The sequence below is a fragment of the Gadus chalcogrammus genome, chromosome 7 (genome assembly GCF_026213295.1).
Source record: "Gadus chalcogrammus isolate NIFS_2021 chromosome 7, NIFS_Gcha_1.0, whole genome shotgun sequence".
NCBI classification, from domain to species: domain Eukaryota; kingdom Metazoa; phylum Chordata; class Actinopteri; order Gadiformes; family Gadidae; genus Gadus; species Gadus chalcogrammus.
The window spans coordinates 9560752-9695206 of NC_079418.1; the positions used below are offsets into that span (position 1 = coordinate 9560752).

The following is a 134455-nucleotide window of genomic DNA, read 5'->3' on the forward strand; positions in this document are numbered from 1 at the left end:
CTCTCTCTCTCTCTCTCTCTCTCTCTCTCTCTATCTCTCCCCCTCTCTCTCTCTCTCCCTCCCCCAGGGCCCATGAGCAGGACCTGGGTAAGAGACATGAGCGTGAGCTGGGCGAGCTGAGCGGGGCCCACCACCGGGAGACACACATCATGCTGGCTGACTTCAACAAGGCCCAGGAGGCCCTGAAGGACAAGATCACCGCCCTCCAGATACTGTGAGTTATCATAGAGATCTATAGATAAAGATACTGTAGGCTGAGTTATCATATAGATCTAGAGATATAGATACTGTAGGCTGAGTTATCATAGAGATCTATAGATAAAGATACTGTAGGCTGAGTTATCATATAGATCTGTAGATATAGATATATAGTAGGCTGAGTTATCATATATGTGCATATATGTATATATATATATATATATAGATACTGTAGGCTGAGTTATTACATAGATATAGATACTGTAGGCTGAAATAATACTATATATATGTAGATATATACTGTAGGCTGAGTAACCTTCAATGTGGAGAAATATTATATATAAATTAGGCATATATCTATAAATATCTATATAGATATATATACCGTATGCTTGCTTACCTTCAATATGAAGATATATGTATGTATTTATATCAATATTTATTTATTATATATATTTACCCATTTATTTATATAGTCCACCTGCCCTGTTTCTCACCCGTACCCCCGCCCCTCCACCTCAGCTAGCTCCAACATAGCTTCCCCTAACAGTACGTACATGTGTGTGAATGTGTTTGTGCCTGTGTGTGTGTGTGTGTGTGTGTGTGTGTGTGTGTGTGTGTGTGTGTGTGTGTGTGTGTGTGCGTGTGTGTGTGTGTGTGTTTTGTGTGTGTGTGTGTGTGTGTGTGTGTGTGTGTGTGTGTGTGTGTGTGTGTGTGCGTGTGTGTCGTGTGTGTGTGTGTGTGTGTGTGTGTGTGTGTGTGTGTGTGTGTGTGTGTGTTTATGTGTGTGCCTGCGTGCGTCTTTCTCTCTCTCTCTCTCTCCCTACCAGGCTCGAAGGCACGGAGGACAAGTTCCGGAACCGCGAGAGCCGCCCAGAGGACCTGGCCGCCATCGCCGAGCTTCGCGCCATGGTCACGGAGCGAGAGACGCTGGTCAAGAAGTTAGTGGTGCGTAGAGACACTACCGGGCGCAGGCACAGGTGGGACGGGTACAATGCCGAATAAGAGGGAGCACAGGCCCCCCCCCACCTACCACCCACCTCCACGTAGCCTCAGCTAACCAGGGATGCCAGACAGCTAGCCGCAGCTAACGGAGCTAGCCGGAACTAACGTTAGCTAGCCGGAGCTAACTGAGTTAGCGGAAGCTAACGTAAGCTAGCTAGCGTCACACGCACCCCCTGTTCAGGAAGTAGTCTAACCAACACCCCCTTCTCTCTTTTTTCTCTCTCCCCCCTCTCTCCTCGCTCTTACTCTCTCACCCTTTCTTGCAATTTATTTTCGTTTTTTTTGTCTTTTTGTCTCTCTCTCTCTCTCTCTCTCTCTCTCTCTCTTTCTCTGTCTCTCTCTCTCTTTCTTTCTTTCTTTTTTTTCTCTTGGTCTTTCTCTCTCTCTCTCTCTCTCTCTCTCTCTCTCTCTCTCTCTCTCTCTCTCTCTCTCACTCTCTCGGTTTTGGTGTCATTTGACATAGTAATATGGTAAAAACTTTTTGTTTTTTAAACATAATCCATTTTAATAATCCAAAACTGGAATAATAATGTGTTTGATTTCGATTTTTATTTCATTTTTTGTCTTGTTTCATTTTAAAGATGTTTTGTCACCCACCCAAGACACGTCAGGTTGTAATACAAACCTTTTCTATGAAGCTTTTCCTAATTTTTTTTTTTTTATTATTTATACCCAAAGTAAAGGACACCATTTTAATTCCTCAACACTCTTTGCTACACCCGTTTACCTGATGAAACGTTTACAGTCCTCACTTGCATCAATCACAACGGGAACATCTGCAATCCCCATCCCCCATTGGCTTAATGACTTAAGGCATATTTTACGTCACAGCAAAAACGCAAATTAATTAAATAAAGTTGTTCTTCTAATTTGCTACATTGCTCCACCTACGGCCAACCCCATTGTTTTATTAATTAAAATCCACCTGTAATCGGATCCTTAAAGGTGACATATTATACCACCAGGTGTGAGTGTGATAAGCCCTTACAAGACGTTTTGAAAATCTTCCTCTAGTGACATCACAAGTGGGAGTGTCCACCTATAAAAGGGCCTTTATTAAATATTATACCACCGGGTGTGAGTGTGAGTAGCCATTTCAAGCCCTTTGAAATACTGCCTAATTGGAACCGCCCACTTGTGATGTCACTAAAGCACTTAAAAAGGCAGGTTTTCAAAACGGCTTGTAACAGCAAATCACACTCACACCTGGTGGTATAATTGGGGACCTTAAGATGATTGTTGTTATTTTTGCTGGATCTGGAGACAACTAAAAGAAAACGAAGGCTGAAAGTGACAAATAAGTCTAAAAATAATACCGTCTGTCTGGGCCAGTTTTTAAAAAACTATTTTTAGATGCAAGGTTTTACAAAGCCGTCCTGAAGTCACGACGTTTGGTCCGGAGCTTGGGAGGAAACGATGCGTTTAACGTCTTCCTGTCCCTTGTGTCACTTTACACTTAAGGCTGAGTTACGGTTCCACGTTGACGCAATGCGTCCTTAAGGACCCTTCTTGCGTACACCGCAAGGGCCTGACGTGCGCCTTCCAAAAAAGATAGCCTTGAGTCGAGGCAACGCAGAAGCAAGGGCTGTGATTGGTCCGCTCACTAAAACCTGACGCTGAACCAGGTCCACACAAGCGTCTGCGTGGTCATTGTGTTGCGTCGACGTGGAACAATGACTGAGCCTTTAGAAGAGGCGTTTAAATGCACTGCCATTGTTTTCTAACCTTATTAAACAAAAAGACGGAGTGTGTTGGATCAATTTATGTTACATGGAAATTCAGTTGAGCCATCACTCATTTGAAATCACTTTCATGATGATTCATTGCTGTGCATCACATATCATCAACTTTATCATTGCACTTTTGGTAGTTGTAGTTTTTCTTTTAAATGTATGTATGTGTGAACAAGTGCCACAAAAGATAGGGTTAGGGTGATAAAGACACAAGTTTTGTCTTTTTCGAAAAAACACAATAAAAAATGCACGGACGTTACTATTTTGACCAGTTGTTTATATATGCAATACACTGTTATTTTTATACTTAAAAAAGCAAATCCTATGTGTTCATGTTTTACAAATACTGTCAGACTTTTTATGAATTGGGACAACTTGTCTAAAAAGAAAAAAGGTTCTCATTAAAACACACATGCTGAAACTATCTGCCTTTACGACATCATTTTTTCAGGGTTATGTATTTGACGCTATTGAATGTTTTCCAAATGCAATATGTTAGAACTACCAAGAAAGCAGCAATATCGCTCTCCATTTTTGGCTATACCCTAAACAAAACTAAACTCCCACCAGAACAAATTATGTTACTTGAATTAGTTTGAAGTATTTACTATTAGGCCAAAGTGTACTGTTGGGTGTGTGCTAATTAAATAGCTAAGTCTAAGAATATTTCATAATAACAGTTTCATGATGAAAGTGGTCTTGCAATGAGTCCGCAAAACGGCACTATTCCTGATCTGAAGGCTCGCTAACCACCATGCTACTCATACCCAGAGCTTTTCAGTGAAATACGTCCTAATATTATATCTCTCTTGCTACCGTGTTTCCATTGTCTATAAACAAATTGGGGTTTTAAAGACGGCACATACAAATATTAGCTCTGCCAATTCAGCAGCGACGTCAGACTTCCATTTTGAGCTTACTGTAAGCATAGCATTGAATAAGAACCGTCTCATGCTTGAATGCTACGCTAGCTATCCTAAGATCACCAGCTGTCTGAGTATGTTTGTTTTTTGGTCCATTCAAACATTTTACTCAACAGGCATCATGAATATTAAGTGATAAAGGTCCCATATTATACCACCAGGTGTGAGTGTGATTAGCCGCTAAAGGGCGTTTTGAAAATCTGTCTCTTCTTTTTTTTTTCTTCTTTTTGACATCACAAGTGGGCATGTCCACCTAGACGTGCGCTGGATAGATCAGTCTTCCAGCCTACCCAGTGGACTGTAGCAAACGTTGCTTTTCTGTCCTTCATACATCTTGGGGGACATGTCCACTTGTGATGTCACTTGTGGCAATTTTTTTAAACGGCTTGTATCGGCTAATCACACTCACACCTGGTGGCATAAAATGTCACCCTTTAAAGTATTACAACTAAAGTTTGTGCGTTGTGCCTGCAAAGTGCTCAATGTGTTAGATGTGTGTACGCTTTAAAGAAACGTTTGACGTTGTAACTTGGTGAGAAAACTAGCAAATAAAAAAACTCAAAAGTTTCCTAAAAACAAACTGTTTTCTGCTAGGATGACAAGAAGTTCTACCAGCTGGAGTTGGTCAACAGAGAGACAGGCTTCAGCAAAGTGTTTAACTCCAGTGCCAACGTTGGCGTGATCAACCCACTGGTCAAGGTGAGCCTCCATTTAGACGCCTGCTAGCTAGCTCTGGTCGGGAGCGTATCTATGTACCCCGGGTCCTATGTTCCCGCTTTGTATGTGACCGGGGAACAAGGGCCCTGTGAGCAAATCTTTTTTTCGTAGGATGGTAGGGGCAAGTACCGCCTTTTTTCGCCTCAGATTTTCCTGTGATTGGTTAGAATGCCTCTCCTCCGGTTGGTTATGGTAAGGGTTAGGTTAAGGGTTAAACCTCACCCTAACCCTAAACCTAAACCTGACCCTAACCCTTTGCACCCGGGGAACATAGGACCTGGGGAACATAGGGATGACCCCCTCTGGTCTTCCTACCTGCTGATCTAGTTAGTCACATCTAGCTAACATCCAACCTGGTGATGAAACAGGGTATTTTTAGTGCTCAGACAATACCTACTAGTGTTCAGCTCATGGTAGGGACGGTCACCAACCTCTGGAGGGACCAGAGCTAGCTAGCTAGCGTCCATAGATAAATATACTGACTAGATATCACATTTAATAAGCCATCTTGCCGCGGGTTGATTTTTCTGACATGTTTGTGGTAATGATAGTAAAAAGATATCTATAAATCGATTTGAATTTTCTGTGTATCATTACCACAAACACACGTCTGACGTAGGTTCAGGCGATATCTAGTGAGTATATATATCTATGTGTCTTCTGAAGGAAGAGACAGTCACCTACCTCTAGAGGAAACAGAGCTAGCTAGCTAGCTAGGGACCAGAGGGGGTCATCCCTATGTTCCCCATTTTAACATTATTTTAGAGCTATTTAAGGGCCTAAAATAATGTTAAAATATAAAATACTGTGTACCCTTTAAAGGTGTTACCACCTTTAAAGGGGTCATATTATACCACCAGGTGTGTGTGTAATTAGCCTTACAAACCGTTTCGAAAATCTACCCCATATGACATCAGGCGTGTCCACCTAGATGTGTGCTGGATAGATCAGTCTACCAGCCTATCCAGTGGACTGAAGTAAACGTTGCTCATCTATCCAGCACAGATCTAAGTGGACACCCCCACTAGTGATGTCATCTGTGGCAGATTTTCGAAACGGCTTGTAAAGCTAATCACACTCACACCTGGTGGTATGATATTTCTCCTTTAAGGAAACAAATTGATCTTTTCGGAAACACCTTTTTTGTTGTGGTTGTGCTTCATTAAACATCACAACACAAAATGATTAGAATAGAGACTGATTGATGTTAATATTTCGGTCAGCTAGGTATGCTAACATAGAATAGCGTTGAATAGCTGTTGATAGACATTAAGCTGTTGGTCACAAGCAGGTGCCATAACGCAGCAGAATACGCCAAGGTAAAGGTTTGGTTGGTTGTTTGTTGGTATTACGTCATGTCATCATTTAGGTGGCAGAAAGAGAGAGGATTCTACTAGCAACGCTATCGGAACGACTAGCTACCTATTGGACTTTGACTTTATCTGCGAAGATCAACTTCACTTCTAAGAGACTGTAAATGTGGACGTACAGTCCAGATGTATTATGTCGGAATGTTATAATAATTCAAATAACATTTCTACACCCCCAGGCTATAATTCAGAAGGAAGATCCCCAATGCTGACACCGCTATTTTCCCTAATAGAGATTTTTCTAAGGTCGTTTTTTTCTTGCCCTCCTGTGGGCTAAGGTCAGGGAGTTGTCATTTGGCCTGTTGAGCCCTTTGAGACATTACCAGTGGTTAAGGGCTATACAAATACAACTGAATAGAATTTATATTAAATGAAATGAAATTATATGATATGATAAGATATTCAATTAAATCGAATTTAATCTACCTTTGTTTCCCCTTTTCTTAGCCTTCCTGAAGCTATGGACATGTCCTCAACAACCCCGACCACTCATAGGAAGCCGCAGGAGAAAGAAATTCAGAAATACCGTAAAACAGAACAAGCGATGTTCAACATTGCAACTCGCCGCAAAAAACAAACCGTTGAGTCAAAAGACGTGTGTTCAGACAGAGGGCTAGTTTAAAGGTCCCACATTATACCACCAGGTTTGAGTGTGATCAGCCGTTACAAGCCGTGTTGAAAATCGCCCTCTTTTGACATCACAAGTGGCGTGTCCACCTAGATGTATGACGGATAGATGAGCAATGTTTGCTACAGTCTACTGAGTAGGCTGGTAGACATATAGATAGATATATCCAGTCACACTCTGGTGGACACGCCACCGATTGCAAAACGGATTTCTAACTGCTAATAACCATCTTGGTTTATATGGACTTGAAAAAGGTGGACTTCCAAAGTAAGCTCTGTCTTCCAGTCAGATTGAATCGCATGTTTAAGTGTGTGCACTGTGTTGTTGCTTTTTACAAGCAGACAAAACGTTCTAAAACATGTCAACATCCAAACTGTGTCGGTTAAGATCCACAGCTAAAGGTAGAGTTATGGTTACACGTCGATGCAACGCAAGGGGGTTTACGGACCCATTACGTCCTAGCGGACCCTCCTTGCGTACCCCGCAAGGGCTTGAGTTTCGCCTCCCAAAAATGTTAACCTTGTGTCAAGGCGATGCAGCAGCAAGGGCTGTCATTGGTCCGCTAACTACATCATTTCCGCCATTCGCTTTTCCGGTTTCACTTGCCTAAACACCGCCATTTAAATAGTGCGTTTTGGTCGGACATGGGAAAAGCCGGCAGGTAAACAAATAGGCTACAATGAGGCTATCAACGATAGACATCACATGAGTCTTGGTCGGTCGCCGTCATTCTCGTACAAAAAACATAGCGCCCCCTACCGGTGGGGCGATGAATTGCACAGCGACACCAAGACCCGAAACAGAACCAAAACAGGTTCGCGACTGCGTCGAAGTGACTGCATAGTCATTCCGTCGCGTCAACGTGGAACCAAAAACCAACCTTTTGACTCTGTTAAGACGGGACCCCTTCGTCGAAGCATGTGAGGACAGACGATGGTTAAATAACAAAAAAATCTGTCAAAGCTGCTGTCTATCCGTTTTAGTGTTTCTCTTTTACATTTTAAATGTCCCATGTTACACCACCAGGTGTGAGCGTGATTAGCCGTTACATGCCTTTAAAAATCTGCCTCCTACCTTGTTTTAGTAATGACATCACCGGTTTGGCGTGTCCACCTTGCGTTGTGACTGAAGATGAGCAACTTTGCTGCGTCCCACTACAGGCTGGTAGACCTGATCTCTTCAGCACACCATCTATATGGACCGCCCACATTGTGAAGTCAGAAGAGCCAGATTTTCAAAACGGCTCGCATTGGCAAATCACACTCACACCTAGTGGAATAATATAATACTTAACATTGCTGATGCACAATAATAAAAAAAAAATGGCTCTAATCAGACACCCACACTAGAAACAAATCTTTTTTTTTTCTTTTTTTTTCTTTGCAACCCAATTTTTTTCTTTATGCACATTCACTTTTTTAAAACCGATTTGAATTCCAAAACTCCAAAATTCCCTAAGTCATTCGCCTCACACTGCTTTCTATCTGAATATACTGTATACCGTAAAGTTTCTCTTGCTATCGATTCACAGTTACCTTCCTATAAATAGAAGGTAACTGATTTGGTTGGTTATCAACTTAAAAGAGTCATTATTTAATCCTAATAACCTAGGGAGACCTATCACCTCCCACCATTTATTTTTCTGGTCATAGGACCCAAATTAAAGTGGTTATTATCTTATCTGACGAGGTCATCAAGACATTTTTTAAGACGAAACGTTTGAAGGTTTAGGGGAAATGTCACCAATTTAATTTAAAGGTGACATATTATTCCACCAGGTGTGAGTGTGATTAGCCGTTATAAGACTTTTTGAAGTTCTGCCAGCTTCTCGGATAAGTGGGGAATGGGCGTTGGCGACCGTCGATTTGTGACGGATGGAAAGAGCCCAATTCCTACAGTCCACTGGGTAGGCTGTTTGATTGATCTATCCACGAATCTAGGTGGGACAACCCACTTTTGATGTCAGAAGATGTCGTTTCAAAACGGCTTGGACCGGCCAAATAGGGCTTGACCTCAGAACTCTCGTTATACGAATATAATCAAATACAAAAAATATTTCAAAATTCGAACGAATAGTAGGCAGCCCTTATATTCGAACATGTTTGGGCAGCCAAGAGGAAAGACGTCGGAGAACCCCGACGCAGTCTATTTATATATGGTAATGACCACGGAAGAGGCAGTGAATAAGTTATTATTAGACGCGACTTTATTAGAACCTAATAAACCCTTGGAACACGCAAGACCATTAAAAAACTAGTGTGCAACGGTTCACGGTTTTTCCGGATCCTACGGATCACCCCTCCGGTCGGACGCAAGTGTGATCCGCGGATCGCTGATAAAAAAAAAAGTTGCGTTCACGTGATCAGCGCATGTTTAAAGGACAATTCCAGTATTAACAACATCATCAAGTATCGTAGCGAAATACAGTTTCTGTTGTGTTTTATTTGGCGTTTCGTAAATCCCATGGAAACGGAAACCGGAACCGGACAGGTTTATGTTTGGTTGTAGTCTTTTCGCTCGGTTCTCCGTATCAACAGTAGGGCTAGAACCGAATGAAAAGACTACAACCAACCTCCCTTGCAATGAGCAATGTGTCTTCCAACCGAAATCAATGGATTTACAAAATGCCAAATAAAACGACAGAAACTGTATTTCGCTACCATACTTAAAAGATAAAAAAAGATGAGGAAGTTCTGTATTGCCATGGGAGAGTATAGACTAACTCTCCCCAGGCAATGCAGACATCTTGAATTGTAAATCCAGGGTTAGGGATTACTTACTATCCATGTTAAAAAAGAAGAAGGAATAATGCCTCAGATTGCAATTTTTTGTAAATATTGACTATGCTTAAAGGAAGCAGGATTATTACCTAATCTTTCACTTTATTTTGTTTTTACATATTTGAAGATTTTATTTAAAGTCACATTTGTCTTGTTATATTTATTGTTGTTGTTGATCTGAAAATGATCCGACCCGTGACTCAAAAAACGTGAAAAAAAAACCGTTTTGTGATCCGTTGCACCCCTACCGGTAACCATAGCAACGCCGGTAAACAACCCCGGAAAGCCCAATCCAGGTCTTACTGAAGGCATTTTAATGGTCAAAATATTATTAATAAATATTCGAAAATATTCGAATATTAATATTAATAAACAAACGAACTTCAAATATGATTTTTGGGCATAAGTCAACGCCCTACTGGCCGATCACACCCACACCTGGTGGTGTAATATTTCACCATTAACTTAGATACCAGACCGCCATACTGAGTTTAACGCCATAAGAAAATGTGTCTAAAATATTTTTTTTCTATGGGCTTTACCTGAAAAGCACAAAAATATTAAGACTATCTTACTGAGTGGTTGTCTTATAGGAAACCTTGTACAATTAAGTTCATGATTTATAAATGTACCTCCATCAATCCTTTTGACTTTAATACCGAAGCAGCAAAACTAGGCGGATATGATATCGAAACCTTAAATATTGTCAAACTTGTACAACATCAAATAAGTATTGTTAAAAGCTGCTGACAATTGTAGCATAACAGCTTTTTTTATTTATTACAAAAGTGGATAAATCTTCTTGAAGGGAATTATTTAATATTTTAATTATTTTATTATTTTATTTTATTCTTTCCATTTGTAAACTTACAAGCGGTTAAACTAGACACATAATTTGACGTTCCTTAATTAAACTAAACATTTTATTATCTTGCAACCAAGAGAGCAAATTCATGTTTTTTTTAAATAGTTTCTTGATTTTGGAAGGATCTTTCTACACATATATATTTGAGAAAACAAATGCAAAAAAACGAATTCATCCATTTATGTGCAACAATTAAACTAAAATGCAAATAAATATGGGGCATGCCTCTGGACCAATTAGCCCTACCTTGAACACTGTGAAGTATTACAATGATTTACATTGTGTTTTCCTGCATACAAGTAAATTCAAAACAAAGCAATCAACATTAAAGCCTATATGCATTATACCTTTGTGGGACAACCCGGCAGATCCGTAGTGCTCCAAACATTATTCTCCAATCCAGTCAACTGCTGGCCAAACGCCGTACGTCACTCCACAACCTTCTATACAGTGTGTCCTACATTCAATGACTTAGCCCCCGTTGCTTTATTGTCAAAGAGTTTAGATTAAACTTCATATTAGAGAAACTTTGGTTTAAATTTTGAGAATATTCAAAACGTTATGAAATATATACCTCCACTCAAGGAAAGGCATGTATCCTGCCATTTGATTAAGCGATTAGGATTATTGGCATGTTCACACCGTCAGCCACTTTATTTTTTACTTAAACGCACAAACTTAAAGTTCTTCCATATCTAATCCTTTTAAATTAACCAAATGAAAACCCAATTATAGTAGTCTCCTGTTTGCTATGCTAATATGTGAATTTTCAATATATATTTTTTACTATTTTAAACATTGCTTAGAAATGGCATTGTTTTTTAATGATCTGAATGGGCATTCATAAACTAACGTTGTCATGTTGCAGGAGTTTGCTCCAATAAATGTAAAAGTGCTGGAAAGGTTTTTCTTCAGGAGGTGACAGTCCAAGTAATTTCAGTATATATAAACCAAGTCTTACTTTTGATCGTTTGTAATAAATAATATGCTTTGTTCATGAATGTGATATTTTTTTTGCAACCCTGCACAAGATTATGTACAGTCGATTTTGTGAGAAGTATACAATACAATAATCAAGAAAATTCTATCATGGTTTCTGTTCTATGTTATGAAACAGTAAAATCCTTAAACATTGAACCTGTGTGTGGTGGGTGTGTGTGTGTGTGTGTGGTGTGGCTGTGTGTGTGTGTGTGGGGTGTGTGGGTGTGTGGTGGTGTGTGTGTGCGTGTGTGCGTGCATTATAATATGAATCTTGATTGAAAAAACGTAAGTTCTTAAGTGTTTCACAAAGTAACTCAACTAACTCTCGTGCACACAGCCAAGGACAGTATGAACAGTAAAAGTGCAACACTATTATCATTTTCAATCAGTTTTGTCCACAAAACATCTAGAGACCCAGAGCCAAGCAGAGCTAAAGTTGGGTCAATTGCGGTTTTCATTTAATTGCCATGTGTGCTCTATAGCTTAGCTTCAAAATGCTATGAAATGTTGCACAGGAAAGCGTACCGATGATAGCGACTCTAGTTCCCTGCGTCACATCACTGCAATTCAGAGCAGAATATCTGTTGAATATCTTTTTAACTTCAAAAAACAAACCAAAAACACTTTCAACATCAGCTACCTCTGCGAAGCAAAACCGAATTCTGTGGGAAACATTGTAATGCGTACCGTAACGTTATGAAGTATAAACAACGTCCAACATGCTCATTATGTTTATTATGATTATTTTGACCTCAGATATCAACACTCAAATTGTAAGTTGGCAAGTTAACGCTATGTTACTTGTGGCTGTTATAACGTGGGATGTCACTGTAGGCAACATGTGGGATTCAACCATCAACCATATCAACCCAGTGCTGCGTTCCAATATCCACACTATCCGCACTCACTATACTTAGCGTGAGTACGCAGGGCGTTCCAATTAAGATCGTGGCGAAAATAAGTGTACTAAAAAAAGGTCAAACCGCTCAGTGTGGATAGATGCACATTTTTGTACTCATCGGCAGCCATCTTAGCCACGTGGCGGAAGAGGGCGGAGCCAGGCTGAGCCAATGTCGGCGCATTTTCCAGATAGCCTGAATTAATGGAGTCGTTTTGTAGTTTTCATAGCTGTTATAGCTTTTTATAGCTGCTAGGCGTACTTTACAGTCCAAAGCGGGATGTTTATTGCGGGGGAGGAGCCGCGGAGGCAGTCATGATCGTAATTTGCGGTAAGTGCACCACGGAGTGTTTGATTTTTGCATGAATGACATCTGAAAATCAGAGCACTTAGTGAGTGTGGTGTACTGCGTTTAAGTGTACTCATGGAAGAATGGATATTGGAACACAGTACAGGTCTCAACGGCACTATATCTATTAAGCATACATGCGTCAAAGAACATAGCCCGAGATTCCTACCTACACCAACTCATTACAAAATAAAACATATAAAAAGGGAGAATTCACTCGTAGACTGCATAGTTACTCTTAGCGGAGCACGCACACTGCTTCAGGTTCAACCTTAAATTGCACAACAAACAAAGGGAGCGCCACCTAATGGCACTGCATGTTATAAAACTGACTGTTACACTATTTCCATAGTAGTAACTGACATAACGGGACTAAACGTACCGTGAATTAACCTATAATACATTAACTCCTCCGTGATAAGGAATTCCACATCAGTAACGTCAAATGGGCTTTCTTCGGCAATGGCGGCGAAGACTACAACTCCCATGATGCCACGGTACTCGCTACTCCGCCTTTGCTGTTGTTTTTTGATTTAGCGACCCCTAGTGGCAGGAATGAACACATCAAACCTTTAGCAGACATTAACATGACAATCTTCAAGAGTATTACTTTAAAGGTTACATATTAGGTCACTAGGTGTGAGTGTGATTAGCAGTTACAAGCTGTTTTGAAAATCGGCCCCTTCTGACATTACAAATGGCCGTATCCACTTAGATGTATGACGGATAGATGAGCAACGTTTTCTACAGTCCACTGGGTAGGCTGGTAGACTGATATATCCAGCACAGATCTAGGTGGACACGCCCACTAGTGATGTCATATGGGGAAGATTTTTTCGAAACGGCTTGTAAGGCTAATCACACTCACACCTGGTGGTATAATATGTCTCCTTTAAAATTATTTAAGTGTGCTTCTGTCCTTTAGGTGAGTGTGTCAAAGTGTGTGCGTGTGGTGGTGTGGGTTTATCCAAAGCACTTTACAATATTGCCCGACATTCACCCATTCATGCACACATTCACACAGCGACGGCGGAGTCGACCATGCCGGGTGTCAGCCAGTAGGGTGAGGAGCCTTACTCAGGGATTACCAGCCAACGCGATCTACCTCCTTGAGCTACTGCTGCCCCCAAAAAAGAAAGTAGGCCAAACCAAACTCACCCCCCCCCCCCCCCTCCACCACCTCCACCACCTCCACCACCTCCAGTCAGTTCATTGGGTGTTCAGCTACTCAGCAGCACGATGATGTAGATGAGCAGGAGGCAGATGAGGATGAGGGTGAAGTTGACGAAGAGCTCCTGCCAGGTTCCCCCTCTTGGTCTGAGGTTTCCCTCGATGTGCGACGCCCGGGCTAATGGCCCGTCTTGGGTTCTGTGCTGACGCGCTCATCCTGGGAAGGGGCTCTGGGGTCTCGGGCCTTGGAGCTAGCCTTCTGGCTGGGCGGTCCTTCTATCTGTCTCTCAGGCTTGTATCTGTCTGTCTGTGCCTGTCGTGGGTCGATCTGTCCTGGGGATTGTGTGGTGTTGTGGTGTGTGTGTGTGTGTGGTGTGGTGTGTGTGTTGTGTGTGTGTGTGTTGTGTGTGTGTGGTGTGGTGTGTGTGTGTGTGTGTGTGTGTGTGTGTGTTTTTGTGTGTGTGTGTGTGTGTGTGTGTCTTAGGCGCGTCAGTCACGTGAGTTGAGTCTTGAGTTCTAAGCTCACCACGCTTCTTGGGTTTGAGTTGGGGATGAGGTCTTTGGTCAAACTCTGGACTAGAGCTTAAGACTGGACTGGAGCTGAAGACTTCCGTCAAACTCTGGATAGGAGTTGAAGACTTTTGTCAAACTCTGGACTGGAGCTTAAGACTGGACTGAAGTTGAAGACTTAAGTCAAACTGTGCCTTGCAGCGGCTGGTTGTGTCATGAAGATCTGGACCAGATCAGTGTCGATGCTTGGTAATGCAAACTCATTTAAAAAGATTACGGTGCAGTCACACTCTTCCCTTTACAGCTGATGGTCACCTGTGGATAAATGAAGAAAAGACAAGTAACGGGTGAAATTTAGAATGCATTAAGAGTACTAATCAAGTGAATGATGAATGACATTTTTGTGAATACATTCAGCAGGGTTGCAAACTCTCACGCATCTGGATTGTCACTCACGCTTTCAGCATCAATCTCTAGCTCTCAAGCACACGCAAGAAAATCCATTTTTCTCCCCTCTCAATCTGTTAATTTTCTGTGAAAGACTAGACCAGAGCGTATTGCTTCTTAATGACCGGAGAGGAGTGTAAGGCCCCCTCCACAAAGGCGAAAGAAAATCTTTTTTTTATCTGTTTTCCCTTGATGCGTCTCAGAATTTTTGCGAAAATGTATCTAGCTGTAGAAACGCTGTAGTACATATTCAAGGCCATTCTGTAACGCTGGTTCTCGAACAATAAAAGAAGGCAGGCAGAGAAAGCTGTTTTTAAACCTTTTAGATTGAGCCGAAAATACTTTTCAATGTACAGTTAGTAATGACATATACCAACGGGATGTATTTAAAGCTACAAAAGTAATACAAATCAAATAAAACAAATTTGACGGAACTCTAGGTTCTATGGCCAACAGCTGTAACATCTGTCTACAACATTTTCACCGCAGTATTCTCTGATCGTTGATTCGCTGAAAACCTTGCACCTGATACGTCAGTTGCGCTTGAAAAGTTCAGAGAGATTTCGGAGTTCGGAGCCCACTAATGCGCGTTTGAAAGCTTGGATGGCAAGCAAGGTAAGCAGATAAATAGCCAAAAATAATTAGATCTATGGTCTAATAAAATTGTAGGCCTTGTCACTACAGACGTAGCCTTGCCTAATCTAATTGTGTGCCAAGACACTTGCTACAAACTATAGTTGCAACTGTTGTTTGAAGTGCGTTATGTAGGTGCTAGCAAATTGCTCAATAACAATAGGCATGGAACAAATTACTTTTTTTTTAGATGAGCAATAAATTAAATGTACAATTGGGAAAATGATTTCAATCTATTTTTCCTTTCTTAACCCTCAGGGTGACGCCAGCTGGTCAGGAGCAGTCAGGGTGAGATGTCTTGTTCAGGGACACCCGAACACTCAGCTAGGAGGAGACGGGGATCGAACTAGCAACCTTGAGGTTACCAGCGAACAGGTTCTACCTGCTGAACCACATGCCGCCCATTAGGGGTTCATTGGTTAGCTATGTTGCCTTACAGCGAGACCTTCCCTGGGGTTAGCTAGTATGTTTTCTCAGAAGAAACACATTAGGCTCTGTGGAGTGTGTGTGTGTGGTTGATGGCTGGTTTCAGCAGCCTCACCAAACTGGCCTGGACTGACTCAAACCGGTTGGACTCCGGGCCGGGGTGTTCAACCTGTTAAACCAGCCATTACCACCACCACCTAACCAGCCATCACCACCTATATGGTCACATACATATAGAGTAAATGCAGTCAAACAAAAAGTTGCAGTGCCTTCAGAGATTGTGCGACATTCAAAATATGAGATATTAAAATAAGGTACAATTGAAACAATGAGCCCTGTATAGAATAACACATCTGTAACAGTCGTCATACAATTATAAACAATGGTAAATCTTAATTTACCATTGATGATTTACCATTCATTTACTGCACGTGTGTCTGTGTCTGTGTGTGTGTGTCTGTCTGTGTCTGTTTGTGTTCCATTCCATAGCAGTGAGGCTGATCACTTTTGTGTATTCTCCAACAACTGCTGACGTTACCAACTGATAAGGCCACACACGCACGCACATGCAAACACACACACACACACACACAAAGATATACACAGACACACATACACAGACGGACACACACAGACACAGATACACTCACGCATACACTTAGGTAGACAGACAGACAGACAGACAGACAGACAGACAGACAGACAGACAGACAGACAGACAGACAGACAGACAGACAGACAGACAGACAGACAGACAGAGAAGCACACAGACATTAACCCAGGCACACACACACACACACACACACACACACACACACACACACACCACACACACACACACACACACACACACACACAACACACACACACACACACACACACACACACACACACACACAGATGGACAGACAGACAGACAGACAGACAGACAGACAGAGAGAGGCGCACACACACAAAAACACACACACATAAACACACACACAGCCTAATACAATTTAGACTCGTGTTTCACTACTAGTATAACTGGATGAACTAGAAGTTAGTTGCGTAACACATTCAGAGCAGACTAGACTTGACTTGCTAGTATTGGGCGTTTTAGTGGTACTAGTACGGATGTACTAGATGAAGTTCGTCATGTGACACATTCTGAGAGACAAGGAGAGAACAGTGAAAGAGAGAGAGACCAAGACAAAGAGAGAGAGAGCTTAACCAAGAGAAGTGAGAGAGTGGCAACAGATTCCGACCCATTTTGCTCTATTTCTAATCGTTTAAAATTATATCGTCTGTCAAATGAATATACAATACGATGCGTTTTAATCACATAAACCCGTTCCGTTGACAAATAAGGAAATCTGATTTAACAGTATTTTGGAAAATAAAGTTACAATTGAAGAATGCAATTCAAATGAAATACTTACTTATCGCACTTACTTCTCATTTTTCAGATGTAGACTATTCTAATGTTGTTTGTTCGATTAGGTTGGATAATGTTTTCCTTTTGTTCGATTGTGAATGATTCGCGCATTGCTCAGTGGTTGACCGGTACAGCTTGAAGTTTATACTAGTTAGAGTTAGTTAGACTAGTAGAGTTTCCTACCTTAAGAGAGGAAGAGCAGCTGATGTGAGAGAAGAGAGAGAGAGAGAGAGGGTCTGTGGCTGACGTTTGCAGAGCAGCTTGGACTGCACTGGCAGAGCTGGGAGGAACATGAGAGAGAGAGAGAGAGAGAGAGAGAGAGAGAGAGAGAGAGAGAGAGAGAGAGAGAGAGAGAGAGAGAGAGAGAGAGAGAGAGAGAGAGAGAGAGAGAGAGAGGGGAATAGGGAGCAAGAGAGAGAGGAATAGGGAGCAAGAGAGAGAGGAATAGGGAGCAAGAGAGAGAGGGGAACATTACCATAAAGTTGATGAAAAACAGGGTGTGTGTGTGTGTGTGTGTGTGTGTGTGTGTGTGTGTGTGTGTGTGTGTGTGTGTGTGTGTGTGTGTGTGTGTGTGTGTGTGTGTGTGTGCACCTTAACTGAGACAAATCTCTCTGAAGCTCTGGTGCAATGAATCAGATTTGATTTCGAAACAACCACATTGAATATAGTGACAGATTAATTGCCTATGGCTGACCAGGTTTCTTTAAATTCTTAGAATATAAATAAAACTGTAACTTAACTTTTGAGAGAGAGAGACAGAGAGGGAGAGAGAGGGGTAGAGAGGAGAGAGGGAGAGAGGGAGGAGGAGAGAGGAGTTAAGAGCTGGCCGCCATATCTCCAGCGAGGGCTGGGGAGAGTGAGGGCAGGGAGGGGGGGTGTGAGGGGGCGAGAGAGGCTGTAAATGCCAGGAGAGGCAAAAAGTATTCAGATGCGCTCCCTGATGCTTCACTCAGTCCTAATATCACTCTCTTCGACAACCTTTCTCTCCCCCACAACTCCTCTCTCCTTCTCCCTCTCTCCTTCGGCCTTTCTCTCTCTCTCTCTCTCTCTCTCTCTCTCTCTCTCTCTCTCTCTCTCTCTCTCTCTCAACTGCAGTATTTCACCATGTAAGGCTACATATCTGAGGTGCCTAGCTGCATACCATTTTTTTCTTCGTTCAGTTTGCTGGAACATTCTCCATGTTTATTTGTTTCATTTTCCAAGCGGAGAGGATAGAATAGCTGAGTGATATTTCTTGTTGGACAGAATAACAAGCAGAACTGATCATCTTGAACTTTGACCCCTGACATATTATCTTTGCTGACATTTTTAGAAGCTGAAGGTTGTTGGAAGAATAATGAAACAAAAACCTCAGTTGAAACTTTGTCAGTTTGTGTCTCAACACAAACTGGTCCACTGTTGCCATAGAAACGACACACAAACACAAGGCCATCATGTAAAAGAGACAATATTATAAAAGTATCTTAACCCTTTTCCATATTACAGTTAAAGGTCAACTTGAATATTATACTAAACATAATAACGTACGACAGCACTGTATGTTGCTGCCTCTCTCCTCCATGCTAGTTGTTGTCAATGTGTTAGCACAGAAGCTACGTCCATAACAGCACAAACAGCCAATTTGTTAATCTCCCTGCTGGCTCCAATAGCGTAGCTTTCCATTAGCGTTGACGTGCCCAGTGACCATATAAGGTTGACTCATTCCAACTGTTATTTTTACTTGTTTTTCCGGAACGTTTGCCTCAATTCTCTTGAGTAGAGACCCAACGAGGGCAACTGGTTGAGAGAGAACCAGGACATGACCCCCTCACTGGGTGAACTGGTCTAGTCTGGGACCATGCCCCGGAGTAGAGCAGGACATCTGGTGAAGACCTCTTTCTCCCTCTCTCTCTCTCTCTCTCTCTCTCTCTCTCTCTCTCTCTCTCTCTCCCTCAAAAAAGCTTTATTGGCATGAGAAGTAAATATTTGCATTGCCAAAAAAGTAGAATAAACAGCCTTTTAAAATAAAAAGTAAAATGTTAAGGTATATATTATAATAATAATAAGTATGAACCTTTAATTACAAAATACCTATACATATCAAATGTTCAACTACAACAGTACTTTAAAAAGTAAAATTTGCGATATTATAAAGAGTTACAAAAATTACAGTATCTCGTATAAACGGATAAGTTAAAGATACACTCTAAATACACAGTATTTACATTACGGAGGATTAGTGGAATTATTGTGTGCAGAGTGAGTCCAGGGGGATGAGTCGATGGGGAATTTGAGGTCCTTCTCTCATCACAACAGGTGACGAATCTTGCTGCTGCGTTCACACATTGTTGTATTTCTCCCAACAGGCATGGCAGTTAGTGAGCATCTGGAGTGTCTTTGAAGTCCTTGCATGCCTTCATAATCTGTGGGAAGTGTGTATTCCTGATGTCTTCGTATGACTGGCAGGAAGTCAGGAAGTGCAGTTCTGTCTCTTGTTAGTTGTGTGTGCAGTGGGACCACAGTCTGTCTTCTCTTGGGAGCCTGGTCAAGGATTTCCTCCGTTTTGGGTCGGTCACGGTGGTCAGGTATTCTGCCACGGTGTAGTCTCTGTTAAGGGACAATCAGCATGCAAATTTTCTCTGGTTTTTGGTGGACTCTTTCCAATGTGCCAAATACTTTTCCTTTTGTTTTCTTATAATTTGGTTTTGCCTGATGTGGGGAGGAGACCTCGGGGAAGACCCAGGACTAGGTGGAGAGATTATATCTCAACACTGGCCTGGGAACGCCTCGGGATCCCCCCGTCAGAGCTGGTCAATGTGGCCCGGGAAAGGGAAGTCTGGGGCCCCCTGCTTGAGCTGCTCCCCCCGCGACCCGACCCCGGATAAGCGGATGACGATGAGGATGAGGATGAGGAGGATGTGTTGCTTGTTGTGTGTTGGACAGATTCCCAGGACAAGCTCCTTGCAGCTTTTTTGGGTTTTCTCCTGTTTTATATCTTAATTTCAAATGAAATGTCAAATTGTACAAGTAGATTGTAAGATATGAATAAAAACACATTGTATCGTATCGTATCGTAAGGGGACACTTATGCCGCTTTTCCACCGCACATGTAGCTCGACTCGACACGACTCGACACGACACGACTCGACACGGTAGCAGCACGGGTCCTTTTCCACCGCAAATAGTACCTCCTGGACGTGGGCGGGGTCGGCTGCGCGAAAGGGCTGTGAAGTATTTTTGTACGCGACGCAAACAACACCTACGCAACCCACACATGGACACAACCCACATAACAACAATGGAGGACATCGATGCGATGGTATTCGTGTTCGTATTATTAGCTGGCATGTTGAAGAAGTTGAAGAAGTGGAATATGTTGGCTGCGGCGCTGCTATTGCTGTTACCAGCATGGTTGCCATGTCGCTCTCGTGACTTCGTCACATTCTCTGGCCAATCAGTGGCCGGCCGTCTGCCGACGTCACCTTTTAGCATCGGCTCAGCTCACTTGGAACCTAGAGCGAGCGAGCCTAGAACTAGAAAAAGCAGCCACTTCAGGTACCAGATACCATGTTTTCGCGGTGGAAACGCAAAAAATGCGAGCTGAGTCGAGTCGAGTCGTGCCGAGCTGGTACCATGCAGTGGAAAACCGGCATTAGAGACACTCTCTCTTTCTCTACCTCACTCTCTCTGTCTCTCTCTCTGTCTCTCTCTCTCTCTCTCTCTCTCTCTCTCTCTCTCTCTCTCTCTCTCTCTCTCTCTCTCTCTCTCTCTCTCTCTCTCTCTCTCTCTCTCTCTCTCTCTCTCTCTCTCTCTCTCTCTCTCTCTCTCTCTCTCTCTCTCTCTCTCTCTCTCTCTCTGTCTCTCCCCCCGCCTCTCTCCAGCTCTTCACAGTTCTCTAGAGAGAAACGTGTGGACTTGATTCAATTTACTTCTAACCTACCTGATGGCTGAGTAGGACAGTACCCTGTTGATTGCTATGCTGCTGTATAATGTTGCAAGAGACACAACTTGTGAAGTTGACACTTGAAAAATGAAAAATGGGTTGCCTAGCTAAGGAGGTAGAGTTGGTTGACTTGTAACCTGAAGGTTGCATTCAGACATTTGTCTCTGATTGGTCGAGCAGGGAAGGGATGAGAATCAACACGAGATGATATTAGGCGAGTTTCAGATCAAGCATGCGTTGCGTTGCCTCGCATAACATAATGCAATCTGGGATAAAAAAAGTCTGAAAGGCTGGTGATAACTTCCGTATGCGAGAAATGACATAATTCCTTTCAAAGAGGCGTGCCCTCTCCCAAACTATGCTTGTTCAAACTACGAGAAGGGCGCCTGTGTCCGACTTTACGTGGCGGGATCTTGAAGTGTTTCTGACTAGTTCCGGCGGATGTTCTCAAATCTCGTGCATGCATGCGCTCAAATGCAGACGATTTGAAACACGACTAATATGACATACGCACCCGCCTAACACCGGGATTCCACCGGACGCGTACGCGCCGCGGAACGGCTGCGTCCTCATCCTAAACCTAATGTGCTCACCTTCCACTCCCAAAACTATTGCAATTAAATGCCACGCTTTGTCCTTTCTGACATTTTCCTTATAAAAAGGATGATTTGGTACATAAATTACTTCATGTTGCTGAACTTCGACAATGAGTCTCTCGTCGTCCATGTTGCCGACCCTCTGAGACCCTTTGATTGATTGACTGCTGACCTGGTGCCACCGGTCAAGACGTAATAATGTTGATGTGAAGTTGCATGAGCTGAGTATTGTGTTTTATTTTGAAAGTTGACCGGATGCTCTATGGCTTTTACTTTTCACTTCCTGCCCGGCTCGACCTACACTGTCGAAATTGACGTGGTTTAGCAGCGGCTCGCGGCAAAACTAGAATTGGACGGAAAGATAGCGCCGCGGCGCGGCCCGACGCTCCTGGGACGCTGCTGAAACGTTCCGCGGTGCGCCCGGTGGAAATGGTCTCATTGATTAGGGTGGAAGCGATCAGCAGCGGTGACCGCGGCGCAGCCGTCCCGCGGCGCGTACGCCCAGGGGCGGCCTTCCCTACAGGCGGGTTAGGCGGCCGCCTAGAGCGCCATCTAGAGGGGGAGCGCAAAATAATGCGCCCGAAAAAAATAAATAAACACAATTATATATTTTTTCCCTCCTGGCGCATATTTTTGCGCCCCTTCTATATCTCCAACCAATATTTTGACATTAAAAAAAATAAATCAAACATTAGGGTAAAATGAGCCAAAAATCGAAAACGGAAGGGGAACCTACTTCCTTGGTTTCGTCAGAACATGCTAGTACTATAAGGCGTTTGGTTAGAGTGTTTTCAAGAATCGAGAATCAAGAACGAAATCAAGAAAATGAAGAGGCAAAAGCGCAATTTTTTCCTCCGTGGATTTTATTCTTGAATTAATGTTTGTTCATCGTTGCGATCGTTGTTGTGTTTATGTGAAAGAAATGCAGTTACAGGGCAAAACAGTTTTTCAAGGTTGCAATTCAGTTTTCGTGGGGAATTAACAAACTATTTTATTTATTTTTTGCGGAGGGGGGGGGAGCGCCAGGAGTGAAGCTCACCTAGAGCGCCAAATGTGCTGGGGCCGCCCCTGCGTACGCCTCCAGTGGAATCAGGCCTTTAGTCAAAACAACGTATTTTCAGTGGGTCGTGAGAAGACCCCCTTCGTCATACCTTTCACTACTATCCTTTTTTAAATGATTCATATGTTTACACAAGTCCTTTTTAATGGACTCCATATTTAATAATTGCTTCTGTACATACTTATTTGCGCTACTATCATGTGACACATTCCCCAAAGCACATATTTTATATTCCATGTCTTTTATCGTCCTTATTAACAATGCAGATATTTTATTGCATTTTTATAATCTTGTTTATGTTTCTGTTTAATGTGTATGCTGTGTGTGACGTGTTCAAGCGACTATGTCTTTGGATTTCCCCATTAATTATTTATCTATCTATCCATCCATCCATCCATCCATCCATCCATCCATCCATCCATCCATCCATCCATCCATCCATCCATCCATCCATCCATCCATCCATCCATCTATCTATCTATTTGCCAATACAAGGGCTGGGCAAGGCCTCAGTATCCTAATGACCTTATTGACCACCCCTGAGCATTAGGGTGGGGTTATAGATCCTCCACTTATCTGAGAGTCCACCTCGACTCTGCATAGACACCCTTCTGGCCACCATTGTACATTGTATTGTATAGTACTTAACTGTGTAGCAACTGCAGTAGCTGCTATCATTGCTGTAACACGGGGGAATTGGTTAGCCTAGCGATTGTTGTACTTGCACTTGGTTCTAGGAACATCCTTACTGTACCGACAGCGATATATTGTTGCACTTCTTATGACAAATGTACTTATTGTAAGTCGCTTCGATAAAAGCGTCTGTGTGCCATTGAACACAAAGGTCACTTGAGAGCATTCAAACATTTCCGAACTCTCCTTTCTAGCTCTCTGTTTCTCTCTTGCTATCCTCTCTCTCTCTCTCTCTCTCTCTCTCTCTCTCTCTCTCTCTCTCTCTCTCTCTCTCTCTCTCTCTCTCTCTCTCTCTCTCTCTCTCTCTCTATCCTCTCTCTCTATCCTCTCTCTCTCTCTCTCCCACCTCTTTCTCTCTATCTCCCCTCTACTCCTCTCTTTTTCTCTCCCCCTGTCTCTCCCCCTCCCTCTCTTCACCTCTCCCCCTCTGTCTAAAACATATAAGGGCAATAACTTTATTGTTTAATCAGGAGTGCCGACAATTTCTCATGAATTCACATTGTTCACTTGAACTCAGGATCCTGGTCAAACCAATCCAAATGACCGCTTTGATTCAATAGCTTGCATAAAACTAAATAAAAGAAAGATCGTGACTTGTTTTGTATTATTAGTTACGTTGTTTTTTTTATCCACCACCATTACAGTTGCATTAAGGGCATGCATACGAAACAAACACCATAAACAGTGATGCCCTCGGATTAGCCTCTGCTCTGTCTAAAGGGCTAAAATACTTCTAGTCCAGTAGCTCAGAGCTCGCTCGCTCTCTCTCTCTCTGTCTTTCTCTCTCTCTCTCTCTCTCTCTCTCTCTCTCTCTCTCTCTCTCTCTCTCCGCCCCTCTCTCTCTCTCCTCTCTCTCTCTCTCTCTCTCTCTCTCTCTCTCTCTCTCTCTCTCTCTCTGCCCGCTCTCTCTCTCTCTCTCTGTCTCTGTCTCTCTCTCTCTCTCTCTCTCTCTCTCTCTCTCGCTCTCGCTCTCTCTAACTCTCTCGTTCTTTCTCTCCCCCCTCCCTCTCTTTTTCCCCCCCTTTCCTCTTTCTCCCTCCTCTCCCTCTCCCCCACTCTCTATCTCGCTCTCTCTAACTCTCTCTCTCTCCCCCCTCTCTCTTTTCTCCCTCCTCTCTCTCTCTCCCTCTCTGCCCCTCTCTCCCTGCCCCTCTCTCCCTGACTCTCTCTCTCTCTCTCTCTCTCTCTCTCTCTCTCTCTCTCTCTCTCTCTCTCTCTCTCTCTCTCTCTCTCTCTCTCTCTCTCTCTCTCTCTCTCTCTCTCTCTCTCTCTCTCTCTCTCCTTTTCTCCCCCCTCCCTGAGTGGAAACTCTATTTATACTGAAGAAGGTCATTCCTCTCTCCCATTTAGAACCAGCAGCAGACGGGACATCCCAGGACACCCATCGCAGTCCGACTCCCAAAGCAGTCTGATCTGGTTTCAACACTCTTCATGTGATGATGGACTGTTTCATTATTTATCGGATGATTTGATTAGGGTCAAAAAAGTGAAAAAGGCCTGTTTATAACTTTATTATTGGATTTGTATAATCTAGAGATATTTGAACTATTAAACAATTTGCGATTGAAGGATAAATTGGGTAGCGAGGACTTAGCATGGTAGAGTTTATGCCACTAAACATGATGCAGTATGTATTAAATCCTAATCGTTGTGAAAATAAATGTCTCTCTTCAGACATTTAAAGAGAAACAATGTGAAGGATAGTAAATGATAATCATGGCAAAATTTTCTGTCCAACCAAGTTTATTTAAAGGGGACATATTATGAAAACAGCACTTTTCCTGGGATTTGGGATGTTTTTGTGGATAGATGTGGGTGCTCCCACACGCATACAAACTTTGAAAAAAGTCTGTACATAATTTTTTGAGGGAGATACGCATTTCTGGAAGCAGCCCGCCTCCAGCTACCAGACGAGCGAGTCAGTTTCGGTGCCCCCTCCTACGTAGGAAGGGGGCACATTTGAATATTACCTCCCACTTCCCCACTCCCCTCCAATCAGAACATCGCTAAGATTTTGTGGACCAGCGGACGAGCAGCTCCGGCGGGGGGAACTCGGCGCAAGCCCTGCAGCTAAGCTCCGGGAGTACAATCTCTTTCTCTGGCGCTGAGCTCACCCCGCCGGAGCTGCCGCCGAAAGTTCGGCGGAAGTCGGGAGGAGGAGACATGGAGTAGAAAGGGATTGTACTCTCGGAGCTGAGCTGCCGGACTGCCGCCGAGCTACTCCAGCCAGAGCAACTCGCCCACCCGAGCTGCTAGTCCACTGGAGCTGCCACCTAGCTTCGGCGCCAGTTCAGCTCCCGGCAGGGGCGGAGTAGGGCACTAGTAGCCACCGTGAGAATATTCTCCATCCATTAAAAGAGAAAGATCAGTTAAGTCATTAATTTTTCTGAAATATAGTCCTACCAGCCAGCACATACACATTTGACTAGCAGCTTGCGCTAGCTCCCGCCTAGCAATAACGTCAATGGTGGAGCTCTGGCTAACTGTTTTTCTGTCAATTCACCTGCACAACTCATTAATCCCCCTCCAGCATCCGCTTCTTCTTTATTCTGGCCTTTTCAGCCCCTCCTTTCTCTTTTCTCTTCTTGCCTTCCATGAGTGCCACAACAAGCAAAAGCAAGCAACCACAAACTCGCTCGCCTTCCCTGTCTGACGTGTCTTTAGGGTCATGCCATTAGACGTGGGACCGCTCATATATCCCCCTACATTTCCGAAAATGGACCTGACCTGCAAGCTGTTTATTGGATAAACACATTTCCCAATCCCAGGAGTCTTTGCTCCATTCTACGTAAATTGAAGAACAAACAAATTAAAGTAAACTGTAGTTCGTATTATTTATTTATGGCTATGAAAGTTCTGTAACGCCTGAATAATGAAGAATTAAATGAGGTAAAAAAAATATATATAAAAAAAAAAACATGAATGAGACATAGAGAGTAAGCAAGTGGTATAAATTTTGGTTGGGTGTTCTTGAGACATAAATTGTTTATTTCGGGGATTTTCACAGCGTTTTGACGGGGAATAAATTATGCTCAGGGCTGGCTTGCAGACGCCTCGCGGCCGCTCACAACAGTGGGCCGGTCCAACTGACTTCGCAGGCCACTACACAATTGCGGGCCGGTCCACCTGACCTCGATGGCCGGCCGGCCGACCGGGAAATCTCCCGATCGTCCCGACGGCCACTCCGCCTCTGGCTCCCGGAGTACACCGCCGGAGCTGCCGGACTGCAGCCGGATGGCTGCGACGGCGGCCGGACTGTAGTCCGGCAGCTTCAGCGCGGGGAGCTCGGAGGCAGTCTGGCAGCTCAGCTCCCGGAGTACAATCCCTTGCTTCGCCATGTCGCGGTTCATGGACTTCAAACAGTCAAGGCCAAAGTTCCTTCCCCCCAATTCTTCTCAACCATGGCCGAGATATCCCCCACTACGAGTCTTTGCTTGTGGAAGTACCAGAGGCGTCGGATACAGTCTTTATAATTCATAATATCATCCGAGGCGCACATAGCTTTTGGCCGTGATATAAGATATATTATATAAATACCCGTATATAATATTATTATGTTATATTATATTACATAGATATAGAGCTCCAGGAGTCCGCAAACAGCAACAATCCCTTCTCCTCCATGCTGTGGTTCAGTCTGACAGCTCATTGGTCAATGGGCAGCAGCTAATTTGCATCAATGCTACATACACTAGAAACAGCGCATTCTGAAAGGACTGAAACAGAGGCGAATAGCGGTAGACAATATTTTTTTTCCTAAAAGCTATTTCCAGCAAACAGCTTCAAAAACATTTTTTCTGGAACTCAAATACTAGATTTACTTGTTGGGAAAACACCATAATATGTCTCCTTTAATGGTTTTCCAGAGGCGTGCGAGAAGGAAATCTTCAGATGATCCAGATTACATCCAACTCACACTATTCCTATAATAAAAGGCACATATTTCCCTCCACTTTTTGATCTAACTACTCAAATAAGAACAAATATTAAATAACGATTATTGGAATCACAATTATTACAATATATTGAGATGGTCCATTGGGCACCTCAAGCAAAGTTAGAAAGCTATTCTTATAATTGTATTTATACCACGGTCTGCGGGAATACTCGATTCTGATTGGATGCAGGGTGTGCATTAACTCCTGATATACGGACACCTGGACAAGTAGTTCCGTCAAATTGTCTTTTTACCGTTCTCAATTAATGCGCTAGCTGGCGTATCGTCTCTAAAATAGTAGTAACCATAGCAACGGGAAACAAAACAAAGCTCAGCGGACTATAATACCTCCCGCTACCTCCCGTTCTAAAGTCGTAGTCCGTCCTAATCACTGGAGGAGTGAACAACGTTTCCGTTGCATGAGAACCCAACGGGCGTGTAATGGTGGTTCCGGGTATTAGTCGGACCCTCAGGCGTAACCAGGGAAACAAATGTATGTATTGTGGAAAACGTTATTCAGATTGTAAAACGCATGAAAATATAAATTAATGGTCTTAATTTGGTCACCGTTGGTAAGTGACCGTGGTATAAGCGGGATAATGCCCTTCGAGGTGTCCATTATCAGGAATTAATGCAGATTAATTTTAATTCGACGTGAACCGTCCGACGCGGACACCTCGTCGGGCATTATCCCTTACATATATTCTAACTTTGACCCTTCCTCTGATGACCTTACGTTCTTGCTCAAGTTTATGGTCGTGCAAACTTTTACAAAGCATAACCATTGCATCAGTTATGCTCTAGCTCTATCTTGTGGCCATTCAACGTACAGCATCTTTGTTTTTCCGCATTTCCTTTTCATCTTTTGCTGAAGTTATCGCTTAATTTTATCTGCATCGAAAATATTCATCATGTAATCATCATGTAACCTTATCCATTGACTTTGTGTTTCATTCACCTCGCTTCATTCCTTTCTGTGATACCATTATTTATATATGATTTATATATACATATATATATGTGTATAGATATAGATATATATATAAATATATATATATACATATATTAGTGCTGTCAAGCGATTCAAATATTTAATCGCGATTAATCACATTAATGTCATAGTTAACTAAAAAAAATTCTATGCTAAATATCCCTTGATTTCTTTGTCGACATATCAACATGGAGAAGTGCATCGGCTCGCCTTGTGCAAATGTTTTTTTATTGATAACAACATTGGCATATACTGATCAATCAAACGAAAAAAAAAAAAAGCTATAGTGCAATTAAACGATGAACATACAAACATACTGCCTTGAACATAGCAGTCAGGCTACTGCTTCTTTGTTTTGAGCCAAAGAAAAAAATAACTAAATAAATAATTAAAGTTGTGGTTGTTTTAACGCTGTTAAAATTGGTTTGCGTTAACGCCGTTAATAACGCTGTTTAACTGACAGCACTAATATGTATATATATATATTTAACTGACAGTACTAATATGTATATATATATATATATATATATATATATATATATATATATATATAATTTGCAGTTGCGGTGTTGTCAGCAATGGCATACTGTTGCATTAAACTGTAATCAGAAAACGTGGTTATATTGTATAGACCCTATAGTATCTGTCGTATAAAGGCTGTGACAAATTTCAAATTCTAAATATGTACACTTTATGTTGAAATTATAGACCGTTGCGATTCCCATTGAAACGAAAGGCGCGGTGATTATTCTTCAAAACGAGAGCTGTTAAATTGGGAAGAATTAATTAAACTGTAATCAGACAATGCGGTTATATGCTATAGACCCTAGAGTATCTGTGGTATAAAGGCTTGGACGAATTTCGAATTATAAATATGTACAATCCATAACCTGGTTTATAGCTCAGCGGACTAGAATACCTCCTAGAATCATTGCTTGTTGGTCGGAAACAGAAAGGGGGGCTGTTTCCGACCCCTCATTTCCGTTTCCGTTCGTTCAATGAGTCTTCCAACAGAAATCAATGGAATTAACAAAATGCTCAAATGTGCAATAAAACACGATATAAACTGTATTTTGCTACTATACTTGATTCAACCACTCTTCACACCATTTCCTCCCACACAAACTACAAAGGGGGCTCAATGTTCAAAATACCAGAAAAAAATAATAGCTCACAGCAACATTGAAAAGAAGAACTATGAACTAGTTCATTTTTTGGACCTGTGAAATGAGTTAAAAATATTGAATTATGAACGTTTAACTGAACTAGTTCATTTTAAAATTTTTGAACTGAACTTTGAACTAGTTTGAACTAAGTGAACTGAATTTCAAGTTATAAATATAACCGCAAGCGGTGATTAACGGGGTCCAAGCAAAATTTAAAGTCAAGAAAAAACGAATGAAAGATATATAAAATATAACATACAATGGTCATATTAAAGGAAAGATGTTCCACTCATAAACCTGTTCAGCGTCATTCACATTGTCAAAATGTCTATTGATAAGCACACAACATCCAGAAAACTCAAAGCACACATTTCTCAAGTGAATTAAGGGCTTTCTTCAAAGCATAAACCTGAAAAATCGATGAAATTCTGGGGAAATTAAACATTTTTAGTCAAGAACACTAACGGAAGAAATATAAATATGACGGCGTTAATTATGAAGGAAAAATGGTCAATGTAGTTCCCCTTAAAGGGGTAGATCGGAATTTTGGACATAGGGCCTGATTGCCGAGTTAGCCTTGCTGTTCTTTATCATTGGAGTCAGTTTTCAACACATTTCATTCAGTCCTTCTAGTTGCAGAGTTTGCTCGTGCTAGGCTAGCGCACGGCAACGGGCAATACTAGCCTGCTAATAAAACAACTCCACAGAACACCCGAGGCAAATCAACTATAATGGCGGACGGTCGATGTAAATGTTTGTGTTTGTGGAATAATGTTAGAAATAAAACAAACCTTGCATTGGATTGCATTTTGAGGGACTTGCTGTGTCTCAGCAGCAGTTTTATATTCCTGGCAGTAGGCCACAGCAGTGGCGGACTGATACCTAGGTTAAATTCCGCTGCTGCTGAGAAAGTAGTCACTCAAAATGCGATTATTCATGCGATGTGAGGTTCGTTTTATTTCCAACATTATTCTACCAACACAGACATTTACATTTATAGTCTGGCGTTATAATTGATTTACCTCGGGTGTACTGTGGAGTGGGTGTTTTATTAGCAGGCTAGTATTGCCGGTTGCCGTGCGCTAGCCTAGCACGAGCGAACTCTCAACCTAAGGATCAACATCACGGCATTATCCCATTGAACACTGACATTCCTCAACTGCATGAAGCCTCATTCACATGGTGAAATGTCGATTGATAAGCACACAACATCAAGAAAACTCCAAGCACACAAGAGAACTAAGGGCTTTCTTAAAAGAGTACAGATCTGAATATTTGCACTGTTAATGGTATCCACCTAATGACAGCGGTAGTTATACAATAACAAAATGGTCATATAGGCAAAATGGGTTGAGATTGTGGACGTTTGGCTTTTCTATGAAATTGTGGGAGAAGTTAACATTTTTAGAGCAGAATACCAGGGTGAAAAAGATGCATCTGATTTTAGAGATTAATATGATGGAAGAATTTTGAGTCCAGGTCAATCTAGCAAGGAGAAATAAGTCTAGTTCATATTTTTTTTTAAATAGCGCCACCTTTGGTTGCAGTACCACAATTTGGGTTTATAGTGAGGGGTATTGGTAATAGTCAAAATAGTCATGGGCTATAAGAAAAATGGGCTAACTGCTCCAACTTTATTGGCCAATATTTCTCAAATCAGTCAAATGGCATTTTCACGGCATAAGGGCTTTATGAATGCATCCGATTCTAGAGATTAATATTCTGAAAGAATTTCGAGTCCAGGTCAATCTGGTGAGGAGAAATAAACCTAATTCATGATTTTTTACAATAGTGCCACCTTTGGGTGTAGTACCACAAATTGGATTCATGGGTAGTGGGGGTTATTGGTAGCCTGGTCCTACTAGACCATCGTACTTAATTTCATTTGCACAGAAGGTCTGGAACTAGCCTGGTCCTACCAGACCATCGTACGAAATGAAATTTGAGCGGAAGTAGGTAGGTGGGCGGCGCCAGGCTAGGTTATTGGTATCCATACCTGAAAATTCCAAGACTTTTCGACTTACAGTATAGGCTGCACTATGACTTTTACAGAATTTGATGGGAAAATAAAACGTTACAGAAACAATAGGGGACCAAGCAGCTACGCTGCTCGGACCCCTAAATATGTGCACTTTATGTTGAAAATATACACCGTTGCGATTCCCATTGAAACGAATGGCGCGGTGATTCGGTCTTCAAAACGAGAGCTGGTAAATTGTGAAGAATTAATTAAACTGTAATCAGACAACCCGGTTATATGCTGTATAGACCCTAGAGTATCTGTGGTATAAAGGCTGGGACGAATTTCGAATTACAAATATGTACAATGCATAATGTTAGCTCTCTGGCGCATAGCTGAGCGGACTAGAATACCTCCCGTTGCCAAGTCGTAGATAAGGTCCATCCTAATTACTGGAAGAGTGAACAACGTTTCCGTTGCATAAGAACCTTACGGGAGGGTAATGGTTGTTCCAGGTATTAGTTAAAGGCCCACTATGCAAGATCGGGCATTTCTTCGCTGTTTTCTTGGTTTGGCACGCACTTTTCTCTACACAGCGCCCCCTACAGCTTCGTAGTAGATATTTTACAACACTGTCGTAACAACTCGTTGACGACCCTTCCCCATGCACTTCTACGCTAGCCATGTGCATGGCTAGCATATCATATCCGAAGTAGATGATATGAAGTGTAGACAAGGTTATACATTTTTAAAACGGTGTATTTGTATTGTAATAAACATAAATCTATGGCGACACATTAGTGCCATAATTCAGTAATGTGATAAAAGATGCATTCGGGCGTATTATATTATTCCACACGCGTAGATATTAACTGCGAGCACGCAAATGATCTCTGCGCGCGCACAAATTACCTCTGCGCGCGCAAAACAGCCTCTCGCGCACGCAAATTACCTCTGCGCGCGCAAAACAGCCTCTCGCGCGTAACAGCCTCTCGCGCGTAACAGCCTCTCACGAATGATGTTCTGCTCTCGCGCGCAAATTTTGTTTTGGCACTATGGGGGAGGGAACCAAGGCAGGGCGGGCTTTCCTATGATTGGCCGTTTCTGAATCGCGATATTTGATTGACAGCCCTCCTCAGCCCTCCTCTCATTCCATTCTGAATTGTACAGTAAATGGCTGAAACGATATTTACTTATTGTAACTCTAGATTCTATGAGTATAGGCGCAGCCTTTTAAGGCTATCGTTATTGGGTTATCCCTAGGCGTGAGCCGTAGCACTGAAAGATTTGTAATCCCCGACCACCAACAGTGTGGGCCTCAATTACGTCCGCGTGCGGCGTGCCTCAACGACGTCCGCATTTCGCAGATATAGTGGGGCGCCGGCGGACGTTCTGCTCCCAATAAACAGCTTTTCTTCAGCTATTTAAAGGACAATGAGGCCGACACTTAAAAGGCTGCGCCTATACTCATAGAATCTGGAGTTACTATACGTAACTATCGTTTCAGCCATTTACTGTACACACTGTACTTGGTTCCCTCCCCCATAGTGCCAAAACTAAATTTGCGCGCGAGAGCAGAACATCATTCGCGAGAGGCTGTTATGCGCGAGAGGCTGTTTTGCGCGCGCAGAGGTAATTTGCGAACGAGAGAGGCAGTTTTGCGCGCGCGCAGAGGTCATTTGCGCGCGCGCAGAGGTCATTTGCGCGCTCGCAGTTAATATCTACGCGTGTGGAATAATATAATACGCCCGAATGCATCTTTTATCACATTAGTGAATTATGGCACTAATGTGTCGCCATACAACACGGCCAAGTCGGCGTCTGATTTGCAGTCTTTTTCTTTCAGTTCACGCTATTCCTGAAAAGCTTGCCCAACGTTTACTTGTTTCTGGCCTCTCTGTCGGTCAGTCTCCCTTTTCTCTTCTTCTGTTCCTCCGACATTGGGTTTCTCTGTCTCTTTTTAGTCGGCTGATCTAGGATGAATGTAACAATCCCTTAGTTACTTGTGTTTATATCGAGCCGGTTCCGTGTTTGGGGGTCTGTGCCGTAAAGAAATTCGTTACTTTGCGAGACCCGAGAATCCCGCGAGAGTGGGCGGCGGGTCGCCGGCAGAAACCTTCCCTTTCTCCGCCAATATGCGCAAGGGGGAGTCGAAACAACGAACATCGAACAAAAATGTATAATAGAACCATCGCAATGACTCTTAGCCTGTTATATTAAGGTAAATCAAGCCAAAAAAGTTGCATAGTTCCCCTTTCATTGGTGTCTGGTCTCTTTTCTGGTCCAACTTCTTTTTATTCTTCTTTTGTTCCACCGACAGTCGCCTCTTGGGTCCCTTATCAGTCGATTGATCCATGATGATTGCAACAATTGCCTCGCAACTGGCTGTTTATATCTAGCCGGTGCCATGTTTGGGGGTGTGTCTGTGCCGTAAAGCATTTTCAAAACTACAATCTGACTACATTTTCGAGGCGCGATTGGATACTTCCGCTGCGTCACATCCGGATTGTGTTGGTCCGAACATAGAAGATGTCTATGGGTCCGAACAGAGCAAGTTGCATTTGCGCTTTTTCCATGGAGAGGCGACATGGGGCAATGACACACCCACCAAACGACACAGAGATGGTTGCAGAACCATCAGAATAACTCTCAACCTGCATAATTAATAATAATGCATGTCATTTTGGCTAAAAAAGTTGCATAATGGGCCTTTAAATCCTCAGGCGTTACTAGGGAAACAAAGTTATGGCTTGTGAAAAACTTTATATTTGGATTGTAAAACACATGAAAATATAAATGAATGGTCTTAATTTATTTTCTTTGGCAAGTGACCGTGGTATAAGCGGGATAATGCCCTTTGAGGTGTCCATTATCAGGAATTAATGGAAGACGCGGAGGCGGGCATTATCCCTAAAATCCCTAGTTAATAGCACCAATGAGGGATGCGTTCAGAATTGCCGGTTGCCCAATCTGGCAAGTTACACTACAGGGAAACGCTCTCAGAAAGGCAGCTTGACAACCACGGAGCCGGCTCGGAGCACTCGAACGCCCCATGGACACGCGAACTGCCCATGCGCGCCAGACCCTTCAAGTCAGGGCACGGAAACCAGCGTTGCCTCCTAATTTCGAGTCCGCTACGGAACATTTCAATAACAGTGAGAAACATGTTTCGGAGAAAGTTGACAGCGCTTGATTATCACAACCCCGGTGGCTTCGACTGCAAAGGTAATACTACGTGTGTTTAAGTTTTGATTGCCGGCCGGCTAAACAGCAGCTAGCCGGATAGAGAGACAGCTGCTAACCGGCTAGCTGCTGTCACGTCAACATCAACATTAGCGTTAGCTTCACCGGCTAGTGAGTGCAAGTGTCAACATGGATGGCATTGGTGGCCAATGTTGCTAATGTATAATATGATCGCTACAACCAAGCTACAAATATAAACAAACATCCACTGCAACATGATCCACCTGGTTAATTCTAATAATCAATAATTGTTCATTCATATTGATAGTTAATACTAACTGTGTGTGTGTGTGTGTGTGTGTGTGTGTGTGTGTGTGTGTGTGTGTGTGTGTGTGTGTGGAGCCTGGTTTGTTTATGTGATCAACTGTTATGCCAGATGAACTCTTGGACCAGTGTTTATAATGATAATTGATCACTTATAGCGCTTTTCTAAATACTCAAAGACGCTTTACAAATGAGAAAGGAATACATACAGACAGTTAAGACAATCAAAATGATTAGTCAGATGTTGTAGGTGGTCCCGAAGAGACAGGTTTTAATTTGACTTATGAATGAACAGAGTGTATCAGAGTTTCGGATGGCCAGAGGGAGGGAGTTCCAGAGGGTTGGGGTTGGGATGGCGAAGGCTCTGTCCCCCTGGGTGTGATACTTGGTTTTGGTGATGGAGGTGAGAAGGTTGGCATCAGCGGAGTGTAGGCGGTGAGTGGGGGAGGGCGATGGAGGAGATCTTTATGTACGAGGGCGCAGAGTTGTTTAGCGCTTTGTAGGTGGTGAGGAGGATCTTGAAATTGATGCGTTGTTTTATTGGAAGCCGATGTAGTTGACGGAGGATGGGAGTTATGACGTTCTCTGGAGGGGAACGTCCTATTTTCAATTCATGTTGGTTCCTTTGCATTATGTTAATGTTAATGTTAAACGTCAATGTGATGTTAATACGGGTCACAATCAAACAGTCATTGAGATCAATCTATTTATCTTGGTATTAGATGAGACCGAGTACAGGAACTGCATCGTCTGGCTGGAGGACCAGAAGATCCGGCACTACAAGATCGAAGACCGGGGAAACCTGAGGAACATCCCCGGGTCAGAGTGGCCCGCAGCCTTCCAGAAGGTGAGGTGCTCCCCCTCTACGGGACGGTTGGGATAGGGCAGGACCACTGGTCCATCACAGACCAGTGGATGGACCTATGTGTTATGATGTCATGCAGTACTATACATTATACTACAACAACATGTTATGATGATGTCGTGCAGGACTTTACAATATACAACATGTTATTATGATGTTTTTCAGTCCTATACATTATACAACATGTTATTATGATGTATTTCAGTACTTAACATTATATTATGTTACCAGGATGCATTGCAGCCCTATACATTATACTGCATTTGAATGTTATTGGGATGTATTGCATAATAATAACATGCATTATATTGCAGTACTATTGCAGTGCTCCACATTATACCACATGTTATAATGATGCATTGCATTCCTATGCATTAAACCTCAACAACAGGTTCATTATAATGTGTTGTGGCACTGTACAGTATACCTCATCATGTAACGTTGAGGTATTGACCCACTGTGCGTCTGACCACACGTTGTCCTCGGCGTGATGCCCTGCAGTACCTCCAGGATGTCAGCAGTCCCTTCGGCGAGGCGGAGCGGCAGGAGGCTCTGGACTGGCTGCTGGGTCTGGCCGTGCGCTACGAGTACGGAGACAACGGTACGGGCACGGGAGGGGCGTTCCCAATGGCCAGGGGTAACATTACGTAGTAGTTGATAGTGCTCCACTCGGTTCTATGAACGTCCTTACTGTACCGACAGCTAGGGCTCAACTATTTAGGGAAATAATCTAATCTTTTTGAAGTTCCTTATGTTCTGTATTGGTCACTAAACAAGCAATAAATCCATCAGTAGTATGACCAACACAACACTGGAGGCAGTTAACGTATAAACTGCTCTTTCCTTTAGTCCAGGTCTATGTGTCGAGATGAATTGATGCATGGAGAGAGAGAGAGAGAGAGAGAGAGAGAGAGAGAGAGAGAGAGAGAGAGAGAGAGAGAGAGAGAGAGAGAGAGAGAGAGAGGAGAGAGAGAGAGAGAGAGAGAGAGAGAGAGAGAGAGAGAGAGAGAGCTGTGTCAATGTTATGCTAATTGTTGTTGTCGTTCTTGATTCTCTTATGACAAATGTACTTATTGTAAGTCACTTTGGATAAAAGCATTTGCTAAATGTAAATTTACTAGTATCCTTTAGCGAAAGCTAAACCTGCACTATAGCTTTTCCAATGCAGATATCTACTTATTATTATTATTATTATTATTATTATTATTATTATTATTATCTTCTTCAAAAGGATAAGAACCACGAACGTTCCTCAAGAAGAGAAATGTCACTATCCATGGTAGTTTGAAATTGGCTTTTGCCCGTTCCCATTGGCTTCCCTAATGGGCAGGTGCAGCAAGGGTGTTCATGTTGTGTTTGGCTCCCCCTAGTGGACAAGTACAAGAACTGCCCGCCTCTCTCCACCTCCAGTGACAAGCCGGTGGACCCACTTGTCAACCTAGACAGTAGGTTACCTCTCTTCCTTATGCTGTCATGGTTACCCTCGGATAGCATGGCTATTGATTTTAGTGTAGCATTTTCAAAAAATATGCATTATTCCTGTTAGGTGTGTGTGTGTGTGTGTGTGTGTGTGTGTGTGTGTGTGTGTGTGTGTGTGGTGTGTGTGTGTGTGTGTGTGTGTGTGTGTGTGTTTGCGCTTATTACTTTGCTTCAATCCATTACTGCCTGAGTAACACTGTTCTACTCAGTCTAGTAAAGTGTGTGTACCATAATCTGGTGTGTGTGTGTGTGTACCATGATCTGGTATGTGTTTGCCTAAGTGTAGCATTTTGAATATATGCATCATTCATGTCAGCATCACATGCTAGTTTTCAAGCTGTGTGTGTGTGTCTCTCAGGTAGCTCCCCTGACTTTAAGGCTGGGGTGACTGCTCTCGCCAACATCCTGAAGATCCAGCGACACGACGACTACCTGGTCATGCTCAAGGTAGGGAACCGCATTTGGGTCCCCTGCATAGAATAGTGTCTTCTTCTGCGCATCGGTCCCTGGTCATATGGGGATGCGGCGGAAATTTTACAAAATGGCGACTGTAAATTGCATAATTCAACAATGGCCTTCGTGTCGCATTTAAGAAAAAGTAAATGTTTGGAAACAAATAAAGTGACTGCTGTATGAAAAGCACAAGGCATTGCTAAAAATGCAGAAATGTAAAAGGTCAAATGTATTGCACTGTGTGTGTGCGTGCGTGTGTGTCTTTAAGAGAATTGCGAGCCGGTGTGTGATTAAAAGTAGCCCAATTATAGCGGGAAAAACAGCCCAATCTGGCAACACTGCCTGAACGTCCTCCAAAAGTAGACCAATCCAGCGGGAAAAACGCCCCATCTGGCAACACCAGTGTCAACGTAAATCAATGAGACCAACTGAAACCCAAGCCAGTATGAAACTTAAATTGTGATTCTGAATAAAGTTAAGATTATATCAAAAGTGTGTAGGTTTGTTTAATGGGTTGAACGATGGTAAACGGTTGAAATTTGACCGAGTTACTATGTCTTAAGTAATTTAAGTGTCAGAATGGGCAGACGGCTTCAATGGGCCCAACTGTAGAATATGACGGTTTGATACTAAAACTGTGATTCTGAAGAAAGTGTGGATTTGTTAAACGGTTTGAATGAAGGTAAATTAAATTACTTTTAAATTTTAAAAGTATAAAATATTTAAAAAATCTGAAAAGAAGCACGTGATTCTGAATATTAAAACAATTGAATGGAGTCTCTAGGTGAAAAATTGAGGAAGGAGATAGGTCCCAAAGTTTGTAGAGAATAAGAAAGAAAGAACGAAGGAAAGGAAGAATAAAACTTATGAACAATAGTTGAGCGCTGCATGCAGCACTCACCTAATAAACAGTAAGCAATAACAGTTATTGAACAGTGAGTAGATCTGTATCACCGTGTGGTTTAGTTTGCTGACCACTGATTGGTCAACGAGCAACAGGTGTGCAGCCTCCCCCAGCCCCAGAGTGCAATCAGACTCAGACCAGCAGCTGGTTGCACCAGCAGAACGTAAGGTCCCACTTAGGCTACGTTGAACGTAAATCGCCAAAACGTTCGACTTTACACTCTACTAAAAAAATAGCAGTTGCACCAAGCAGATAGTTTCCACGTAACACTAAGTTATAACCTATATTTTACACCTACCCTCTAGCTGGTGTGAGTTCCATTCTAACGATAAAGACCGTTAAATACGTTTAAAGATTTCAACACAAAAGATGGCTATTTGTTTTTAGCAATGGGAAGAGGAGTTTCAACCTGGTTTGCGCCGGGAACGGATTGTCCGTGACCGTATCGATCCATTTCTTAAGTATGATGTTGATTTATATGCGTGATTTCGGTTTTGCCGGGAGGAATTACCTAGAATAACCGGCCTTCTTGACAACGACCTGCAGCACAACACAAACCGAAATTTGGCTCCAAGTCCAGCGATGCAAGTGTGTTTGGCTCTGAGATATTTTGCCACTGGGTCTTATAAACAACTCGAGCCCACGTACAAACCAACATTTCTAGAGTTATTCCATACAATGCATAACCAGGCAGTGTCGGCGCTAAGGGGGGGCATTTGGGGGCCGTGCCCCCCTAGCGGTCATTAATGCCCCTCCTACCACAGGTCATTATTTTATTTACTTTCCCGATAATGACCGGCGTTCTATAAATTATCCCTTATATTACACGGGTCTTCTTAATGCTGTGGAAATCGAAAGGTCCAGTTTTAGAACGCGGCAATTTAACTATTTCTCTTCAGCCAATCACAGCACAGAACAACTTGTACGTCACGGCCTTACTCTCCCGGTACCGTACTGTCCACTTCAGCATAAAAATATCCGATTGAAATATCCGATATCCGGAGAATGACAAAACACAGTAACTCTAGCCTACTCTCAAGCAAAATAAAAATAAAAATAATTGCAAACCTAACTAATTGCAAACCTAACTAATCTAACCTAACCTACGCAAATAATGCTGTTGCGGCTCTCAGCTGTGCCAGAGCGTTCACAGCAGCCCGTTGCAGCACGTTGCAGCCAGTGTGAACGGCCCAGTTTTAGAACGTCGCAGCCCGTCTCGTCGCAAGGAGTAGCAAGGAGTTGCGAGTTGCAAGGTGAATCTTTGGTTTGAACTGGGCTTAAAGCTTATATGTTGTCAGGGGTGTTTTTGATTATTGTGGAGGCTGTTCTCTAGGTTTATAAACAGTGCCAGGCCTACTTAATGTTTTTTTGGAGGTTCATAAACTGTTGATGTGAATAAACTATTTATGACATAGCAGAGGTGGTTAAACTCCATTTATTTGCGTTTAGCATCCACGACAGCCCTCCCCCTTTTTTTGCGTCAAAATATTTCACAAAAGGCAGTGCCCCCCCGCTGGCGACCCATGCCCCTCCAGTAGATCTGCTCTGGAGCCGACTCTGTAACCAGGTAGAGGCTAACTCAGACAAAAACTCACGACACACACATCGAATAGCATACAAAGCATATTTATTTATTTATTATAAAATCCGCCCTCAAATAGCTTAACGCCTGTACCGTCTAAGTACATTTTAGAGAATAAATGACTGTTTTGTTTGCCCTCTCATTTGGGTGCTACTGCTAACGCGTCGTCACTCGGATAAGGTGGAAACTTGCCAGTACTTCCGCTTTACATTGTTGGCTGTCAAAGATTGGCTTGAAATTATTTAAACGTCATTAAAAGTGACACTGGTACAATTTACTCACTACTAGTAACGTTACAACTTAAGTTACTTAAATTTAGAACACCTTTTAGTTTGAAACTAGCTACGTCGAGCGTAGGGTTAAGGCAGACTTTACACCCAAACTTATGATCGGTTTTATGTTCTGCTGGGGAAACAGACTTTAGGTCAGGCTGCTGGGACCAGACAGCATCGACATGTGACTGCTGCTGCTGGTGACAGAGTTACTGGAGCTTTGTGTGAAAACGAATATATATATTTAGTGTGTGTGTTTGTGCAGGCCATTAGAATACTCATTGAAGAGAGGTTGTCTCCGGAAGCAGTCGCCAAATCCAGCCAAAAGAAAGAGGTACAACTCTCTGTAACCCCAACTGTCTCTGTAACCCCAACTGTCTCTCTGTAACCCTAACTGTCTCTCTAACCCTGTCTCTCTAACCCTGTGTCTCTCTCTAACCCTGTGTCTCTCTCTAACCCTGTGTCTCTAACCCTGTCTCTCTAACCCTGTCTCTCTAACCCTGTGTCTCTCTCTAACCCTGTGACTCTCTCTAACCCTAACTGTGTCGCTCTAAACTTGTCTCTAACCCTAATCCTGTCTCTCTCTAACCCTTATCCTGTATCTCCGTGACCCTGTCTCTCTTTAACCCTAGTCTTTTGTAGTTATGTTCGCATGATTTTTTTCACCAAATTCATCCTGACAGTAAGGTAACTTTAAGGTTACTATTATTAGAATATGTCTGATATTCATCACGACAGTAAGGTAACTTTATGGTTACTATTATTAGAACAGTTCTGTCTGATATTCATCCTGACAGTAAGGTAACTTTAAGGTTACTATTTTAGAACAGTTCTGTCTGATATTCATCCTGACAGTAAGATAACTTTAAGGTAACTGTTATTAGAACAGTTCTGCCTGATATTCATCCTGACAGTAAGATAACTTTAAGGTAACTGTTATTAGAACAGTTCTGCCTGATATTCATCCTGACAGCAAGGTAACTTTAAGGTTACTATTATTAGAACAGTTCTGTCTGATATTCATCGTGACAGTAAGGTAACTGTTATTAGAACAGCTCTAAGGCAGCCTGATATTTCTTCCCTCCCAGGGACTCCCAGTGGCGTTGGACAAACACGTTCTGGGCTTCGATACCGGAGGTGAGTGGTGAAGAGTTATAACAAAACATTTGATTCGACGACATTATATTATGTTGTCTATATTAGTTTCTCGATACTAATATATATCTGTATTGGTTACTTTTTTCTGACCACAATGGGTCTCACAAGCTAGTTAGCTTGTTGCTTAAAGCTGCAGTACGTTACATTCAATTTAAAAAGTAAAAACACCTTTTAAATTGAATGTTGCCTACTGCAGCTTTAAGCAGCAAACTAGTTAGCTTGTTATCACCGACCTGTCATTGTGTTCTGTATATAATGTAGATATATGCTATAGGGCTGTAAAGGTACGGCCACACCAACCGTGTTGCTCGCGGTAGGGGCGTTGAACTTTGACAATCTGCCATTTTTGCATAGGGAATCCATTGGTCTAGGCGCGGTACACGCGTTTGAAGCGTTGAAGCGTTGCATTGGGGCGTTAGGCGGGCAGTTGCCCGTAATTACGCACCGGTAAACGCCGTAACGCGCCCACCGCACCAACGCCCGGAGTTCAGAAAATTGAACTTTCACCGCTTCAACGCGTGACGCTAAGCCACGGTAACCAATCAGCGTGGAGCTTGACCCGACGTCACTGGCAGAGAGTAGTGAGCTTGCACAGAAGCATACGGCCGACATCTTTCTTTATTCTGGGTGGAAATAGTGACATAGTTACGCCATTACATGCGTTTATGGAAACATTTCTAGCGAGAAATGTGCATTTTACTTTCAGAATGTTCGCTCGGTGAATGTGAAGGATGTTTGGTTTGATAGTTATGACGAAGAGGGAACGCTCCGTTCACTTGCATGGACAGAGTCTCTGGTTGCTCAGCAACCTCAACGTCTTGGCGGACTATTTCTCTGCTGATCAACACTACGAATGCTGGAAACACACCAGACACACCATGTGAAGTTATTTAACCCGATTAGTGTTATTTATATATCCGAGATTATTTAATCTAACCCGATCTAAACTCTATCATGCACCCAAACACGGCGGCGTTTGGGTTTCCTACCTCGGACTCCAGCGCAGCCACTGCCGACATCTTTCTTTATTCTGGGTGGAAATAGTTACATAGTTACGCCATTAAATGCGTTTTCTGGAAAAAAAAAATGCGAGAAATGTGCATTTTAATTTCATAATTTTTGCTCAGTGAATGTGAAGGATGTGTTGGTTTGATAGTTATGAACGAAGAGGGAACGCTCTGTTCACTTGCGATGGACATGGACTCATCTAGCTGCGGTGACCGGTGGTGGAGCGTTTGAACCCACAAAAAGATCAAACCACCACACACACTGATCAAGGTAGGCGCGGTACTCGCGGTATCCAACGCGAGTAAGGCGGTTGGTGTGGCCGCAGCTTAAGGATACACCAACTCACGATTCGGTTTGTGTCACGATTTTTGAACGGATTTTCGATACATACCAAAAAATAAATCAATTGAAAAATAACAAACACTTGTATAACAATTAACTTAATGTAACATTTAATAACAAATGCGTCACATGACTAAACATAACACACAGTTGGAGGATGCTTGCAGGTAGGCAAAAAAACTAGTTTTGTGATTTAGGCTTACGTATTTTAAAATATTAATGTCAATTAAATAATAGTAATTTGAGTAGTTTGGTAGCATTAACCAGCATTCCCGCTAGAAAAAAACTGCCGGTCAAAGAGACCGGCAGTTTTTTTGCAGCATTTTGATGATATGCCGGTCAAATGTCCTATTATCGCTTCTTATTAGGATATGTAGCTTAAATAATGTCGTAATCAGGCCGTATATATCTGTATTGGTTACTTTTTTCTGACCACAATGGGTCTCACAAGCTAGTTAGCTTGTTGCTTAAAGCTGCAGTACGTTACATTCAATTTAAAAAGTAAAAACACCTTTTAAATTGAATGTTGCCTACTGCAGCTTTAAGCAGCAAACTAGTTAGCTTGTTATCACCGACATGTCATTGTGTTCTGTATATAATGTAGATATATGCTATAGGGCTGTAAGGATACACCAACTCACGATTCGGTTTGTGTCATGATTTTTGAACGGTTCGATACATACCAAAAAATAAATAAATTGAAAAAGCGTTTTTTATTTAAACAACACTTGTATAACAATTAACTTAATGTAACATTTAATAACAAATGCGTCACATGACTAAACATAACACACAGTTGGAGGATGCTTGCAGGTAGGCAAAAAAACTAGTTTTGTGATTTAGGCTTACGTATTGTAAAATAATAATGTCAATTAAATAATAGTAATTTGAGTAGTTTGGTAGCACTAACCAGCATTCCCGCTAGAAAAAAACTGCCGGTCAAAGTGACCGGCAGTTTTTTGCAGCATTTTGAGGATATGCCAGTCAAATGTCCTATTATCGCTTCTTATTAGGATATGTAGCTTAAATAATGTCGTAATCAGGCCGTATAGAATGCAACATGTTTAATAGGCTAACTTTCAAATAGATGGGGAAAAAACATGAACGTCTGATTCACAATAACGAGGCAGAGTGTTACGTTTGTGTGCGAGAATAGCTGTGTGAGAGACGTCAGCGAGTGAGTGGACGAGCGAGGAGAGTGAGCGGTAGCGTATGTGTCTCAGTCTAGTGAAGAAACGAACGAGTCTGGTTATGTGTAAGAATGAAGTACCCAGCCTGTCAATAATCGGTGGCAGCTTCATTCCGACCTATAAGCAGACCAACTGCCGGTCAAACACACAAATAACTAAAAACAGGGATCACACAGGCTATTTTTGCGCGCTTGGCCCACTCTGGATAAATGTCCCTCAGATCGCATATGAGGACTTTGCAGGCTGTGGAGAAATGCAATCCTCCGTAGCCACGGAGAGCTGTCATCACAGAGAGGGCATCTCGTCGCAGACTTACAGCATCGATAAGAGGAGTGATGTCAGCGGACTATTATTTAGACAGATTATTAGCAAATTTCAATCTTACTATTTGCCCGGAGAGATAAAAGAGATTGTTTTTACTACCGCACTATCAGCTAATATCATGTGGATGCATCTGGACTGGAAGCATAATGGGAGTTAGAAAGAGCGTGTCTTTTTTATTTAAGCCATATCACACGAGTTGTACTGAACATCAGCACGGCTGTGTTTCGGTCGTAGGTACGAGGCCATAGGCAGAGTGCCGAAGATAATCAGGCCGTGCTGATATTCAGGACAGCACGACCTCGAGTATGATAGTGCTTTATACAACAGTTCTACAAGCACCATTTATTAATTAACAGTAATAAGCAACAACAGATTATAATTTCATTCATTTAATGATTTATTTGGCTCAGCCAACACAAATAGATCCGCAACTGGACCGGGACTGAACTGTTGCCAAGTTACACATAAAGACACTAGCTATCTTATGCCCCTTTTCCACCAGCGGGTATGCTTCGGACCCAGCAGGCCTCAGCCCGATAGTGAGGGGGCGGTATAGCCCAGCTCAGTTACGGCTCGCGATTCCACCGGCGACAGTACCCTTATGGTAGGGCGGGGTTTAAGCCGTATGGGGATGCGGCACAGTGTAGCAGCCCGACACATTGTAGCCTGCAAATAAATCCAAGGAAAAAGAAAAACGGCACAAAGAACAAAGAGCAACAATGCAGGACGTCCAAGAAGGACGGCAAACTTTTGCGCAACAACATCTTCAATAAACTAAGCTTTCGCCATTATCCAGAAATACCTCACAGGTAATGTGTTTGTTTGTTAATATCCCCCGTCTCACGGAAGTGCGATTCTGTTGACCAATCAACGGACGGCGTATGTAGCTCGAACTTGCCGGCACCCTTTCAGGCGTCTCAGTACCCCAACAGAGGAGTACTGCGAGATGAGTACAGCTCAGTCCGGGTCACGCCCACTTTTTGCGGTGGAAACGTGACCTGTGCCACACCTTTGCAGACTGAACCGACCCGCACCCTCCGGTGGAAGTGCGCCATAAGCTACATAAAGGCTGTTAATAACATTAACGTTATAAGAACACCTGTAAAGCGGAGTGATGCATGTATAGTTAAAAGTCACAGTGCTGTTATACTGGAACGCCTAATGTCCAATCAAATTACTTGGTCGGAACAAACTGTTGTATAATGTGCTTTGTATGCCGCTGAGTCCAAGAAAAAAATCATTTTGGGACATTTAAGTATACATCATCATCATCATCATCCTCCCCAACAGATGCCACCCTGAACGAGGCGGCGCTCATCCTGCGCCTTCTGCACGTGGAGGAGCTCCGAGAGCTCCAGACCCGCATCAACGAGGCGCTGGTGGCCGTCCAGGCCATCATCGCAGACCCCAAGACAGATCACCGCCTGGGCAAGGTCGGGAGATGAGGGCTAGGGAAGAAGGGAGGGGGTGACCCTAACCCAGGTAGAGGGCGAAGAAGTGGACGATGTGGAGACTGCTTCGGAGATCGACTTTCTCAGTTTTTTGTTTTTGATTTTTTGCTTTTTCTCGCTCGGTTGGGTTCTGTGTTTTTTGGGGGGGGAAATACGGCAAAAAACTAGCTTAGCGCTAGCATTGTTTTAGTAGGGTTAACTCTTTAAATCTAACCACATTTTAATTTCGATTTGGACACACACACACACACACACACCCACATATACACTTACTTATTGGACGGTCCAAGTTAATTCAACAACTTTCGTCTTTTTTTCGTTTTTTTATTGTGGGCTTGAACTCCACCTCTGAAGACTATTTTCCGACCGGCCTGTGAACGTTGTTTCTCTAGAGACCTGATATTTTTTTTTTGGATAGGGCTTTAATAAAGTCATGATTTCAAGTGGAAAGCGATGGTGAAATGAAGTGATTGAAAGCCTTGTGTGTTTCTTGAGTGGGAAATGTGTGTTAGTTCAGTGTCGTGTGTAGCCAATGTGTTCCTATTGAGGTGAGCATTGAAGCTATGCTACCTCGCATCAACCTTGTGTCAAACTTAACCTAGCATTGATGTTACCTAGGATTGAAGCCAACCTAGCATTGATGCCAACCTAGCATTGATGCTACCTAGCGTCAACCCTACCAGGCTAACCTAGCACTGAAGCTGTGCTAGGCGTAGAGCTGCTTGCGTTCTCCTCTTGAAGAGCGACCAATCAGATGAAAGTTTAAATTAATTTCATCAAAATAAAAACGATGCAAATGAAATTGACTACTTCACGATTAACTCAATGGGGCAATTGCTCTGTCGTTAGTTTAGCCACTTTTTAGAGTTTAACACGGTTTTAAACTCAAGAAGTCATGTGATGTCTTAAGCTCCATTGCTGTGTCATATGTACTTGTGGTTTAACCTGCAGCTGCGTTTTACCTTGATCATAATTGCTGTGTCTTCAGAGAAATTCACATCAGACACTAGAGGCCGTATTTTGTGCGTGTTTGTCTAATCTCGAAACTGACGTGGTTTTAGAGGAGACTAAACCAGTTGGCAGGATAAAACCAGGCTCCATCATAACCGACACACACACACAGAATTAGTTTTATGAATTATTGTTAATAGGTATGATACAGTTACACTTATTACACCAGATAGGCCTTCAGTACTGAGTTGCTCAACTAAAACTCGACAATGAACAGATTATTAGTATGTAAAAAAATAAATGAACGCACAGAGGATCGTACCATTCAACGAAACATAAAAAGGTCAATGCTTAACTAAAATGGTTAGCAATGACAAGTAATTGATTGGCGGTGGTGAGGGCAGATTCCAGACTCAGATTTCCACAAAAAGTAGCGTAGACTTTTCATAATATATGTCAACATTATTAGCGTTTTTATCTATTATAGTTTTATTATATTAAAGTTCACTTTACATCCCCATTAAGTTTTTGTTGGTAATTATAGCACAAAATGCATCCACCATTAAGTAAGACTGCATCTGCTGGGGTATACTAGAAATCAGAGTACTTCCGGTTTCCAAGCAGTTTAAACCGAGTCAGCTAGGAATCAGCTGATCCTGTACGAGTCGTTACACAGCAATCACGTTCAACCTCGTGCCAGCTGCGTGTTAAACTCCAAAACCTCAGTTTTAAGGAATATACGGTTTTAAAGCGCAGCAATGCCAACTGACAGAGCAATTGGCGCAACCAGCGAAGTGATTTAAACCAACATAAATCACCCAAATTAAAGCTCTTAAAGACCTATTTATAATTTCAAAGAAGGTACGATGATAACATGAATCAGACACCGAAGTAATTTAAAGCTTTATTGCATAATGCTGTAAAACAATTTCCTCTGGGAATAATATGCAAGTAACAAAGGATTCGAAAGAGAAGATCATTATAAAAAAAATTGGGGTCTTACAATTCTAGGTTAAATCGTAACTTTACTTGCTCCCGGTGAACATTGCGTTGTAAGAACGTTCAATCCCGAATAGTTGATGCGATGTTACACTATCTCACTGTACTGCCACAATAACATTTCAAGATTTAAACTTGCATTGAGAAAGAGCTCAAAGTCAAACTAGAGACCCAATCAGAGTCGATAATGTGACCCAAGGACCCACCCCCTGATTGGTCTGGTTGAAGGATCAAGCTTAGGACGAGTCAAGAGCTTCCGCCTTGTCGCCGTGGGTTACCGGAATGCTGCGCTCACGGTTGCGGCATGGTTCGCCGTCGCGGCCTAGCTTGTGGGCGTGGAGGGTGAGCAGCCCGTCACCCGACAGCGTGCAGGTGATAGTGGGCGGGGCCACGTCGGAGGGGAGGCGGTACCGACGCTGGAACTCCCGGGAGACGTAGCCGTGGTCGTCCTGGCAACGGGTGAGAGGAACGACTTTTTAGGACACTTCAGAAATTTGCTTTTCAATTTAAAAAATATAAATTGTTTCTGTGCAGTATAGTTCGGGTACAGGGTGCCTGTGGCAATGCCCAGGGATAATTATTCAACCAATAATTTACACTTAGGGCATTTAGCAGACGCTTTAAAGCAGGGGTCTCAAACTCGCGGCCCGAGGGCCAATTGCGGCCTGCCGGACGATATTTTGTGGCCCCGTACTTGACATCAAAGTTTAGTCTTTTTTTTTTTTGCGCTTGCCCGGGGGCCTCATTTATAAAGCTTGCTGTGCACAAAAACCTTGCATAAGACGGAGGTGAAATGTACGTAGGCTAAGGGTATGGCTTCTCCCAAGTGTGTGTGCGCTGGAGATCCGCCCTTCTCTCCTGTGTGACTCCTCTGATGTATTTCGAGCTTACTGAAGCATCTGAAACTAACCGCTTGGCAACCGAGTTCCTCAAGTTGTGGAGCTTGATATCCCTGAGCATGAAATGTGCATCAGTTTTCTTACTGCAAACGTTGGTAGGCTATTTATAGAAAATGTCTATGTTTTGACATGTTTGATTGCATTTTATAACTGCATGGGCCTGGATACGTCGGTAGGTGTGTGTCTGTGTGTCCAGTGGGAGAGGAAATATCAACGGTGTGAAAGAGTGTTTTGTATCAAGTTGAGGCCGACACATATTAATTGAAATTTATATATCATGAGATAAAATCATGCAATACATTTAGGAAATTATTGTATGCGACAAAATAAAATATTGCGATAAAATATTCGCGTTTTTTGTCTTGTTTTCATGACATTCTGCCACTATTCTGTCTCGTCGTAGCCCTGACGTTTGATTTGACACCTACCCTTACACCTGCCTACTTTTTCTTTAAATTATACTTGTTATGGGGGTCCCGTTTTTGTTTTATTTTAAGAAATTCAGACTTTGGCGTTGTGAACCTGGAACTATGGTTCAACGTTGCTTGTCTACCTGTCTTTCCTCGTGTTTCCCCCGGACCTCCACGTAGCCGTCGGCTACCGAGACCTGGACCTCCTCCGGGGAGAAGTGTCTGACGTCCAGGTAGATGGTGAACCGGTCCTGGTCGGAGCGCACCTGGTAGGTACGGAAGAGAAACGCGTTTGAGCGGAGTGGAGGGGTTTATTTTCTTATGTCCCCATGGTCCTAAAGTTCCCCGGATATATACGGTACATAACGGGAACATGGAGGGGTCCTTTATCCCTAGGGTCCTAGATTCCTCAGTTCGACATATGGGCTCTCTCAGGGTCCTATGTCGCCCGGCTCTTGAGGACATAATGGGAACCTGTGAACATAGGACTCTGAACATAGGAACAAGAGAACCTAGGATCTTTGGAACATGAGGTCCTGGGAACATGGACACGCTCTTGACTGGAGTATAGGAATGATATATTGTGTATTTAACCATACTTTTATCAGTTCGATCTGCTTTTTGATCAAAACGAATTTCAGAAATTATCCATACAAGGCAGAATAAATGGGTTTCAAGGTTTAAATACCATTATACATAGTTTTGACTTTTATGTGGTCAAAACCTGTACATTCAGGGTTAGGGTCAGTAAAACTGAGCTCGTAACCCCCAGTCCTTGCATTGCTTTAACAATGAAACATTTCAAATGTGTAGTATTAACAATTGCTGTAACTGGAGGAAAAACTCAATACCATGCTACTGAAATAAATGCTGTAACGGATAAAAGCCAATTATTGTATATTGTGTTTATGAATGCTGTTACTTAGTACTAAACTAAATATTTTGCGTCCCGGGATTTATTCGCCCCTCCAGCAAAACGACTGGTCCCAGTCTTGTCCCCCCCCCCCCCCCCCCCCCAATGAAAAGTTTTCTAGAACCGCCCCTGTGTACAATACAGTTCAGACATTTGCGTCACTGCAAGCCGTTTTGAAAATCGCCTCTTCTGACAACAAAATGGGCGTCTCCACCTATGTGTGCTGGATCTAGATCGACCAGCCTACCCAGTGGACTGTAGCAAACGTTGCTCATCTTTCCGGCACACATCTACGCCCACTTGTGATGTCAAAAAGGCTTTTAAAAGCTAATCACACTCTCACCTGGTGGTATAATTTGTCACCTTTAAATAAATAAATAATAATAATTACCTCGGAGACGCCGGAGTAGCCGGAGTCGAGCAGGTGGCGGTAGAACCCCGGTCTGTAGTACGGACTGACCGCAGGCGTTGGAAAGTCATACATGCCCTCTCCGAAAAACTGTCCGAAGAGTCGGGCGTCGTTACCGGGGTAACCGCGTCGGAACCACGGTGATTGAACAGGGATATCCATAATAACGTCTGGGAGGGGGGGGGGGGGGTGACGGAACTCAAACTCACGCCCTTTTTCAGGTTCGAATCGGGCGCTAGTTTTGCGCGTAAGTGCTAGCCAAAGTAGCTGCTATCCAAAGATGCTGCTATCCAAAGTGGCTTCTAGCTAAAGTGGCTGCTATCCAAATTGGCTGCTAGCTAAAGTTTCTGCCAGCTAAAGCAGCTAGCTGCGGTAAGCTAGTCAAAACGGCGCAAAACAAAACACTGCTTCGGTGAGGGGATGACCGACCCTCTGCGATCTGAGTCTTTATATACATGAGAAGTAGAAAGAGGGGGCTTAGTTTGGGATCCCACCGGAATTACATTATGTCATGCGTGGTCTCGCCCTGTCAGCACAAACACCCCCCATGGTGGTGTGGGGGGGGTTGAGGGTAGCATGCCGGAGCTATTCATCCGTTAGAAAGGCCACTTGGGTGGGGCGCATGGTTCAGCAGGCCGCCGGCATGCAGAAGCAGCATAATATTTGGAAAGATATTGTAGAAAAATACCACTGTAGAGAAGATGGTGGTGGTTCTATGTCCCCCCCCTCCATGTAAATTGTGCTCTGTCAGCGGCTGTTTTAAATCCTAATAAAACAGTGACTGCTCATCCCTCTACGACTTCAGATTCGCCGGACATTTTTGTTTAATCTTGTCATCTATGTACCTTGCATATAGGTGATGAGTCTCTCTCTCCCTCACTCTCTCTCTCTCTCTCTCTCTCTCTCTTTCTCTCTCTCGTGAGTTTGCTTACTGTAACCTATGCCTATTGACTCATCTAAGGAGGGTGTTACAACTTATCCCTTACAAGAGGGTGTTACAATATACCCCCATGGTGTTTTAGAAGGGGGTGTTAAAACGTATATCCCAATGGTGATTTGCAAGGGGGTGTTACAACTTACCCCCATGGTGTTTTACAGGGGGGTGTTACAACTTATCCCCATTGTGTTTCAGAAAGGGGTGTTACAACGTATATCCCCATGGTGATTTACAAGGGGGTGTTACAATATACCCCTATGGTGTTTTACAAGGGGGTGTTACAATGTACCCCGGTGGTGTTTTACATAGGGTGTTTTGCCGGGTCTTCAAATCAGGCTGTAGGCAAACTCATCACCTATATGCAAGATACATATACTTAGCACAAAAAGCAAGTACATTTGTGTATGGTAGATTATTTCTCTGTGGTAACAATGCTTTTTGGCAATAAATCTTATACCTTTGGAAAGCCTGTTTAGTTCCCTTTCAAATGGTACCCCATTTGTAAGTAACATGCATTTGTGGGATGAGCAACAGCGCTGAGTATGTGGGTTGCGCCCATGAAAAATTTGGCAAATCTTTTCTGCCATTGCCAAACAGGTTATTTTGCAGTTGCTATTGACCCTTGTTTTGAGCTTCTGCTACCCCAAAGTGCTGCCAATCAGGCACCTGATTGGCACCTGATTGGGCAACTTCAAGCTGGTGTTCCGCAAAACCAAGTTGCGGCATTATTTGGAGTGAGCCCTAGTACCCTCTCCAGACTGAAGGCCACATTCCATATAACGGGGGATTTCAAAGACAGGCCGCGAAGTGGGTGTCTCAAGAAGACGACACCCCAAGAAGACCATTTCATCCCCCTGTCAGCACTCAGTCTTCTACAGATTTGCAGTCAAGGTTTGCAGGACGATATAGCCGACGGCTCTCTGCCCAGACAATCCGGAACAGACTACACGCAGCCAATCTCCGGTCTCATAGGGCTGCCAGGAGTCCTGCCATGACTGCCCTTCCCCGTCAGGCACGTTTGCGACGGTGTCGGCAACACGTGCACTGGTACCTGAACATGTGGAGGAACGTTATGTTCAGTGATGAGTCCAGATTCTGCCTACGGCAGTTGGATCATAGGGTCAAAGTGTGGAGAAGACGAGGAGAACGTCATGCTGATTGCTGCACCGATAGAATAACATATTTTGGTGGAGGCAGAGTCATTGGCAGAGAAGATTTGGCAAATTTCTCATGGGTGCAACCCACATACTCAGCTCTGCTGCTCATCCCACAAATGGATGTTCCTTACAAATGGGGCACCATTTGTAAGGGAACTATACAGGCTTTCCAACGGTATATGATTTATTGCCAAAAAGCATTGTTACCACAGAGAAATAATCAACCAAACACAAATTTCCTTACTTTTTGTGCAAAGTTTAGATGACAAGATTAAACAAAAATATCCGGTGACTCTCAAGTTGTAGAGGGAAGAGCACACACTGTTTTATGAGCCTCACCTGGCCAGCAGACGATTGGACTCTGGGCCTGGGGGAGACTGCACAACTGTTGTGCATTAAGGTATAACAGCAATTAGTTGACAGTTGGCTTGGCTTCTTATAACAATTTAAAAAGTAACAGATGAGATGGTTCTTTCCCACGCTCAATTATCCAAACAGTTTTTATTGGATTTTTTTTATACTTTTCAATGTTTTTCTAACACAGCAACACACGTACTCCAAACATACTTACACACATACAGTAGTCAGATTTTTCTTTTATTTATATATTTTCTTTAACAAAACAGCACGACACACACTCTAAACATAGGTACATACATACATACAATAGTCACATATGTTTATTTAATTTCTTATTACACAAGAGATTTAACAATACGACGGTAAATTGGAGAACTTATTTGAATTGCGTCACCATTGCATGGTTTTGGAGCGGATCAGTTTCCTGGTCAGGGCGTGTCGCACGGTCACCATGTAGGAAGGCCGGTCGGGTAATAGGGGGCGCTGTTGGGCCATCACTAAACTGGACAGAAAAGTGCGCTTGGTTACAATGTAGGGAGAAAAATCAAGTTCAAGTTATTTTATTAGTCAAATCTTTGCACGACATAACAGGCAAAGCAGCGTTTTCCTAAGTAATGGATGAGTCAATAGACTCATCTAAGTAACAGTAAGCAAACTCATCACCTATATGCACGGTTCATAGAACCCTCAACTGGTTTTAGTCAGTCTGATTGGACTCTGGGAGGCTGCACACCTGCTGCTCGTTGACCAATCATGAAAATGCAGTTGCTTTTCCAGCGGAAATGAGCTTGCTACTGGAGTTAACGGAAGGTGTGTGTTTCTTTGAATATGCTAGTCCTTGCTCAAGCACTTGGTTTTACCTCACGAGAGACAGAGAGAGAGAGAGAGAGTTTGCACTGAGGTAGTTAGTACGGATTGAATTTCTGCTATGACAGAATGATGCCGTGCGTTCGTTAAAAGACTCTGAGGAATTCAACTCTGAACAAGTAAGGGATGCATTTCAAAGCTAGTTGTGCTTGCTCTTGGTTGATAGTAGCTAAGGAGTTAAAATGGGTTGACTGGTAACCGGAAGGTTGCTAGTTCGATCCCCGGCTCCTCCTAGCTGAGTGTCGAGGTTTCCCTGAGCAAGGCACCTCACTCTGACTGCTCCTGACAAGCTGGCTATCTTCCTGCGTGGTTGACTCCTCCGTCGCTATATGAATGTGTTAATGACAGAACAGTGAGGTATATGAACCCTGCATGCTTTAAAGGGCCCCTATTATCACACCAGGTGTGGGTGTGATTAGCCGGCACAAGCCGTTTTGAAAAAAATCAACCGTTTCCGGTGTTTTATCAAACTGTTGATATTTATATTCCGCACTTGCACTTTGATTGCATTGTCACATTATGTAAAACCCATTCCGTGTATCCTGTTGTCTGAAACGGGCTGCATAAATAAATTTGGACTTGTCGCCCGTACCTTATTAGCTGGACGACGGCTGCTTCCACGGCAACGGCGGTTTCTGACACCGACAGCTCCTTGAAGCTGCATCTTCTCACGCACACACACACCAGATACAAATTCTGAAATAAGTATTTAAAAAAGCATTTTCTCAATAGTCAATGCTCAAAAGGGCTCCAATTTTAACACCAGGTGTGAATGTGGTCAGCTGTTACAAGCTGTTCGGAAATCTACCTTTTCCTGGGTTTGAGTGACATCTCAAGTGGGTGTGTCCACCTAGATGTGCGCTGGATACCCGGTGGACTGTAACAAACGCTGCTCATCTGTCCATCACACATCTAGGTGGACACGCCCACTTGTGATGTCACTAAAACACTGAAGAAAGGTGGAGTTTGAAACGGCTTGTAACGGCTAATCAGGCTAACAGCTGGTGATGTATAAGGGGCCCTTTCAGGTCATCGGTCACCTCAAATCCTTGGCCAGGTTTTGTCCTTCCTCTGTCGTCACCTCCCGTCCTGTCTCCAAGTCAGCCTTGTTGGCTATCAACACTGTAGGCGCAGCTGAGAGAGAGAGAGAGAGATGAGGGAGGAGAGGGCGAGAGAGGAGAGGAGGGGGTAGAGAAAGAGGGGATTGGGACGAGAGGGTGAAAGAGAAAGGTGAGCGAAAGGAAGGCTGAGGGAGGAGGGGTGGGGGTGAGAGAGAGAGAGAGAGAGAGAGAGAGAGAGAGAGAGAGAGAGAGAGAGAGAGAGAGAGAGACTTACTGTTGCCTTAAGCCACAAGCTAGTTAGCTTGTGACTTAAAGCTGCAGTTTGTAACATTCAAGCTAAAGGTGTTGAGACATTTTTTTCGGACTAGCGAACAGTTGTTACCGGGGCTTTGTTTGATGTGATCGATGAGCTTCTTGATTGGCTCCACCTCCTGGAAGCTGACGCGCTGCGTGATGGAGTAAAGGAGCAGGAACCCGTCTGCCCAACGGATACAGGATTCTACAGAAGCCTGTGGACATTCCTGGTAGGCAAGGCAACTTTATTGATACAGCACTTTTCATATACGAGTCAGACTCAAAGTTTTTAAATAAAATAATATATAAGTAAAAGTTAAAGTAAAAAAATTGCATTGTTAAAAAAGTGCAAAAGTTCAAGGTGGAATGTGTTTAAGATTTAGCAGAACGCTGAAGCAAACCTAATAGTCTTCAGTCCTGTTCTAAAAGTGGTCAGAGTTGGGGGCAAGTCTTAAATCCGTTTATTTGAGCAATTTGTTGCATAGTAACTCAATCCTACTTTCCCGTGATTCGGGTTAATTATTTGACCAATTGAAAGTCTTAATCCTGAATCGCCTTCATCTTGAATAGATTGGTCAATTGGTTGACCAATTGAAAGTCCTATTCCTGAATCAATTGGTCAATTCATTGACCAATTGAAAGTCTTAGTTCCTGAATAATTTACGGTAGGATTTCTCACAATCATCACAGTACACGCACAATCTAAATCCATTAAACCAGTATCATTAACAGTGTTTATTTTTCACAATACCTTTGAAGTTCGGTCCAGAATCTCCAAATGGACAGATTCCTGGTTGCAAACCCTGTGACACTTGTATGTCATCTCTAAAGTAACACACACACGCACGCGTACACACACGCACGCAAAGACAGACAGACAGACAGACAGACAGACAGACAGAGCCAGTTAGTTGCAGTATAGAATCGTACACACACTCTCTTTGTCTCTCTCTCACTCTCACTCACTCTCTCACACTCACTCACTCACTCACTCTCACACACCTAGACAAGATTAAAACAAATATCCTAATTCATATTTGTGATTTAAAAATCACTCGCTCATGTTTCTAACTTTTCCCCAAGCTTGTGCAGAAAAGCAATATTGAAATGTGGATTCACCAAATTAAAATCAACACTGCAGGCATATTTAAACTAGATATTTTAATGACCTCTTGTTAACGTTAACCAGACCAGGGCAAGAAAATAGTGTGATCTCTGATATAACACAAGCTTGTTGATACAACCCTGAATGCTGAGTTCCAGCATGACATTTTAATGGAGTGAATTTATATTGTGTTTTTCCAACCAGTCAATGCATTCACCCGTTAAAACAAACAGCCACTCAAAGTTCGTCGGGGAGCAGTTAGGATAGGGTGCCTTGCTCAGGGACACTTCTTCTGAGTGTCTAGGTGTCCCTGAGCAAGGCACCTCACCCTAACTGATCCCAGACAGAAGGTTGCTAGCTCGATCCCCTGCTCCTCCTAGCTGAGTGTCAAGGTGTCCCTGAGAAGGCACCTCACCGTAACTGCTTCCGACGAGCTGGCTGTCGCCCAGTGTGGTTGACTATTCCGTCAGTGTGTGAATGTATGCATGAATGGGTGAATGTGGGGCAATATTGTAAAGCGCTTTGAGTGGCCACTAGTTAGAAAAGTGCTGTATAAATGCAGTCCATTTACCATTTAAGAATTGGGAGGGAGGGAGAGAGTAACAGAGGGTGAGGAAGAGATTAACAGAGGGTGAGGGAGAGAGAACTCAAGCCAAAGCAGTGAAAACTCAAAGTAAAACGAGGCGTCTGTGTTACCCTTTTTGCGATCGTAGTCCCCGATGAATCGTCCGGTGAGGAAACGCACGCACAAAGCTGTAGACACAAAACAGACACAGCAACAGATACCTCACGGCGAGCGTCTACTGTACATACAAGGACATGCTCGCGGATCGGCTACTGCTAACGGCTGTGAGATGATCCAAGCTGATATGCAAGATCCCTGAATGCCATCACAGCTGTGTGTGTGTGTGTGTGTGTGTGTGTGTGTGTGTGTGTGTGTGTGTGTGTGTGTGTGTGTGTGTGTGTGTGTGTGTGTGTGTGTGTGTGTGTCCGTGTGTGTCCGTGTGTGAGTTAGTGTCTGATATTGTGTGTGTTTGTGTGCGTCCGTGTGTGTGTGTGCATGTGTCTATGTATGTGTGTGTGTGTGTGTGTGTGTGTGTCTGTGTGTGTGTGTGTGTGTGTGTGTGTATGTGTGCGTGTGTACATGTATGTGTGTGTGTGTGTGTCTGTGTGTGTGTGTGTGTGTCTTTGTCTGTGGCATTTCGTGGTAAGCTTGATGTAACTGCTGATTATTAAAACGTCTAAAAGGTGTGTGTGTTTCTTGTACTTACATTTACCTTTAGGGCGTTAAGCAGACGCTCCTATCCAAAGCGACTTACAATAAGTACATTTGTCAGAAGAAGGTAAAACCACAATATATCTCTGTAGGTATAGTTAGGATGTTCATAGAACCAAGTGCCAAGCACTAACAATCACTAGGTTAACCCATTCCCCATATAAAACAAAGATAGCTAGGTTAAGATGATAAACAACTAAGTAATATAACTAAGTACAACATAGATACTTATAGTAGGATAGGTAGTTATTATTGTAGAAATAACATCCAGGCACAAGCATGCTAGACTTGTGTGTTGTACAAGTCACAATCCTTACTGTACCGACAGCGTTATAGTGCTGTTTCTCGTTCTTCTGAGAAATGTACTTATTCTAGGTCGCTTTGGATAAAAGCGTATGCTAAACGCCCTAAATGTAAAATGCAAATCATAGTCCAGTATGTTTTCAAACCAAATCCAAACACAAACTTTGTTTACAACGTTGAAGCAATCACATAAAATGTCTCCACTTTCATGACTTAACATTAAAATGAATCCTGGGACAGGGCACCTTTTGGGATTAGTTGACCATTACAATATACTTTAATTGTCATTGTGCAATAGAATCATGCAACGAAATTTGATTATGCTGCCTCTAAAACAATGCTCCCATAAACACTCACACAATAAATAGTATAAAATACAGAGTAAAATACATAATCAAAGACACATTTTAAGACAACATTGTCAAGGCAACTGGTTGTATTTCTGCAGAAATACAGAATTAAATGCAGAAAAATTGTACAATTATATACATTATTATACACCCGATAATAATAATAATAATAATAACAAACACTCTTATTACGTCAAGCTTCTGTTGTAAGCATAGTCATTCCGATAGTTGTCCTGTTTTCCATCTCTGTTACCTGTCTTCCCGGTGTCCTGTGACCCCATGACGAGGAGTTTGACCGGAACCATCTCTGTTCTGGATGCAAGTCTGATACCGAGTGCTGGAGAGGTGCTCCCTGCATCCGAACTGGGAGGCTGGAGTGTGCAGCTGGAGACAGAACAGGAGAACGGGAGCTGGATGGGACGTCCCGAGACTGAAGGAGGAGGCGTTGTGGAAGAGGAGCAGATGAAGAGAGGATGGGGGAGAGGAAAGGAGAGGACAGAGAGAGGGGGGGAGAAGGGAAAGGGAGAGGGGGAGAAGAGAAAGGAGGGGAGGAAAGAGAGAGAGGAGGAGGGAAGAGGTTCTTGAGGACTGATGTGAAAGTAAACATTTTAAACCTTTTATAAAAGGTTTTAAATGCTCTCCACCGTTTTTAGGTCACATTTTCAACCTTATGCTTTTGTACATCAAGAGAAATGGCGGCCATCTTGAAAAATGCTTGCGTGCTTGAATTTTTGAGGGACAAGCACCGTTTTCCAAAAAAACATCCTTAAGAGAGTATTTTCACAAAATGTTATGCCTACATCACTGTTTGAACGATTGACATGATGAGAATTTGACAGAAATAGCGGCCTTCTTGAAAAAATGTTTTTGTTGGCCAACGCCTTTTCCCAAAAAGTGAGCCTGTGCCAAATTTCATGCTTGTGTACGAATTTGAAAGATTCTGATGAAATATGCCATTAATCTGCTGCAATATTGGGATATGAGTGTCTGCTAAACAACGAGATGTAAATCAGTTTCCAAAAATATCAAAAGCCAAACACAGATTTCCAAACTGAACTTGAAATTGAATTAAGGCAGTGCGTACGTTAAGTGTACTTATCCTTCAACTCAAAAATTATAATGTCCAAATTATTCTGTTGTCATGCTATTATCAATTATTGAAAAGAATGAGTTTACTTTTAACTGATTCAACTGATCAATTGTTTTTGTCTACGAGCATTTGTTCTATAAATCAACGCAATTCATTGTACCTTTATAAACTTCCACACAATATAAATCAAGTATGTTCAGAGTTCACATAGACTCTGAATAGCCTCCCCCTCCCACCCCTTCTACTTATTGTATGTTGTACGTCCTGGCACTTAATCTACGCACTTATTGTGCGTCGTACTTAGTTAGAGTATTTAGTAGTGTAGCATCTTATCCTAGTTATCTTTGTTGTATATGGGGATTGGGTTAACCTAGTGATTGTTAGTGCTTGGCACTTATTTCTATGAACATCCTTACTCTACCGACAGAGATGCATTTTTGTTTCTCTTTCTTCTGACAAATGTACTTATTGTAAGTCACTTTGGCTGCAAGTGTCTGCTAAATGCCCTAAATGTAAGACTACCATTTTTAGGTCACATTCACAGGCTTTAAGGGGAGTTTCTTTGTGGATAAAAGTGTCTGCTTGAAAATCTAGGATGAAAATCACACCCTAAAAATATCAAAAGCCAAACAAAGATATCCGAATCTGACTTTAAGTGAGATTCTTTTTTTTGACGAGTCTACATATTCCATGCTCTTTGTGCTAACGTAACTAATCGTCAAAATGGTATTATGCACTTTTAACAGATTCAACTTATCAAATCTTTTTTTCTCAAAGTGATTGTATTAAGGGCTACAAGCATTTGAGTGATTGTTCTTGATCTTCAACGCAATTCATTATGCCTTCACACATTTCCACAAAATATAAATAAAGTACAAGAAAAAGTCTCCACACACTTTTTAGACCTTTTAATAGCCAGCAGTTACATCAAGCTAACCCCAAAACACCCCTGCCACACACACACACACACACACACACACACACACACACACACACACAGAGCACCCTCATTCTCATACACACTGACTGAATTTGCTACCACACCCCAATTCACGACGCACAAACCCCAACATCCACAACCGAGAGAGAGAGAGAGAGAGAGAGAGAGAGAGTGAGAGTGAGAGTGAGAGAGTGAGAGAGAGAGAGAGAGAGAGAGAGAGAGAGAGAGAGAGAGAGAGAGAGACAGACAGAGACAGAGACAGAGACAGAGACAGAGACAGAGAGAGAGACAGACAGAGACAGAGAGAGAGAGAGAGAGAGAGAGAGAGAGACAGACAGAGACAGAGACAGAGACAGAGACAGAGACAGAGAGAGAGACAGACAGAGACAGAGAGAGAGAGAGAGAGACAGAGAGAGACTCTCATCCAAAGTGCTTGGCGATGAGTTCCCGCCGCCTGTCCTCGGTCTCGGGGTCCGGGCCCCCGGGGCAGTGTGCGTAGGTCTCGGGGGGCTCCGGGGCCTCGCTCCGCTCCAGGGTCCAGGCGTCCAGGCCGGACTGCAGCGAGGCGTTGTGGAGCACGCAGCACGCCAGCAGGATGGACGAGCTCTTCTCCGGAGAGTACTGCAGGGAGAGGGCGTGAGGAGAGTGAGGCTGTATTGTTTTGCCTTGTACGTATATAGGTCCGTTATGGCCCCCATTGCACTCCTGACTGTCCCTCTCTGCGTTCCTTCTCAAGTCTCCTTCCTTGCTGATAAAGATATTTTCCTCGTGCCCTCTCAGGGACTGGGGTCAGGGCGGGTGTCACAGATATTTGGCCTGTTGAGCCGGTGCTAGTTAGCGTTAACGATAAATGAATACCCTGGGGGTCACAGTCGTGTGTGTGTGAGTGCATGAGGGTGGTGTGCGTGTGTGTGTGTGTGTGTGTTTGAGTGAAGTGAGAGACATATTAATTAAATGTCTAGTTTGTATATTTTCAGTTGTTATTTTGCATTGTATATGATTATTATTAAGACTCCCTATTAGCATGGACCCGGAAGGCTTCCGTGGAGTCAAGACGGCAGAAGTAGTGACACCATGCGAGGGAAAACGAGAGATGACGAGACGAGACGAGACAAGACGAGACAGACAGACAGACAGACAGACAGACAGACAGACAGACAGACAGACAGACAGACAGACAGACAGACAGACAGACAGACAGACAGACAGGCAGGCAGGCAGGCAGGCAGGCTGACAGGCAGGCTGACAGGCAGGCTGACAGACAGGCAGGCTGACAGACAGACAGTCAGACAGACAGACAGGCTGACAGTCAGACAGACAGACAGACAGGCAGGCAGGCAGTTAGACAGACAGGCTGACCTGCAGGTATCCCTTGGATCCGTCCAGGCACCTGAAGCGCGTCTGGATGGCCCTGAAGGTGCGGTCCACGATCTCACAGGTGGCGGCGTGGGCCAGGTTGTACTGCAGCTCCCCGGGGGACGAGGGGAGGGACACGGGCGTGAGGAGCCAGCGCTTCAGGGGGTAGTGGCGGCCGCCTGGGGGGGAGACGGGGACAGAGTCAGCCTAGTGGATGTGATGTAGAGAGAGAGAGAGAGAGAGAGAGAGAGAGAGAGAGAGAGAGAGAGAGAGAGAAACTGCTTCATATCTGCCCGTCATGGCAGGACCCGCCCCCAGACTCGAACCAGCAGCTCCCCCCCCCCCTCCACTACCTTTATAATAAAGGCACTTTGTGAAACAGTCTTTTCATAATAAAAACTGTGTCCCACCCAGGAGCCAGCCGTCCTCGGCGGCCGTCTCCATGGCCTGGCCCACGGCGGACCTCTCCAGGACCTCGGCGTCCTGCAGCCCCCCCGGCCAGCAGGTCTCGGCACTCAGCAGGAGCCCCCTGGCGTCACACACCAGCTGGCAGCCCACCGAGTGGAAGCCCCTCCGGTTGACGTAGGACGAGTCCTCGCTGTTGGGGGCCTTGATCGCCACCTGTAGGAGGGCGGAGGAAGGGGTGAGTCTCTCTCTCTCTCTCTCTCTCTCTCTCTCTCTCTCTCTCTCTCTCTCTCTCTCTCTCTCTCTCTCTCTCTCTCTCTCTCTCTCTCTCTCTCTCTCTCTCTCTCTCTCTCTCTCTCTCTCTCTCTCTCTCTCTCTCTCTCTCTCTCTCTCTCTCTCTCTCTCTCTCTCTCATTGTTTGTCGCACTTAGTTGTGTATCATCTTACCCTAGCTATCTCTGTTGTATACGGGATTGTTAGTGATCGGCACTTGGTTTTATGAACATCCTTACTGTACCGACAGCGATATATTATTTTACTTCTTCTGACAAATGTACTTATTGTAAGTTCGAGTCAGAGTGAGGTGCCTTGCTCAGGGACACCTCAAAACTCTGCTAGGGGGAGCCGGGGATCGAACTAGCAACCTCCCGGTTACCAGCCAATGCGCTCTACCCGCATGCCGCCCCCATCAAGACCCCACCTTCCGTATGCCACTCGCCTGAACACAGTCCAGCACTCCGTGGACTCCCGGGATCTCGGCCACCCTCTGGAACTCCTGGACGGACAGCTCCCTGGTGCCGGCGTCCCTGGGGGAGGAAGGAGCCGGGAGACCGGCGCTGTTAAGACGTTGGAACACACCGGCCCAGCCATTGGCCGTCTGAAACGTTTGGGGAGACTCAGACGTATTCAGGAGCAAATGTGTGCCATGTGTTCAGCTGTGTTGGAACCGATTCAACAAGTAAAGTCTGAGAGTGTTGGCGCCTCAGGAATAGAGCCTTTGATTGGTTGTGCTTGCTGCTAGCACACAACCAGCGAATCAGCGCTGTGTGTGGGAGAGGCAGACTAGCGCCACCGTATAAACGTACAAACGCTAATCCAAGATATTTATTACATACAACTCAGATCCGCAAATTGTGTCTCTCTTACAAGTACGCACTTGATTTGATGTACAAATACAATTTTTATTTATTTTGTGTTTCTATTTCCATTAAAATTTATGTTGTATTTTATTCTAATGTATTTCATTTATATTTTAAGCACAGAAATACAGCGTATGTCACACAAACAATTCACTGCTATATACATCCAGTGAAATGTTTGTGTGACATGTTGTTGTTGTTGTGTTTCTGTGCTTAAAATAGAATAAAGTACTATATAAGTTTTAACATAATACGTCATATATATGTTTAATTAAATTTAGACCTTTCAAAGCCAAAGTCAGCTTTATTGTCCGTTACAACAAATAGTACAAGACAAATAGAAGAACAGAAATTTAGTTTGTCTTTGACCCGCGGTGCATTTAGTATAGAGGATCAAATTAGGTCAAATGAAATAAAAGAAAATATACAATAAATGAATGTTAAATATTACTTATTTTGATTTCATTTTCAATCTCTTGAATCTGAACTTCCCCAGACCTGTTGAAGGAGATGAACTGCGGGGCCTTCTTGACCAGCGCCCGAGTGACGTTGGTCACACAGCGGGACATGGAGGCCTGGCTGATGCCGATGGCGTCGCCCATGGAGGTCTGGAAGGAGCCCGAGGTGTAGAAGCCAAGCGCAGCCAGGATCTGCACCTCGGGGCTGATGGCGCGAGACCGCTGCGTGCGGCGGCACAGAACCTTTGAAAAACCGGGGTGCAAATTATACATTTTCATTATTATAAATATATTAGGGGTGTGAATCCCTCATGTAAAAGACGATACGATTCGTGTTTAGCAACATGGTCACGGTACGATTCAAGAAAAGATACATGTTGATAACAAACAATTCAGTACGATTCAATTAGATGCGATTCGATGCAGTTCAATAATTGAAAGCACTCTGAAAGAGTTCTTATCATTGCGCACATTCACATTATCATTGTGCACATTTTACCATGATCAATTATCATGGTATGTAATGGTTGTCAATAACGAAAACAACTTGATGCATGAACATGACAACACTTTATTGTGAAAATAAGTGGTTTGTCTCATATAGTGAAATATTTCAGTGATTGCACACACTGAGGACACCATAAAAAAAACGCTCTTTCTCCGGTGACGCAGTCGTTCGCGACGCATTTCTACTTTGTCATTTCTTCTATTTTTCTGTAACTCATGCTCCAATCTTTCATCGATCGATACGGATGCAACGGCGATGCATGATGCATCGCTGCAGCCACATTTACGATGATCGCGATGAGTACATACACAACACATTTCTCAGCCCTGGAACTCAAACCATTTTCTGATGCCCCAAAGAATTTAAAAATATATATATAACAAAATCATATAATAAACGTGCAATAACTATTCAACTAATGGCCTGTACTAACATATTCTAGTTAACTAGCAAAATCTTTGGTCGGGAGCAGCCGGGTTCATGTCACGTTTATATCAATACAAGACTGCACGAATCCATGTAGCTGTATCTTACAGGTTAAAAACGAATACCGATACATATCGGATCATCTTTACACCCCTAATATATATATATATATACTATACACCCACCAGGTGTGAGTGTGATTAGCTGGTGGACACGCCCACCTGCAATGTCAGAAGCTGCACATTTTCAAAACGGCTTGTAACGGCAAATCACACACATAGCTGGTTGCATAATATGTCCCCTGTAAAGAGACCTTACCCCTCTCAACAACTCCACCAGATAGAGGATGAACTCTCTGGGGAAACCGAATGTCGTCAGGAGGTATTGGTCGGAGACCGAGTCGAGGTCAAACCGGTCCATGGTCTTATGACCTCGCCCGTGGAGAAGCAGGTCACAGTCCAGTATCGCTATCTGCACCGCCATTGCTGCCTGGAATAAACAAACAAATAGAGACAGTCGTTTACACAGGATGGGAAAAAACACCTTAAGATACTTTGAAGTACTGATACTGCAACTTTATAATTTATAATGTTTATACCGTCAGTTTTTGTTTGCCCTGTTAGTTCTATTTGTCTTTACTTTAGCATTTACTCTAGCATCTATTTTTGCTTTCATTAGTACTATGTGTTTTATTGCATTGTATCTTATCCTGTGTTTTCAACTGCTGCTGGGCTGTTTTGTTTGGGTGAATTTGCAGACGAACACGCAAAGTGTTCGACCAATCGCAACAGAGTGGGTGTGCTGACCAATCACAGCAAACTGGGCAACTCGTGAGGCGGGCCTTAAAGTGACACGATACAAAACAAAACGTTTTTGCTGAAAGTAATAGTGTGAGAATAATGGGGGGTACATCTAACATACAGGCATGTAACCCTATTCTAGTAGTAGCCCCAAATGCAATTATTAACCCTAAAAAAGCATGATATGGGATTTTTAACAGTAAATCAGTAGAGGGGGGCGTGGCCTGTCGTTTTAGAGGGGGGCCCGGTCAGCCCTCTGCGCCCCTCTCCCGTATAGGGGCGCCCCTGTTCGTAGTCCATTTAAAGTGGGTTTTAAACCCAAAAGCCTAATAACTACTTAATGTGCTTGCATATATTCCGATTATATTAAACAGTTGAAACCAAAATGCATGTAAGCATTAAGCCCATGCATGCAATATAAGGGTAAGCCCTACTTCAGTATGATAATAATAACACAAACGTCCTACTTGTTTCTCTTGCCAGTGCTTCTCTTCTTCCTGGGGATTTACGGTGTTGCCAGATTGGGGCATATTTCCCTCCTAATCTGGCGCAAAGATTGCCAAGAGTGCAAGATTGGGCGGGAAATCTGGCCCAATCTGGCAACACTCAAACGCCTTTCTTCTTCCCTTTGTGGTCGTCCAGCGCCTCAGAGGTTTGAAAGCTTTCTACCGCCATCTACATGACTGCTCCCGTACTGCACCCTATAACCATCAAAAATTGGTTCAGACTGCGTCTTGGAGAAAATAAAAATAAAATTGTATTGGTATAATCATTTCAAACATCCTCTCATCTTTCTATAATGTATCACTTGAATAAAATAAAATAAATGTGTCGCTTATTATTACTCATTACTTATTACTGTTTTAGTTAGTTAGTTATTTCAAACTTATTTTTATTCTGATACTGATTCAGATTGCAGAAGCAGTCTGTTTGCTAATTAATTGTATGTACTGGTTATAGACTGGTGATATCTTCACTGTGGAATGTTCTTTTTGTAAGACTCTTTAGACAAATGCGTCAGCTGATTAAAGGCAATGTAACATCACTCACTCTCTCACTCACTCAAAACAAAGCTTTATTTTCATGGGAAACAAACGTTTACATCGCCAAAATTATTGAATTTTGAGCAAATTTCGGCATGCGCACGCGCAGAACCCTTAACCTTAGGTTTCACTGTTGCGCTCTGTACTCAGACGTGCGCGGCAGGTGGCGCTGTGGGCCCAGTGGTCGGTGGATTAGCAATCCTGGAAGGTGAAGAATAAGATCGCGTATGCCCTGACGTGATCACAACACGTAGACAAAAACAAACGGGCTCTGTGCACAGGTCGGGCTCTGAGGTGCTGTTAAACGTTACATAGATTGTTCATATAGTTGTTACATGAGGTCGTGTTCGTGAAACAGTGAGTCGGTCTCTTCCGGGACGTTTGGAGAATCACTGGGGGAGACGGATAGATGGGATGAACAGTAAGTACTGTTTGTTTACCCACGGTGAGGGCCTCACCTGTATAAAGGTATATCTATGTATTTAAAGGTATATCTACGTATCTAATGGTATTTATATGTATCTAAAGGTCTATCTATTTATCTAAAGCTATATATATGTTTCTAAACGTCTAGCTATGTATCTAAATGTCTATTTATGTTCATAAAGCTCTACCTATGTATCTAAGGTTATATATATGTATCTAAGGTTATATATGTATCTAAGGTTATATATATGTATCCAAAGGTCTATCTATGTATATAAAGGTCTATCTATGTATACACAGGTATATCTATATATATTAACGCCTATCTATTTATATTCAGGCATATATATGTATCTAAAGGTTTATCTATGTATATAAAGGTATATCTTTTTATCTAATGGTATTTATATGTATCCAAAGGTATAGCTATGCATCTGAAGGTATATATATGTATCTACATGTCAATCTATGTATCTAAAGGTATTTCTATGTATCTAAATGTCAATCTATGTACATAAAGCTCTATCTATGTATCTAAAGTTATATATATTTATCCAAAGGTCTATCTATGTGTATAAAGGTCTGTCTAGTGTCTATGTATCTAAAGTTTATCAATGTCTCTAAAGCTCTATCTATGTGTATAAAGGTATATATATCTAAACGCCTATCTATTTATATTCATTCAGGCATATCTATGTATCTAAAGGTTTATCTATTGTCTCTAAAAGTATATATGTCTCTAAAGGTATATCTATGTCTCTAAAGGTCTAACAATGTATCTAAAGGTCTACCTATACATAGATAGAGACTTGGATTAGAAAGACATTATATGAATAAATATACATTAAGAGACATAGATATACCTTTTTATATGCATAGATATACATTTTATATGCATAGATATATCTTAAGATGCATAGATGTACCTTAAGATACATAGATAGACCTTAAGATACAGAGATAGACCTTTAAAGACATTGCTGACCTTACTGCTTAGACATACAACCTTAGATACATATACCTTAGATAAACCTTTTTTAGAAACCTTTTATTTTTTCATATATTAATCTATGGTCTTTTTACAGTTTTTTGTCATAATGGACAGTGACTTGAGCTCCCAAGATCAAAGGGACTTGGACAAGTTCATCAAGTTCTTTGCTTTAAAGGTAAGATCCCTGCTCTCCACTCGCACAGTTGACCCCTGGCTAGAGTTGAAGACCCTTTTACGTTACCCGTCGTCATATCAGAGCCTTGCACTTAAAGGCTGTATCGGCGATTCTAGACCGAAACATAAATAATCACATTCATCTGATCTTTCCTCACGATCCGCTAGCCGCCCGTCCCATAAGCAGGCCGTCAAAAAAACGCGTCCCTGTAGGCAGTCTATGCTCCGAGCACACAAAAACAAATGGTACTACCAACCACTCAAAACCAAAATAAATAGTATTCCAACGAATCACCGACCAGGGGTGGCCGTGTTGTGGGGTTTTGCGCTGCCTTCATGATAGTTTTTACTGTAAGGAACACAGACTGGCTCTGTTTGTTTGGGATCTCGCTGCAAATACCAACAGAAGTGACGTCACCCAACATCGCTGATGCAACCTTTAAAAGAGCACCGGTAAAAAAATGTAACCGTGATACATATACCATTTAAATACATGCATATACCTTTTAGATAAAAAGACAGACCTTTAGATACATAGGTAGACCATTAGAAACATAGATATGACTTTAGGTACATAGACAGGCCTTTAGATACACAGATGAAGACAAACCTTGTGTGCTTGAAGTAGGCCTAGCTAGCAGTGTTTCTCCTGCATGTACCAAGGATTTACAAAGAGCTGCCGCAGTATTACTAGTGCCCCTGCATCAGTCATGCAAAATTAAACAAATAATAATAATAATAATAATAGATCGTTTTTTAAAGCGCTTTTCTAAATAATCAAAGACGCTTTACAAAAGGAATACATACAGACAATACAGACACTCAAACAAAAGGATGATTTGTCAGATGTTGTAGGTGGTCCTGAAGAGATAGGTTTTAAGCTGACTTTTGAATGAAAGTGTATTGGAGATTCGGATGGCCAGAGGGAGGGAGTTCCAGAGGGTAGGGGCGGCGATGGCGAAGGCTCTGTCCCCCTTGGTGTGATACTTGGTTTTGGTGATGGAGGTGAGAAGGTTGGCATCAGCGGAGTGTAGGCGGCGAGTGGGGGAGGGCGATGGAGGAGATCTGTTATGTACGAGGGTGCAAGGTTGTTTAGGGCTTTGTAGATGTTGAGGAGGAAAATAGGTAGCCCCTACTGCACCCTGCCTCAATTGTAACATTGTAATTATTGTAACTTGAGAAAGGTTGATGGAAAATACAGACAGCTAGTTGCTAGCTAATAGTGCTCTGCCATTGGATAATAAAAAAATGCATGATGCTACTGTAGGGGGCATTAGATCATGAATTGTTGAAGATTAAATGTAGGAGTGATTGTAATGAGTCTACACACATTAGAATTGAACCGCCGATGTTTTAATATATATCAGACATTAAAGTAACATTGTTGTTACTTTTATTACTTTTGTTACTTTGACTTTTAAAATGAATGACAGCAATTGACCTGATGGTGTCTAGGTTCATTTTTGTGTCACAAATAGTCCTGAGAAGGTCTGGAAGGCAGAAGCTGGTTGTTATGTTTCATTATATATTTTTCTATTTAGTTTAATGGTGCCTTTATGTGCTATGGAAATTATGGTAAATACCAAAAGCCGACGTGAAAATTGCACTTGAATACCCCCTCACGTCGTAATTTCCACTGGAGAGCTCGTAGAATATTTTGATACACGAGCTGACGAGATGAGATAACCTTTGACCTTTTCAACATGGTGGAGAGCAACGCAAAAAAAAAGAAGATCTATAAAACATACAGCATATTATTTACCGTTTGTGTTTTGATAAATCCTCTTGTTTCTGTAACAGATGAATTAGGCAGTCTAAAATTGTTTCACCCGGGTAACAGGTCGGGATCTCTGGGTCCGCCATGTTTCATTTCACTGCCACAACAAAAGCACTTCAACACAACGCACTCGTAGTTTCCAGTTCACAAATGGAAAGGATCATCGTTTCCAGAGCACGTGAAGGCAGCATCAATGTGTCTTTTTGTCTTCTTTTTCGCTCCCTGCCAGACGGTACAAGTGATCATCCAGGCGCGCCTCGGAGAGAAGATCTGCACACACTCGTCCTCCTCGCCGACGGGGTCAGACTGGGTAACCCGTCCACCACTCCTCTCACTCCACCATCACCGCCGACATTTAGACAGCACCAGATCACACCCCTAGGTGTGAGTGGGATCAGACGCTACAAGCCGTTTTGAAATCAACCTCTTATGACCACAAGTGGGTGTGTCCACCTAGATGTGTGACGGATAGATGAGCAACGTTTGCTTCAGTCCACTGGGTACGCTGGTAGACTGATCTATCAGCGCACTATACTCACATCGGGTGGTGTAATATGTCAGCTTTTAACTGAAATTCTTCAAAAGGCTCAAATCTCACTCAATCCAGGGAACTAAATCATTGAGGGCAATTAGCAGACGCTTTTATCAAAGCATCTTACAATAGGTATATTTTTCAGAAGAAATGGAATGGAGAATGCTTTTAACGAAAGAATTCCCTGCGTTTATATTCGAGGAAGTAATCCACCCCTTTATTGACTTCCATCGATGGGTGGAGTTTGAAAAAACGTATGGTAAATGTTGGTGAGACAGACCACCTGGTTTACAGACAAGAGAGCAAGCATTGTATGAGATGTTTGTAGGCCTTTTCATATCCGTGTTCACATTATGAGTAAAATGAAAAATCGGCCATGATTCAAATCATAGATGGCAACTTATTAATGGATCGACTGTGAGCCTGCCTGATTTCATCGTGAACATTTTTTTTGACGTTTGCTGCTTTAATTTCTCTCTCGTTTCAGTTCAACTTGGCCATCAAAGACATCCTCGATGTTTCTCACGAAGCGAAAAAGGCTTTGTCTGGTCAACTTCCCGGCATTGGGCGTTCCATGTGTGTGGAGATCTCCCTGAAGACATCAGAGGTAAACTTTATGGTCTACCTGTTTGTTTCGGTCAATCCTCATCTTACAGGCATTCTACACTAGGGATCGACGGATATGGATTTTTTAGGGCCGATACCGATCTTTTTTCATCAGCCTTAGCCGACTACCGATATGCCAATGCCGTTTTTCTTGAGCCGATATTTGGGGTAGATACTGCTTTTGCTCCCTCAATTTACATCATAAAAATAACACAATGATGATAACAAATGTTACAAGCCTCAATTTAAAAAAGGAACATTTATTGAACTGTCTGTAAATCATGGCAGGAAAAATATTTTAAATAAATAAAAATCGGCTAATGCCGATACACGTAAAAAACACAAATAACGTGCGATAATATCCGATCACTACTCTACACACTGATCAGGATTGTAACCGGAAGATTGCTGGTTGGAGTGTTGATGTGCCTCTGAGCTAGACACCTCACCTGCTCCTATAGAATGCTTTTCTTAAATTGTGTGACTGCGTAAAGGATGACAAGACAACATAATATAGTCGTTGCTAAGGCGGAACGATTATTCTAATCAAGCCGACACCGCAATGTTATAAAACACAGTTTTAAAAATTGCAACAGCTGCGATTAAAAACTATTTTTTTTAATCGCAGTGATTTGTTACATGATTCGATCTTTCCAACTCAAAAAATAATCGTTTGAATTATCGGGATTTCAATAATGACCCAAAAAATCCGGATTATGTTTTTCTGTTTTTTTTAATCGAGTAGCACTATGTCATACTTCCTTCTTCTTTATCAGGGCAAATCCATCAATGATGTAATGCCTCCTCTTTCTCTTCCTTAGGGGGAATCTATGGAGTTGGAGACATGGTGCCTTGAGATGAATGAGAAGTACATTTTCACCAGATTTCTGATTAATTCACTTAAAGGCCCTATGCAACAAAGATAGCTAGGATAAGAAGCTAAACGATGAGTTAGTAATATTTTTAAGTGCCAGGATGTACAACATACATAAGTGCATACATTAAGTGCCAGGACGTACAAACACACAATAAGTGTGTATATTTAGTGCCAGGCCGTAAAACCCACTATTGGTGCATACATTAAGTGCCAGGACGTACAAGATACAATTTGTATTTTGGCGTAAGAGGAAGATTTCTAGGAGAGTAAGGGAGGAGATTGCTGAATCATGCAGTTGCCTGGTTTTTATGTGTACTCTTTCTACCGTAAAACTTAAATCAAGGCAAGAACAAGAAGAAGATTGTAGCGCGAGCGTTCTGCACTCTTCGCCCAGTGCCTCGCCAGTGTCACATGACAACATCAGACAGACGTATTTCTGAGCATTACCAATTTTTGCCAATAGATGGCATCAGTGGACCAAAAGGAAAATCAGATTGTTCCATGTAGACGCCTGTCCCAAATACAGGACGGTTGAGTTCAGTGATTGAAACAAATAAAAGCCTGGGCTATTAATTAAGGTTTTACAGTAATTCTTCAGCATCAGATGCACAGGCATAAATTGCCGACGCTTGACACGTGCATTCATCGGTTTTCCCTCTTGTTGTTCTTCACAGGTGCGATAAGGACATCAAAGTTTCCTACACGGTGTACAACCGCCTCTCTCTTCTTCTTAAGTCTCTGCTGGCCATCACCAGAGTCACACCAGCTTATAAGCTCTCCAGAAAACAAGGCCATGACTATGTGATATTATACAGGTACGGTCATGTCTGTGGGGGTCTAACAGGGTTGGCTTAGCTTAGGAGGTAGAGCGGGGGGGACTTGAACTGGAAGGTTGCTAGTTCGATCCCCGGCTCATCCTCCTAGCTGAGTGCCGAGGTGTCCCTGAGCAAGGCACCTCACCCTGACTGCTTCTGACGAGCTGGCTGTTGCCCTGCGAGGTTGACTCCGCCGTCGGTGTGTCAATGTGTGTATGAACCATTTTACGTCGATTTTGTTAAAAGCGTCTGCTAAATGTTAATGTAAATGTATGTATATTATGCTTGTAAGGTCACGCCTTTGTTAAATTCGGGGTCGTAGCCAAGTTTGTAAAATAGTGAGGTATGAGTTTTGTTTGGGGGCGGCTCGCAGACACACCAGCAGAAGTCTCACACGTCAATCACAAAGTTAGCATAGTGAGCTCTATATTTTCTCAAGCGCCGATTATTTATATTTCTTTCTGTCCTGACCTTGGTGACCTTATAGCTGTCTACAGGCATGGACGGTCACTCAGGCCAGACAGTTTTATCGTCTCTGGGAAGTGAAATTCTTTCTGTCAAACAGAAAGGCCCACTTTAATGTCTACACTGTGCTCTCTTTGACCAGGATCTACTTCGGGGAGGTGCAGTTGAGCGGGCTGGGAGAAGGTAAACGCTCTAACTCACCTACTTATCATTTCATGATGTCGGTTATTTTTTTGTGTGTATGTATGTATGTATGTATGTATGTATGTATGTATGTATGTATGTATGTATGTATGTATGTATGTATGTGTGTGTACATATATATGTGTATATGTATATATATATATATATATGTATATGTATATGTATATGTATCTTATTTATTTATTTATTTATTTTGATTTTCTCTAATCTAATTCAAAGAAATTATATCTATATAATTTTTGGGGGATATTTATTAAAATTGTAATACAGTCCAAAATAAACCCACTGCCAATGCGCAGTAAATTGAAGCACACTTTTTGTATTTTAAATATTTACATTATTAAAAAATTGTAATACAGTATCAAAGAAAAAAGTTAATCCGAATGGATGTTCCTGGTGTCGGTAGGTTTCCAGACGATACGTGTGGGCGTGGTGGGCACCCCGGTGGGAACCATCACCCTGTCCTGTGCCTACCGCACCAACCTGGCCTTCATGTCTGAGAGGTAACGCACCCCTGTCCCCTCACTCCAGAGCTACAGTACGGTCGAGGTCTGTAAGAGCTACAGTAGAACTAGAGTAGAGTCCACGGTCTGGATCTCATGTCTGATAGGTTACACATCCCTGTTAACACTAAAGGCATGGTTCAACATCGACAGAACTCAATGACCACGCAGACCCTTCGACGCAGTTCTCCTGTTTTGGTTCTGCGTCAGCTTTCGGTGAGCGGACCAATCACAGCCCTTGTTGTGGTCAAGGGTTATGATTAGGGTTAGGATTAGGATTAGGGTTAGGATTAGGGCTAGGATTAGGGTTAGGATTAGAGCTAGGGTTAGGATTAGGGCTAGGATTAGGGTTAGGATTAGGGCTAGGATTAGGATTAGGGTTAGGGCAAGGTTAGAATCTTTGGGAGGCGCACGTTAGGCCCTTGGGGTTGGACCCAAGGACGGTCCACAAGGACGTAATGGGTCCGTAGACCCCCTTGCTTTGCGTCAACGTGGAACCATAACTCAGCCTTAACCCTGACCAGTAGGATCCATGGTGTGTACGGACTACAGTAGAGTCCAAGGAGTGTAAAAACTACATTAGAATCCAAGATGTGTAGAAACTACAGTAAAAATCGTTGTTGTGTAATCTCATGTCTGAAAGGTAACATTTTTCTTAGTCTTCTGGTAATTCAACACTAAACCGAACTACATTTACATTTATATTTAGGGCATTTAGCAGAAGCTTTTATTCAAAGCCACTTACCTCATTATTATTAATGTGTTATCTATTTAACCATACGATCATTTAACCAAACTACGAAGCCCCGAATATCATTTTTATTTATAATTTATGTTATTCCAATAGTATAGCCAAAAACAAAAATCTTCCGTCTGCATTTATCCCTCGCAATCCTGAAAACATTGGATTGAGAAAAAGTTATTCGTTATGAAAGCTTCTCCAGCGACTGTCCGACCAATGAGAATTTGGCCGAACAGGTGCATTGACCAATCAACCACCCAGAATTTGCCCGTCCTCGTCATTACTACACCTGGCGTTCAGCTGATGAACGCAGGTGTCGTGATGTCACTGATCACATGACCTTTGTGCTCCACAGGCAGTTTGAGCAGTCGGCCCCCATCATGGGCATCATCGTGGACCACTTCCTCGACCAGCCGTACGGGAACCAGCAGCCCACCATGGGACACCCCTGCAACTACAGGTCACTACCATGTACAACTACGGTTACTAACATGTACAACTACGGTTACTGACATGTACAACTACGGTTATTAAGATGTACAACTACGGTTATTAACATGTACAACTACAGGTCACTAACATGTACAACTAAGGTTATTAACATGTTCAACTGCGGTTATTAACGTGTACTACTACGGTCACTGACATTTACAACTACGGGTTACTAACATGTTCAACTGCGGGTTACTAACATGTTCAACTAAAGGTTACTAATGTGTACAACTACAGGTAACTAACATGTTCAACTACAGGTTACTAACAATCACTTCATTCATGGGGCAGTTAAAAAACTAGGGGTCACTAACATATTCAACTACGGGTTTCTGACATGTACAACTACTGGTTACTAACATGTTCAACTGCGGGTTGGTCACATGTTCAACTAAAGGTTACTAATATGTACAACTACAGGTTACTAACATGTTCAACTACAGGTTATTAACATGCACTTCATTCGTGGGGCATCCCTTCAACTACAGGTTAATAACATGTGCTGCTAAGGGTTATTAACATGTTCAACTACGGGTTATTAACATGTTCAACTCCCGGGAAATTCGATAAATAAATGTAATATAGTAGAATAACTCTGCTTACTTTTCTCTCTCTCTCTACCTCTACCTCTCTCTCTCTCTCTCTCTCTCTCTCTCTCTCTCTCTCTCTCTCTCTCTCTCTCTCTACCGCTACCTCTCTCTCTCTCTCTCTCTCTCCCTCCCTCCCTCTCTCCCCCTCCCTCCCTCCCCCTCCAGAGCCCCCAGTCTGGAGGACGGCCCCACCACTGGGATCGATGACTCCCAGGAGATCTGCACCACCTCCTTCTCCACCTCCCCCCCCTCTCAGGTGCGGTCCGTCACGCCTCACACACACACACACACACACACACACACACACACACACACACACACACACACACACACACACACACACACACACACACACACACACACACACACACACACACACACGCGCACGCGCGCGGTTTACATGTATTCCGATAGGAAAAGTTCAGGACTCCGTTGTTCCGACTTCCCCTGGGCTCTGCATAGCCTCCCCCTGTACCGCCCCGCCGCCCTTCCTCCTCCCTTACACTCCTAAAAACAACCCCCTCATACCCGCTCGATGTATGTTTGTACATCCTGGCACTTAATGTATGCCAGGCCTCAACAATAACATTAACCCCACAGACTTCACGTGGAGATGTTTCAGGAAAGAAATCACCACAAATCAACATAACTAAGTTTTTTCCGTCATTCTGATTGTTGTAGTAGTTGCCAATGGTGGGCTGTTACTTACTACCGGTGTTTATTTGCAATTAATAGTTTGAAATATTCACCAGAAAACAATACAAATAAGTGTTGTCATTCTGATTGCTGTAGTAGGCCCTATATGAATATCTAAATTAACTTTCAAAGCCCTAGTGTTCAATCTGTTGGGCTAGCTGGTTCGACAGCTTTGCAGCCATAATTGTTATGTTTTGTATTTGAATAAATTATTATAATTCAACAAATTTAAAAGAAAACATTTTCTTAATAGGCCTACATTTTCCATTTTGGGCAAGTAAAACATAACAGCCACTGGCCCTTTGGGCAAGTGCCTTAAAAAGTTTAATGTCAAGGCCTGTATGCACTTATTGTGTGTTGTACGTCTTGGTACTTAAAACTAGTACTTAGCATTGAGTAGCATCTTCGCACAGGGAATGGGTTAACCTAGTGATAGTTAGTGCTTGGCACTTGGTTCTATGAACATCCTTACTGTACCGACAGAGATATATTGTTGTTCCTCTTTCTTGACAAATGTACTTATTGTAAGTCGCTTTGGATAAAAGCGTCCACTAAACGCCCTATTTATGTAATTATTACTTATTTTATTTTATTTGACCTAATTTTATCCTTTTCTACTATTTGCACTGTGTCAGAGACAAACGAAATTTCGATTCCACTATTGGTCTTGCACATATTTGGGAATTGACAATAAAGCTGACTTTGACTTTGACTGTGAAATGTAAAATCTAATGAAATGAAACCTCTTTTATTGAAGATGACTGCTGGAAAAGACATCGGCGTCACACTGGTTCACAACCAGTCTACTTACGGCACTGAGAACCCCTCTGCAGGCGAGCAAGCGCCCTGCGCCCCCTGTGGCAGGTAAACCCCGGCAACGCCCCCCTGCAACGCCCCCCTGCAGGGCAATCGAACTGCGCAATCGAACCCCCCCCCCCCCCCCCCCCCCACACATTTTTGATGGCACTAGCCCTGGGATGAGTGTACTGCAGCAGGTCTGGTGGGTGATGGGTTCTGCCCTCCCTCATGTTGTGCTTCGTCCCCCGGCTGGACAGGGGCCCGCCCCTGGGCGCGGGGAGGGGGGGCCAGGAGGGGCCCGGGGATCGACGGAGGAGCCCGTCTTCTTCGGACCCCCTCAAATCACTGACCACCTTCACCAGGAAGGTCGGGGCGTTTGTCAACAAACCCAACTCCCAGGTTGGTGCCGTTTTGTCGACAGGCAGGCAGTCAGACAGACTGACTGACTGACTGACTGACTGACTGACTGACTGACTGACACACACAGAGACACACACGGAGACAGACACAGAGACGCACACACGGAAACACACACAGAGACGCACACACGGAAACACACACAGAGACGCACACACGGAAACACACACAGAGACGCACACACGGAGACACACACACGGAGACACACACATGGAGTCACACACACGGAAACACAGAGACACACACACACACTAACAGAGACACACACGGAAACACACACACTGAAACACAGAGACACACACACACTAACAGACACACACGGAATCACACACGGAGACACACACACATACTAACAGAGACACACACACAGGAAAAAAGACTGACGCACATGGTGTGATGGTGTCTGGAAACTGGCCTCTGTACACCTATTAGGATATTCCATTAAAAATCAGCCGTTTCCAGCTAGAATAGTAATTTACCACTTTACCAATAGTTCAATGTTACATTTAAACTATTTATATCGTTACACTTAGTATAATAAAAACAAAAATTGCGTAGTTTAGCGTTACCACCATGTAATAAATGTGCTGACTCCCATCTATTTCTATCGTTGTGTCTGCAGGTCACAAAGACTTTGGACCTTCCCTTTGCCGCTTTTGCAACCCCAAGCTTGGACAAAGACGATGGTGACCAAATGGTACGTTTTTACCCCAGATCATAAACCCACAGAGAGGTCACGTATAATCCCTTTACTAAAGCTGTGTTATTCAGGAGGCATAGAAAAAAATATTTATAGGTGCATCTATTTCATGGTTTTAGGGTTAATGCTTCATGGTTGACGACATACCATGAAAATGCATTACAAATCGAACACACCTGCTCAAATTTCGACATTTGAATCTTCATGATCTTAATTTGAAAAAATTGTGTGTGTGTGTGTGTATGTATGTATGTATGTATGTATGTATATGTATATATATATATATATATATATATATATTAAATAAATAATATTCATTCATTCTTACATTCCTAAAAAACAACAACATTTTCAGCACCCTTCAAATTCAATAAATAGCATGGGTGTAACGATTCACCGATACGAATCGGTATCCGGTTGGATTAACACAGATGCAGCTACATCGATATGTGGGCCCCTGAATCGATTTAAAATGACCCAAAATCTGTTGATGCACCGATTTAAACGTTGCGAAACGGTTGAGGGAAGCTTCAACCTGATATCAAGACCGTCAACTCATTTCATCCCGTTTCCATACGGATCCGGAAACGGGAACTTAAGGAAGCGGGCAGATCCGCATGTGTGTTTTGTGTGTGTTTGCGTGTGCGTCTCCGGTTGTTCCCTGCGTCTCGTGAGCAGGGAACAAACAGAGTTTTGAGTGTGCGAATAACAGCCATATGTCCCAAAACGGTGAAATGATTTTCAGTGCACCAGCGAATCTGAAATCAAACGTGTGGAAGTCCTTTGGTTCTTATAAGAAGGAGGGGGATATTGACAAAAGCTTTGCTATTTTTTAAATTGTGTAAGACAGTGATCAAGTCTATAAATGAACAAATAAATAGACATGTAGTTCTAATTTCATAAATTTTTCCCAATGCCATAAAGAAATAAATATTTAAACCTAAGATTCCATGGTCCCTATGCCATATATATGTCTCTTTTATAGATGTCTCTTTTATAGAAGGCTTATTTTAATTAATAGAAAATGTATGTGTTAACGTTAAAAGAATATAAACTATCTATCAGATTGATTAATATCTCCTCAAATCGCACCGGATCGTTAGAACATTGAATTGAATCGCATCGAATCTTTCCATATTAAAATGTATCGTCCCTAAATCGTATAGTAGCACATGTATCAAGATACGTATCGGATCGTCCTATAAAGGAGAGATGCACACCCCTAATAATTAGCCTTTAAACCAAGATTGCATAAGAATGTTGTAGGCAATGTAAGAGTGCACCTTGTTGCTCTGTAACTGTAGAGCAGTATATTTACTGCCAAGTTGCATTCTTACAAATTTGTACTAATTGTGGATTTAACAATCGCTTGCGCTACGGTAACCTGATCTTTACCCGTGGATCAGAGCGTTATGTAGAATTATGAATTTGAATTATGGCCAATTATATCTCCCCAACATTAGTTTCCTGTCACCCTGCGTGGTATTAAAAATAATAACATGTAAAAATAAGTTAAAATAAGAAGCGGTAGTGGTACCAGCCACGGTTGATTCTAGTGCAAAAATGAGTATTTAAATAATGTGTTGTTGTTGTAGCGTGCATGGGGTTGGTTTTGGGGAGGAGGATTCCTCCAGGAGCCTGACTGCTTGGGGGAGAAACACAGTTTGTCATCCTCTGGGGTATGGCCCCTGATGTGTAGCCTTACGTTCACACTACATGCGTTCGTCGACGGATCTCATTGCCTTTGCATGGGGCGCTCTCGAAACGCATTGTGGTTTGGTCTTTTCTTTTGGCTCCGTGGCCTGCGTCAAAAGTAGAGAAATGTTCAACTTTTCAGGCAGCGACGGATCCGTCGGCCAATCGGATCGCGGTTATGCAAATACACTCCAGGCGACTACCGGATCCATTTTGCAACAACAAGAAGGAAGAAGCAGGAAAAAGTGGGAAGCGATGATTTGATTGGCTGCAGGCTGCGTCTACAAAGACTCGTCCCCCACGCGTCAGTCACGCCCTCGGCCATCCGCCGACGGACGGAGGTAGTGTGACCGCAGGGTAAACGTTAACGTTCCTTCCTGTTCCCAGATCCACCCTCCGGACTCGCCCCTGTGTCCCTCCCCCCTGCAGGGCTCCCTGCACTCCGAGGGCTCTGACGAGTCCATCCCACAGCCGACAGACGACTTCGTCATGGTGGACATTGTAAGTCTTAAGTCACCTTCTGGGTGTAACGATTTACAGGTTGTTGTTTTTTTTTAATCTAATTACAAGTGACACCGAATCTAATCCTATTTTGGAAAGGCCTGACCCGGGACTTGGGCTGCAAATTAGCCAACTATCTAGAAACGTTCTATGCAACACATCTATACACATTGTTATGGCATTGACCGGGATAATTGTGTGTGTAATAATGTTCGCTGCATTGTCCCTGACAAATTAACTTAATAAATCAAAAAACACACATAAAAAATGTATTCAAAATAAGGGAAACAGAGAGCTTATTACAGTGTAAAATACTCAGCTTTTTCCTGTGTTTGAGTGACGTCACTCAAACACAGGAAAAGGCTGAGTATTTTACAGTGGGAGACACTACCACGAAGCGATCCAAGTGTGACCATAATAGTGACCACCATTTCCTTTGTCCTCATTCCCCGACCTCCCGGTAGAAACCGGCCTTCTCCAAAGACGACCTGCTGCCCATGGACCTCGGCACCTTCTACAGAGAGTTCCAGAACCCTCCTCAGCTGGCCAGTCTGTCGCTGCACATCAGCACCCAGTCCATGGCCGACGACCTGGTATAGAGACATTAACATATGTATCTCATTCTTTTATCTTTCTGTAGTTAATGGTAAACGAATCTCAAAGGTGCACCGTCATGAAAGCGGAGACGAGTTTATTTGATTGCTATCAATGCTGTAAACAAAGTTTGTGTTTGGATGTGGTTTGAACACACAATAGACTATCATTAACATTCAGGGCGTTTAGAAGACACTTTATCCAGAGCGACTTACAATAAGTACATTTGTCAGAAGAAAGAGAAACAACAATATATCGCTGTCGGCACAGTAAGGATGTTCATAGAACCAAGTGCCAAGCGATAACAATCACTAGGTTAACCCATTCCCTTTATACGACAGAGATAGCGCAGATAAGAAGCTACACAACTAAGTATGACCTACAATAAGTGAATTAAGTTTCATGACGTACAACATACAATAAGTGCGTACATTAAGTGCCATGACGTACAACATACAATAAGTGGGTACATTAAGTGCCAGGACGTCCAAACATAGAATAAGTGCGTACATTAAGTGCCAGGATGTACAACATACAATAAGTAGGGGATGGGAAAGGGTGGCTATGTAGAATCTAGGTGAACTCTGAACAAGTGGTATTGTTGATTCCTGGTTCTTTACTCATTTAGTTCTGACCAAGCCGAAGAACATGGCAGAGAACGTTTCCAGCTATAAGAGAATGTTTGACTTTCAATTTGGTGAAACATTTTCAAGATTAGAATTTGCATCAAAAATGTGCACTTAAAAATAGCACTGAGCATCGTGTAGCGTCTTACCCTGGCGTTTGTTTGACGATTTTTGGCTACAATTATGGTCAAAATCCATAATCAATGACTGATGAGGCGTTTAAAGCCTGCCGTGAAGTAAACAAAATTATATTATTTCTGAAACAAATTCTATATTTTAATATTAAATTGAATTACTTATTACTTATTATTATTCCATAGTGATTTCATACTTGGAGTGACAACACGTTTCTCCAATAGAAGGTAGCTCGAGAAGAGATGGTGGGCGGCTCTAGTTCAAAGTCTAGCTTAATTCTCTCGTTAAATCCTAACCCATCAATTTCCTCAAATTACTTTCAAAAACCACATTCTACAACATCAACATCATAACGACTAAAGCTGTCCTTTCTATTTTTTTTCTTAGGACTCCCTTCCCGAAAAGCTGGCAGTGTATGAGAAAAACATCGACGAATTCGACGCTTTCGTTGACATGCTCCAGTAGCAACCGACATTGGATGACGAAAACACGACTTTACACACGAAATGGGAACTAACGCTTTTCTTGCGTTAAATGTACAAAATCGAAAACCCATGCACTAATCTCACCTACTGACACTTTCTCCTTAAACGCTTTGTCCTCTCCGACACCACATAGCCCCCATATGTAAATACCTAAGACTTTTGTCGGTTGCTATGCAAATCCGTTCCTAGCAACCGACATGCATGCACCAGTGATTCACTCGCAAAACTGACTGTAGTTCATCAGCGATGTTCGTTAGCATATCCTGCATGCAACAGGTTTGTAGATAACGCTGCTAATTAGTTTGTAAATGTTGTCGTCTCAATAAATCAACTTTTGTCAAGACACTCGCTGATGTTATATCGCAAGAGTTATTGTGTCATGTGCTTTTATTTTGTGATGGACTTAAGGCTCCGTTATGGTTCCACGTCGACACAACACAATGGATCCATTACTTACGTCCTTGCGGACCTTCCTTGTGTCCACAGCAAGGGCCGGACTTTTGTCCGGCCCTTGGACAAAAAAAAATTGTAACCTTGCGTCGAAGCGACGCAGCAGCAAGGGCTGTGATTGGTCCACTCACCAAAACCCGACGCAGAATCGAAACAGGTTCAGGACTATGGAAGCGTGTGTGTGGTCCCAGCGTTGCGTCGTCGGGGAACCATAACTGAGCCTTAACGTCGACGTGTTAAATACAATCAAATAGAAATACTATTTATCGTAACATCGGATACATCGAGGCAACCATGCCCTTTCTGTATCTATTACTAATCAATCCCTACAACTGTATGAAATAAAAAGCACATTTTTACTAGGATGTATTTATTGGATTACACAAGGGAGAGGGAACATGTTTCATCTCAACATCACAGGATTGCATTGTTCCGATAAACTTAACGTGCAAAAGAAAAAGCTTTTTTTGTCAATAAACAATTCCACTTATGCTGATATTGTTTTAATAAACTGCCGTTAATGAAATCACATCTTGTGTGTATGTCGAGGTGATGCGTGTTTGATATTATTTAATACATGATATATATTCATAATCAATATTAATTAACTTAATTCTTAACTTAATTTAATAATCTATTAGTATACTGATTCCGGTGATAAATATATTTAAATTGGCCTATGCATAATGCTTTTATTTATATCTTTAACTAGTCTTAAATATGACCACTTTAATGGCGAGAGAGTAATTTCGGTTATAAGTTATTACATTATATTGTAATATGATTGTGTTGCTCTGTAAGGAATTACTCATAGTATACATAGACCTCCTACAACAACCTATCCAGTCAGTAACACTGCTGCTTATAATGAAACTATTTCACTCTGTGTTTCCAACTGGTTAACCATAGCTGAGAACACTTTGGTTCATATAACCTTAAAGACGCCAATCCAGGATACCATTTTGTATGTTATTTCTAATGTCTAATATACATGTATTGTATATTACACAAAACCAAAGGATACTGATGTAAATATATACAAAAATAGCAATTATTTATGTATTAGGATCAGAATGATTAACACTTATTGATTATTTAATTAATCATAATTAATAATTAATAAAATAAAGAATTTGTTTATAATTATTTAAAATAGTTGACTGACGTCATTTGTTATGAAGACGCAACCGGATGTGACCGGAACGATTGATCCGGGGGTTCATTCTACCCGGAGGCCGGAGCACTACAGATGGCGGACTGGAACATTTGTAAACACCAGAGGTGAGTCGTGACTCCGTGTTTTCATCTTAAAATGCCGGGAATGTTCGGACGCGGTAATGCATTCATAAATGTGAATTCACAAGCTTTGCGCTTATTTATCATTCAGACCCTTCTACTATTGTCACGGAAAAAGACCTAGCTCATCGTGCTAACAGGCTAGCAAAAGAAAACATCAGATTTTTTTTAAGAGGTCGAATTAAACCATCGCGGTTGAGGTTTAAATCCCTCTTATCTCTTCTAACTTTATGCTGTTTCACACACCAAGCGTCCGAAACTTGTTAATAACATTATCCTGATCGTATTCTTTAATAAAACGTTTAAATGCCAAAACATCTCGTCGTAAATAACAGATCCTTAAAATCCATTAAAATAATGTAAATGATATATATGTATATTATACTAGCTAGTATATATATCAATATCTGTTATTATTTTGATACAATATCAAGTGTGTTACAATTACTAACACACACACACACACACACACACACACACACACACACACACACACACACACACACACACACACACACACACACACACACAAAACTGCTCTCATTAGCCCTAACCCGGGTTGAACTGGGCTATTTCATTCTACTTGCTGTAGTTTGGTCTGGCTTTGCGAGACTAGAACTGGGCTTACCCCGGTAGAACCGGACTAGCCCCAACTCTATGCTGTTCAACGGGCATAGTGGTTTAGCCAAGCGAACCATGTTAACCAGTTCCTGTTTAACCAGGCTAACTCAAACGGTTAGTAACCCAGTAATCAGGTTGCAGTTCCTTGTATTTTTAAGGGGATATTCCGCCTTTTTTTCAGGGCAGTTAGGTCAGACTCCAACAAACAGGTTCAAGAAAATGATACCGCTCGTTACCATGACGACAGTCGTTCTCAACAGATAAATAGGTTAAAATAGACGACTTTTTTGTATTCTCTATCAGGTTGTATACGATTACCCGAAAAAGTGTTTGAATGGAGGACTTGCCATAGCCGGATGTGGTTGTTCCCTTAGTCAAAGATTCAAATTATACTGTGGTTGATAAAATAGAATCCAGGTTCCTGGTTACTGTTAATCAAACGTGGAGGACCTCTTGGGAGTTGGTTGAGTTGACAAACGGCACTAACCAGGGCCCTGTTTCCCGAAAGCATCGTTAGCCTAAATGGTTCGTGAAGTTTGTCGTATGATCATCGTACAGTTTCACACCGTTTCCCGAAAGCATCATTGGTAACGAACGTCGTGAAACACTCTAATAAGCTAACGAGGGCTTCAGGGGAACTCGTAGGGTGCTAAGAGCATCGTTACTATAGCGTCAGTGGAGTCGCCAGCTGGACATTCCGTGGTATTGGATGTGTTTTATTAAAGGTCCCATGGCATGAAAATCTCACTTTATATATCAAAGGCTAGAGGAACTCTTTAAAATGAGTTCCCTAGCCTGCCTATCCTCCCCCACTGGCTAAAACTTGCCTTTGGTGTAAAACGAGCACTAGGTATCCTGCTCTCGGAATGTGGCCCCATATGTCGTCGTAAGGGGTCAAGTTACCTCCCCTTCCTCTGCCTTGCCCGCCCAGAGAATTTGGCCTGCCAATGAGACAATGAGCTACGACCGTGCAAGCGCCGTGTGTGTGTGTGTGTGTGTGTGTGTGTGTGTGTGTGTGTGTGTGTGTGTGTGTGTGTGTGTGTGTGTGTGTGTGTGTGTGTGTGTGTGTTGTGTGTGTGTGTGTGTGTGTGTGTGTGTGTGTGTGTGTTTGGGTGTGATGCAAGTGTTGTACACTAATGTTATTTGGATAACCGTTCTGCTGTTGGTGTTATGGCGCATAACACGTCGGTTCTTTGACGTCTCTGGTATTTCCACAACGAGACCAGTTGGGGTTATCTCAGCCATGGTTGAGAAGGAATTGGGGGAAAGGAACTTTGGCTTTGACTCCCTGAAGTACATATATATTACATGATATAGATATCTATGTATAATTTGATATTATTTAGATATAGAGCTCCAGGACTCCCGCCGGAGCACCCGGAGTGTTCTAGAAAATTTACTGAACACGGCAAAAGGCTGCGTGCGCCTCGCCATTGCGATACATCCACTGTAAACTGAGCGAATGGTACCGTGGCCGCAAGCTGCTCAGGGCCAAACCCCCACCCTCCTCCTTGACCCGCCTCTCACCTCCTCATTTGCATTAAAGCTGCAGACACCGAAACGTCGCGTTTGGGGAAAGCACAATGTGCGACTGGCTCGTAGTGGCTGTAACTCTGCACCACAGCTGAATTTCGGGGAACTTCTTTAAATACTGTGTTAGAAGCCCACTAATATCTATATTAAAGCTTCCATAAAGTAGCATGCCATGGGACCTTTAAAACACAACATCCAATACCACCGAATACCCCAAAAACAGTGGTTACCGCCGATATATTACTCGTAGACTACTGTTAGATTCAAACAGCAAAGACAGAGACATGTTAGAAGTCAACAACAACATTATTTATTGCAGCAATTAAAATTCCATAATTACATGTGCAGCTGAAATGTACCAATCAACTGCCTTTCACAAGGCAACCCTATCACAAGGCATATAATAAAATCAAATGATTCCATTGCACTTGTCTGAGAGGTCGCTTTTGAGCTGCACTTGCCATCTCCCTCTGATTTTAATTCAACCATCGTGGCTTAAAATGTCCTCATAGTGATCAATGACAGAAGACATCAATTATTCATGCTGAGAGACTAGCGGGTGTTAGAGAATATGTGCAGCCATTTTTTGTTGCGATTGTTTGCCATAAAGCACTGTAGGCGCTTCGGAGGCACTGGAGGCTGTGATGAAGTTCAGTATTTCTAGACAGTTACGAACATCCCGGACCTTAGTGGAGGGCACAATCGACAATCGCTGCGAGAAACTGCGATGCGTGCCTGAACACGCTGCACGCTTTCCCGCTTGCATTTCCCGCCCGTCATACCCGGGCCCTGCCAAACACTACGGGATCCAAAGCTTTCCTAATCCGTCAACAATAGCCGTATCAATGATTAGGCCTAGGCCTGATCACTTGTTTTTAAAATCTTGAGAATTCATATTAGTCTATTCTTTCGTAGGCTACTTTGCTGTTGGCCTTGATCGGGAGATTTTCTTTGCTGCCACAAAATATAGTTACATCTAACAACGTTCCTGCGTCTCCCCCTCCTACAGAGCCCATTTCAGCACCGTGTCAGTGGACAGTTCCAAGCCTACGAACGTCGTTAGAGCAGTGCACGCACGTTCATGTTAGGAGCAGTTTCGGGAAACGCTCGACTTATTTTTTTTTTACAAAGGAGGGAGAGCGGGTTGGCTGGTAGCTGGAAGGTTGCCGGTACGATCCCCGGCTCCTTCTGGTGTCGAGGTGTCCCTGAGCAAGGCACCTCAGCCTAACTTCCCCCGAAGAGCTGGCGTTCACCCAGCATGGCTGACTCCTCTGTCGGTGTGTGAATGTGTGCATGAATGGGTGAATGTTGGGCAATGTTGTATAGCGCTTTCAGTGGCCACTGGTTAGAAAAGCGCTGTATAAATGCAGTCTATTTACCATTTACTATTCACCAACCTGAACAGCATAATCACTGATAGATTGAAAGTCCACAATTTGTACATTTTGTCCTGTCCAGGTGCAGCTCCTGATGGCGGTAGCGTGCTGCTGGAGCGGCGAGCATGTTCCAAGGTCACTCACCATGACCGTGTGCTCCTAAACCCCCCCAATGCTGTCCGGTCTGATCGGTCGGCCGAGGTTGTTGTTGTGCTGTTCGTTAAAGACCAGGCAAAGAGTTGGCCCGGACTAGCCTTGATGGTGATCAAGGCTCGATCGGTATACCCAACACTGGTTGGCTCAGCTTGTTGTCTTGCTGTTCGTTAAGGACCAGGAAAGAGCAAAAAAGTATCTCTTTTGCCCCCTCTTCATCACCGTTGGTTGACACGGACCTCCTCCAACACTGCTCTTCATGCTCATAGTCCCGTTGTACTTTTCGTTTCAAAGTGGACAACATGTCTTAAAGAAACGCCTGAAGACGAAATGAATGCGGGCGCCAGGGGTACAACCGTCGATCAAGTCTCAAACTCAGCGTCGGGGAGCGAATGAATGCGATCATCAGGGTTACCAAACTGTCAATCAAGTATCAAACGAACAAGCGAACAGCAAGGTCGTTAGGATGGAGGTGGCGGAGGCACTCGACAACGCGCAGGACATCAGCCCGGCGTTGGAGGCCACGGAGGACTTCCTCCACTGCCTGGACGGTATCTACGACCGGAACCGCTGCCAGAACCACGCAGCAGACCGCCAGGACGTGTCCAACAGTGGTGGGGGGAAATTTGGTAGGGGAACTTGTTCAGTATTGCTACATTTTTGCGCACGTCATAATGGCGATACTGTACAGCAAAATTTTACAATATTTGTTTTTTTACTTAATTAATTTAAAGCTGACATATTACACAACCAGGTGTGGTGCGCTGATAGATCAGTCTACCAGGCTACCCAGGGGACTGAAGCAAACATTGCTGCTCATCTATCCGTCATACATCTAGGGGGACACGCCCACTTGTGATGTCAGAAGGGGCAGATTTTCAAAAGGGCTTGTAGCGGCTAATCACACTCACACCTGGTGGTGTAATATGGGACCTTTAACATTTTGGTTGATGACTCTGCAGCCAATTTGATTGAAGCTCTAAGTTAACTCTTATTTATATGATTGCTATCAGGATTTATGTTACTCTATTATGCCTGCTTTATGGTACTCTCTTAAATAATAGTAAGTTATGTGCTGGGAGCTCAGCATTCGAATGAGAGGTCTTCTATTCAGAGAATAATTACAAAAGGTTTAATTATAATTTTATTATATTTATACTTATCAAAAGGTGTGTCCTGAATGTTCAAGGACAAAGTTTATGCACTTGTTACATATGACATTTGAAGTGAGTTGAGCAGTCTTATTTTCCTGATTTTTGTACTGCCTTTGAATAACATGGGGGACATGATTCACAATATATTGCAGAATCTAATAGCAGTACTTGCTGTGTCGCAATAGGTTAAGGATCACAATACTATTGAATCGTGGCCAAAGTATCACAATAGACCTCTGAAGCATAAGTACAGCCTCAGAGGCTCCGGTTCCCTCGGTCAAATGTCCATGGTAAATAACATGGCGTTTTAGAATGATTGTACATAGCATGATCGTACATAACGATTATTAATGCTTCTTTAACGGCAACAAAATGTCAGAATACATACATGATAGGATCATATTGTAATGTATGCTTTTCACACCGCAACACAGCCGCATCTAGTTTCCACTGTAGATTTGGACTGTCGGTGCCGTTAAAGTAGCATTAATAATCGTTTACTACTTTAACAGCACCGACAATCGAGGTCGAAACTAGATGGAAAAAAGTGTGCAGTTGAAAACGTGACGCAGCTTTTACTTCTTCGCCACCTACAGAGTTTCTTATGTATGATCATTAAAAAAACAAACATTTTATTGCCCGTAGGCATTTGACGAGGGAACCGGAGCCTCGGAGGCGGGACTTATTCTTCAGAGGTCTAGAGCAATACGTGCTGGGTCGCAATAGGTTAAGAATCACAATAATATTATTGCAATACTATCGAATGGTGACATTTTGGCCAATTCCCCCCCACCCTAGGGTCCAACGCACACCCGGAGACACGGAGCAACGCCGCGGCCAATGTGTGGTGCCTGCTCACTGGGGAGCGCTCCTCTGAGCTGGGGCCCATGTCGTTCGCCTGGACCGGTGCCAACGGGCTGAGGCCCGGCAGGAAGTGGCGGGCGCAGTCCACCAACGACCTGGCGTCGCAGGCCCAGGAGTGCGGTAGGAGCTGTGCTGGGGGGTGGGGGCGGGGTGAGGGAGAGGGTTTTTGTTTCTAAAAGAGTCTAAAGGTTAAAGTAGAGGGAGATATTTATTTTATCCATTAAATGTTTTATAGAAACAACAGCTGGGTGCATATTTCTACATCCTTTTCTACTTGAGCATTTTGTGTATTTTTAATTCTCAGTTCTCGGGTACAAAGGGTTTTTTTTGTGGAGAGAAATGCTGAAGAATCGCATCATGTTTTCAAACTCAAAAATAATCCTTTGAATGATCGTGATTTCACTATTGAGGAACATTTTCGTGATTTCAATATTGACCAAAATAATCTTGATTTCACTATTGACCAAAATAATTGATATTTATGATAATTATTTCTCATAATCAAGCAGCCCTAGCTTTGGGTTAGCATTTGCCTTCAGTTAGACGCTTCCACTGACTGCAGAGTTATGGTAGCCTAGCTCCTGATTAAGTGACGAGATTACACTTGATCACCAGTAACACGGCAAGATTGTGGTAATCGACAGATTTAGCCTTAAGCCTTTTTTTTATAGGTGGGATACGTATGTATACACGTGTTGTGTCGAGTGTATGTATGCTGGCTGCTGGAACACCTACATTTCCCTGCTGGGATGAATAAAGCAGATCTTATCTTATCATCCTCAGCCCTGGAGTGTGGTCCCGTATCCAACGCAGCCTTCAGGAAGGGTCACCACCGCTCGCGGTCGGACGTCCACTACCGGCCCTCTGCCTGCAACGACAACGGGAGGCCCGCCGCCGCGCCCCAGACCAGGGCGCCCCAGAACGCCCACTGGGATGGTGAGGGACTCCCGTCCAGTCCTTGTGCGTTTTGTTTTGGATTCATCAAGTAGTGTGGGCCCAGTGCACTTTTCACCCTCTAATTTTTTTTAATATATATATATATGATTCACTACTGTTCAAAAGTTTGGGGTCAACCAGACAATTTCAGGTTTTCCAACAGTTATCAGCACAAGGGTTTTCTAATCATCAATTAGCCTTTTAACACGATAGAACAATGCAGCATTAGAACCGGTGTTGGAAACGTTACTTTAAAAATGTAATTAGATATAGTTCCTCACTACTTGTTCCAAAACGTAACTGAGCTAGTAACTGAATTACTCTATAATTAAAGTAACTAGTTACCAGGGAATTGGATTTGGATTTGGATTTTTCTGAGCAGTTTTCACTTGACCTTAATGTGTTAAATGGTTGAACTGCCCATTCAAGGCCCTGATATACTTCAAACTGAATTTTAATTTGCTTAGTTGCAATGGCTGTGGAACATCTGCCGGATACTACCGAAAATGTCAACTTTTCATCGGATTGCTACGGACTCGCCATTTTTGCTGCTTCATCGAATCTGTTTGGTGTGTGCGCGCGTGTGTGTGTGTGTGGCGCGCGTGTCCTGGCTTGTGTGTAAGAACACTGGCTCCGATTGGCTACCATGAAACATGACTCTGCCTCAGCCAATCATTATCACTTATCTCGTTGTAAACCCACCCGGTCTCCTCCCGAGCAGTTTGTGTTTGGAGCCAGGAGTTTGTTTGGATTACGCAGTTTATTCAATCAATTCATAGTAACGCACCGCATTTAACGTACAGTAACGGTAGCGGCGTTGTAACGACGAAAAAATAACGGCGTTATTTTAAACGCGTTATTACAAACACTGATTAGAACACAGGGGGGACGGTCGCTGAAATGGGATTTGGATATTGGCTAAAGGCATCAGCAGAATCTCCTAAACGTAACTGTCTAAACATTCCCAGTACCACCAGTGACCTCCAGCGGCCGCTCCATTACCCCTCACTCCCACCCACCTCTCACCCCCTCCCCATCTCCTCCCCCCCCCCAGCTGACCGAGACGGCGGCCGTCCCATCGTGGTGAAACAAGCGGACCTGGAGCGTCGCCACGGCGCCGGCTGGTCCCGCTGCCGCCTGCAGCTCACGCCCTGCGAGCTCCGCCTCTACGGCCCCGCCCACTCCGCCGGCTCCGCCCCCTACCGCCTGGTCACCGCCTACTCCCTCTCCCATTGCCAGAGCGTGTGCTCCCCGGCGCCGCTGGACCCCGCCCCCACGTCCAAGGGCCCCCACCCGGCCCCCGTGGCCCCCGACGCCCGCACCTTCCACGCGCTCTTCTTCAACAGCACACACCTCCACCTGCGGGCGGAGAGCCGGCGCGAGGCCACGGAGTGGCAGCGGCTGATCTGGGAGCGCGTCCTCGCCTCCCGTCCCCTCGACAACGGGCGCGGCGCCACGGAGACGGCGGCGGTGGCGGTCCCGGCGGCCCCGTCCCAGCGGCCCAGCGCCCTCCCCCTCTTCTCCCCGTCGCCGCGCAGCCCGGACGTCCTGAAGGTGGGGGTGCTCCACCTGCTGACGGAGCCCGGGGCCTGGAGGGCCTTCACCTTCGTGCTGAGCCGCAGCGTACTCCGGGCGTTCCTGACGGAGGGGCGTGGCCCCGTGTCGGAGCCGGCGTTCCGGTATCAACTGGCCACCTGTCTGGGAGTGGAGAAAGAGGGGGATACGAGGCGACGTCCGGGGGAACCCGGGAACACCGGGAAGGTAGTGCCGTGGGATTAATCTAATTTTGATCGTGATTTAGGTCTTTTGGGGTCGAGCTATCTAGAGTAATATAATGGAGTTCAAACAATTATTATTATTAATATGTATGTATTTTTTTTAAAGGTGCCATATTATGCCACCAGGCGTGTCCCCCTAGATGTGCGCTGTGTAGATCAGTCTACCAGGCTACCCAGTGGACTGAGGCAAACGCCGCCCATCTATCCGTCATACATCTAGGTGGACACGCCCACTTCAAAACGGCTTGTAACGGCTAATCACACTCACACCTGGGGGTTTAATTTATCACCTTTTAATCTGTTTGTATATTTTTCTTTTCTTTTTTTATGAATTCAATGTTATGAATTCAACAGCTGGGTACATATTTGTACATTATTTTCTATTTGAACATTTTGTGTATTTCCTCTTCCTCCTTCTCAGTGCCCAAGTGTTTTTTTGGGGAGGGATGCTGAATAAATGCGTCATGGTTTCAAACTCAAAAAGAATCCTTAGAATAATCGTGATTTCAATATTGACCAAATGAATCACGATTCTGATTTTTTTTTTTTTTCCAGGCCTACGGGAACGTCTTCAAGGCGGCGTTCCCTAAAGAGGTGGTGGTGCTACGGGCGGAGAGCGCGTCGGAGGCCCAGAGCTGGGTGGAGGTCCTGGGCGAGGCGCTGGAGCTGGAGAGCCTCCGACCCAGCCAGGAGCTCTGCCAGGTACTCCTGCTGACCTATTCTACCCATTAGCACACAAATATACAACATATGGCCTTCATCGACACTTTATTCAATGTTTTTGCACATATTATATACATCGTCGTTTCATACAAGGTTGGTTTATTTATAACTTATAAGCCTACAAAAAATGCAATTAATCTATGGTCTCAATCTGATGGTGATTTCGATTTTTGCGTCAAACGACCTCCAAACGATTATAATCGAGTTGAAACGATTTTATTTACTTTATTTTTAAGTATATTTATTTTATGTATAACATTTTGGGTCAAACGATTTTTTCACACCAAAAAACAATCCTTTGAATAATCTTTTGAATCCTGCCGTTATTCAAACAATCCTTTGAATAACGGCAGTCGCCCCCTCAGGGCGACTGCCGCTGGTCAGGAGCAGTCAGGGTGGGGTACCTCGCTCAGGGACACCTGGGCACTCAGCTAGGAGGGTGAGCCGGGGATCGAACTAGCAACCTTCCTGTTACCAGCCAACCCGCTCTACCTCCTGATCTACTGCCGCCCGTAATAATACTAAATAACCGTGACTGGTTGTTCTCCATAATGGAGCAGCCCTTCAGCCAGGAGGACGTGCTCCAGGGGACCCTGTCCCGGCCCCAGGGGCAGCAGCCGAGAGGGGCCCCCCAGCAGAAGGCCCCGGTCACAAGCAGCTTCCTCAGCATCCTCCCCTGCCTGGCCGTGGAGAAGGGCCTCACCGCGCAGAGCTTCAGGTGTGCAGGTAAGGGACCGTACACAGGTACACACTTTAACCTGTTGTTTATCCGCACACCTATCTACACAAGTTTCATGTGTGGACGGTTTATTCTAAGTATTAAGACACAAATATACACCGTCATTTTTTTTATATGGACAGTTTGATCAATTTATTACTACACAAATATTACATTTATTAGCACACAAATATACACCATTGTTTCATGTATGGATAGTTAATTCAATTTAATAGCGCACAAATATACAGCATAACTTAATGTATCTTCAGTTTACTCAAATTATTGACATGCAAATATATACTGTTTAATATATGGATACTAGTTTATCCAATTTATTAGCATGCATATATGCACGATAATTTCATATATGGACAGCCGTTCAATTGTTTCCAACAATGTTGAAACCACGATAAATCTGTATTTTTATTCACAGTAACAGTCAGAATGTAAATTTCAATTTACATCGAATTAGGTGTTCAATGAAAACACCTAATTCAATAGTTTACTACAATGTGCGACGTTAACAAATGGCTCATGCTTTCCACCAAGCTAATGCAGAGTTGCCCCCTAATATTCTACTGTGAGGGTTCATTTTCGTTTTGAGCTTGTTTTCCCTCCGAGAGGACGGTGCCATCCGCGTTTGATAGAGAAAAAATTAAATATACATAAATCGCATCGAAAATTAAGACTAAAACCGCGAGCTGATGGGTGTATAAACGATTGAGACCCCTGCTCTACTCTCAGGCTGCCAGGGCCAGGTGGGCTTGTCTGGAGGCAGAGCCAAGGTGTGCTGCTACAGTGGCTGGTACTACTGCCCCGGCTGTCACCAGGACAACACCTTCCTCATCCCAGCTCGTCTTCTGCACAACTGGGACACCGGCCAGCACAAGGTGGAGACCGACACGCATGCCTCATAACCTTAAAGAGGACCTATTATACTACTTTTCTGCTCTTCATTTCTTATTAATGACTCCTATAGCGCAACCTGACACGATTCAAAGCATAAAAAACGATGTCGATTTTCGGGAAACTCTTCCTCTCATCTGGGCGCTTTCAGCATTCTCTGTCAACGCTCGGTTTCGTCCTTCTCCGCCCCCTCGCCCCCCTCCTGCCAACCACACTCCGTTGTGATTGGTTACCTTCCTTGAAGTGCGCGTGCGGGCAGATTTGACCAGGCATATGGGGGCGTGGCAGGAGTGCCTCTACGTAGATGATTTCCCGGAAATGTGAACAAGTGAACCGCAAACCTTGTCCCGAGTGTTTAGCGCTCTGCACAGCCACCCCAGCCTGTCAGCAGGGAATACGTCGAAATGCATGTACGTCATTATTTGACACTTTAGTATGGTTAAACATGACTATCAATCATTATAACAACGTTTATAGGTCATAAAAGTCTAAAAAGCATAATCTGTCCCCTTTAACTAACCCTAACCCTTCTCACCTTATCTTAGCTGAGTGACTAACCTTAGCTAAGTTACTAACCCTTATCCCCTTACCTTGGCTAAGTTACTTACCTTAGCTAAGTAACTAGCCCTAACCCTAGCTATGTTACTAACCCTAGATAAGTGACTAGCCCTAGCTGAGCTAGTAACCCTAACCCTTGCTAAGTTACTAACCCTAGCTAAGTCACTAACCCAAACTAGCCAAGTTACTAAAAGCAGCTCAGTTACTAAGACTAAACCTAGCTAAGTTACTAACCCTAACCCCTAGCTAAGTCACTAACACAAACCAAGTTACTAAAAGTAGCTCAGTTACTAACCCTAGCTAACTATGAACTTACTGCTCAACCATGGCGACCCTTAACGCCTCTTTTGACCCGTGGCCCCAGGTGTCCAAGCAGGCCAAGGAGTTCCTGGAGTTTGTGTACGAGGAGCCGCTGCTGGACGTGCAGCGGCTCAACCCCTTCCTCTACCAGCACTGTGAGGCCCTCAGCGCCGTGCTGCGCCTCAGGCAGCGGCTGCAGTCGCTGCGGGCCTACCTCTTCAGCTGCAGGGCCGTCGTGGCCGAGGACCTCAGGAGACGGTAGGGTTAAGGGTTGGACCTCAGGAGACGGTACGGTTAAGGGGTTGGACCTCAGGAGACGGTAGGGTTAAGGGTTGGACCTCATTAGACCGTAGGGTTAAGGGTTGGACCCCAGGAGACGGTAGGGTTAAGGGTTAAGGGTTGGACCTCAGGAGACGGTAGGGTTAAGGGTTGGACCTCAGTAGACCGTAGGGTTAAGGGTTAAGGGTTGGACCTCAGGGGAGGGTAGGGTTAAGGGTTAAGGGTTGGACCCCAGGAGACGGTAGGGTTAAAGGTTAAGGGTTGGACCTCAGGAGACGGTAGGGTTAAGGGTTAAGGGTTGGACCTCAGGCGACGGTAGGGTTAAGGGTTAAGGGTTGGACCTCAGGAGACGGTAGGGTTAAGGGTTGGACCTCAGGAGACGGTAGGGTTAAGGGTGGACCTGCGTGGTCGACTCCGCCGTCGGTGAATGAATGGGTGAATGTGAGGCAATATTGTAAAGCGCTTTGAGCTGTGTAATTACTTACGCTAATCTGCTCTGTTGTCATGGATTCAGGATCTTCCCCAGGGAGTACCTGCTGCAGCACATCCACCTGTACTCCATCGCTGACCTGCAACAGGTAATGACACCGGAGAAGAAACCCAGACCGTCAGTGGTATTAGTATAGCCCTTCATCCCAGGTACAGCCTCAAAGGGCTCAACAGGCCGTAAAGCTATCACAGCCCGCTGACCCTAGCCCCCCAGCATCTATCAGGCGCTTTCATCCAAAGCGACGGTCGGTGTAGTAAGGATGTTCATAGAACCAATTGCCAAGCACTAACAATCACTCGGTTAACCCATTCCCCGTATACAACAAGGACAGCTAGGAGAACCCTTTCTTTATACAGTTATCGTTTACTCGCAAACCATTAATGTAAATGAGAATACAGTTATTGACTGTTATTGACATCAAGCGACCTCGAATCACTGAAACGTCGCAGATGATTTTCTTTCAAAAAAGGCTTGCCATAGGTTAACATTTATATTTAGGGGATTTAGCAGATCAAACTAGCAACCTTCCATCAGGGAGCAGTCAGGGTGAGGTGTCTCGCTCAAGGACACTCCGGGGATCGAACTAGCAACCTTCCGGTTACCAGCCAACCCGCTCTACCTCCTGAGCTACTCCTCCTGAAGGTTAAGTGCACCGCGGGAACATTCCTCTTCCTCACCCCCCTCCCGGCTCTCTTCCAGGTCATCGATGGTAAGCTGGCCCCCTTCCTGTCCAAGGTGATCAAGTTCGCCAGCTCCCACGTGTTCAGCTGCAGCCTCTGTCAGGAGAAGGGCTTCATCTGTGAACTCTGCAAAGACGGACAGGTCATCTACCCCTTCCAGGAGAGTGCCACCAAGAGGTACCAACCAGCACACACTCACAGACACATCACTGAAACCAACGGCGCGACTCAATGATCGCTTAAATACATATTTCTCTGTAATTGCACAGCTTTTTTGCACTGGAATCAACCGTGGCTGGTACCACTTGAACACTTTACTTGAACGCTTTTCACTTTACACTCTACACTACACTTTACACCTCATTACTTATTATTAATTATTACCACGTTCTTAGTTTCTCTTATTACGTACTTACTTAATTATATTTTATCATTGACATCATGACTTATTTTTGCTTATTCTTCTCTTATTATAACTTAATTTTATTCTTATTTTTTATTATTGTGATCTATGCTGCTACTTATTTTTTATATTTTTATTTTGACTTTTATTTATTTAATTTATCTTGTATGTTCACTGCTATGTGGCTGTTGGGGAACCAAGCCTAAGAATTTTACTCTTGTTTCCACAATAAGATGTAATAAAAGTAATTCTGGCTGCCAGTATTTGCATGGTCAGAAGCAGCAGTGAAATTATATCAAGACAACCAGTAGGCAATTAGGCCAACCACTGCTCTGTATAGTATACGTATGCGTTACACCATATATTAAGACTGCCTTCCACAGTCTGATACACTGCTTCATGACACTATAGATATTCAAATTGTTACGAGCCTCCCTAAGCAATCACAAGCTAAATTCCCCATCTCAATGGGGAATTTCTGCATCACCGCATTTTAATAACCAATTGTGTCTGTCTCTGTCTCTCTCTCTGTCTCTCTCTCTCTCTCTCTCTCTGTCTCTGTCTCTGTCTCTCTCTCTCTCTCTTTCTCTCTGTCTGTTTCTCTCTCTCTCTCTCTCTGTCTCTCTGTCTCTCTGTCTCTCTCTCTCTCTCTCTCTCTCTCTCTCTCTCTCTCTCTCTCTCTCTCTCTCTCTGTCTCTCTCTCTCAGGTGTAAAGGTTGTGACGCCGTGTTCCACACTGAGTGCCACCAGAAGGCCCAGCCGTGCCCCCGCTGCGTGCGCCGTGAGATGCACACCAGGCACTCGGCCTTCTGGGCGAACGAGGACGACGACCCCCCCGACTGCTACCAGAACACCTGAGAGGGCCCCCCCCCCCCCGACCCACAACAGAAGCCCACTGCATTCTGGGAAGCCGGATTTCCCTGCGTTTACTGGAATCGGTCGAGTCTGAACAAAAAGGGGAAAGGCTTGTCTCCGAGATTAGCAGTTAGCATTTTGGGCTAATGCTAACTCTGCAAGCTAACACGCTACGTAGCAGGTTAGCTTTGCGATTTGTAGCTCCGCCTCCGAGTCGGTTTGGATAACAGCGGCCGACTACTTTTTCCGAAAATATCGTGTTCCAAGGCGTGTAATTTTTTTGGAATTGCAGACATTGCCGATTTTATTTTAAACGTTCACACTTAATGATAGTGTGTAAGCTCCGCCCATGGCTCCTATAGGCTGTCATTGATAGGTTGTTTAACTGACGCACAGCAAACCGGATGTCGGACTACATAGTGTTGGTGCTAGCTCGAGTTCTGGTATAGGTTTAGAGTTAGGGCTACCTGCTGTTTGAAACAGACACACACACAAGCACACGCACACACACACACACGGGTACATAAGCACATACACACGAGGAAGAAGCAATGAGCCACGTGCTGTATGCTAAATAAAGACTCTGTTTTCTCAAAGGACACCGCCTGCAAGACTATAATAAATAAATTATAAACATTATAACCATCCTCAAGATACTTGATTGGTGAAAAAAATACAAGCCTAAGCTAACTCAATATTGATTTTCAAATTTAATAATTGTGAAACAATGTCATATGCAATATAATGTGTCTCTTGGGTTATGTTCGAACACCGGTGTTTTGTGTTTATGGCCACTATTTATTGTCTTTTTATTTGTAATAATTTATCTTTATTGCCTCATCAGAATGTCCATTCAGCCAACCCCTTTTTCTGTTACTGTAAATTATTTATTATTTATTTCAATAAATGGTAATAAAATGTCTGATTAAATGTATATTTTTTTATCATTCTTTAATTAGTATTATTACAAAAATCATAATCCCAATCATAATTGGACTAATTACTCTTCTCCTCAGTATGGCTCACCAGGTAGAGCGCTTGCCTTTAAGGCTCAGTCCGGATCGCAGCGACCGGGATCGATCCCCGGTCCTTTGCAGCATGTCCTCCCCTCTGTCTCCCATACCTCCCTCTCTATCTCACTCTATCATAAAGCATCACAATGCAAAAAGCTATCTTTAAAAAAAAAAAAATAGTATATAAAATATTAGCGATACACAAATGCAACTTCATTCAATATTGAACATAGATATTGATAGGCAGCAGTGCAAAACATATTTGCTCTTCTTGTGAATATATATGATAGGCTTGATGAAATTTGATTGGCTTACTAAAAAATATAGTAAGTGTGTCTAAATGGATATGAATAGATCAGTTCCCATTGAAGCCAAGAATGTTTATTCTTCATCATGGGGTGACCTAGGAAGAATCCTATCTGACAGACAGCCATGAAGTCGTCCACCTCTATCAGTATTTTAATAGGACGTGTGTGGATTGCAGAGTGTCATTATCGCATCCCATCATCACCTTGGCTCTGCTGCCCAATCAGAAGTTATAGGACACATGTTTGATCCTGTGGGATAATGTTTCTTACATTAACATGACGTTTCATTTAGGTATGGAATGGGGCGCTGTGGATCCACAGGTACCCGGTTCGAGCCCGGCCGAGATCATGACCCATGTCTCCGCCCAAACTCAGACCAAATGTTATGATTACATGTATTTTAAATATCAGCAATTGCTTGGTTTGCTTGCCTTCTCGCGACGGGCCTGCCTGTCGGGAAAGGTTATTTTATTTATTATGTGTAATGTATAAAGGTTGACAGAATAAATCTGTGTGTGTGTGTGTGTGTGTGTGTGTGTGTGTGTGTGTGTGTGTGTGTGTGTGTGTGTGTGTGTGTGTGTGTGTGTGTGTGTGTGTGTTCTTACACACTTGTACAATCTGGGCTACCTAAATTAAATCATCATAAAATAGATTGAATTGGGTATTTATTCATGATTCAGAAATATACCAATTATACAACTTATAGTAATGTAAATATTATTATGTTAAAATGTGTATCTTCCAAAATTGTTCTACATAACTGAAACAATTTACAATAATATATAAAAAATATATATACTGAGAAAACCCACATTAAAGAATATAGTGGAATATAATAATTTACAATGGGCTATATTTAAAATAGTCAGGGTTATTTTCATACTTGGTAACTGACAACAGTACAACATTAATGCAGTTCTCTCAGATCTAAAATAGCAGATTATTTAGGAAATATAAGTTCTTGTTTGTTTATTTTAATATCAAACAGTGTCTTAGTCTGTTTGATTGACAGGTGAGATGATCAGGCGGAGACCACCGTATTTGTGACCGAGGATTGGATAGAGAGGCTCACTGAAGGTGCAGCCAGTAGCAGAGTAGATATGAACCCTGGCTTCCACATTATAGAAGGAGACCAGACCCTCATCATAATCAACAAACACCCCCACCTTCTGGAGCCCAGCTCTCAGAGGGACACGGACATCAGGGTCATTTTTAAATTTGAACACATCCTTTTGGAATGATATCCCCCAGCAGCCATTTTTAGGGGTCAATGCAATGTTGTTTTTTCTGTTGATGGACTCTCTGGCCACTCCTAAACACCATACAGACTTATCTTCAACCTTGACCTCAAAGTAAAATCTCCCTGAGGAGAAGCTCTGCCTCGAGAGAACACATGGCCGACATGTAAATCTCTTAGGGTTGTCTGGGAGTGCCTTCCCTAGACCTCCATAATGAACTTGTTTCCCATCCTCAGACAGGACGAGCAAGGGATGAGCTGTATCAGGATCCAGAGTCACATCTACTTCATACTGCTGGACCCTCTTCAGTTCAGCATCACACAGCTTCTTCATCCCCATGTTCAGCGTCTCCTCCAGCTGATCCAGGGATCTCCTCAAGGTCCCTACGTATGACGGAGGACGGACCTCCACCGTCGTCCAGTCCCTGGTGGGTGGAGGATCCTTCAGGGCTCTGAAGGCCTGGAGGAAGTGGAGGTGGTCTTCAGTGTGTGAGAGCCGCTTCACCTCTGAGCTTCTATTGGTCAGATCTTGTATTTCCTGCTCCAGCCCTTTGATGAGGTCTTCAGCTTGTTTCTCTGTGGATTTCAGTTTCTCTTTAACCGTTTGGTTGAAATCTTCCTGCCACTTTTCGATGCAGCGCATCAGAGCGGTGAGGGCCTGCAAACCATCGGCCATCTCTGTGTCTGCGTCTTTCTTGCTCAATTTTAGTGTCTTTGATCTCCTTAATCTTTTGTTTTCTCTCCTGGATCATCTGCCGAACTTCAGCCTCTATCTTCCCCAGCTGGGCCGTCTTCACTTCATATTCCTTCTTCAGAGGTATAACAGGATGGGACTTGTGGTCCGTCACTGTGCACAACAGACACACACACACCTGTTCAGTCTGGCAGAAGAGCTCCAGAAGTCGGTCATGTTCCTTACACATCCTTTCTTCCAGGTGGTCCATAGGCTCGACCAGCCGATGTTTCTGCAGGCGAGCGACTCTCTGATGTGGCTCCAGGTGGGTTTGGCAGTAAGAGGTAAAACACACTAGGCAGGACTTCACGGCCTTCAGCTGGGTCCCAGTGCAGACGTCACAGGGAACTTCTCCTGGTTCAACACAAGGCTGCTCTTTCACTCGTACAGACGTTTTAAACTGAGCAGCCAGCTCTGATACGAGGATATTGGCCCTCAAATCAGGTCTAGTGTGGAAGAGCTCGTTGCAAACTGGACATTTGTACTGGGCTTGATCATCCCAGAACTTTGTGATACAGGCTCTGCAGAAGTTGTGTCCACATGGTGTAAAAACTGGGCTGCTGAACACATCCAGACAGATGGGACATGAAAAGTTCTCTTCAGACCAGGAAGTAGGAGAGGCCATTCCTAGACAGACAAAAAGGTTTATGTATTGAGCATTTCCATTATTGGTCTTATTACGTAAGGGGAAGATAGGTTTTAACTTCTATCAAAGTTGTGCTATTTTACTCACCTTGTTAGAGTTATTGTTTGATTTTACTCCTGAAAGAGAGAACTGCTTGCACGTCGAGTGACTATGGTTTTTCTGAACCTTAGGTTTCATTTTCCTCAACATGACGTCCTCCCTCTCCTACTCTTACCCCTGGCTCCTCCCCTAACTCCTGGCCCCGCCCCCATTGACTATGCATTGCCCTGACGTCCCAGTTTCACACGACTTTAGGCACATTCTGTGTAGGCTACTTCAAATGCCTTAATATGTGATCTCCTCTTTTTTCATGAACGTTAGGTCTAATAGGCGACTTGTATGGGACTGGGAGCGATTCTCTGGAGAGAGATCCACAGGTACCCGGTTTGAGCCCGGCCGAGATCATGACCCATGTCTCCGCCCAAACTCTGATCAAATGTTATGATTACATATATTTTAAATATCAGCAATTGCTTGGTTTGCTTGCCTTCTCGCGACGGGCCTGCCTGTCGGGAAAGGTTATTTTATTTATTATGTGTAATGTATAAAGGTTGACAGAATAAATCTGTGTGTGTGTGTGTGTGTGTGTGTGTGTGTGTGTGTGTGTGTGTGTGTGTGTGTGTGTGTGTGTGTGTGTGTGTGTGTGTGTGTGTGTGTGTGTGTGTGTGTGTGTGTTCTTACACACTTGTACAATCTGGGCTACCTAAATTAAATCATCATAAAATAGATTGAATTGGGTATTTATTCATGATTCAGAAATATACCAACTATACAACTTATAGTAATGTAAATATTATTATGTTAAAATCTGTATCCTCCAAAATTGTTCTACATAACTGAAACAATTTACAATAATATATAAAAAATATATATACTGAGAAAACCCACATTAAAGAATATAGTGGAATATAATAATTTACAATGGGCTATATTTAAAATAGTCAGGGTTATTTTCATACTTGGTAACTGACAACAGTACAACATTAATGCAGTTCTCTCAGATCTAAAATAGCAGATTATTTAGGAAATATAAGTTCTTGTTTGTTTATTTTAATATCAAACAGTGTCTTAGTCTGTTTGATTGACAGGTGAGATGATCAGGCGGAGACCACCGTATTTGTGACCGAGGATTGGATAGAGAGGCTCACTGAAGGTGCAGCCAGTAGCAGAGTAGATATGAACCCTGGCTTCCACATTATAGAAGGAGACCAGACCCTCATCATAATCAACAAACACCCCCACCTTCTGGAGCCCAGCTCTCAGAGGGACACGGACATCAGGGTCATTTTTAAATTTGAACACATCCTTTTGGAATGATATCCCCCAGCAGCCATTTTTAGGGGTCAATGCAATGTTGTTTTTTCTGTTGATGGACTCTCTGGCCACTCCTAAACACCATACAGACTTATCTTCAACCTTGACCTCAAAGTAAAATCTCCCTGAGGAGAAGCTCTGCCTCGAGAGAACACATGGCCGACATGTAAATCTCTTAGGGTTGTCTGGGAGTACCTTCACTACACCTCCATCATGTACTTGTTTCCCATCCTCAGACAGGATGAGCCAGGGAGCAGCTGTATCAGGATCCAGAGTCACATCTACTTCATACTGCTGGACCCTCTTCAGTTCAGCATCACACAGCTTCTTCATCCCCATGTTCAGCGTCTCCTCGAGCTGATCCAGGGATCTCCTCCAGGACCCTACGTATGACGGAGGATGGACGTCCACCGTCGTCCAGTCCCTGGTGGGTGGAGGATCCTTCAGGGCTCTGAAGGCCTGGAGGAAGTGGAGGTGGTCTTCAGTGTGTGAGAGCCGCTTCACCTCTGAGCTTCTTTTGGTCAGATCTTCTATTTCCTGCTCCAGCCCTTTGATGAGGTCTTCAGCTTGTTTCTCTGTGGATTTCAGTTTCTCTTTAACCGTTTGGTTGAAATCCTTCCGCCACTTTTCAATGCAGCGCATCAGAGCGGTGAGGGCCTGCAAACCATCGGCCATCTGTGTGTCTGCGTCTTTCTTGCTCAATTTTATTGTGTCTTTGATCTCCTTAATCTTTTGTTTTCTCTCCTGGATCATCTGCGGAACTTCAGCCTCTATCTTCCCCAGCTGGGCCGTCTTCACTTCATATTCCTCCTTTAGAGGTATAACAAGATGGGACTTGTGGTCTGTCTCTGTGCAGAACTGACACACACACACCTGTTCAGTCCTACAGAAGAGCTCCAGAAGTCGGTCATGTTTCTTACACATCCTGTCTTCCAGATGGTCCATAGGCTCGACCAGCTGATGTTTCTGCAGGCGAGCGACTCTCTGATGTGGCTCCAGGTGGGTTTGGCAGTAAGAGGTAAAACACACTAGGCAGGACTTCACGGCCTTCAGCTGGGTCCCAGTACAGACGTCACAGGGAACTTCTCCTGGTTCAACACAAGGCTGCTCTTTCACTCGTACAGACGTTTTAAACTGAGCAGCCATCTCTGATACGAGGATATTGGCCCTCAAATCAGGTCTAGTGTGGAAGAGCTCGTTGCAAACTGGACATTTGTACTGGGCTTGATCATCCCAGAACTTTGTGATACAGGCTCTGCAGAAGTTGTGTCCACATGGTGTAAAAACTGGGCTGCTGAACACATCCAGACAGATGGGACATGAAAAGTTCTCTTCAGACCAGGAAGTAGGAGAGGCCATTCCTAGAAAGACAACAAGGTTTTGTATTTAGCATTTAAATTATTGGTCTTATTACATGAGGGGAAGATAGGTTTTAACCTCTATCAAAGTTGTGCTATTTTACTCACCTTGTTGGAGTTATTGTTAGATTTTACTCTTGAAAGAGAGAATTGCTTGCACGTCGAGTGACTATGGTTTTTCTGAACCTAAGGTTTGGTTTCCACAACATTACGTCCTCCCTCTCCTACTGTTACCCCTGGCTCCTCCCCTAACTCCTGGCCCCGCCCCCATGGTTATGCAGTTCCCTGACGTCTCAGCTTTCACATGACTTTAGACAAATTCTCTGAGCGATTCTCTGGAGAGAGAGAGAGAGAGAGAGAGAGAGAGAGAGAGATTGAACATTCATTCACCGTGACCGCGGCCCGGGCACTCCCGCGACTTGCGCCGTGCCCCGTGAACGAATTAATGTGATTGTTGCCGTTTGTGACTCCCGGAGCTCTAGTAGTATATAATATAATATAATTGTATGCATAATATCACGGCCAAAAGCTCTGTGCGCCTCCGGATGGCCGTAGCGCGGGGAGCTCTCATAGGGATTGGGCTTCTCGGGGTTTGTTTACCAGCGTTGCTATGGTTTCCGGTCTTGTGTGTTCCAACGGTTTATTAGGTAGGCCTATCTAATAAATCTCTGTGTATTCAATACTTCATTCACTGCCTCTTCCGTGGTCATTACAATATTATGAATAGACTGCGTCGGGTCCTCCGACGTCTCTCCCTCTTCCACAAAAGGTAAAGACATGCAATGGTGGTTATCTTGTTGTGGCGCGACAAATTAGACAAAACTTGCACAGCGACATATTATGATTTGTGGAGCGACAAAACTTCTGCAACGCGAACGGGCGAAAAATTTCGCGTTTGGTGTGAACATACAGTTACTGTGCGTTCACACCAAACGCAAAATTTTTCGCCCGTTCGTGTTGTCGCCGAAGTTTTGTCGCGCCACACCTTTGTATGGGATCCTGTCGTCCCGTCGCGTTTGGTGTGAACACCCAGTAAGGATCACCAGTACACGGCCTTATCCCGTTGAGCCACTGACATTCCTGAACTGCATGAAGCTTCATTCACAATCATGAAAATGTCGATTGATAAGCACAAAACATCAAGAAAACTCCAAGCACACATTTCACAAGAGAATTAAGGAGTACAGATCTGAAAATTTGCACTGTTAATAGTATCCACCTAATGATAGCCGTATGGTAGTTATACAACAACAAAATGGTCATATAGGCAAAATGGGTTGAGACTCCGGACGTTTGGCTTTTCTATGAAATTGTGGGAAAAGTAAACATCTTTAGAGCAGAAGACCAGGGTGAAAAGGATGCATCTGCATTTAACAGAATTTTGAGTCCAGGTCAATCTGGAGAAATAAGGCTAGTTCATATATATATATATTTTTTTTTAAATAGCACCACCTTTGGGTGCAGTACCACAATTTGGGTATATGGGTAGTGGGGGGTATTGGTATCCACCTAATAAAAGTCGTATGTTTTTTTTTATACAATAACAAAATGGTCATATAAGAAAAATGGGCTAACTACTCTAACTTTTTTGGCCAATATTTCTCAAATGGAACTTAATAAAACTAATTCTGTTCGATGTTTTTTCTGAGGCTTGCAGTGGCGATTTTGGTTTGGAAACTCTGGTGGGGCCCATGCAGGAAAATATTATAACGCAATCCAGAAATACCACATATTACTACAATCACAACAAAAACAGTAGCAAGTGACAGAGGGGACCAAAATTGCAGCTGAATAATGCCATCACTCAAACGCGAATCTGACGACATATATTAGGCTATTATAGCAATAGCACCACGAAATGGCAGCGTTCAAGATCTCACAATATCAAAACTCAAGAAAACAACAACGTGGCAACAATAAAAACACAACGGCGCACACCCTTTACACAGCAATCAATATACAAAGCCACCACTCACAATATACCAAAAAAAAGAAGAAGTATGGTTTAAGTTGTATTAAGTTTGCAGGCCACCATACTGTACAATTAACAATGAATCTAGCCTGATAGAGTGGTTGCCTATTCAGACCTGGATAATCCTGGGTGAAAATTTAAGTAAGTTTGGGCTAAGATGGTAATTACCTGTGCTTTAAGGACAGTGCTGTCTGGTCTCCTTTGTGTGGCTGAGGTGAAACACAAGCATTTTTTTCCGCTTGAACCACTCCTGGTTGAACGATCTATTCTTGTCCTTTCCCTCTTGAATAATGATTAAATCCGTCGGGCGATTTGGTCCCAAACGTTTTATCTCCAACTTCTGTTCAAGTGCTAAATCTTACATGAGACAGATACTCAACACGATTCATCATTTAATGAATGAAACGTCCATTTGTTGTTATTTACTGTAACAGTAACTGTAACAGTAACTACGTTAGCTAGCTAGCAAGATCTGATCGGCTCCCGCCGTAAACCCCGCCCTTTCTACAAATCAGCCAATGAGAAGAGCTTTGGGGCCCTAAACTTCTGGCCCCACCGCCGAAACAGAAGCGGGCGCTGCGCACGCGCTTGCTCGCGCAACAGCACCAGTTTTCTACACTGCAGCAGACAGGGCCATCTCGGCTGTGCCCCACCGAGCGGAACAGACGAGACGGAGCAACGAACTATTTCACACACAACTACTACACTACAACAATTGCGTTCATCAAATTAAAGCTGCGGACATGTAATTAATTATTAACAATTAATGTATTATTGTTATGTATTATATAAATTTTTGAAAAAAAAAAGAAAGGTATAATCGTGCCCTGCACGGCAGCGTTCTCTGGTGGGGCCGTGCCCCACTGGCCCCTAATGCAAAGACGCCACTGAAGGCTTGGTCTAAAGATTTTATCTGGCGATTTTTGTGAGAAACTGTGGGAGGTGCTGCGGGAGCATGGGGTAAGGGGGTCTCTCCTCAGGGCCATCCAATCTCTGTACTCCCAAAGCGAGAGCTGTGTTCGCGTCCTCGGCAGCCAGTCAGTTTCGTTCTCAGTGGGTGTTGGTCTCCGCCAGGGCTGCGCCTTGTCACCAATCTTGTTTGTGATATACATGGACAGGATATCGAGGCGTAGTCGTGGTGGGGAGGCGTTGCAGTTCGGTGGTCTGAGGATCTCGTCGCTGCTTTTTGCAGATGATGTGGTCCTCATTGAATCATCGGCCTGTGACCTTCAGCACTCACTGGATCGGCTGGCGGCCGAGTGTGAAGCGGCTGGGATGAGGATCAGCACCGCTAAATCTGAGGCCATGACTCTTAGCAGGAAACCGGTGGATTGCTTACTCCGGGTAGGAAATGAGTCCTTAGCCCAAGTGAAGGAGTTCAAGTAGCCTACCTCGGGGTCTTGTTCGCGAGTGAGGGTACGATGGAGCGTGAGATTGGCCGGAGAATCGGAGCAGCGGGGGCGGTATTGCGTTCGCTTTACCGCACCGTTGTTACGAAGAGAGAGCTGAGCCGCAAGGCAAAGCTCTCGATCTACCGGTCGATCTTCGTTCCTATCCTCACCTATGGTCATGAGGGTTGGGTGATGACCGAAAGGACGAGATCGCGGGTACAAGCGCCGAGATGATTTTCCTCAGAAGGGTGGCTGGCGTCTCCCTTAGGGATAGGGTGAGAAGCTCAGCCATCCGTGAGGAACTCGGATTAGAGCCGCTGCTCCTTTACTTAGAAAGGAGTCAGCTGAGGTGGTTCGGGCATCTGGTAAGGATCATGGATGCCCACTTGGCGCCTCCCTTGGGAGGTGTTTCAGGCACGTCCAGTGGGGAGGAGACCTCAGGGAAGACCCAGGACTAGGTGGAGAGATTATATCTCAACACTGGCCTGGGAACGCCTCGGGATCCCCCGTCAGAGCTGGTCAATGTGGCCCGGGAAAGGGAAGTCTGGGGCCCCTTGCTTGAGCTGCTCCCCCCGCGACCCGAACCCGGATAAGCGGATGACGATGAGATGTTGAGATGAGATTTTTGTGAATTTTTGATTATTTTTGTAGCCTGTGAATCTTTTTATCATGTTTAGCTTTAAAATGAAATTGTGGGAAAAGTAAACATTTTAGGGCCAGGCTTTTATAAATGCATCAGGAAAAAAACAACATTACAGAAACAATAGGGGACCAAGAAGCTTCGCTGCTCGTACCCCTAATAATGGAGAAAAAAAACCCGTTACCAAACAGTCTTTCTGTGAACGTCAAGTCAGAAACAGGCTCAACCTATGTGAGGACCTGCCGTCCAATCAAAATCGTAGGAGCAACACATCCGCGTTCCGCCCATGGTTCCGCCGCACGTCCTCCTGGCTTCTCTCATGTTTTGTTCCGTAAACGTATGACTGTTGGTTTACGCTTTTATTTCGTAACAATTTGCCCATGTCAGACACTTTATTACATATTTCACTATTCTGCCGTTGCTTTGTAACTATCAGCGCCTTTGATTATCATATAGCGCTTTATAACAGTTAAATTCTGTATTTATTTGGGCTCTTAACCACTTGACTAAAGGTTACTGTTGTGGTTAACTCTTGTCCTTTGTTAACCACTGTGTGGCTGAGCTTGAAAGTCTGACGCTTATACCAGATGTACTAAATCAAAAGAAATCCAGGTCCAGTGCGGTTTAAAGTTGAAGATTCCAATGGGTTTAATTAGACGAAATGAAAATACAAAACTCAAAAGTTCTTGCAGTTAGGTCAACATAAGGATTGCAAAGATAATCATGGGGTTCAGTTTGGTTCTCTGGCACAAGGTCAAAGACTGTGGCTGTGTTCCAATACCCGTACTTCCATGAGTACACTTAAAGGAAGTACACTATCTGCACTATCCGTACTCACTTGAGTACGCTAATTTTTCAGATGTGAGTGCTGTTCCAAATCGAGTACTCTGGTGCACTTACCGGAAATGACGATCACGACTGCCGCCGCGGCTCCTCCCCCGCAATAAACATCCCTCTTTGAACGGTGAACTCTTTACGCCTAGCAGCTATAAAAAGCTATAAAAACTACAAAATGACTCTATTAATGCAGGCTATGTGGAAAATGCGCCGACTTTGGCTCAGCCTGGCTCCGCCTCTTCCGCTACGTAGCTAAGATGCAGGCTGCCGTTGAGTACGGAGAGTGTCCTTCGATCCACACTTCACGATTAGCCCATTTTGAGTACGGCATCCGGGTCCTTGAAGTATACTTCTTTTCGCCGGATCTGAATTGGAACGTACTGCGTACGGACAGTACGGGTATTGGAACACGGCCTGTGTCTTCCTGCTCAAGCCCCTCCCCCCAGGTAGGGTCGCCCTTATAAAGGCGTCAAGGTCACCCGCATGGTCCAGTCACTAGAGGGAGATGACTCAGAGAAACACAGAAATTACAAAATAAAATAAACTTTTCTCCTTCTTCATTCTGGCTCCTACATTCCGGCCCTTGAGTGTTTTAGGCTTAACATAAAACAATTATCCATTATTCTATTAAAGGAGCCAACAAATATAATACAATGATATAATGAAGATAGTAATTAAGACACATACATTACATGTTCTTCAATCCGGCCAAACCTATGGTTCTTCTAGAAGCTGGCACAGTTTAGTAATTGGCCGCTCAAGGATGCCGGTCTTTGTTTTTAACTTGACTGATCTGACTAATCCTTTAGAATCAGGCTTTGTTTCCAGGACTCTTCCTAAAGGCCATGAAGACCTTGGGGAAGAAGGGTCCACTATCACCACGATGTCCCCTGTGTTGATGTTTTTTCTTACTTTGGACCACTTCTGTCGTTCTTGCATTAATGTGAGATACTCTTGTGTCCATCGCCTCCAGAATAAGTCTGCCAAATACTGTACTTGTTTCCACCGGCGCCTGGCGTACAAATCTACTTTGGTGAACTCACCAGGAGGAAGAACAGGTTTGGAATTCAGTAGAAGGATGTGATTAGGGGTAAGTGGTTCCAAATCAGAAGGGTCAGAGGATGTGGTGGTGATTGGGCGGTTGTTAAGGATGGCCTCAACTTCATCGGTCAAGGTTCGTTGGTGTAAAAGAGAGTTTTGGACCCATCTTACAGACCTGATCATTCTCTCCCACACCCCGCCGTGGTGCGATGCCCCTGGTGGATTGAAGGTCCAGTTAATTCCTCCTTCTAGCATGGTATTTTGAATCTTACTGTTGTCAAAGTTGGACAAAGCCTTCCTCAACTCCTTTTCAGCACCAACTAGATTGGTGCCATTGTCGGACCAGATGTGCTGTACTTGGCCACGTCTGCATATGAATCTTCTTATTGCGTGGATGCAGGAGTCGGTCTCGAGGGAGTATGCCATCTCAAGGAGAATGGCTCACTGAGCTTTGACTTCAAGGCTTGCAACTGAGACGTCAGATTCTGATGTTGTGAACGTGTGGTGACATCAGTGGAAAGGTGTTTCCTTTTCGCAGCCAGAGCCATCAGGCTGCCTCCAAGCTTTTGATACCAGGCCACGGCTCTCACCAATTTGGCCCAGTCTCTGGGTCGTCTTTTGACAAAGACGGATTGCCAGTTTCTATAGGGCAGGTATGCATTGGTTTCCAAAGAAATTCAGGACCGCAAATCCATCGTCTGTTCTCCAGGAACTTTTGCACGCTCAGCCCCCTAGAGGCCTCATCCGCCGGGTTGTGCTTGCTTTCAATGAACTTCCATTGTTGGACACTGCTGTTTTCTCTAATGAAGGACACTCTATTTGCGACAAAGGTTTTCAATCTTGCACTGTCATTGGCTATGTACTTCAATACAGCCTGACTGTCTACCCAAAACGTGGAACTTTGTATGGGAAGATGTAATTCAGCATTGAGCAGTTTGTCTAGCCTAACTGACAGCACAGCAGCAGCTAATTCCATTCTTGGGATTGTCATTTGCTTTAGGGGAGCAACTCTTGCTTTCTCTATCACGAAGCAGACATGTAGCTCTCCCTGGTCATTGGTCATCCTAAGATAACTTACTGCCCCATATCCAACTTCGGTAGCATCTGCAAAATGGTGCAGTTCGAAGGACTGCGGTTCTCCAAAGTTATTGGGTTTGATACAGCGTGGAACACTAAAGTCGGACAGCTTTGGGAGATCCTGAATCCAATTAATCCATTGTTTAGACTGATCTGTGGGTATTGTCTCATCCCAGCCATAGCCCTGCTGGCAGAGCTGCTGTAACAGTTGTTTGGCTGGGAGAGTGAGAGGTGCTATGATACCTAGTGGATCATACACGGAGCTTACCATTGACAGAATTCCTCTCCGTGTATGTGGCTTTACTTGAATTAGGATGTCAAACCTATCTTCCACGCTCCACTGAAGGCCTAGAGCACGGTCAGTTGGCAACTGGTCTTTGTCTAAGTCTAAAGACCTGATGTCTTTTCCTCTTTCCTCCTCCTTTATGGTTGACAGCACAGCTCGGTTGTTGCTCACCCACTTGGTGAGTTGGAATCCTCCTTTGTTGCACAACTCTGTCAGGTCTGCTGTCAGCTGCACTGCGTCCTGTACTGTGGGCAATGAGGTCAGACAATCATCTACATAAAAATATGCATTTTTGTATCCGTCACCTGTGTTCTTGCATGTTGATTGTCCTCAGCAGTTCTTCGCAGTGCAAAGCTGGCACAACTTGGGGAGGAAACTGCTCCGAATAAGTGTACCAGCATGCGGTGGTCTATTGGGTCTTGTTCAATGTCTCCGTCTCGCCACCATATAAAGCGCAGGAAGTCTATATCTGACATGGACACCCTGACTTGGTGGAACATAGATCTAACGTCGGACATAACTGCGACGGGTTCTCTTCTGAACCTGAGCAAAACTCCAACTAGTGAGTTGGTAAGATCAGGGCCCTGCAACAGTTCCGAATTGAGGGATGTGCCCTGGTACGCCGCTCCACAGTCATACACCACCCTGAGTGTGTTCTTCTTAGGATGGTATACCCCATGATGTGGAATATACCAGGTTCTTCCTGGAGCTCCCTCCATTTCCAGCTGCGGGACAGGCTCTGCGTATCCCTGGGTAATGACATCATTCAGAAAAGCAGTATATTCGTTATGGAAAGACTCATTTCTCTTAAAGTTTCTCTTCAGGCTTTGGAGACGTTGCATGGCAATGTGGCGATTGTTGGGCACTAGCACATCATCTTTCCTGAAGGGTAAGTTAAGAGTATAGTGACCATCAACTAATGAGACTGACTTATTTGCTATTTCAAGGAATCTTTTATCCTCAATAGAGTGTTCACGCTTTTCCTCTGAGGCCTTCTCATTAAAGTCGTGATTGTACTGGTTAACGAGCAACGTCTCAAGATTTGCAATAGAGATCCTGTTTACTGTGGCAGACTGACAATCATTGTCGATAGAAGACTTACTACCTCTTAAGGGCCCATTGACTACCCACCCCACTAGGGTCTTCACTGCATAGGGTCCCTCACCCTGACTGTTGATAATTTCCCAGGGCTCCATGATCTTTGAGGCATTCATTCCTATCAACAGTTCGATGTTGCCATCTATTTCTGGAATATTGACCTTTTGCAGGTAAGGCCACCTAGCAAGATCCTGTTTTGAAGGGATGTTGTCAGCAGTGACTGGCATTTCCTTTTGTGTGAAAACATCGGGTAGCTGTGTGAAACTGTCTCCATCGAGTCCGGTAATTTCGAGTCCTGAGACCACGTATGTGGGAACTCTCTTCTCATCACTCATTGTTCGCAACAAGATGTTTGTTTTTCTGCCTTGGATATTCAACTGAGACATAAGGCGTTCAGTACAAAATGTAGCTGAGCTACCTGGGTCAAGGAAGGCATACACTGAGATGATATTTTCTCCTTTACCAGCTTTGATCCTCACCGGCAATACTGAAAGCACGTTACCGCCCCCAGTACCAGCCCCAGTACCTAAGCTGGCTACGGTCTTAACTGCCTCTGACCTGTCACCCTTTTCCTGTTGGTTCGTCCTTTGTTCTACGTTTTCAACGTGGAGGAGACTGGGGTGCTGTTTTGAACACACTGTGCAGGTAAGCTTTTGTCTACAGTGTTTGCTGATGTGGCCTTGAGTTAGACAGCCGAAACAGAATCCCTTTTCTTTAATAAAGTCCAGCTTCTCTCCGTGTTTCCTTTCCTTAAATACTCTACAGTTCTCTAATGTGTATTTGCTGTTGCATAGGGAGCAAGGCAACTATAAGTGATTACCTTTAGGTTTCTGAGTGGAAAGAATGGACGCACTAGTTGCAAAGCTATTTCTAATTGACCTGGCTTTAATTTGCGGCCTTTCTGTGGCTCTGATGGGCCTATCCTGAATGTTACCATACACACGGTCAGAGGCGATCCTCACTTGCCTCTCGAGAAATGAAACAAGATCAGAGAACTGAGGTCTTCTTTTCTGTCTCTCCTGAAAGTCACACACATAAGATCTCCATCTTTCTCTGAGTCTGTAGGGAAGTTTCATTATCAAGATTTTCATGTTTGATGACAAGTTCATTTCATGAGAGTATGTCATTTCTTCCATTGCATTACAACAGCTCCTCAAGAATATCACAAAATAATGCAATGTCTTCAAATCCTCAGTCTTGATTGCAGACCATTCTAATGCCTTTGTCATGTACGCAGAAGTGATTTTAAATTCATCTCCATAGTGCTCCTGTAGCAAAGCTCTTGCCTTTTCATAGCCTCTGCATGGGCTCATGTGGAGACAGCTCCTCACCAGGTCTCTGGGGGGACCACTGGTGTACTGATCAAGAAAGTACAGCTTCTTGATGGCTTCAGAAAGGGAAGGACTACCGTAGGCCAGGGGCCTCATTACAGAAACTTCCTAACTCTGAAATCCTATCCTATCTTGAGATAGGAAGGCATTTAGGGGTTTTGATATTACAGAAGGAGGTTTCCTAACTTAACTTAGGAAGAAATCCTATCTTATTTTAAGATAGGAATTTAACCATTACAGAACTATCCTAAGTTAGGAATTTCTTAAGTTAGGCTCCCTAAGTTAGGTGGCCATACACCCTGTCCTAAGTTCAAAATAACTGTCAGTAACTGAAATAACAGAAAAATGGCAGCAGCACTGCTAGTGGGTCTGCTGTGTGACAATGAAGACGAGGACGAACATGACAACAGAAACTTGATGACTGAAAGGCTACTGAGACCGCATAATGACGCGTTACATTTTCCGGACCATATTTTAATATCCCTTTATCGCCTGCCAAGACAGTTAATTTTGAATTTGGTGGAAGAATTACGTCCTGCTCTGGAGAGGCCTACAAGGAGACATGGAGCCTTTCAAGTGGTTTTGCAGGTAACCAATGCCCTACGTTTTTTTGCCAAGGGTGACTTCCAGACTGAGGTTGCAAGCCTGTCTTCGGTTTCACAGCCATGTATTTCACGCAATCTCAGGGAGGTCACCAATGCCATCTGCAATCTTGCAACGAAATACATTCAGTTTCCTCGTGGAGAAGAGCTGCAGCAGATTAAGGAGGCTTTTTTAAGTCAGAGTGGGATGCCAGGGGTAATTGGGCTTATAGATGGGTCACTTTTCCCCATCAAAGCTCAGAGTGGCCCAACTGAGCCGGCTTATGTGTGCCATAAGGGATACCATGCCATCAATGTTCAGGCCATAGGGGACCAAAATATGGTTACACGGCATTTGTTGGCAAAGTGGCCTGGATCCACCCACGACTCTTTCATATTCAACACCAGGTGGGTCCCATAGACACTAACATAAATAATTGTTTTACCTGCTTTATTATTAGGCTTCACTCAAATAATAAATTAATATATTCAATATGTGCATTTACAGTGATATCAATGCATACCTGAGTGAGGGCAGGGGAAGTGGATGGCTTTTGGGGGACTCGGGATATCCCTTGAAACCCTACCTAATGACACCAGTCATGAACGAGCAAACGGAAGCAGAGAGCAGGTACAATGTGGCACACAAAAGGTGCCGTAGCCGTCAGGAGAGGCTATATGGTATATGGAAAGGAAGGTGAGACATATACTGCTTTGGTGCATTCAATAGCGTAGATAAGGAGTGTGTCGTAACCCCTAAGAAGATAGTGTTACACTATATACTTCAAAAGCAATGTAGCAAATGTATTTATTTAAAATGATTTAATAATATTAATATGGACTATAACATCACACCAAAAAAGGAGATAAGTAAAGCATTGTAAGCAAACAAACTGATTAACTTTTGATGTTGTAGATGGAGATGCCATGATATGAGCGGGGGATATCTTCAATATTCCCCGGAGAGAGCAGTGATGTTCGTGAAGGCCACTGCTGTGTTGCACAACATATGCAGGATTGCTAATCTCCCGGACCCTGAGGACGTCCCGGCCATGGTTGAAGATGAGGAGGAAGGCCATGATGGCATACATGATGGTGCACAGACTGGTAGAACTGCCAGAAACAACCTGATTGCACATTATTTTAGATAAGATAATTAAAAAGAAAACATACGAATTTGATGTAAAATATTTAATTCAACAATATAAAAAATAAATTAACAGTTTAACTAAATCAAATTTAAATAAGTGTACAAATTATTTAATTTCATTGTTCAAATAAATTCACAATATTGTTCCCGTTGTAAATAAAATACTGCTTCATGAATTCAAATTTTTCTTTATCCAATTTCAGTCTCTCCTTCTCAACATTTAGTGTCTCTCGCATCACCAACAGCTTCTCCTTCTCCAACTCCAGAAGCTCCTCTTGTAGGCTAATGTGTTTCTTCTTTTTAGCTGTAAAGAAGAATTTAAACTGTGAATTAAGACAATTTTCCTTGAACAGTAGCCTTCCTATTATAAACCTCAACTGTTCATAAATGGAGTAGCTACAGTTGAGACAGCGTCGTTGTAAAAATGCACCTCATATTTATTTAAACAGTGAGCATCAACTTGCCAGGTGATAGGATAATTATTGCTGTTGGCAGAGTCCTGCTGTCACACTCTGCTTCCATCAACGTCAGTATGACCTCAGTTGAATCAGACACCTCGGCACTGACGTTCTCAAGGATCTCCTCAGGCAGGCCAACCTCTGTGCCGGTTGAAATGCCTACACACAAATGATTTCATGTTAGGGGGGTTGGCTTTTCTTTTGCTGTTTACTGGTCCATATTCTGTATTTTGTAGTTCAACAACTATCTTTTTCTATATAGCTTCTAGTTTGAAGTGAGACGTCAGAAATCAAAACGAGGCCATGGTCCCGATGAGGCAGAAACACCGGGGACATTCCAGTTTGGATATTAATGTGATTGAAATATCCAATGGGACAGGCAATTAAAATCGGGGACGTCTGGTCGCCCTATTCTAGTTAGGGTTACTATGGAGCCACTCCTCAAAATCACTTATCGATAGCGCGTCTAGTTGTTACATTTTAGATTAACCGTTAGTTGCTACACCGTAGCACTAGCAGTACACCGCCCCCAAAATGTGGACACTGACACTAGTTTATACAAATTCTGTGAATCTGTGGTCCACTCGTTAGGTTTGCCAAAATCTAACCTTCGCGCCAGCGTTCTTGCCTTATGTATTGGTGAAGTCAAATTTAAACATAATCCGCGGTTGCTAAACTAGATAGATAGAAGAGTTGAGCTGAACTTACCTTGGGTGTAAACTTGACCCATGGTGGCCAGGATCTTCTCCTCTAGCATGGTTATAGGCTTCACTTCTGGCATACCAGCCGCCGTCTTTGCCTGGTCCCTCTTCTGTAGCGTCCCTCTGGTCTTGGCGTCACTCGCTATGGTCGACCACTTTTTCTTTACACCGTCCACCGTCCTCAGTACCCCACAAACCGCTGAGACAGCATCCGACACCTCTTGCCATTTGTTTGCTTTGATCCGCAACGTTACATTTGGGGAAAATTTGCCGAATAAAATACTTTTCCTTTCGTCCACCGCCTGAACTAATGCCTCCATCTCGTCGTTTGTAAAGTTAAAACCCCTCCTCTTCTTGTTTTCCGTAGCAATCCCCGCCATGACTGTACTACTGCTAGAAGAAGCTTGCCGTTATTATTGCCGTTATTATTAAGCCTTATATCAATCTCGTGCGCATTATGTGCAGAACCAGACATCACCTGACGATTGCCGATCGAAAAATCGGATTGAAAGAACAGTTAGGATCACCTAAGTTAAGATAAGATAGGTGGCTAAAGATAAGATAGGAAACGGCCAACAGGTTAGGAACTGCTTCTGTAATAGGAAGTTAGGAGTTTTCCTATCTTTGAGTCCCTAACTTAAATTAGGATGAGAAGTTAGGATTTTTTCTGTAATGAGGCCCCAGATCCTGGCCTTAAGGAGAATCATTGAGGAAGTGAAGAGGAACAACTTGACAGCGGTGCTATGTTTCATTGACTTCAAAAAAGCATTTGACTCAATAAACAGAAGCATGATGCTGAAAATCCTTAAAGCTTACGGGGTCCCCCCGAATCTACTCCGGGCCACAGAGGCCATGTACAAGGGCACAAGAGCCAAGGTGGTAACCCCAGATGGCATCAGCGGGGAGTTCGACATTCTGGCAGGGGTGCAGCAGGGGGACACTCTTGCCCCCTTCCTCTTTATCATAGCCCTTGACTACGCGCTCAGGAAAGCCATCAACGGGCGAGAGCAGGAGCTGGGCTTCACAATCACACCAAGGAAGTCTAGAAGAAGCCCTGCTGTAGCCCTGGCAGACCTAGACTACGCAGATGATATCTGCTTGGTGTCTGACCGCGTGGAGCAGGCACAGGAACTCCTGAACAGAGTAGAGGTGGAATGTGCCAAGGTTGGCCACAGACTGAACATAAAGAAGACTAAGGTAATCACCCATAACATCTGCACAGACCATCTGCCGATTACAACATCAGAAGGCAGCTCTTTGCAAGAGGTCAATGACTTCAAATACCTTGGTTCCTGGGTAAACTCCACAGAACAAGACCTTAAGGTCAGGAAGGCAATGGCGTGGAGAGCCCTGAATGTTATGTCAAGCGTGTGGTGCTCAAATCTCCCCCGTCGCATAAAGCTGAGCCTATTTCATGCCACTGTGGAGTCCGTCCTCCTGTATGGCTGCGAAAGCTGGACCCTGACGCCTACCCTGCAGAAGTCCTTGGATGGGTGCTACACCAGGATGCTACGAGCAGTGCTGAATGTAGACCAGAATGCCCACATTACCAACAAGGATCTGTACGGGCGGCTGCCGAGGCTCAACCAGAAGGTAGCATCCAGGAGGATGAAGCTGGCCGGCCACTGCCACAGACATCGGGAGCTCCCGGCCAGCAGGCTGGTCCTGTGGGAACCAACGCGCGGGCATCGATCGCGAGGACGTTCCGCGCTAACGTACGTGGACGTGCTTAAGAAAGATGCGGGAGCTGAAAGTTCTTCGGAGCTGGCCGGGTGTATGGAGAACCGAGAGGATTGGAGACTACGATGGAAGCTCGTCTGAGGACGACCGAGAGAGACAGCCTATCTGCACTATTCTCAGTCTTTTCCTCAATTATGTGCTCAAAAGCTCTGATGAATGGTCTGTATGACAAAACATCTACACTGAAGACTGTTATTTATTTTTGTGGGAGAGTAGACAGTTTTTGTTGCTTTACAAGCATGGATGTTATATCATTTTGACGTTGAAGGATATTGGCTAGTCCATCATCATTCAAAATGCTTGCGGTCAACAACAGATCAGAGGCTTTGCTTATAGCTTTAGGTGGACTACTCTTTCTCAGAGTTTCTAGAGGACTGGATGCTTGTACTCTGCTGGTCCTTCTAACACCTCTATCGTCTCTCTCTGGAATAGCCTGAAAGTGGACACCATCCCTTGGCTGTACACTTGGGGTTTGCATCATAGAAAAGGCTTTGGTAATTTTGTCTAAAGACAGAAACTCACTCTCTTCTGCAACACTTTTCATTGACATTTCATCCAAGTAAGCATTCATTCCATCTTTACCTTCACCTTGCAGGTTTTCATCAACTTGTTCGGCAGTGTGTGTCTCCGCTGCCGGATATGGCTGATGTTCCTTAGAAGATGGTTTGGCTGTCCGACCTTTTGCTGCCTTGGTTTCTTGCTGCCCTTCCTCCGCATATGAGAGGACTGCAATTCTAGTGGATGTCGCTGCCAGATGTGTTTTTAGCTCATGGGCCTCTCGCTTTCGCTTAAGTGCTTGTAGCTCACTTTGCAGTGCATTCTCCTTCTCCTCTAATGCATGCTTTTCTTCCAGGGCATCCATTTTGACCAAAATGGCCGCTCTTTCAGCCTCTTCACGTAGTCTTACAGATGCAGTTGTAGATCTTGACCCACGGCTTGAGACTTGTGATACGCTGTCCTTTGGGGTAATCTCCTCCTCCTGGGGTATAACGGCACCAGACGCTCCAGATATCCAGGAATACACAGAGGAGAGAAAAGTGTTCATTTCCTTGACTTTAGGTTCAAACCATTCACTGTCATCCTTTTGTCTTTCTTCATCTGTCAAAAGCTCCTGATAATTGTAGTGTAAGGTCTTAAACTTTTCAAACAAGTCTTTGTATGTGTGATGGTTTTCTCTCACTTCCCACAAGTCCTGACACATCTTCCATTAACTGAATCATGCTATTCTTTCTTCTAGTTAACTGAGAAAGCTTTGCTTTTCTAGCCTTTTTTACTTTAGATGCCTGGTTACTGATTTCCATTTCAGTTCCAGTGCTTTCCAAGTTTTGGTCACTATATGTTACTACATCCTTTCCAGTAGCTCCAGTGACTATTTCTTCCTCAGTACATTCGGTAACTTCCTCTTCTTGTTCAGTAACTTCAGTAACACTTTCCTTTTCAATTGACTGCCATGCTTGATTATTGATGCTTATTGACGATTCATCAAGCGTTCCAAACAAATCAGTAATCCACTCCAATAGCAGACGTCCTAAAGCTTGAATGAATCTTCAATATTATCTAATCCAATATCAGATATCCTTAAACTTAGTCTTCAACAGTCAATTTTCAAGCAATTATCAAATGCATTGAGGGGAGTATACTCATGCTCTCAATCAATCAGGCCATGTGCTCGCCTGCCTTCATCCGGTCCATCCAGATCTTTCTCTGCATCCAGTTCCAATCCAGTGTTTCTTCTTGGAATAACTTGTTGGAAGTAGTCTTTGACTTATGTTGTGGTTAACTCTTGTCCTTTGTTAAACCCATTGAAAATTCCAATGGGTTTAATTAGACGAAATGAAAATACAAAACTCAAAAGTTCTTGCAGTTAGGTCAACATAAGGATTGCAAAGATATTCATGGGGTTCAGTTTGGTTCTCTGGCACAAGGTCAAAGACTGTGTCTTCCTGCTCAAGCCCCTCCCCCCAGGTAGGATCGCACTTATAAAGCTGTCAAGGTCACCCGCATGGTCCAGTCACTAGAGGGAGATGACTCAGAGAAACACAAAAATTACAAAATAAAATAAACTTTTCTCCTTCTTCATTCTGGCTCCTACAGTTACACTAGGTTAGTATGCTTACTAGGTGTAATTGGTGTCAGTTATCGTTAACGCCTGACCTCACGTTGTTTCCACAACACTTCAATTGCATGTAGGCTACCCACCTATTGTCAAGAGCCAAAAGAAATGTGGCCTAGGTGTTAACGCCGGGCGGGAACGAATTGTAATCGAGATCGCAATACCTAACGTTAATTGTGGACCCGCAGCAACTCATGCTCTGGCGATAACAATAGCTCATAGTTCGGTTCACCTGCTTCTGCGTCATTAACGAGAAGATATTTGTAAAAGAAAACGATACTAATTATACTTGTATAATTACCATATTCATTCATAATCTATACCAACTAATTTGTATAATGGTCCCAATGTTAAACTTTTATCTTATAGTTTGTTCGGATAAACATTTTAATATTGCTCGGCAGGTGCGCCCGGCATGGCATCGCGAGAAGGTCCGAGGGCCACGGGAACGGACGGCAGCGACTTCAACCATCACGAGAGAGTGGCCGCCCACTACCAGTTGAGGTGGGTGACATCACGTAGGCCTATGTCGACCTCTAAAAGGTCATGGGATGGTTCTGAAGAGTGCTTTGACAGCACTTTGCTGTTATCCTTTTAGGATTAACTACGTACGGATTGGTTGCCTAAAGGTGGTAGTGCTGCTCCAACTAGGTTTTAAGTATTTTGCCAGGATGCCAGGTTAATTTTTTATATTGGAAAGATGTAAATATGTTTCCTGTGGCACAAAATATATACATGTTCCACATGTAAGGTGGCTGTTTCCCAATGAAAGCTTTAAATATAAATAAAAAACAGTGTTTCTCTAGTCTCATTAAAAGAGAAGGCCAACCTACCTTTTCATACAAGGTGCAGTGATGGGTTTTGAAGCAGTTACCTGTAATGAATTTAAGAGCTCAGTGATATACTGAATCCAAAGGTTTTAGGGTAGAAGTAGACGCATGCTTCTAAACTACATCCCCATAGTCCAGGGGCCGTATTCACAAAGGATCTTAGGGCTAAAAGTAGGTCCTAACTGGCGAATTTAGGAGTAACTCCTAAAAATAATGGGCGTGTCACTCTTAAATTTAGGACTCCTAACTTTTTTCACTAAGAGCAATTCACAAAGTATTTTAGGCCTAAAAGTAGCACCTAAGTCTAGGAGAGCTTAAAAGTCCTCAAGAGGACTCCTAACTCAGTAAGACCTATTCACAAAGAATCGTAAAATGCCTGCGAGACGAAATGTTAGGGTATTCAACATTTAACTCAAGTTGTGGAGTTAATGCGCGATGCAATAACATCCCCGACTAACAAGAATAATCTGATTAGTCCCGAAATAAAATGTTTGGCCACACTACGTTATTTAGCAACAGGGGAAATGCAACCTTGCAATGCCGACGATTTAAAATTATCGCAACCATCAGTCAGCCGTGCCATAAACTTTCCTTTGGACATTCAACAATTACACAGGATCAAAGCCAACTTCATGGCAATTGCAGGTATACGCCCGGTGTGTTCGGTGCTATTGACGGGACGCACATAAAAATAATTGCGCCATCAAAAGACGAGGACGTGTTCGTCAATAGGAAGAAAGTGCATTCCATCAACACGCAGGTTGTTTTTGATGAAAATTTTAACATAGCCTACTGGATGTTGTTGCAAATTGGCCTGGATCTTCAGCTACCCATGATTCGCGCATTTTAATGGTGAGCGGTCTGAGGCAGCTTTTGAGATGTACCAGTTGGGTGTCCCTTGCTGGGTGACAGTGACTATCCATGCAAGACGTGGCTCTAGACACCCTACCTCAATCCACAACCGGGAGCACAGTTAAAGTATAACATGTAAGTGATTACGCAGATTACGCTTAGTCCTATGCGTAAAACACATCGTATTGGCTCTTTGACGCCTTTATTTGTTGAATCCATATTATTATTGTTTTACTGATTCTTCCATTTATGCTAGAGCACACAAACATACACGAAATGTTGTGGAGAGAGGAATTGGGCAGATGAAACGTCGGTTTCATGGCCTCCACGGCGAAATACGCCTCACCCCAGAGAGGGCAAGCACAGTAATCACTGTATGTGCCTTCTACACAACCTCTGCAAGCGGAGGAATATTCCACAGCCAGATGATGATGATGATGATGATGATGATGATGATGATGATGATGATGATGATGATGATGATGATGATGATGATGATGATGGCGATCAACATGATAAGGAATTTGGCCGTGTGGAACCGAGTGGACAGGCATTTAGGGATCACTTTGAAAACACATTTTAGGTAAACACCTTGGCACAAATCAGTCAACACTTGGGTAGTTCATAACATTTATTTCTTTTAAATTTTACGTATTTTTATTGTTTGCTTTCTCTCTCTCTTGAACGTGCAGGCTACAACGTCATTATCGTGGTCTGCACAAATTGGTCATCATGTGTGTATTCTGCTAACTGCACTATAACTACTTAATAGGAATTCATTTCTAGCCTAGGCTATTTCCTTGTTTTTCGGTGATTCAGTGGGTTCGTCTGAACAAACAATCACCGAACTGACCGCTTCTAAACTCGTGCACGAGAATTGACGTAATCAATAGCAACGGCGCGTCACTCTGCGTTCACACCAAAAGATGCATTTGCTGCCCGAACGCGTTGATGCCGAAGTTTTGCGGTGCAGCAAATCAAGTTTTGCGGCGCAGCAAAAGTTTTGCGGCGCAGCAAAGGTTTTGCGGAGCAGCAAAGGTTTTGCGGAGCAGCAAAGGTTTTGCTGCTCGGGAAGTTTCGCGGCACGGCAAGTTTTGCCAGCTGTGCTTCTGAATTCATTCACAACCATGGCCGACATTACGAGCATTGCATGTCTTTACCTGTTGTGGAAGAGGGAGAGACGTCGGAATGCCCGTCGTTTATGGGTTCATGAGACCATTCGGAGCCTGGAAGGCTGGTGCTGCCTGGCACCCAACTGGGTTTTGTTTGGGGTTGTCATTCTAGCCCTTTAGCATACTCATAGTTTAGTTTAACTGTAAACACAGCTACACTACAGAATGCTGATTTGTGGGTTTTTTCGAGTTACTAAATAAATGTAACGGTAGTGAACTCTAGGTCACTCCAAGGGAGTAACACTGATTAGCTGTTATGGCATGTCACTCAGTGGCAACGCCTCAGTGCACTGGCAACGCTGTTGAACGCTGATTGGCTGTCATCACGCGTTTGCTGCCGAAAAGTTGAAATATTTCAACTCGAGCAGCATTTGACACGCCGCAAAATACGTGAACGCGACCGCCGCCTGTGCCCGGCAGCGGGCACGGGCGTGCTGCGCTGCAAATCACATTTTGCCGCGCAGCAAATCACATTTTGCTGCCGGTTTTCTCGGCAGCAAGTGCTGCGGCAGCAAAGCAGCAACGCGTCTCTACATTCACTTTGAATGGGATCGTGCTGCGCAGCAACTTTTTGCATCTTTTGGTGTGAACGCAGGGTCAGTTCACTCTTTGTGATTTATCCTTAGTAAGAGTAGGTCTCAGCGGCTTTGTGAATAACTTTTAAGAAAAAACTCGTAAAAGAAAACGTAAAATGTTTTAGCGCGAGTTAGGAGCACTCCTAGCGGTAAGATAAAATGCTTTGTGAATACGGCCCCAGATCTGATAAAGGCACTGCTTCAGTAACCCTCTTTCTACATACCATTGGGAAGCTGGTTCTATTCCTATATAAAAATCCAATCTTCTGACGTAATTTGCTAAAAAGTTTATCAATATGAGATTTAAAATGGAGTTTTTCATCAAGCAAGGTGCCTAGAAATTTGTATTCAGATACTTTTTCAATAATAGACCCACTGATAGTCAGTTTTTGTAATAACGCCGTTATTTTTTCTGTAACGGGGTTATCTAACTAATTAATGTTTCCGTCGTTACATCACTGTTACTGTTACTGTACGTTAAATGCGGTGCGTTACTATGAATTGATTGAATAAACTGCGTAATCCGAACGAACAACGAGATAAGCGATTATGATTGGCTAAGGCAGAGTCATGTTTCATGGTAGCCAATCGGAGCCAGTGTTTTTACACACAAGCCAGGACACACACACGCACACGCACATTTTGCTGCTCAATTATAACCTTAACCCTAACCCTAACCTTAACCCTATAAAATATGCCCCAACACTTACCAGTACCTAAACAACAATTTTCTAACGCTTTCTTTTAATTGTGTGTGTGTGTGTGTGTGTGTGTGTGTGTGTGTGTGTGTGTGTGTGTGTGTGTGTGTGTGTGTGTGTGTGTGTGTGTGTGTGTGTGTGTGTGTGTGTGTGTGTGTGTGTTCAGTTTTAAATCAAATACTTTATCGATGCATTTTCATACTTGTGATTTCCCTGTTTATTCTTCTTTTGCTTTGATTCTGTCTTTTGTGAAGCACATTGGGTTGCCTTGTTGTATGAAAGGTGCAATATAAATAACTCTGCCTTGCCCTGCTTTCGACTGTCGCTCCGCAGTGTGGCGCTGAATCCCAAGTCTGCAAGCTCAACATCATCCACGCCCTCATCTGGCTCCTGATGGCCGCCCAGGTAACCACACCCCTTTTGGTTCCTCGAAAAAGTAGCAGCTAGCTTGTTTTGGATACTAGCAAAAGTAGCAGCCTGCTGGATTTAGCTAGCTGCTACTTTTCACTAGCATCGGACCCGAGCTAGCCTCCACCATCCAGCCCCCAGCCCCTCTATCCTCTCTCCCCACCCCCAGGTGACGGTGAGCCAGCTGGGCCTGGTCTCCCACCGCCTGGTGGCCCAGCCCTACCAGTGGGAGTACCCCTACCTGCTCAGCATCGTGCCCTGCGCCCTGAGCCTCCTGGCCCTTCCCCGCAACAACATCAGCTACCTGGTGCTCGCCATGATCAGCGCCGGGCTGTTCTGCGTCGCTCCGCTCATCTACGGCGCCATGGAGATGTTCCCCGTGGCGCAACAGCTCTATCGCCACGGCAAAGCGTACCGCTTCCTGTTTGGCATGCCGCTGATGTACCTGGTCGTCGTGGTCGCGGTGCTGGTGCACGGCTGGCAGATCTACTACAGCAAGCGGCTGCTGGACCAGTGGTTCAAGCGGACGCAGGAGAAGAAAAAGTAGGGCTGGACTTCCTGTTATTCCAACATGGTGGGTGGGACATCCTGTTACCTGGATGGGCGGGGCATCCTGTTAGGATGGGTTGGATGTCCTGTTGGAGTGACGGGAAGTCGGTAGGTAGCAGGTTAGCGTTGCGATTTGTAGTGCCGCAGCCGAATCGGTTTGGATAACGGCGGCCGACCCCTCTTCCAAAGATATCGTTTTCCAAGGTGTGTCGTTTCTTCGGGATTGCAGACATTGCCGATTTTTTTTAAATGTACACACTTAAAGGTTGGGTACGCGATTTGCGAAACGCCAGCAGATTTTGAAAATACACAACTCAAATGGTCCTACCCCCTCTCCTTCAACGCTGACTCTGACTCCACCCATTCCAAGTACCTGGACGCGCAATCATGCACGAGCGCGAACAGAGATGCGCGAGAGCGAGCCAGGCTAGAGTAGGTTTTCGTTTAACAACATGGCACTACATTCAGCTGTAAGTTGCACCCAGTACCACGGGAAGTAGGGGTTTTGGGGGTGCTGCAACACCCCCTGTCCGAGGCCCTGTCTTATCACAGAAAACGATCATTTCTAAAAACTCCGGCCAAAGTGGAGATTTCTGAAAACGCCGGTTATGTGTTGTCGTGTCAACGGGGAGAAACGGGATTTTAGGTTCTGAAGCGTCACATTATGCGCCCGCTGTACCGTATTGGTCCGAATATAAACACAAACCCCATTGTAAGACGACCTATATTTGGAAAAAAGATTTGAAGACCAGATCTTGTTTTTATGAATAAATAAATTGTATTCATTGAAATAATATACGAAAATAAAAAGGCATAGAATAAAACACTGCATTGCCACTAAACAGTAGTGAAAATAGGCCGTACTGATGTGTACACCAAAGACTATTCCTGACACTCCTCTGCCCCGCTGTGTTCGCTCTGGCTGTGGTCGCTCCGAACTGTTTTGGCCCGTGGCAAAGCGAGTCATCCTCGCTGCTGTCCAAGCATTTTGAGACGCAGCATTTATTAATGCTCATATGACCTAGTGCTGAAAAAAAGGTTATATGAAAAGTGTGAGGGTTAGCGGTGGTGCGCTAAACTTGTTCTGTGAGCAGCTGGATGTGAACCATGGTGTGAAGGAAGTGAACACAACGATCGATTTTCAACTGTGCGCGCATGCACTGGTGTAATTGAGCTGCGCTGCTATATATCTTTTTTTATCAATGTAACGAGTTGCGAGTCTAGTGCAGGCTGAGTTTTTTTTTTCCTGAGAATACGTTATCGTGGCTATGGTTGCACCAGATGTTATGAACATTAAACGGTCACATAAATCATTACTATTTTTAGAAAATGTATGTTTGTTTCATATAATTGTATTGGAAGTCCTGGTTTTTCACTAGGGTTGCTGCGGTGTGACATTTTCACAACGAGTAATACACTCGTCTCAACACCAGTATTACCGAGTATAAACGGTATCAACTTTGAAACTAGGTCAACCGCCACACAAGCATCGGTTTTTAGACCTTCTCGTCCTTCGTGGCTGCCAACGTTAGAAAGCAGCGCCTAGGATTATTCTTGATTTCAGTTTTTCTCTTTCAGCGTTTTATTATCAATTACTCTCTGAAAAAGAGTTTTCCTTCTCTTTGCTGGTGGTGGTGGTGGTGGTGGTGGGGATGGTGGCGTCTTGTCTGCCATGGAAATTGTCTTCTACTGCTAGGTCCAAATGTGGATTAACTAGTTCCAGTAGCTACCGCAGGATAACAACAAACAGGAGCTTGCTCTGGGTCACGAGCTCTGGGTCACGAGTACTGCACGAAGGGGTCGCGCGCGGGGCGCGGGGGAGGGGGAGTGCAGTACGACCGTTGATTGACGTACTTACTGTCCAATGCAACGAGGTGGCAATCCAAATGATTGGCTGGAGTTTTTCGAGCCCTGCCCGTTCCACAGATGATTGACTTGTTTAATTTTCATGTCAGTACTTCTAACTCAGTGGCTGTAAGCGGGTTATGATAAGGATTTCAAGTAATTTTGCAAAAATGGCCAAAAAAGCGAATTCCGTACCCAACCTTTAATAATAGTGTGTAAGCTCCGCCCACGGCTCCTGTTTAACTGACGCTCAGCACAACGGATATCGGACTACATAGTGGAGGTGCTAGCTCTAGTCAGAGTTTTGGTTTAGGCCTACTTGAAACGGACGCGCGCGCACACACACACACACACACACACACACACACACACACACACACACACACACACACACACACACACACACACACACACAAGGAAGAAGCCGTGAGCGTTGGGCTGTATGTTAAACAAAGACTAATTTTCTCAAAGGACACCGCCTGCAAGACTATAATAAATAAATCATTGTAAACATCCTCAAGATGCTTGATTAGCGAAAAGAATACAAGCCGAAGCTAACTCAATATTGGTTTTCATATTTAATAATTGTGAAACAATATCATATATATCTTTTATGCCTCATCAGAATGTCCATTCATCCAACCCCTTTTTCTGTTACTGTAATTTACTTATTATTTATTTTAATAAATGGCATTAAAATGTCTGATTAAACGTATTATTTTTTATTATTCTTTAATTAGTATTATTACAAAAATCATAATCCCAATCATAATTGGACTAATTCATCTCCTCCTCAATAAGGCTCACCGGGTAGAGCGCGTGCCATTAAGGCTCAGTCAGGATCACAGCGACCGGGGTTCGATTCCCACCTGGGCTGCATATCCTCAATCTTGTATAAAATAAATAGTACATGAAATATTAGCAATACACAAATGCAACTTCATTCAATATTGTACATAGATATTGATAAGCAGCAGTGCAAAACATATTTGCGCTTCTTGCAAATATATACTATTATATATATGATAGGCTTACAGTATGATGAAGTATGAGACTAAAGATAAAGTGTTTCTAAATGGATATGAATAGATCAGTTCCCATTGAAGCCAAGAATGTTTATTCTTCATCATGGGGTGACCTAGGAAGAATCCTATCTGACAGACCGCCATGAAGTCTTCCACCTCTATCAGTATTTGAATAGGCCGTGTGTGGATTGCAGAGTGTCATGATTGCAGAGTGTTATTATCGCATCCCATCATCACCTTGGCTCTGCTGCCCAAGTATGTTTAACTTCTATCTTGTTCTACTTATCAAGGTAATGAAGGTTTTTAACTCCGGCTTTTTTAAAGGTAATTGTAATATACAATTATAAAAAAATATATATTACAATTGGTATGCACCGCTACATATACATAAGAAATAAATAAAACAAAGGAAATAGTGAAAAATAAAACGTTACCAATCAGTGTTTATGTTGACGTGACGTCAGAAAGAGGCTCAACCTATGGGAAGCGAGGACCGGCCGTCCAATCAGAACCGTAGGAGTGAAACTTCCGAGTGCCTCCGAGAAATAATGCAAGAAAGCTTGGCGTCCGAGGATTGAGGAACGCACCATGACACGTCGGCTTTCTACGCATGCTTTCTACCGTACGTCTTGCCTTTTTTAATGCATTTTTTATAGAAAAATATATAAGATATTAAATGATATGCATCCTTGTATTCACAACAAATAAATAATGATAAAGGACAAAAAAATAAAACGTTCCCAAACAGTCTTTCTGTCGATGTGACGTCAACAAGAGGCTAAACCTATGGGAAGCGAGTATCGGCCGTCCAATCAGAATCGTAGGAGTCACACATCCGCCTTCCGCCGCACGTCCTACTGGCTGCTCTTACGTTTTGTTCGTGAACGAAGTAAGTATTTTGTGGTTTACGCTTTTATTTCGTATTTGTGTCAGACACTTATCACCTATTTCACTATTTTACCGTACCGTGCTGACAAGCAGCTCCTTTTATTATCATATAGCGCTGTATAACAGTTAAATTTGGTATTTATTTTGGGCTCTTAACCACTTGTTATTGGTGTCAACACAGTTATCGTTAACATCTGACCAAACGTTGTTTCCACACCATTAAATTGTATGTACCCACATATTTTCAAGACTCAAAAGTGATTAGGTGTAAAGCCTGGAACGAATTGTAATTGTGACTTCGTAAATACCTAACGTTAATTGTGGACACACAACTTGTGTTCTCGCGATAACAACGCAGGCCATAGTTCGGTTTACCTGTTACTAACGCTAATAACGAAAAGATAGCTGTCAACAAAATGTACATTTACTTTATACTTGTATTATGACCTTATTACTTTGAAATCCATGCGAACTTATTTGTATAATGGACCTAATGCTAAACCTTTATATGACATTGGTTTCATAAACATTTTAATATTGCTCGGCAGGTGAGCTCGCCATGGCGTCGCGAGAAGGACCCAGGGCCACGGGAACGGACGGTAGCGACTTCAAGCATCGCGAGAGAGTGGCCGCCCACTACCAGATGAGGTGGGTGACGTATGACGACCTCTAAAAGGTCATGGGATGGTTCTGATGAGCGCTTTGACAGCACTTTGCTGTTGTTCTTTTTAGGAATAACTATGTATGGGATGGTAGCCTAAAGGTGGTAGTGCTGCTCCATCAGGTTTTAAGTATTTGGCTGGAATGCCATGTAAATGTAAGATATTGTATATATGTAAATCGATGGTGGGCCAGCTATTGACATCCATTATATTCCAAACAAGTTTTTTGCATGTTGTACGTCCTGGCACTTATATTGTATGTTGTACGCACTTATCGAGTGTCATCCTTAGTTATAGTTCTCAGTTGTGTAGCTTCTTTCCTAGCTATACACGATATTGGCTTCACGATTCGATATTATAACGATATTTTGAACAAAACTTGAATGAGGAAAATATATGAAGTTTTGTCGTTTATTTTAGAAATACACAAAATATGCGAAACAATGCCATTTGCCCAGTGTTTCCATGGATATCGATCGCCGCGGCAGCTACGTAAACATCGTGACATCATAGCAGTGCGACACAGTGTAGCCTGCTCAATAAAAACAATAAATAAATTAAAAACAATAAAAACTGCTCCATCAAGCTCCCTCTGCACGTCTTCCTCCCCAAGAATGCAGAGGAACGTCTCCACCTCCTTGTTCGCCCAAGTTAAAGTTTTGCGCGACATGTTCATGTTCAATTCAACTGTTTGTTTGTTTTTATCACCATATCGCCCGGAAGTGACGATTCTGTCGATCAATCAAGGGAGGGCGGGTGTAGCTCTAACTTGCCGGCACCCTTTCAGGCGTCAGTACCCCAATGGAGGAGTACTGTGAGGCGAGTGCGAGACGAGTGCGGCTCAGTCCGGATCACGCCCACTTTTGGCGGTGGACACGCGATCCGTGCCGCACCTTTGCGAACCGACCCGCACCCTGCGGTGGAAACGCGCCATTAGTCTGACCTCCGTCGAGGGTCCATGAGAGCCGAACCGGTTCTTCTGTGTGACGTAAACAGGCTGCTGGCCACTGATTGGCCAAAGAGTTGCACCACTGGACGAGCGCGACGTCCAAGCCTGACACCCGACACCAGGTGTTGTGCCAAAAATGAAATCCCCGTCTGAAATCGCAGCCCCACTCAGCGTTATAGCAGTGTTTGTATCATATCTTCACAAGATGAGACAGTAACACAGAAAATTATATTTAAGATTTCTTCTTCTAATGAAAACAGGGTTTATAGTTTTTAGCAGTGTTTATATCATACCATCACAAGATGAGCAACTTCAGAAAGCGATGTTAAATTTTATAGGTGACCCACAATGTAAGATATCCCATTCACGATAATGAACTACGAGGGCACTTACGTAATAGTTTACAGGTCATACATGTATGCATGATGTGACCCTAGAAAACACGGACGAAATAAAAGAACACGCGTTCACGTAGAGAGGGGGTGCGATTTCAGACGGGGATTCCATTTTCGGCACTGGTTGGTACTGTCGGTGGAAAAGCGGCATTAGCCTATTAATTTTTAAGTGCATACTTATGACCATAAATAAAGTGTGAAAAAAGAAATAACAATAATGACATTGCGAACCATTCTTCCGTCTCAATGACGCATTTCGTGCGTTTTTTTTTACGTTGTAATTTCGTGATATTTTTCGTGGCATGAAATATCGTCACACTCCTATAACCTAGTGATTGTTAGTGCTTGGCACTTGGTTCTATGAACATCCTTGCTGTACCGACAGCGATTTACTGTTGTTTCTCCTTCTGCGGACAAACATCAAATATTGTAAATCAGTTTGCCCGTTTCCCCGAACGGACAAATCCACGAGTTTATACGTTGTGTTTATTCCCCAAATAATCTTTCAATGCGTGCTCACGGACTGATTATTCTTTATTCTTAGTGCATTACCACCTTCCATAAGTGGCCCTGGTTAGTGTAGTAAGGTGTTATTTTAAACGTGTTATCGGCACACAGCCATTCACTTCTGAATCCCCGTTGTATGAAGGTACATGGAAGGAGACCTTTCAACCGAAAACAAATGACCTTTCTCTCCGGCTTAGCTCAGGAGGTAGAGCGGGGTTGACTTGTAACCAGAAGGTTGCTAGTTGGATCCCCTTCTCCTCCTAGCGTGTCGGTGTCGGTGTGTCCCTGAGCAAGACGCTTAAAGATCTCCTATTATACTACTTTTCTTGTCTTCATTTCTTATTAATGACTCCTATAGAGCAACCTGACACGAATCACAGCACAAAAAACGATGTCGATTTTCGGGAAACTCTTCCTCTCATCTGGGCGCTTTCAGCATTCTCTGTCAACTCTCGGTTTCGTCCTTCTCCGCCCCCTCGCCCCCCTCCTGCCAACCCCACTCCGTTGTGATTGGTTACCTTCCGGAAGAGCATGTTGCAGCATTACCATACATGGAAAATCCGGATTGTTCTACGTGGATAAATCCCGGAAATTTGTGAATGAAGTGAATGGCGAGCGGCGTTCCTAGTGCTTAGCGCTCTGCGCAGCCATCCCAGACGGTCAGCAGGGAACACGTCAGAACGAAAAACTGAAGTACAATTCTATGTCACTTTGTGTAAAGGGTTAGGGTTAGCCCTTGAAATATAAACATCGTTCCGTTCATTAATCTCCGCATAGCACTCTTTCTCCCCGTCATTCTCGTTCACACACGCACACAGAGACAAGCGCGCATACATGCCAATGGTGCGTGGGTACACTACCACTTATTGGATAAACCCGCATAACACTGATATACTGCACACGCACTGACAGCGGATTCGCCCGCTCCTCCTCTCAACGCGCCTACAAAACAAAACCCGAAGCAGCGGGTTATTTGCGATTAATGTGAAATGCGGTTATAGTTTATATATATTACGGTGTTGGACCCCCCCGGCCCGTTGTGCCGGCGATTTGAGGAAGTGGGCCGGTCCACTTTGAAAATGTATTTTGTGGGCGATTGCTCGATTACGCGAATGATTGCTCGATAACGCGACTGAAACGCACACCCCCCCTTTTCCTATTTATTCTTTCTTTTCTTTTGCTTTGATTCTTTCTTTTGTGAAGCACATTGGGTTGCCTTTCTGTATGAAAGGTGCAATATAAATAACTCTGCCTTGCCCTGCTTTCGTTTTTTTCTCTTTCGTCTGTCGCTCCGCAGTGTGGCGCTGAAGTCCGAAGTCCGCAAGCTCAACATCGTCCATGCCCTCATCTGGCTCCTGATGGCCGCCCAGGTAAGGGCTGTGTTGCTACGCAAATTTTGATCGTAATTTCGATTTTTGGGTCAAGCGATCTCCAAACCAATATAATAGGGTTTAAAAGTTTTTTTTTATTTATGTATATTTTCTTTTAATTATGTATATTTATTTTATTCATTAAAATAACAGCTGGATACATATTTGTACGTCATATTTTTTCAACATTTTGTGTATTATTTTAAGGGGAGATTTCAAAGTTCAAGTGTTTTTTTGGAGAGAAATTATGAATGTATTTATCATGTTTTCAAACCCATTTGAATATTCGTGATTTCAATATTGACCAAAATAATTGTGATTATGATAAGATGAAAAGTAGCAGGATGCTACAAAAGTATCAGGATGCTACGTTTGCTAGCATCCAA

General features: G+C 43.5%; 10 protein-coding genes and 1 pseudogene across 14 annotated transcripts in view; 6 read left to right on the forward strand and 5 right to left on the reverse strand.

The window, feature by feature from the left end:
- Window positions 1-6427, forward strand: part of LOC130386588 (protein FAM184A-like) — a 45912-nt gene extending 39485 nt beyond the window's left edge. The window contains exons 20-23 of the mRNA XM_056595594.1: window positions 68-214; window positions 1029-1146; window positions 4454-4558; window positions 6394-6427. Coding sequence (XP_056451569.1) covers window positions 68-214; window positions 1029-1146; window positions 4454-4558; window positions 6394-6402 — 379 coding nt within the window. The 3' untranslated portion in view covers window positions 6403-6427. The remainder of the gene's footprint in view (window positions 1-67; window positions 215-1028; window positions 1147-4453; window positions 4559-6393) is intronic.
- Window positions 6428-34421: 27994 nt separating this feature from the next.
- rtraf (RNA transcription, translation and transport factor) lies at window positions 34422-49100 on the forward strand. The gene is made up of 8 exons (XM_056594987.1): window positions 34422-34597; window positions 35602-35726; window positions 36246-36345; window positions 37115-37189; window positions 37582-37670; window positions 40700-40768; window positions 41523-41571; window positions 45747-49100. Exons 1-8 carry the CDS (start codon window positions 34444-34446, stop codon window positions 45899-45901), a joined length of 816 nt encoding a protein of 271 aa, XP_056450962.1. The 5' UTR covers window positions 34422-34443; the 3' UTR covers window positions 45902-49100.
- Window positions 48094-50650, reverse strand: cryaa (crystallin, alpha A). Its single transcript, XM_056594744.1, has 3 exons — window positions 50471-50650; window positions 49310-49432; window positions 48094-48306 (listed from the first exon to the last, which is right to left on the reverse strand). Exons 1-3 carry the CDS (start codon window positions 50648-50650, stop codon window positions 48094-48096), a joined length of 516 nt encoding a protein of 171 aa, XP_056450719.1.
- A 2521-nt stretch (window positions 50651-53171) lies between these two features.
- On the reverse strand, window positions 53172-58560 carry zgc:110699 (uncharacterized protein LOC325371 homolog). 3 transcript variants are annotated; one of them, XM_056595562.1, is made up of 7 exons: window positions 58452-58560; window positions 56966-57022; window positions 55916-55989; window positions 55253-55391; window positions 54850-54943; window positions 54402-54473; window positions 53172-53439 (listed from the first exon to the last, which is right to left on the reverse strand). In XM_056595562.1, exons 1-7 carry the CDS (start codon window positions 58501-58503, stop codon window positions 53319-53321), a joined length of 609 nt encoding a protein of 202 aa, XP_056451537.1. In that variant the 5' UTR covers window positions 58504-58560; the 3' UTR covers window positions 53172-53318. The 3 variants fall into 3 exon arrangements, with proteins under 3 accessions (XP_056451537.1, XP_056451538.1, XP_056451539.1); XM_056595563.1 differs by having other exon boundaries at window positions 53172-53444; XM_056595564.1 differs by lacking the exon at window positions 58452-58560 and adding an exon at window positions 57541-57566.
- A 2023-nt stretch (window positions 58561-60583) lies between these two features.
- On the reverse strand, window positions 60584-65851 carry harbi1 (harbinger transposase derived 1). The gene is made up of 7 exons (XM_056595014.1): window positions 65788-65851; window positions 64839-65009; window positions 63627-63829; window positions 62708-62795; window positions 61995-62205; window positions 61588-61763; window positions 60584-60849 (listed from the first exon to the last, which is right to left on the reverse strand). Exons 1-7 carry the CDS (start codon window positions 65848-65850, stop codon window positions 60649-60651), a joined length of 1113 nt encoding a protein of 370 aa, XP_056450989.1. The 5' UTR covers window position 65851; the 3' UTR covers window positions 60584-60648.
- Window positions 65852-66573: 722 nt separating this feature from the next.
- On the forward strand, window positions 66574-83329 carry atg13 (ATG13 autophagy related 13 homolog (S. cerevisiae)). The gene is made up of 16 exons (XM_056594563.1): window positions 66574-66784; window positions 67875-67955; window positions 69961-70041; window positions 70751-70870; window positions 71691-71737; window positions 72421-72561; window positions 73169-73209; window positions 73637-73733; window positions 74831-74935; window positions 75723-75813; window positions 77011-77117; window positions 77309-77450; window positions 78091-78165; window positions 80251-80364; window positions 80829-80957; window positions 82107-83329. The coding sequence occupies exons 2-16, from the start codon at window positions 67887-67889 to the stop codon at window positions 82182-82184; spliced, it is 1437 nt and encodes a 478-aa protein (XP_056450538.1). The 5' UTR covers window positions 66574-66784; window positions 67875-67886; the 3' UTR covers window positions 82185-83329.
- A 462-nt stretch (window positions 83330-83791) lies between these two features.
- On the forward strand, window positions 83792-99206 carry plekhm3 (pleckstrin homology domain containing, family M, member 3). Of its 2 annotated transcripts, none has more exons than XM_056595188.1 (12): window positions 83792-83935; window positions 87563-88262; window positions 89586-89771; window positions 90435-90587; window positions 91642-92348; window positions 92921-93067; window positions 93649-93814; window positions 94554-94699; window positions 95638-95831; window positions 96367-96430; window positions 97042-97199; window positions 98133-99206. In XM_056595188.1, the coding sequence occupies exons 2-12, from the start codon at window positions 87968-87970 to the stop codon at window positions 98281-98283; spliced, it is 2367 nt and encodes a 788-aa protein (XP_056451163.1). In that variant the 5' UTR covers window positions 83792-83935; window positions 87563-87967; the 3' UTR covers window positions 98284-99206. The 2 variants fall into 2 exon arrangements, with proteins under 2 accessions (XP_056451163.1, XP_056451162.1); XM_056595187.1 differs by lacking the exon at window positions 83792-83935 and adding an exon at window positions 85697-87381 and having other exon boundaries at window positions 98133-99198.
- A 1135-nt stretch (window positions 99207-100341) lies between these two features.
- LOC130386233 (zinc finger protein RFP-like) lies at window positions 100342-102425 on the reverse strand (annotated as a pseudogene).
- Window positions 102426-103047: 622 nt separating this feature from the next.
- LOC130386403 (E3 ubiquitin-protein ligase TRIM39-like) lies at window positions 103048-105159 on the reverse strand. Its single transcript, XM_056595316.1, has 2 exons — window positions 105037-105159; window positions 103048-104931 (listed from the first exon to the last, which is right to left on the reverse strand). The coding sequence occupies exon 2, from the start codon at window positions 104927-104929 to the stop codon at window positions 103325-103327; it is 1605 nt and encodes a 534-aa protein (XP_056451291.1). The 5' UTR covers window positions 104930-104931; window positions 105037-105159; the 3' UTR covers window positions 103048-103324.
- A 20651-nt stretch (window positions 105160-125810) lies between these two features.
- LOC130386242 (protein jagunal homolog 1-B-like) lies at window positions 125811-126532 on the forward strand. The gene is made up of 2 exons (XM_056595037.1): window positions 125811-125876; window positions 126049-126532. Exons 1-2 carry the CDS (start codon window positions 125865-125867, stop codon window positions 126424-126426), a joined length of 390 nt encoding a protein of 129 aa, XP_056451012.1. The 5' UTR covers window positions 125811-125864; the 3' UTR covers window positions 126427-126532.
- Window positions 126533-129842: 3310 nt separating this feature from the next.
- Window positions 129843-134259, forward strand: LOC130385865 (protein jagunal homolog 1-B-like). 2 transcript variants are annotated; one of them, XM_056594609.1, is made up of 4 exons: window positions 129843-129920; window positions 130047-130187; window positions 130735-130834; window positions 133997-134254. In XM_056594609.1, exons 2-4 carry the CDS (start codon window positions 130085-130087, stop codon window positions 134097-134099), a joined length of 306 nt encoding a protein of 101 aa, XP_056450584.1. In that variant the 5' UTR covers window positions 129843-129920; window positions 130047-130084; the 3' UTR covers window positions 134100-134254. The 2 variants fall into 2 exon arrangements, with proteins under 2 accessions (XP_056450584.1, XP_056450583.1); XM_056594608.1 differs by having other exon boundaries at window positions 129883-129920; window positions 130074-130187; window positions 133997-134259.
- The last annotated feature ends 196 nt before the right edge of the window (window positions 134260-134455 follow it).

Bases quoted from the DNA above. Each gene is read 5' to 3' on its own strand.
- rtraf (XM_056594987.1), top strand. From the start codon at position 34,444: ATGCGCGCCAGACCCTTCAAGTCAGGGCACGGAAACCAGCGTTGCCTC. The intron at 36,346-37,114 runs GTACGGGCACGG...GGCTCCCCCTAG, and splicing joins CTACGAGTACGGAGACAACG to TGGACAAGTACAAGAACTGC. The intron at 41,572-45,746 runs GTGAGTGGTGAA...CCTCCCCAACAG, and splicing joins TCTGGGCTTCGATACCGGAG to ATGCCACCCTGAACGAGGCG.
- cryaa (XM_056594744.1), bottom strand. From the start codon at position 50,650: ATGGATATCCCTGTTCAATCACCGTGGTTCCGACGCGGTTACCCCGGT. The intron at 49,433-50,470 runs GTAATTATTATT...CGTACCTACCAG, and splicing joins GCTACTCCGGCGTCTCCGAG to GTGCGCTCCGACCAGGACCG. The intron at 48,307-49,309 runs GTAGACAAGCAA...ACCCGTTGCCAG, and splicing joins GGAAACACGAGGAAAGACAG to GACGACCACGGCTACGTCTC.
- zgc:110699 (XM_056595562.1), bottom strand. From the start codon at position 58,503: ATGGTTCCGGTCAAACTCCTCGTCATGGGGTCACAGGACACCGGGAAG. The intron at 54,944-55,252 runs GTAACAACTGTT...TCTCTCTCTCAG, and splicing joins TCACATCAAACAAAGCCCCG to CTGCGCCTACAGTGTTGATA. The intron at 54,474-54,849 runs GTGACCGATGAC...GTGCGTGAGAAG, and splicing joins AACCTGGCCAAGGATTTGAG to ATGCAGCTTCAAGGAGCTGT.
- harbi1 (XM_056595014.1), bottom strand. From the start codon at position 65,850: ATGCCCCAATCTGGCAACACCGTAAATCCCCAGGAAGAAGAGAAGCAC. The intron at 62,796-63,626 runs GTCTGGGGAAGT...TTCCTCCCCCAG, and splicing joins CAGTTCATCTCCTTCAACAG to GGACGCCGGCACCAGGGAGC. The intron at 62,206-62,707 runs GCGAGTGGCATA...GCCCTCCTACAG, and splicing joins GAGTGCTGGACTGTGTTCAG to GTGGCGATCAAGGCCCCCAA.
- atg13 (XM_056594563.1), top strand. From the start codon at position 67,887: ATGGACAGTGACTTGAGCTCCCAAGATCAAAGGGACTTGGACAAGTTC. The intron at 70,871-71,690 runs GTAAACTTTATG...TCTCTTCCTTAG, and splicing joins TCTCCCTGAAGACATCAGAG to GGGGAATCTATGGAGTTGGA. The intron at 73,210-73,636 runs GTAAACGCTCTA...TGGTGTCGGTAG, and splicing joins GTTGAGCGGGCTGGGAGAAG to GTTTCCAGACGATACGTGTG.
- plekhm3 (XM_056595188.1), top strand. From the start codon at position 87,968: ATGCGGGCGCCAGGGGTACAACCGTCGATCAAGTCTCAAACTCAGCGT. The intron at 92,349-92,920 runs GTAGTGCCGTGG...TTTTTTTTCCAG, and splicing joins AACCCGGGAACACCGGGAAG to GCCTACGGGAACGTCTTCAA. The intron at 93,068-93,648 runs GTACTCCTGCTG...ATAATGGAGCAG, and splicing joins CCAGCCAGGAGCTCTGCCAG to CCCTTCAGCCAGGAGGACGT.
- LOC130386403 (XM_056595316.1), bottom strand. From the start codon at position 104,929: ATGGCCTCTCCTACTTCCTGGTCTGAAGAGAACTTTTCATGTCCCATC.
- LOC130385865 (XM_056594608.1), top strand. From the start codon at position 129,887: ATGACACGTCGGCTTTCTACGCATGCTTTCTACC. The intron at 130,188-130,734 runs GTAAGTATTTTG...ATTGCTCGGCAG, and splicing joins ACGTTTTGTTCGTGAACGAA to GTGAGCTCGCCATGGCGTCG. The intron at 130,835-133,996 runs GTGGGTGACGTA...GTCGCTCCGCAG, and splicing joins GCCGCCCACTACCAGATGAG to TGTGGCGCTGAAGTCCGAAG.